The sequence below is a fragment of the Homarus americanus genome, unplaced genomic scaffold (genome assembly GCF_018991925.1).
Source record: "Homarus americanus isolate GMGI-L3 unplaced genomic scaffold, GMGI_Hamer_2.0 scaffold37032, whole genome shotgun sequence".
In the NCBI taxonomy this organism is placed as follows: domain Eukaryota; kingdom Metazoa; phylum Arthropoda; class Malacostraca; order Decapoda; family Nephropidae; genus Homarus; species Homarus americanus.
In genome coordinates, this window is record NW_024731852.1 from 8,620,145 (window position 1) to 8,743,812 (window position 123,668).

Consider the following 123,668-nt stretch of genomic DNA (forward strand, 5'->3'; position numbering starts at 1 on the left):
TTATATATTTTCTTATTTAAACGACAGATGTTAGTTACATGTTTATCAGAATCTTCAAAAAATTTACAATAATATTTTGTTTTTAAATATTTATCAATATTTTCAAGTATTTCGATAACAGTTAATTAATTCCTATATTTACTAACACTCGCAAGAACTTACAGAATACAGGTGATTGGATATTTTTTGTATTCAGTAAATTCAAAGGTTTTCCAGATTACAGATACAGTAATTCTTTATATCTTCAGTAAATTCAATTTTTTTTTTCAATTCCAGGTGTTGTCTTTCTATACCACTTAGTTACCTTCAAGAGTTCCATAATTACAGGTATTGTCTTACATATTCAACAGCCTTCATTGTATAAGGTATGTTGTGTATAATCTGTGTCCACTCTTATATAATAGACGTCAGATTGGGTTAGGTTAGGTTACGTTAACATTAGGGTAGTTAATCTTCAGGTGAAATAAGCTGGGGGGTTGAGATTCGACAGGTGAGCTTAATTAAGACTAGATGGTTAACCTGCCAACCTTATGATAACTTTACCTGCCTGTACCATTAGACGTGACACTGCTCAGGTAACTTGCACCTGGGGGAAGCAACACACCTGTTCATTAGGGTTAAAGGTCAAGGCGGATTACGGGTACATTAATATGTCTTCTGGATTATATTAATACAGTTATCTTGGAAAATACAATATGGTATTTTTCTTTCTTTCTTTACTTATTTTCTTTATTTCTTTCTTTTCTATATTTACTCAATTTCTTTCTTTCTTTTCTCTATTTACTTATTTTCTTTCTTTCTTTACTATTTTCTTTCTTTCTTTTCTTTATTTACTCAATTTCTTTCTTTTCTTTCTTTTCTTTCTCTCTTTCTTTCTTTCTCTCTTCCCATCTTTATTTTCTTTCTCTTTCTTTATACAATTATTTCCCTTATCATACTTCAACTTCATAATTAGCCCAAGAAAATAATTATTCTAAGCCAACCTGAATAATTAGGTATTTAGCCATATAATTACTCGCTAATAGACATCATTATGTAGTTCCAAAGACAATATGTTAATGAGGCGAGTAATAAGCATAATAGCTAATGAGCTAATTAGTGGTTTACATCTTAATGAGTCGTTAATGAGGCAACAAGGGTCTGGTGAGCTAATTGCCTTGATGGGAGTTAACTAGCTAGGCCCCCGGATTGTTGGGATTTAATCTAATCTAATCCAATTAATCCTACTTAATCTCATATTACCTAACCTAACCTAACCTACGCCTTCACTAGCCAGCTCACATAACATATTCGCCTATTTACATAATTTATTAACTAATATATTGCTAGTTAGGTTATTTATTACCCGTTGGTGATTTAGTGTATGGTTAAGCTAGGTGATTTATGGTACGGCTCTAATGAATGAGTTTGTTGTGTTGGGTATGTAGGGTAGAAATGCCCTGACCTGACCCTGACCTGACTTAAAATGACCTTACCTTTTACCTTACCTTATCTTACCTACCTCCCTACCTACCTATCTACCTATCTACCTACCTACCTACCTACCTATCTACCTATCTACCTACCTATCTACCTATCTACCTACCTACCTACCTAGCTAGCTACCTACCTACCTACCTACCTATTTAGTTTCCTCATCACATCTCCGTCAGAGCTAGTACGCACAGCCTTAGATCTCTCAGCTATTCCCCCCCCCCTCTTAGCTCCTCTCCACGCCAAGTATTGACAGATAAACAACACAGGCATACTACACTCCCCCTGTGTCTGGTCCAGGACTCACATTAGTAATTCGACAGTAAGGGAATTCGACATGGTAGGTGATAGCCCGCCAAATCGCTCGCTGTTTAAGACTCTCTCTCTCTCTCTCTCTCTCTCTCTCTCTCTCTCTCTCTCTCTCTCTCTCTCATTTACATATATTTGGTGTTTGATTTGTGTTTTTGTTCTGGTTTTAAGGAGCATCTGGTGGGGTTTGTAGTTTTGTAGATAGGCTGGGATGTGTTTTATACAGGTCGGTATTAGTTTAGATGGCACTGATAAGACTGGGCAGGTGATGGGGAGAGTGGCGGTGTGTGGCAACTCGTCCGGCAGGTAAGACCGTCTGCCTCACCTGACGATTTTAAGTTGATTGTTTCCGAGTGTGTCCGGCGCACCTGAATTTTCTTAATAAATATCATGATAGGTTTAATAACAGGATTACCTACTATTCTATTACCGGCTTGACCAAGAGTGGAGTAAATGTATTGATTCGCCCCCCCCCCCTCCCCTTCTCCTCCCCCTTCCTCAGAGCCTTCACCTCCTCCCCCCCTACTGCGTGCCCCGGGCGGCAGGTGACCGCCTCTACACAGGTGTTTGCCTCTCGCATATTTTCTACCGACTGAGACACTTTCTGTCATTTTAACGTCGATATTTACGTCGTGGGGTTAGTAAGGTAGATGTTGTGTGAGGTAATATAGACGAGAGAGGAGAGGGTGAGGTGTAGGAGGAGGTAGGCTGAGCAGGCGGGGAGGTGAGACGAGGAGACTGGGTTGGCCGGCACCGTAGTCTTAGTCAAGTCATTCTTCATCTTAGCCGACCACAGATCCCCTAAGCAAAATTATGCGTAGCGCCTCGAGAATTAGTAGGCGCTAAAAACACGTCTAACAGTGTGTGTGTGTGTGTGTATGTGTGTGTGTGTGTGTGTGTGTGTGTGTGTGTGCAAGATGGATGGCAGATATTGGAAAGGCCTCAAAATATAAACTTTCCCAGACGCGACAAAAAAAAAACAGCTGACTGATATAAACACCGTGACGTCATCATATAAACACTACGTTAGGCTTAAATGGCCAATTGAAAGTGCATATTTTTCCTGCCTTCTCTCTCTCTCTCTCTCAGATCACGTGAGGTTAAAAAAAAATATTAATTCTTTTTTATTCGTTATTTTCTTTCTTACGAAGCATGAGTTCTTATATTTTTCCCATGATAATAAAATACTTCCGACAGCTGGTTAGGTTAAGTTAGGTTAAGTTAGATTTAATATGGTGAAGGAAGAGGAGAGTTTTGAAGTATTCTCAACGAGGAAGCTGTGTTAAGTTGCTGAGGTAGAGTGTGTGTGTGTGTGTGTGTGTGTGTGTGTGTGTGTGTGTGTGTGTGTGTGTGTGTGTGTGTGTGTTTACAGCTCAGTGAAAGTACTAAGGCCAAGGTACACACACGCAGAAGGACGAAGAGAACACAGAAGAACGACATACAAACTTATTAAATAAACACGACCAAACGAGAGAAGAAGAAAATGCGATAAATGAGGAAGAAGAATAAAAGGAATTATAAATACCATAGAATAATATACTATAATTTAACCTAACCTAACCTATAAGTCGAATTTACTATATACCCTTAGAACCAGTTTATGTTGTATATATAAATGAAAAGAAATTATATGTTTTTTTTTAGGGTGTTTACAAGAGAGCCAGTGGTTACGAAGACTCAGGTATGTAGCCATCACTTGTTATTGTCCAGTGTCTGTTTGTGTTACGGCTGAGTAAATAATTTCAGATGTTAACGCAATGACGTTCTGTTTTTATCAAGATGACGTTCGTGTGCCAGTGTGTATGTTGATCTGTTCTTGTTCACAAACAGAATCTATCATTGGTCATCGCTAAACAACGAGGGAGTAACGAGGTGCCATATTTCTTTGCTAGATAACGAGATATGAACCAAGTCTTTCACAGTTCTTAGCGATAAATTAACGAAGTATTTCACTGTCCTTCTCTAGAAAATGTGAGAAGAGGAAAACCTGTCATTATTCTTCGCTAAATAACGAGAGAGCAACGACGTCTTAGACTATTCCCTGTAAGACAGTAATAGCAACGAAATCTTACATGCCTTCTCGCTACACAACGACAGTAACGAAGTCTCTCACTGTTCTTTGCTAGATAACGAGAGGTCAACGAAGTCCCTCACCATCCATAACGAGACAACGAATGATACAACGAAGCCTTTGTATTGTAAGGGTGAGACCGACCTCCCTGACAATACACACACACAATAGGTCGCGGGGGACAACACACACACACACACACACACACACACACACACACACACACACACACCAACAATAAGAGTGTGCGACAGGTCAACGCAGGAGGACCCCACACACGCTCAGGTAATGACCCCGACATACCTCACCCCTTCCTCTCCCTCCCCTCTCCCCTTTCCCCTACCCCTCCCTTCCTCCTCCTTTCCCCTACCCTACCCTTCCCTCCCTTCCTCCCTCCTTCCCTTCTCTCCTCTCCCCTACCCTTCCCCCCACACCCCTGACCTACCTGCCCCCTCACCTGTACGGCTGGACCACCCTCAGGTCAAATAAGGTTGCAGCTGGCCTCTTTTTTTGGGTTGAATCTGGCAGTCACGGTGTCTTTTCAAGGCAGGTGTGTCGAAGTGTACACCTGGTGTGCTTGTGGTCACCTGGTGTGCTTGTAGTGTGTTGGTATCTCTAAACACCTGGTGTGCTTTGTACACGGGGAGGGGGTAGAGTGAGGATGGCCAGTATAGTACATTTAGCAATGCATAAATATTAATTACTGAACAAGTACATGAGTAATTATGTTGTCAGGTTAAATTTGTCCTTTTCAACCCAAACATCACAAATCTCACCCACATATCATTTTCTCCATTTTATTACCTACAAAATTAACATCAATACTTCAATCATTATTCATTATCATACAGCAGAAAAGGCGACCCACACCTCCTTCTGCGCCTTCCCCAGACAGAGGTATAAATAGAGGAGGGAGCAGCACCTTTCCCCTGGAGCTGACCCATATGTAGGAGCGAGGGAGCTGGCCCCTGTTCTTACCTGTGCCCCAGCTCAGCTGGGGCATAGGTAAGAACAGGGGCGTAGGGGGGCACAGGTAAGAAGAGGTGCATAGGGGGCACAGATGAGAACAGGTGCGTAGGGGACACAGGTGAGAACAGGGGCGTAGGGGGCACAGGTGAGAACAGGTGCGTAGGGGCCACAGGTGAGAACAGGTGCATGGGGGACACGGAGGTGAGAACAGGGCGTAGGGGCACAGGTGAGCAGGGCGCAGGGGTGCAGATGAGGAACAGGTGTGTGGGGCGCTGGTGAGCGCAGGGCGTGGGGCTGGGTAGAAGGGTGCTAGGGGGCACAGGTGAGGAACATGTGCGTGGGGGACTGGGTGAACAGGTGCGTAGGGGCCACAGGTGAGAACAGGTGCGTAGGGGCCACAGGTGAGAACAGGTGCGTGGGTTATAATGATACCTGCTGCTGAAATGCGCTGACTCCGGCCAGGGGTGGAGAAGGGAGGGCGTCTTGACCCCTTGCATGCCTACCTTACCTTCCCGCCCTACCACCATCACCGCCTACTGCAAGGCCCTCCACCTACCTACCCCGCCACCACTACCACCACCTTCAGTTGGGTCCTCCTCCTACCTGAGCGAGTAAACTATGATTCTTTTTTATCAATAAACTTATAATTAACATGATTTTAACTACTCATCTTGGTCTTTAACATTTACTTAACATAGTAAACTAACTAAAATATAACTTCATCTTTATTCTCCACAAGTATTTAACATATTAACCTGACTTACATATATTTATTTTAACACATATATTTAACATATTAACCCGAGTCCCACATAAGTTAGCCGCCCACCTGAGGCTCCTGCAGGTGTGCCATTTGTTCAGCTAATTAACCTGTGACTTTAATATTTATATTTTTCTCCAGTATAAGTGATTTATGGTAGCGCCCTCTGATGCTCTCTCTCTCTCTCTCTCTCTCTCTCTCTCTCTCTCTCTCTCTCTCTCTCTCTCTCTCTCTCTCTCTCCTCACTTGTCTTTTCATGTTTTTATTCTGTGTTTATGTATTGTACGTGATAAAAAAAAATACATTATGTGGAAAAAATATTCTTGGGAGTGGTGGAAATGTTATGGAAAAGGTGGGAGGCAGGAAGGGGTGAGTGGGAGGCAGGTAGGGGTGAGTGGGAGGCAGGTAGGGTGAGTGGGAGGCAGGTGAGAGGGTGGTGGGGAGGCAGGTGGGGGTGGGGAGGCAGGTGGGAGGATGGTTTTACTATATACCTTGATGTACATTTTTAACACACACACACACACTCACACACACACACACACACACACACACACACACACACACACACACACACACACACGTATAAAATAATAATCTTGATAAATCTTATATTCAGACAAATCCCCAAAATAATCTCATACATCAACGTTTACTCTTGTGTTAATATTTGTAGGAATACTTTCACACTTGTCAGAGATTATGTGATACTAATATGACAGAGTATATATAGAGGAGTATGATTGTGTATACTCAGGAAAATGATTGGATTTATCGAGAGAATAGGATTGGGTATATCAGAGGCATATGATTGGGTATCTTAGTGTGTTTTTATATTTAAATTATTGAGAGGGAAATTGCTGAGTGTCTCCATAACTGGTGAGGTGGAGCGTGGGTCTGGAGGAGAGAGAGAGAGAGAGAGAGAGAGAGAGAGAGAGAGAGAGAGAGAGAGAGAGAGAGAGAGAGAGAGCATGACTGGGCCCTTCAGGTTCAGGAGTGTGTGGTCAGACAGCTCAAGGGGCCAATCAGGTCGTGAGAAAGATTGTGAGGTAATGAGGCCACTCAGACCAACAGGAGGTTAGAGGTTAGGTTAAGTTGGGTCATGCCAGGTTAGGCTAGGTCAGGTTAGGTCAGGTTCTAACTCTTAAAATTGGTTCATTTAGCTTACGATTTATACCTGCATTAATTTACACTCTACACCTGCATCAGTTTACACTCTACACCTGCATCAGTTTACACTCTACACCTGCATCAGTTTACACTCTACACCTGCATCAGTTTACACTCTACACCTGCATCAGCTTACACTCTACACCTGCATCAGTTTACACTCTACACCTGCATCAGTTTACACTCTACACCTGCATCAGTTTACACTCTACACCTGTATCAGTTTACACTCTACACCTACATCAGTTTACACTCTACACCTACATCAGTTTACACTCTACACCTGCATCAGTTTACACTCTACACCTGCATCAGTTTACACTCTACGCCTGCATCAACACACTCTACACCTGCATCAGTTTACCTCTACACCTGCATCAGTTTACACTCTACACCTCGTCAGTTTTACACTTTCACCTACATCAGCTTACACTCTACACCTATCAGCCCACACTCTACACCTGCATCAGTTTACCTCTACACCTGCATCAGTTTACACTCTACCTCATCAGTTACCTCTACACCTGCATCAGTTTACCTCTACACCTGCATCGGTTTTACACTCTACACCTGCATCAGTTTACACTCTACCTGCATCAGTTTACCTCCCACATCCACGTCGAAAGTTAGAGGCGCAGGAAGCAGTGGGTGGGTGGTGGGAGGGTGGTGGAGTGGAGGGTGGAGTGGTGGAGTGGGTGGGAGGTGGTGGGTGGAGTAGGTGGAGTGGAAAGTGAATTGAAATGAACGAGGCTTTTGGCTGTGTGTGGCTGTTAACAAGCGGCAGCGGTGTAGTTACGATCGTTAGAGATGGTTATCGAATATATTCCCTGACTGGGAGTATATTGCTGATCATATCCGGACGCGCTGGGCAAACACATCGACTATATTTACATAATTAAGCGTGTTGTAGGGTTGAGACGGGTCGGGTCGGGTAGAGTCGGGTCGGAATCCAGATCGGGTCGGGTAGAGTCGGGTCGGGATGAGTGGGGTCCGAATCGTGTAAATGAGGTCCGGAGATGAAACAGGTCAGGTCGAGGTAGAGTCGGGTCAGGACTGAGACAGGTCAGGTCGAAGTAGAGAGTCAGGTCCGGGACCCAGGTGGGGTCGGGTAGAGTGGGATCAGATTGAGTGGGGTTGGGTCGGGTTGAGTCGGGTCGGGTATAGAGTGGCGTCGGGTTGTACGCTAAGGTATAATAAGCTGGGGTATCATTAGATGTAATAAGCTGGAGGTGTCATAAGGTGTAATAAGCTGAGGTATCTAATCTTCAGGTGTAATAAGCTGAGGTGTCATAAGGTGTAATAAGCTGGGATGGTTAATCTTCAGGTGCAAAAAGCTGGGGTGTAATAAACTGGGATGTAATAAGCTGGGGTGGAGGTTGTTCAGGTGGAGAATAAGGTTAGTGGAGGCTGCTTAATTATTCAGTTTTGATGGATGAAGTAAATGGCTGCCAGGATTTTAAGTCTGATTATAGGGTAAAATATTATTGTTGTTATTGTTTTTGTTTTCTTTGTTTGTTGTTGTTGTTGGTGGTGGTGGTGGTGGTGGTGGTTTTTTAATATTGCTGTTCTTATTTTTATTTTTTTTTAAATTGTAGTCACGTATTATTTCTCTCTCTCTCTCTCTCTCTCTCTCTCTCTCTTCAATAAGGGTCAACTTGGGTACATGTGTTAAGGGAAAGTCGCCCTAATGAAGTCATCCAGGTGCGTTGGGTCAGGTGGGGCGCTGAGAGGTCACTCCTAGATTGAGGTCGAAGCAGGTGGAGCCAGGTAAGAGAATATGACCCCCAGGGGCAGGTAGTGGTGGTGGCTGTCGGGTCCCTCCTGATGGGGTAAATGTGAATCTGTATCCTGAAGGCACCTGTAATCTCTTGAGTTCTGTCCTGTTATTATTGTTGTTGTTGTTGTTGTTGCTATTATTATTATTATTATTATTATTATTATTATTATTATTTTTATTATTATTATTATTATTATTATTATTATTATTATTATTATTATTATTATTATTATTATTATTATTATTATTTATTATTGTTGTTGTTATTGTTGTTGTTACTACACCTGTACACAGACCAACACCCACTGCCACACCTTACCTGGGACAGTCATCTCGCCAGGTTCAATATTATCAGGGAAGTCATGTCGTTGATATACACACACAGGGACTAACTATACCTCTATTTACCTCCAGCTTATAACAAAGGGCGTTCTACCTCACCTCTCTGTAGGCAGTCTTGAGGATCTGAGAGAGAGAGAGAGAGAGGTGGCTCGGAGGGGCACACACACACACACACACACACACAGGACCTTTAACTGTCTCTTCTGAAGGGTGTGTGGACATACGTCACTACTGAACCAAGTATAATCCCTCTGTGTTCACCGTCTGCCTCTTCGTCGGGATGTCTCGTGCCTGAAGGAGTCCCTGACGTTGAGTGTTCCTCGTACTGACGAAGATGAGGCGAATCTCATTAATGGTGTTTTATACAGACGCCACGGACATTGCATGGATATCAGGGACACTACGAACACTACAAACATCACGTACATCAAGGACACCATAAACACCACAAACTTCCAAGGACACCACCATCAACACCACGACCAACACCACCAACACCACCTCATAACTCGACTGTGTGAAAATCGAATCCAATGATATAATTAAGTGATTGACATTCTGAAGACTCTTAATTTCACTTGAGGAGAATTGAATCCAGTTGTCCATTCTGGCTGCTGACAACCTGGTGCCAGTGTATACAGGTAGGATTGTTAATTATTTTTTTGGGGGGGTGTGTTCAGGTGAGTTTATGATTATCTTACCTGAGGAGGGGGAGGAAGAGGAGTGGGGGTGAAGGGGGAGAGTGGAGGTAGTGGGGTGGTGGGGTGGATGAGGTGGTGGGGAAGAGGAGGAGGAGGAAAGAAGGGAGTGATAAAGTTGTGTGAGAAGCAACTTGTTGTTTGGTTGCTTTTGTGCTGTTGAGAATGAAGGAGGGAAGAAGAGAGAAGGAAGAAAATGAGGAGGGAGAAGGAGAGGAGAGAAGGAAGAAAAAGAAGAAGGAGAAGCAGGAGGAGAGAAGGAAGAAGAGGAAACGAGAGAGCGAAGAAGGAAGGAATGTAAAGAAACAAAGAAATGAGGAAGATGAAGAGAGAGAGAGAGAGAGAGAGAGAGAGAGAAAAAACAGTGAAGTAAAGCAGGTATCCCCCCGACACACACACACCTGTCAATTTTCCAAGAACCAAAAATGTTGTTTGTCGTCTTAAGATTTCCCAAGAAGTTAAAATATTTGTCATCGCTTCACGTTTACCTGTAGGTGACAACTCCCAGGTGTGGAGGTCAGTATGTGAATATTAAGTACAGTGTTTGGAAGTTCTGATCGGCAGGTGTTTTGTCCCGTGTTTGAAGAGGAGGTGAAGAAGAAGAAGAAGAAGAAGAAGAAAGAGCAACAATAATTACAAAATACATTCATGATAAAAGCAATAATAATAAAGATACCGATAATAGACGTAATAATAGAAGATAATAATAATAATAATAATAATAATAGCAACAATATGATAAGAATGATAATAACAACAACACTCTTTTTCGTATACACTTATCACATACCATTAATTTTACTGACACACACACACACACACACACACACACACACACACACACACACACATTATAAACATCTTAAGCGCAATAAACACAGTACTGACCAATGCTGACATTCACCTCTGGAACCTGTCGTAGCGTTTATACCAAACCTGTCTTTTTGTTTAGCAGAGTATTATTCACCTTATCTCCCTCTCTCTCTCTCTCCTCCCTCCCTCTCCTTCTCCTCCCTCCCCACCCTCTCCCTCTGTAAATGCCACACACACACACACACCCCAAGCTAATACGTGTGGGTGATAGGGGTCAGATTACAGAATTAGTTGTATCATGATTCACTTTTACTGTGTGGTAATAAAGGCCATACGTGGTTACAAATGTGTCTTGTTAGGTGATTACGTTGAGTGAGTGTTGTTCACGACGGAGTAAACTGCCTTCTCTCGGTGTGGTGTGGGAATGGTTGGTGGCCACAGTGTACGTGTGTCGTTTTGTGTGGGTATTTAAGGTAGTTGAAATTTGTATGAGAGTAATAACCTAACTTAACTTAACCTGACCTGACCTGACCTAACCTCAACCAGTTAGATATGTCCTCACACCTCCAGTAAAGGGGAAACTTAACAACACTTTCAGTTATAATAATTATGTTCTCGGGTCTTAGGGGTGGGAGGGGGGAGGAACTTACCCTACTAACCGTTGAACATCAGCAGAAGATAGAGAGAGGTCCATCACCACCGTCAGCAAGAGTCCAGTCGAGGGAATTTGTTATCAAAATCTATTTAACCAACTGGGCGAGCGGGTCCATAAATAGGTGGCGAGTGAGGCAGCCAAGTGGCGATTATGGCGACCCTGGGCACGAGGCGTGGAGAGTGACAAGTGTGATGGTGGAGATGGCGATGGTGGTGGTGGAGATGGTGGTGATGGTGATGGTGGGCCGTGTCTCTCTTCTCTCTCCCTCACAATCGCCCCTCACCTCCCCCTCTCACGGTCCCTCTCCTTCCCTCACAATCCTCCTCCTTCTTCCCTCCTCCTCCTTCCCCCCTTCCTTCTCCTTCTTCCCTCCTCCTCCTTCCCCCCTTCCTTCTCCTTCTTCCCTCCTTCCTCCTCACAACTCCTCACCCTCCCAACACCCATATTAAGGCTACACGCTTATCGTCTACCTCAGTAATATGTTAGGATCAGGCCAAGTATTGCGTCTGTTGTGTGTGTGTGTGTGTGTGTGTGTGTGTGTGTGTGTGTGTGTATTGTGCTGTGTGTGTGTGTGGGTCATCAGGGAGGGCCAGAATTAAGACTGATGAGCTCTATAGGTAGATTCAGGTGTCAAGTAAGACTCAGGGACCCAAGACTGTGATCAAGACTGAGTCATTAGAGGATTGAGAGGTAGCCAGGAGGGGGGGGGGAGCTATCAGTCAGTGGGACAAGACTCAGGTAGGATACACCTTGATCTTCACTACAGGCAAGTGATAAAGAGCGAGACTGTCTCATAAACTGCGTCCACACCCCTGCTAGCCACGCCCACCTCTCTTTCTCTCTCTTTGACTCTCTTTCCTCACTCACTCACTCACTCACAGTACTACTACTCGGAATCGAGTATGACGATCATCCAGCTATGATACAATGATATGAGTTATTAAGGATGTCACCTTTGTTGGTGAGCTTTGAGGTGACTAGAAAGGCCGATAAGGGACCGACAGGATCGTCCACAGATGCTGCCCGTGTGGAGGGTTACATTTAGTGCGGGAGGGCCGGCGGCAGCGTCTTTCTGGTGTTGGCGATTGTCTGCCTCGGTATGCAGTCGGGCTAACTCGAAAGTATTAACACCTTCTTGTGTGGTGCTCCTCCGAGCGCTACGGTCTCCCAGGTGAGGGGGTCGGTTTGGCACTTTTTCAGGTTTGTTTTAAGATTATCCTTATACCTTTTCAGTTTCTCGCCAGCGTTACGTTTACTATTCGTTAGGTGACTGTAAAGTAGCTACTTTGACAGTTTACTGTCGTCCATGCAGGTAACATGGCCAGTCCAACGTAGCTGTTCATGGATAATGGTAGCCTCGATGCTCCTTCCCAGCGAACTCGGGGGATGGAACATAGACTACGTTGGTGAAAGTTTTCAAGTGCCTTGAGGTGCCTCCTGTATGTGACCCATGTCTTGCTGCCATATAGCAGGGTGGGGAGGACCACTGCTCGATATGCGTGCAGAAGAAGTATGATGAGCTGGATGATGGCTGCACGTGAGTTTTTTATGTGGTGATGCAGGAGCGCAGACTGCAACCACACATCTTGGCTCTCCCTTTTCCTGATCCATTGGTGCAAGTGTTGCAACGACTGGGGAAAGGGAGAGTTGCAATGGACTGCCAATAGCCCAGTTTGTTGGGTTTCGCCTTAGTAGCCTGTCCATCATGCATTGCCTTCGTCCGCCGGTGTAGTTGTTGGGTTCCCATGGTGGTCACGTCTTCCGCCTATACCGCCGTTGGGATCTTGTTGGAACACTGTAAGCATGTCTGCCTGATGCGGGGCTCCACCGCAGATTTTTTGTTCAGGGTTCACTCCCGTAGCCTTATACATACCAAGGTTAATCCGCAAGGCAGCAGGGCAGTGGTTGGTAGGCGCCAGGACGTGTCCACATGCCAGTGGGCCTATGCGCCGTCCCCCTGTGGCCCACTGCTGCTCCGAGATCCCCTGCTGGTCTAGCCTGGGCCCGCGAGGCACCCAGTTACCGTGTGTTGCCACAAGGAGGCACAGCAGGAGTCTTGATGGTGAAGAGGCTGTGTACTGGCAGGGGAGGACTTATGCAATTTGATTCCCGGTTCTTCATGCGGGCTAGCCAGCGGCGGTGGCTGAAAGCAAGAGGAAGCAAGCAGTTGCACCTTAACACTAACATAATGCTGCAACACTAGACGCATTCCACCACCCTGTGTGCACCACACAAACACACACACACACACACACACACACACACACACACGTAAGAGTTTTAACCAAGCGCTTCCTCTTACCTGTGCGTGTACGACCCCGCAGTGCTGCCCACACAGGTAAAGCGGTCCTGTGTCGCCCACCACCAGGTACAAGGTGACCCGGTGCTAGGTGACCCGGTACAAGGTGACCCCGGTGTTAAGTGACCTGGTGCTAGGTGACCCGGTAGAAGGTGACCCGGTGCTAGGTGACCCGGTACAAGGTGACCCAGTGCTAGGTGACCCGGTACAAAAGGTAATACCAGTACAAAAACAACCCATTGAATTCAATATTCCATTCAGGGTAGGCCAGTACAAGGTGACTCAGTACAAAAGTATGCAGTGCCATTGACCCAGTACAAGGTATTGGTACAAAATGGCAGTACAGGTGACCCAGTACAAAGGTGACCAATTATAAGGTGACCAATGCTAGGTAGGCCAGTACAAGGTGACCCAGTACAAAATAACCCAGTGCTAAGGCATTGACACAAAACATTTAACAAGAGTAACCCATTTCAAAATAACCCAGTGCTAGTGACCCAGTACAAGTGACCCAGTACAGAGTGACCAGTGCTAGGTGACCCAGTATAAGATGACCATTACAAGTAACCCAGTACTTCATTGACAGTACCAAGGTACAATTCTTTGAATCGACAAGGTGACCAGATGACGTATACAGGTCCTCAGGTCACACCTCCAGGACTACTAGCGCAGCCCTTGCCTAGTGTCAGGTCCTTACCGGCTGACACTCCCCCTTACCCCATGTCAGCTCCTTACCGGCTGACACTCCTCCCCTTGCCCAGTGTCAGCTCCTTACCGGCTGACACTCCACCACTAATAACTTGCACTAGCTGCCAATATTTCTACATAGGTATTAGCTTATTATTAACATTGGGATCATTTACATATCATTTGCATGTTATAGAGGTTGAGTTGTAATTATAGGTGTGTGTGTGTGTGTGTGTGTGTGTGTGTGTGTGTGTGTGCATCACGGCCTGGCATAGGAAAGGCTGTGTTTTTTTTTAGGCCCTGAACACAAAAGATTTAATATTCACGTTTTTGGTTTTATTCTCCGCCGTGGTTCTAAAATCTACAGGTAATTTACATAATACGACACCCAATCATATATGGACGGAGGCTGAACATTTCTCAAACCCAAAGAAATATGCTCAGAGCTGTAGAGGTTTAGTAAAGGGTACAAAAAATTCGTACGAGACATAAAGCAAATTATATTCTGAAAGGTGATGCGACTTTGTAAACAGATGGACATTCGAAAATAACTTAAAGTGTATATAATCTCACGGTTCAAATTTGTGTAAATAGAAAAAAAAACATTCGCAATTGAGACATATTAAATTTGTTCAGAGTTCAAATGTTTGTAAACAGACAAACATTCACAAATGGCACAAATAATAAAAACTCAAACTGAAAAAAAAAAGATTCTAAACAAACATTCGAAAATGACACACGTAAAATTTTACTCAAAATCGAAAGACATTTATAAACAGACAAACATTCATAAAGACAGAAATATACCCAATATCGAAGCGAGTTTGTAAATACGTAAAAAAAATTATTCCCAGTTGACAGAAAAAAAATTGCTCTGGGTGAAAACAAGTTAGTGAATATAAATGAGTTTCTTAGATTTTTTTTCCTCGGTTTGTCGAATGATTTAAATGACCTGTTGACATATTAGTCTGTCTGTCTGTCACTCAGGAGGAGGAGGAGGAGGAGGAGAAAGATGAGGTAGAATGTTTCTCACTCATGAAGAGAGACAGATAGCATGAGATTAAGAGGTGCCTCAGCCATAAGAAGTGAAGGAGCACACGACGACGAAGGAGAGGAATAAGAAGAAAAGGACAAAGAATAAGAAGACAAAGAAGAAGAAGGAAGACATGAATGATAATAAGATAAATCAGTCTCTGTCACCAAAAACAAGAATAGGAGTGATGACATTAGTGTGTGTGTGTGTGTGTGTGTGTGTGTGTGCGTGTGTGTGTGTGTGTGTGTGTGTCAATCGTCAGAACACAAAAGTAGCAGTGACAGAACAAAAACGATAACATAATATTAATCTGTCTGTCAACCATGAGAAGAAGAAGAACAAGAAGAACAAGAATAGGTACATGGAGGGCTAGAGAGAACATAAGTGATAACATAGACCAAATCAGTATCTGTCAGCCATCAGAACAAGAACAGGAAGAACAACAAGGTAGGATAGAACATTAGTGATAACAGCAGACGTAAATAAACCGCTCTTGGGGGTCAATAAAAGCAGTCGAGCGGAAACTCCCCCTGTCTCAAATAAGGTGTCGGGCGATACTGCGCTGTTGTAGCTCCAGACCCTAGTGTGTGGCCCCAGACCCTAGTGTGTGGCCCCAGACCCTAGTGTGTGGCCCCAGACCCTAGTGTGTGGCCCCAGACCCTAGTGTGTGGCCCCAGACCCTAGTGTGTGGCCCCAGACCCTAGAGAATGTGGTGGCCCCCAGACCCTAAGTGTAGTGGCCCCAGACCTGATGTGGCCCAGCCACCAGACCCTCTGGTGTGTGGTGGCCCCAGACCCTAGTGTGTGGCCACAGACCTAGAGTGTGGTGGCCCCAGACCCCTAGTGTGTGTGTACAGACCCCTGAGTGTGTGGCCCCCAGACCCTAGCGTGTGTACAGACCCTAAGTGTGGTGGCCCCCAGACCCTAGGACACAGTATAGGACTACAAAGACTCAAGATCATTAAGTAGTTCGCCTCATGACTACAGTGCAGTAAGTGAGGCACAGAGTACGTTCATGGATGGTGAGAACGGACTTGGTGATCCTGTTGTGAGGTGATGGTAGAGTGTGGTGATGGTAGAGTGTGGTGATGGTAGAGTGTGGTGATGGTAGAGTGTGGTGATGGTGATGGTAGAGTGTGGTGATGGTGATGGTGGGGTGTGAGGTGATGGTAGAGTGTGGTGATGGTAGAGTGTGGTGATGGTAGAGTGTGGTGATGGTAGAGTGTGGTGATGGTGATGGTAGAGTGTGGTGATGGTGATGGTAGTAGAGTGTGGTGATGGTAGAGTGTTGTGATGGTAGAGTGTGGTGATGGTTGAGTGTGGTGATGGTAGGAGTGTGGTGATGGTAGAGTGTTGTGATGGTGGAAGTGTGGTGATGGTGATGGTAGGGGTGTGGTGATGGTAGAAGTGTGGTGATGGTGATGGTAGAGTGTGGTGATGGTAGAGTGTGGTGATGGTGATGGTAGAGTGTGGTGATGGTGATGGTAGTAGAGTGTGTTAGAGACTGAAAGCTACTGTTTTGTTTCTGTCATCTTGTTCTCCATATCAACACACTTTTAACAGTCATATACAAGAGTCTTCATCCACTCACTCACACACTCCTCCACTCACTCACACACTCCTCCACTCACTCACACACTCCTCCACTCACTCACACACTCCTCCACTCACTCACACACTCCTCCACTCACTCACACACTCCTCCCTCCCTCCCCTCCTCCCACTCCTCCACTCCTCCCACTCACTCCCCTCCTTCCTCCCTCCACCTCCTTCACTCAATCACCTCCTCACTCCTCACCTCCTCCACTCCACTCCCTCCTCCACTCACTCACACACTCCTCCACTCACTCACACACTCCTCCACTCACTCATACAGTCATAAGATCTAAACCATTATGTGTACAGTCACCAGTCATTCCTCACACAGTAGCCGCAACACCTCAGACAAGTCCCTTCATCGCCTCGTCCCATCTCAAGCCATTCTGTCATATGAGTCATATTTACCAAAGTGTCATGTGTCATACTCTCGCTCCCGTGAACGTGCCATTGTCATAAGTCCTCATTTGTGTTTTGGGGGGGATGTTTTCTTCACTGTTTGGATGTTTGTCTTTTGCTGTTGTTTTTAGTACTCCAGATCACCTGTAGGAGGAGGAGGAGGGTTACCTGTCTCAGCTCACACACACACACTCACACACACACATTCCAAAAACAGTATCGTGCCAACTTTGAGCCCTTGATATGACCCCTTAAGTGCAGCAGAAAAACTAGTTGGTTTATGCAGGTACAACACCACTGTCTGTCTGTTGTCTCAGGGAACAGGAAGAAAAGTCAAGTTGCTGCGGAAGATGAGACGGAGGTATATCTCTCTCTCTCTCTCTCTCTCTCTCTCTCTCTCTCTCTCTCTCACTCTCTCACCTCGCCAAGTAGAGCCCTTTGTTGTACCACACACTGTTGCTTCTAAGTCTCTCGGAGTGTCAAAACCATATAAGAATTCTCCATACTGAAAGGACTCCCACACGAGGCACCTCATTCACCACACTCCACGACTCCTACAAGTTTCTTCCTAGCTCTTAACACCTCCATAACTATCCCATTGTCCTATCGCTCGTATGACATATCTCCCCAGAAAATCCTTAAACCTGTTAAATGAATCCTTAATTTCGATGCTTCACTCGAGACACCTGCTCCAAACTGTTCGACTCCTCATCTCTCTAGTGTAAACTCTTGGATTAATCTCGTACAAAACTTCTAAACAGTCGACAGAACGATTCAACACCCCCCCTCGTTACTAAGTCAATGATCCGCCGTACACAACTCCTGTTAAGTCGAAGGTCCGTCGTACACAACTCCTGTTAAGTCGAAGGTCCCTCGTACACAATTCCTGTTAAGTCGAAGGTCCGTCGTACACAATTCCTGTTAAGTCGATAATCCGCCGTACACAATTCCTGTTAAGTCGATAATCCGTCGTACACAATTCCTGTTAAGTCGAAGGTCCGTGTTCCTGTTAAGTCGATAATCCGGCACAATCCTGTTAAGTCGAAGGTCCATCACTAAAGGAGGAGTTATCCAGAGGCAAACATCCATATAAAAATATCTCAAATATAGAGTCTACTTTGGGGGGGGGGGCGTCTCAACTGTGATCGATGCATTTCAAAACAGATCTCGTGTTCTTACAGTTTCCTACGTTGATTTTTTTTACTCCTCTTAACTGGTGATGCGAGAACGCGGGAAACTGTCACACTTTAAGCAACGAAGACAAATGACTACCTGAGCACTGGAAGTCTTGACAGTTTGGTACGTTCATCTCCAACATCGTCTCCCATGTCAAGATCCCACAACAAACATCATTTTATCTGATCAAATAACAATAACATATTTTTTTCAAGTCGAGGGACCATTATAAATATTCCGCAAAGTCGATGGTTCGTATCAGCAAGTATAGATCCATCGTAGATATCACTTTACAACTGACAGACTTGTAGAACTAATGTAAGTAGTTTCACGCAAGTCGACGTTTCATTAAAAAATATCATCTCATCGCTGATACCAGGTCACAGGTCCATAGCCAACATCGGGTCACAGGTCCATAGCCAACATCGGGTCACAGGTCCATCGCCAACATCGGGTCACAGGTCCATAGTCAACATCGGGTCACAGGTCCATAGCCAACATCGGGTCACAGGTCCATAGTCAACATCGGGTCACAGGTCCATAGCCAACATCGGGTCACAGGTCCATCGCCAACATCGGGTCACAGGTACTTCAACACTTGACCGACGATGGGTTGTCCACATTAGTCGATCATTAGAGGGATAAGCCTGGCCGGGTTGGTTGTGTAGTGGCGTGGGCTGCGGCGCCCTTACACACCCCAACGCGCCACTCTACATAACAAAGACGCAGTGCATTGTGGGAAGAACTGTATGCGGGAGGAGGGAGTTTTCGGGCGGTCACTTCCCGGTATGGTGACTGGGGTGTTGCCGGGAGTGTAACAACGAAGTCTTGTTGACGAAGTTTTCATTGGACAAAGTTCCCAACGGACAAAATCGACCCAGACAATTTCCCAATGGGCAAAATGGCACCAGACAATTTCCCAGCAGACAGAATGGCACCAGACAATTTCCCAGCTGACAAAATTTCGTCTCGAACGTAATTCACCGGACAAAATCACACCCATTCAAGTTTATTTAAGGTACAGATCATAGTTGTTCCTTAAAGATGGCAAATATGGTGTTGATCTCCTGAAGGCGAGAGTGTGCAGGGGGAGGAGGGAGGAAGGGTGATGGGTGCTGGTGATGGGTGCTGAGACCTTCACCCCGAGTGTGACAAATTAGAGCAACTTTCACTGTTTCCAGGCATTTCTCTCTCCTGTTGTCGTTCCCGATGGCTTCTGGAATATGCTTCTGTAAAGTGTGTGTGTGTGTGTGTGTGTGTGTGTGTGTGTGTGTGTGTGTGTGTGTGTGTTTATTCATCACGACCATTGGATCTCAGCTCACACTACGGTATATAAAAGCTAAGTTAATAAAGAGTTACCAATTATATCAGTCAAGACATCTGGACCACGACAGAAAGAAGTCACTAAAATATGATGACAAGTAACAGAATAGAACCCAAGTCGTTACATCTCATTACGAACACACTGTTACATAAAGGATTCGTTCGTTGGTGCTAGTGTGGTAGTCAGGTGTGAATCTTGACCCGGAACCAGTTTTGTGTTAGGTTAAGACGTGTATGCATCTCGATCTGTAGTTTGTTACCCCTTTACAGTGAGATAATTACTGTATGTTTGGTTGTTGTTAGTGGATATGTTACTCGTGTTTGAATTTAATTAACCTGATGGAGTTAAAGGTGTTTGTGGCTTCATATGACTGGGGTTTGTCGCCACGTGAGGGATAAAGAAACTGGTGTCTTTTATATAAATGCCTGTATATCTGACCTCGATGTATCCATGCTCGACCTGCCCTTCCCTGCTCGACCTGCCCTTCCCTGCTCGACCTGCCCTTCCCTGCTCGACCCGTCCCTATTCGACCTGTCCTTACTCGACCTATTCATACTCGACCTATCCTTACCATGTTGTCAAAAAGATCGTGTTGTAGGTGATGTTGTCAGTGGTGTCAGATTGCTTTAACACTGTTGTCATTGGTATCATTCTTTTGTTAGAGGTTCCTCCCTGTTTAGATTTTGTTGTTAGTGATGTAAGAGTGTTGGCAGTGGTATGAGGGAGAGAGAAGGAGGAGGTGGGCACACACACACACACACACACAGTAAGGTCTGGTCTAGTCTTTGCCTGACACCCCCAACCCCGCCAGTGAACCTACACACCCCTCAACACCCTCACTACACCTCCCCTACACTCCCTACACCTACGGGAACCTGTCTGATGATAGTTTCTTCGTCAATCTCCACCATGGGCTTCTGTAGGGGTATGTAGGGTGTCTGTAGGTGGACCATCGAGGGCTGGGAGTTAACATGTGTGGTTGTGGGTCGGTGCCTCCTCCTCCTCCTCCACCGCCACTGCTGCTCGGACGACCCTGCCAAGCTGACAGCCGCCCTGCCACCCCGCCCTCCTCTACCCCGCTAACTCCTTCCTTCCTTCCTTATTTACTTACTCTCCTTCTCTCTCTTACTTCCTCTCTTTAAGTTTTATTACTTACCTTTTCCAATTATCTTCCTTCTTTCTTCCTGTTATTCATTATTGTTTTATATTACTCTTTCCTGATGTTTATGATAATTCATGTTTCTCTGTCGCGTCTTTTATGTTTTTGTTTTCTCTTTCTTCTTTCTTACTTTCTCTTATTCCCTCGTTTTCCTCTCTCTCTCTCTCTCTCTCTCTCTCTCTCTCTCTCTCTCTCTCTCTCTCTCTCTCTCTCTCTCTCTCACCAAGATTATCACCTGAACATCTTGTGCTCGTTATTAGGACCACCATTACTGTCTAGCCGCCGTCACCAGGCTAAAAGTCACCATCTGTTACAGTCACCAGGTCCAGACGTCACCATCTGTTACAGTCACCAGGTCCAGACGTCACCATCTGTTACAGTCACCAGGTCCAGAAGTCACCATCTGTTACAGTCACCAGGTCCAGACGTCATCATCTATTTACAGTCACCAGGTTGAACGTCACCATCTGTTACAGTCACCAGGTCCAGAAGTCACCATCATTACAGTCACCAGGTCCAAGACGTCACCATCTGTTACAGTCACCAGGTCCAGACGTCACTATCTGTTACAGTCACCAGGTCAAGACGTCACCATCTGTTACAGTCACCAGATCAAGATGTCACCATCTGTTACAGTCACCAGGTCCAGAAGTCACCATCTGTTACAGTCACCAGGTCCAGACGTCACTATCTGTTACAGTCACCAGGTCCAGAAGTCACCATCTGTTACAGTCACCATTACCAGACCTGACGTCACCATTACCAGGCCTGACGTCACATATTTCACGTCATCGTTGTTTACATTGGCTGAAGGAGACTCACCCATTAGACACATACGATAATTTCTAGTTCCGAGAGAAGACTTTTTTTTTACCTTCCTTCCTTCCTTCCTTCCTTCCTTCCTTCCTTACTTCTTTCCTTCCTTCCTTCCTTCCTTCCTTCCTCCTGCACCTCATCTGACCTGTCTTACTTCCTCTTGCATCTCACCTCACCTTCCTTCCCTCTTCCTGCACCTCACTTCACCTCACCTCACCTCACCTCCTTCCTTCCTTCCTGCCTCTTGCACCTGACAATAACTCACCTGAGACGCACCTGTAATAAACTCACGTCTCTTGAAGATATCTCCCCATAACTATGACATAATAATGGTGGAAGGTGCATACGAGATGAAGTCTAAATACTATACACTGGACCAGATTATAGGCATTTGTGTGTCAGGTTAGTCGGTGCCGCCCAATGTGTCCCGCCGAGGTTGACTGAGGCAGAGAGCTGTGATGGAGGCCGGGTGTGCTTAATTTGGCATCATATGTAAACTGTGTTGTCAGGACTCGTTAAGAGGTCGCAGGTGTCGCCGATACCTGGCCACACCGCCCAGTTGATCCCGGGTATAATGTAGGGGTAAGGGAGGACGTGTTGCTGGAGGAGGAGTAGTGAGGCAACACCTCGTGGTCCAGCCCTCCCTCCACCCTGTAGAAGTTGATGAAGATGAAATAAACACAACAAGTTCTATGGTGAACCAAACACGTGTGTCAAGATATAGTGATTTTTTCTACGGATGATGTTAGGGCTTTCTTATATATATATATATATATATATATATATATATATATATATATATATATATATATATATATATATATATATATATATATATATATATATATATATATATATATATATATATATATATGAACAATGAAGCATGTCAGTGCCCAAGTAAAACGTAGATACATGTTAAGGAGCCGTGAAGGCCGCGGCCTTGTAGGTATTGGTCACAACACATGTTCCTTGTTGTGTCTTGTGGAAACTCACACAATGTAAACACCTCAACATAAACCTGAAGAACAATAATTTTCCCTCATAATTCCAGTTCATCTTTTACTTATAACTTAATACGCTGTGTCCTGAAGGTTACAGCAGGGAAACAGTCACTCGCTTACAAGTTCCAATTATTAACACCATCCCCGGCGAGACAAACTAAAACTTGTATATAAGAATGGGAGTTTGTGTTGACCATGAGAGGTGGTGTGAGCTGGTCCTTGCTGAAGGTTTATACGTACAGTTATGATGATACTTCCCTCACCCGCCACCAGGGGGTCCTCACACACACCTACACTCTCCTTCACAACCTTCATCCGCCAAATATCTCAACTTTTTACCCTCTTGACTCTTACATGTTACAAGATACAGATATTCTCAGTGATGACTTCCTGACTTGATTTTTGGCACGGCATTGTCCCTCTGTGTGTGTGTGTCCGGCTGCTCTGGTTCCCTCCTATACTGACACTGGAACTATGATTGATGAAGGACAAACTCGCCAGCATCAATGGTGGAGTTAGAGGAGCTCAGGTTCTCAACTGGCTCAGCCATGTTAATATTGTTATTATTATCCACTCTGTATCTGTGTTTTTCTGGCTAAATAAACTGTTTCAGTTCAATTCAATCTACCTCCTCCTCCTTAACCTCTTCCTTTACCTTCTCCCCTTCCTCCTTCACCACTTCCTCCTTCTTCACCCCTTCCTCTTTCACCTACTCCTCTTCTCCTTTCCCATCCCCCCCCCTCTCTTTCCCTCCCTCCTTGTTGGCGCCTGTCCTGGACTTCCCCGCAAGGAGAGAGGGAGGGAGGGAGAGATGGGGTAGGGAGGGAGAGGCGGGGGACGGAGGGAGGACTAGAGGTGAGTGAGGCAGGTAGTCAGAAGCAGATGGTGCTGGCTGGCGGGGCAGTACCATATACGGATGTTATGGTAGTGGTGCCCAGGACAGTACTTACTAGCCCAGCCTAGGACAGTACACACCCACCTCCTCCTCCCTCCTCCACTCTACAGGATGTAAGATTTATATAAAGACTGCACACTCGTGTATATAAATTATCCAATGTTACAAAGTCTTAACAGTAATTGAAGTTCGTAATTTATATTCTTTGTTCGTAAAAGTTATACGTACATAAACTATAAACTGGTGATGTTTATTGTTTGTTTTGATTTTGTTGTTGCACCTGATACTTACTACTGGTGGTGGAGGCCATCTGTCTCTTACTACACATTCCTCCACCTTCTGCGTCTTCTTCAGCTGTAAATAACAAGTAAACAAGATTCAAACAAGAGATAAGAACGAAAACAAAAAGAGTATAACATTAGAAACCCATAAAATGTGTTTGTTTATAAGTAGTTAGCTGATACAGTGTGTAGCTCTGAGCACCACTCACCATATGTCACCGGAAATTCCTAAGAAAAAGTCAATATTACCCAAGCTGTCCCAAGAACGACCTTTGTTGTCGATTTTGTTTCTGTGTGTCTGTATATGTACGTGTGTGTGTTTGTCAAGTGTTTATCTCCGTGTCAATCAGCTACTCAACCTGACCAATCATCAAACGTGACTGTCATGCAGACGAAACTCTACTTGCTTGAATATTGGATTTAGATCACTTTATTGAGAGATTAGAATTCTCTTGACTGTCTTTTGTGTTTTATTGAGAACTGAGAGAACGGGTTAGGGATTGGATCACTTTATTGAGAACTGAGAGACCGGATATAGGGATTGGATCACTTTATTGAGAACTGAGAGACCGGGTATAGGGATTGGACACTTCATTGATATTCGAATCCTCTTGACCGTCTTTTGTTTTTTATTGGGAACCGAGAGACCGGTATACTAATAATTGAGTCTTAGTACATGATTTCTATGCTATTTTGGATGTTGTGTTGCCTCGTATTACCAGTTTGGGTTTGGTATTTAACGTAGGAATTAACCGTCAAGCCTCCTAAGGAACCAGTTGTGGTAATTCTAGGTCTTTGTGGTCTTTTTTTTCTTTTAGATTTCTAGTTTGCATCTAACACCTGCGTCGGCTACGTCTTTGTCTACGTCAGAGCGTTGGTGATGTGTTTCGTCCGAGTTATTTTGACAATTCAGTGATCATCTCTTTTTATAATAGTATCTCCTCCATTTTAGTCTGATTTTCTGTAAATAATCTAGTTTTCTTTTTTTCGCGCGTTTTATTCTCGCGACCTTCACTAAGTACGAATATCTATAAATAAAGTCAATGTTACGATCTTGTTTTCCCTCAGATCAGTTGGTTGTGTTCAGCTGATGTATGCTAGAGCAAGACACTTAATGTTGGTGCCATAGTGAACACGCCCTCATCCTCCCTCTTTTTTATTCAGGATATTCAAGTACAATTTAGTTAAGCTGATTGTCTTGTGAGGACAGAAAAAGTTGTCGTAGTAATGTATTTATCGTGCCAGACCGTCCCTGGACACTGTTACCAACACCCTGCCTCCCCGCCCTCCTCACACCAACATCTCGATAATGAAACCCACTGACTGCGTCATCATATACACGCGATGTTGTCTTACGTAGGTATTAAAATCAATTATATTAACCACAAATGAAGGTCTGTAGTTGTCAGGTGCTTGAGAAGGTGTTTGTGTGTGCGTGTTTGTGTGTGCGCGCGGTGTCTGGGTGGCGGGATGTGGAGGCATTGGCGCCACCTGTGGGATTACCCCTGACCACCTGTGACGTCAGGAGCCAGCTGGTGGACAGTAGAGGGCCACGCCTCCCCAAGTATCCATCTTGGCACTCGGGGGTTTAATAATACCCCGTGTTGACGAAGCGATGGTTGTGGTGGAGGCTGGAGAGAGGCGCCCCTCCTGCTCAGGTATGCTCGACATGCGCCCCTCACTCACTCAGGTATTCTCGGAATCTGACCCGTAGAAAGGGGGGGTCTTAGCCCTCTTAAGCGTTTGTGTCCTCACCCGTGTAGCTTCCACTTAATATATTAAAGAATTCGTGTTATCTCGCACGACTTTTATCGTGTTTCGTCACTGTGAACGGCTGGTATGTGGGACTCGGCTGGAATTCTGAGTTGGTCATATTGTGGACACTCCCGCCAGGTTATACCGGGGTACAGTCTCGTGCCTCACACCTAAGGCGATTGCCGCCGTTCTTCGTCTTCATCGTGCGGCCGCCGTTTATCGCACGTAAGGCGATTGCCGCCGTTCAGTGACTTCGTCCTTATGAGTCCTTATGAGTTCTTGTCAGTCCTTAAGAGTCATTGTGAGTCTTTGTGAGTCCTTGTGAATCCTTTTGAGACCTTGTGAATCCTTTTGAGTCCTTGTGAGACGTTATGGGTCTTTATGAGTCCTTTTGAGATCTTATGAATCCATATGAGTCCTTATGAGTCCTTGTGAGACCTTATTAGTCCTTATAAGTCTCTGTGAGACCTTCGGAGATTTTTTTAGTCCTTGTGAGTCCTTGTGAGACGGCTTCGCTATACGGCCGCCGTTAAGCCCGCATAAGTCGATTGCCTTATGTATGATTAACGGCGGCAGTATGACGGAAACGATTAACAAAGTAACAAAGAAGGAACACAAACACACACACACACACACACACACACACACACACACACACACACACTAAAGTGATGACCGCAGGGGTGTAAAGTTTACCATAACTGGTATAAGACCTGACAATAGCCAAGTAAAGTATGAAGTGCTTTGTCAGAGAACACTAATACACTAACACCTTCTACTACAGGAGACGCGTGAGGCTGAGTACCCCACACCTCCCTCCTCCCCCCTCACCAATATAGCCACAACTTAAAGAGAAGAGCGTTGCCCAAAAAACATTTGATTGAGGTTGTTGAACGGTACACAATTAGTCTTGTGGCGGAGATTATGGTAGTCGTGTCTCAACTAGGAAGCCTCGGTAAATAAACTAATGATAAATCCACACATGTTCCATATTCATCAATAATTACAACGCCATATTTAGGATTGACAAAAAGGCCAAAAGGTGGTGTTGGAAGCAGCGGGGCGACAAGAAGGCGCCACGCACGGTTTACGACGCGTGTTCGTGTGAGCCGCCCACTAAAAGTCTATAATCTTTATGAGTAAGTTTGCACCTAAGTAAGTGTCGAGGATTATGATAATACTTCCTGAGTTATTGTTGTGAGGAGGGCAACAAACACCCCGTGTAAGTATAATGACGACTACTGCCTGGGGGGGCCACTGGGGGACAGGAACCATGAGACACAGGTCACTTACCCTATGTGTGGCCCCTCCTGCGTCCTCTAGTACCACCACAGCTCACCACCACCACGCACCCCCTACCATCCCCCCCTCCCCCACACACTCCTGTACTCTGGTAGGAGCATCAGGGTCTTGGTTCTCACTATACTTCCTGGGAGACCTACATCTTGCTCATAATTATCCGAACTATAATTTATATGTCTATTTAACCTACCTAATCAATCTAATCAATCAATCAATCTAATCAATCTAATCAATCAATCAATCAATTAACAAGTATCAATGACGATTTTACTCTATAAATATCCATCTAACTATCTATCTTAATTTTGTTATTTACTCGATGGATGCCAACCAACAACAACAACACACATGGATGATTGAAGGAGTTGAGCATCATCCGGTCAATCATCCTCTTCTTCACCCGCGCCATTATTATCCTCTCGAGTTGCCTATTCATGACGTACTGAATTTGGGCTAATGTGACCACGTCCTTGGCTGAAGCTCTCCATCCTATACCATCGACGACCCAGGTAGGATGAGTCTAGGGTAGGTCCTTCACCTCGGCGTCGGGGTGGTAGGTGTCTTTGGGATGGTGGTGGTGTGTTGTCGGTACCAGGGATGAGTGAATTAATTCTTCTTTACTTAATCTTCTTCCTTATTCCTCTTTACCTTTCTTCTTTTACTTTATTGTTCTTCACCCTTCTTCTCCCCTACTTTTCTTCATTTATTACTCTTTGGTAAGTCCTCACAGCCTTTGGATTATTGGAGTGTGTCTTCTGTCTTAAGTCTAATATTAAATAGGTAACCAAGAAGTCACTAAACCATCCTTTCAGTCCCTTCACCTTTCAATAGTTTCTTCCGTTCTGACAGTGGGGAGGTCTAACGGCCCCTTCTCTTGTGTGTTTCAGTTTGATAATACGAATCCTTGGTGAAGTGTCAAAATTGATTCTTCCCTTTCGGCATATGGTAATAATTGACCTGCTAACACCCCCACCCCAACCCACGTTGGTCCTGAGCTCTTGGGTAATGAATGTATGAGGGACGTAAATTTAGAATAGTTTCGTCATATTATATTTTTTTAGAGGGATAGACAATACAGTGATGAGTTGCGTTCATGGTTAGTTAAAAGAAGCACTGGATAGTCTACAAAAAACAGGGATTATTGTAACTCATATTATTACCAATTTTGATACGTTTCCGCTGTAGTGCCATTATTATTAGCCCACAAAAATATCGTAAATGCTACATACACTGGACAGACCAAACACTCGATGCTCGATCTTCGTTGTTATGGAGAAGTACCACATGAACGCCATCAAAGAAAACGGATATTTCGCCTGCGCGGGAAGGGGTTACTCTCCTCGGGTACTAAACTAATTAAACACGTTAATTGAAATTCAGCGATTGTGGATTTATAATTTATTTGTTTAATTCTCATAAAGTTACTCTAGTTTTAAGTCGACCAGAAGGAGATAGAGTAAGAGTAAAGACATTGAACTGGAGGAGCACCTTGAACCATCTCCCTACCTCACTCAACAAGTACAACGAGAGACAGAAAGAGATGAGAGACGAAGATAAATACTGGCAGACTGAGAAGGAAATTACATAAATATTTATTCACTACTTCTACCAGCTTTGAGCAGAGTGTGAAAAAAAACAGTCTTCTCACGTCGAGGTTGAGTCATAAAGTACCGCCAAGGGCAACAAACTTGTACTAATATGGTCAAGCAATCACTGAAGATATAATTAATACACCACCTAGCCTAGTGTTACGCGCCTTGACTCCCTAATAGGACATTATATACCGTACTGGTAAGAGCCAGAGGAGACCACCGAGCTGAGCAGTCTCCCCACCCTCTCGCGTCTGATGTTGGGCAACTCTACTCTAGGTCAGCCTCCAGGTTCCCAGAGGTTCCTTTAGAGGTTAATATTTTGACAAGGCACATAAACAACACACAAAGGCTCCAACAGAAAATAAACATCTGGTATGACCTTGTCGTTTAACCTTGGTCAAATTGCCTTACTGTTTACTATTGTTTATACCTGCACTGTCTAGGTGTACTCCACATACCTTCATTGTTTATACTCATGCAAACTAATATGCCTGAATAGTCTATTATGCACTACAGTACAGTACAATACAATCCAAACAATTGCAAACTTGTATGATGATTTTACTAAATTATTATTATTATTATTTTTATTAAACTAATAAACTATTATTTGTGGTAGAGGTTTTATGGAGGTGAAAATACGTACTTCTGCTTTTGGAAACGCATTTTAACATTTTAATCTAATTTAGTAACTCCATAATAACCAAAAAACACTAACATAAGCAACCAAAACTTACAGAAAGCAAGTAATTAATGATGGAAAATATGTGACATCTTTTTCAATTGTCATTAACGCAATTAATAAGATTACATTTAACCCTAAAATTCTTTAAGCTCGTTGTGATCTTTGAAGTAACTTTAGGCCAGTATCCTCCTGGTAAACAAGCGGTGTAGGTGTGGGAGTGACCTTGGAGGGGGGTAGGCAGACACACACTAGGCATGGCTCTCCGGTGTGCTGCTGAGTTGAGGAATATACTGTGTAATCGAGTCTCTACAAAGATCATCTCTGGGCCTCAGGTGAGCAGAGTGACGGCACCTGGGAGGAATCTCATCATGCGACCTATTACAACGTCTTCTGTGAACTTCTTGAAGGAAAGTAAGTAATTTATATCTATTTTGTAAGTGTCTAGGGTAATTCGAGGTAAAAATTCAGGTACAAGTTGTAGATGTCAATCAAAAGGTAGAAATGTGTTTGCCAAAAGTTAGTGTCTCAGCCACGACAATAAATGACACTTAGGGTCACTCAATCCACCAAAAGGTAATAGTGAATGAGAGTATTGTATGTTAACTGACTTAACTAAGACTAGGTAGAGTAGGTTATATTAAGTAGGTTAAGTTTGTTCATACTATCCAATAAATCATAAATGGTAGCAGTAGTTGGGAAGTTGTTTTTGTGGATGAAACACTGGAGCTTTAGCATCATAGTGAGTGGCCATAGACTATATACAGGTATATAAAAACTAGAAGAATTAAATGCCAGAGTCATGATCACATATTCTATCTCAAGTTGTTCGCCAGTAATGAACGACTAACCGATCAGAGCAGAGCGCACTCACAGTAAAATAGTCTCAGTAGGAACTTTGCCTGTCACGGCAAAATATACACTGCCATTTTAAAAACGGTACATGTATTACGAAAATTGTGCCTCCAAACTTTTTTGCTTTTCATGAGAGAAGAAAACATTTATATTCCATAGAAAATTTTCCTAAAGTTCCTGGTTAACATGTGATACTCATTCATTATTACCAAATGCCTAACTGCTGCAGTAGATTATGAAAAACATTTATATTTCAATTTGTCACTTATTTTTTCTATTTTTCCAGTTCTCATTCAAGACGAGGGCAATAAGGTGATAGTAGAAGGAGTTTACAGGGAGTCTCCGCGTACTCCCCTAGTGATCAAGACGGGGGAGGACTGCCAGGCGTGTTCACTCTGTGCTCTCAACCTTAACTTGAAACATACTGTAAGAGAAGTGTATTATTATTATTACAGTAGTGGTATTTTTACTTATTTATTTATTTTTTAACTTTAACCTTAAATGAAACTACTGTACTGGACAAAATAAGGAGGATTTTACTGTACTGTACATAATCACTTTATTCTTTACTGTGTCCTTAAATAGGCTTTTCACTGTAGATTGATTACCTTGGCCATAAAAAGAGATTTTGTACTTCAATCCTCCCGTTATTAACTTGGTTATAATTTTTCTGTCATTTTGGGGGATTAAACTTTTTATTTTTTTTTGCCTCATATGTACATTTCATCAAAGTAATTTCTGTATTCCAGGACGTGCTGATTCTCTCCCAGTTTATGCGAGATGACGGCTGCATGTTGCCTCGTCGTGTTACAGGACTGTGTGGGCCGCAGCAACGAAGGGTCACTCTTCTGGTGGCGATGTCACAGAAAGCTGGTGAGGACTCGGAAATTACACTTTAGTATATGAAGCCTCATGCCCAGTGTAGAGGGTGGAAAACCTTGGTACAGTGACTGTAAGACTAACACGAATACAGGTTTACTTCCACAAAAACTTAATAGACTGTACTTTTTCCAGTTTTCTCGTTTTAATTAGGTTACTCGTGGGAGATATTTTAACCCCTTCGCTGTGGGAGAAGTTACTATAAAGATGTAAAAAGAATTGTAGACACCAGGTTGCATTCAGATGTGTAATAGTTTTTAGACAATTGGGAATATTTTGAGTATTACTGGATATTAAGACTGTGAAGATCATCACTAATAAGTATGGTTGGATAACAAAGAGTCTTATAGTGCAGAAACAGGTGATAGGGAAGGTAATTTAGAGCGAGGAAAGACTGTGGGTAAAATGTTAGTACTGTAGTGTACCTGTATCACTGTAGGGTTTGCTTGGACTGTTTCTCTAAGGTGGAAGAAAGTTTGTATTGTACTTTGTAATACCTTTTAACAAACTATGATCATAATAAATTCTAATTATGTATTCTATTTGTTTAATTTTGATACTTTTATTCGTCACAGGTTTGATGCCTAATTTAAATCCATCGTACAGCAACAAGGATCCAAAGAAGCGACACAACTCAAAGAAATACAACAGATACTTTGATGAATCAACACTCGATAAGAAACGCCGGCGTAAAGCAACTTAATGTGTTTCCACTGCATGTATTTTCTTTGTAGCTATTTCATTGTTAAAGATGTATATTGTAAATCAGATTTTTAATGAAAGGGGAAGTTATGAATAAATCCTTCTTCAGTATTTAGATTTTTATTTTGAACCCATTTTACACTACAGTATTCCCTATTAAAGAACACAGGCAGTCCCTGACTTACGACGGGGTTAGGGACCCAAATCTAGGTCGTAAGTCGAAAATGCGAAAATAATACATAGAAAATCTAAAATGGTTGTCTCTTTTTCTTCTCAGCACCACAAAACTCTCACTTTTAAGCTTGCCAGCCATTTTAAAGGGAATTACAAACGAAAATTTTGTCAGTACACAGCGCAATCACTAACGTCGGGACTCGAAAATACGTAATTTTAAAAAATTTTGGTACGACTGGGGCGGTCATATGTCCGGGTGGTCGTAAGTCGAGGAGTACCTTACTGTAATAATGTACTCCTTGGCCAATATGAAAATATGTCTGGATTCTTCTGTATGTTGACGTGAATTTTATAAGCATAATGTTCCCTCTGTTTTTAGTTGAAAGTTAGTGTGAATGTTAAAAATAAAGATCGCAGGTTGGAATGCAGTTCAGAAGTTTGTGATCTTTTATGACCCTTCCAGAGTGACTAGAAGTTTGAGAGTGTTGTGGTCATATTGAAACATGATAATTTACTCTCTTTTTTTCTAAATGATGCACAGGTAACCTTGTACTGTACTGTACCATCTATCCGATTTATATTAGGATTGACTGGTTGACAGGAGATACAGTATACAGGGTGGGTCAGAAATACCCAACACATTGCTATTTATACATGAATTATATGTGTCAAGCTATTTTTCACCCATCCTGTATAAGTCCCAGCTTCAAGAGACAGAACTTTGGTGTAATTGGTTACCCATTACATCCTCTGTGCTGTTGTGCACAATGAAAGGGTAAAATTCATACAATAAATATTAAAAAATACCTCAAATCAAATTACTTTCTTTTAACCCTTTGTGTATGGGGTTACCTTAGCTGAATTAAATCATTGGCATTTTGATAAAAACAAAATACACAATGATATGTATACGGTAAGTGGTTTGAAGTTATTTTGTCTGTGACGGTCTTTTAATTTCTTTGTTTTCGTGGCACATGTTGTATTAAACTTAATGTATTAGTACTTAAGGCAGAACCAGGAATTCAGTTTGATAAAGAGAGATATAGTTCCATAAAGTGCTGAAGCGTTGATGGGTTATTGCAATTACTATTCTTGTTAGTCACTTCATGATATTAATAGTTTAAGTGCAGTAATAAGCTAATAACATTCTAGGCCAAGGACTGGGGACTGTAAGAACCCATTAAATAAGAGGATATGATGAAATACAGTGGTGTAAACTGAGCCAGTATCATGGCACTTCAATCACTAGTGTTTAAACTGGTAAGAAATTGAAGTTGATCCTGTGCTTTCCTCTCCTTACGTTAAATCTACCATGCACTCAAAGACCAAAATAGATCAATATATTGGTTTATTCAGTCAAGTCTTCCCAAACGTTCTCATCAATTCAACAAGTATAATTCATAATAGTGCAGGTAAGTAAAGTAATACAGGTAAAAAAACATTATCAAGAGGAGCTGTAATATCACGTTAAGCATGACACAATGATTTTATAGACGTAATCACTTTATCGCCCATAATATCATACTGTAATTATTTAAAACGTGTGTAACCAATAAATATTTCAGCTAGATGATTCATAGATTATTGATAGTTTACCGTGAGTAAATAACACATACGAGATCTGTAACAAGAACAAAATAAACTAGAGAATGTAGGAGAAATATCACGTTTATATCCTTACATCACATTTAACCCATTCCTGTTTAAACTCTTCACTGTACATCTCCACTTCCCAAACAATTTAACTATTCCCACAATATGTTGTTTATAAATATCTATGGCGATTTAACTGGCTTTTAAACATGGCGCTCGTTAGCCAGCCAATGGACGAGGGGCTGAGTGGTCTCCAATTGGTGTTGTTTGTTGACAGTAATCAGAGGGCCAGTGAGACCAACTCCCCGCTATTAACTGCTGTCAGGACGTGGGATGGACCCCCTGTGAACTAGGAAGATGTTGAAGGGAAGGGGATGGTTTGGTGGAGGGTTATGGAAGAGCAAAAACCCTCACTCGTTAGAACACCTCAGGTAAGGAGCTAATATTGATGTGGTGTGGGACTTAGGGGTCTTTAGCCATAAAACTCCTACTTACTAACATCATATAAACCATAACTTCACTAATAATTATTATATATTTATGAACTTTGTAGATTTATCGAATAAATTCATTGATAGAGGTGTAGTAAGTTGTGTTAAGGCGGTGGTGGATTCTTGGTAGACAATGATAATGATATTTAGTTTCTATTTCAGGAACTTGGGAATTATGCACCTGTTGATGTCATTGAAATTGTTTTATTTATCTTATCACCCGTGAACAATGTACCTGTGTTAATATTATCCAGTCTTAAAGTTCATTATACTTGTAGAGCTAAGGTGCATGTTTCTCCATTCCCTCAAATTCTAAAGTTAAGGAATGTTCACTGGAAGTTCATTGTCTTTTTCTAAACATTTTATTGTTGAGGCTGTATCTAAGAATAGGATTTCTAGGATTTCATTGTTTGGAATTTTTATGTTGAAAGTACATTATACACATATTGTGGTGCTACTATAGTGTGCAGTCGACAGGATATTTAGGAGAGGTTAGGTTAGGTTAGGTTATAGTGGAACCCATATTTTAATACTTTTCTTCTTCTGTAAGATTTAATGGCTATTTTACACAATTTACTCTCATTTTTTTATGTAAAGTAATCAATCATGTAATGTGGTTATTTCCATTAAGGTGTTCAGGGTGTCTAGCAGTTGTGACTCATCCACCTGACTTATTAAGCTGAAGACTAATTTCCTTTACCTGTATCATCTCTGGCTTTAGTTTTTCCTTTCCTAATAAAAGTGGAAAGTTATATGACGAACAGAAGAAAAGGAATGGTTATATAAGACTAGGTAAAAGTTAGATAAGGTTTTATTTCTGTGGAGAGACTGTTGCTCTAATGGTTACATAAAACAACATTCTCAGCTCTGACTAACTCTTATTCCTGTACTTAGTTATATACAAGACAAGATTGGTTTATTATTTAGTGTATTAACATGACCTATATCATATTTTAACCATGACTTATATAATGTGTACTTGTATTATAGCTGCCAAGTTTTATGAAGGTACATTGGTGTTAGAATTATATACTTGATGCTCACTTGTTATCTATCATCTCTTGTTGCCAATTTTGGATAGTTTATTGGGTATTATTTCCCTTTGTCTTGTGCCTGTTAATGATTTGGAATTTTTAAATGAAACTTTCAGGTACCTGTACAATGTGCTCAGTAAAAACCAGGTTGTGCAAGAGAGTAACCGCGGCCTTTTGGTGGAGAACCTCCGCTCCATTGCAGAAATACTCATCTGGGGCGACCAAAATGATTCTTCTGTGTTTGAGTGAGTAAGATCCATTTTATATGTGATGAACAGTACTGTACTCTTTCATATGGTAGTTATTGTGCTCAGACAAATAGGGGACTGATGAAGAGAAATCTGTAAAAGTAAGAGAGTACAGTAATTGGTTGATGGATAATGCTTGCAAATACATATAGAGTACAGGGTATACATAAATTTTAATGATATATCTAGAAATACAGGACAGGAATTAATACATAGATTTGTGTTATGTAATGTATGTATTTATGTATTACTCTTGTAGATTATCCAAGCAGCTGGAGGGTTGTATCTCTTACCTGATGTGGCACAGAGCTAAAAGTGTATACGTACTGTACTTATTGTTATAATTTTATTACAGGGGTATATTAATAACACTTTTGTCCAACAGTTTCTTCCTGGAGAAGAATATGCTTGCATTCTTTCTTCGTATCATGAGACAAAAATGTGGAAGCTACGTGTGTGTACAACTTCTTCAGACTTTGAATATCCTCTTTGAGAACATAAGGAATGAAACTTCACTGTGTAAGTTGTGGTTATTAATGAGTACAGTATTTTGTTTATAATTTATTACAGTAGTACAGTCTATGAAGTTGTTTGTTTATTATCTCAAATGTAGGAGTTTTATTGTTCTGCTTAACTATACTGTACTGGTAACATCGTGTGTTCCCTTTAATATTAAAAAAGTTCAATTTTGTGTTATAGACTAAATATTAAGAGATTTGAACTAATATCATTCAGTTGAACTCTCTTACTAAAAGCCATAAAATTTATTGCATGATGTATTCTTAGAGTAATACATGGTTTACACTCAACAGATTACTTGTTGTCCAATAACCACGTCAACTCCATCATCGTCCACAAGTTTGACTTCAGCGATGAGGAGGTCATGGCCTACTACATATCATTTTTGAAGACTCTGTCACTCAAGCTCAATGTCCATACAATCCATTTCTTCTATAATGAGGTACAGTCACTAGTTTTATTTCACAACACTGTACCTGTATTAGCATCTGACATTATATACTGTAGACATTCAATTATCTGCAGAGGTTGGGAGTAGATCTCTTTTATTGAAATATTGTTGGATAATTAATGCAGTACTGTATGATGGTCAGTTACTAATACCTGTGTAAGAAAACCTAAACACATTGCATAAAATATTAACTAACCACATCCCTATGGGGTTGTTTATGTTGATTTACGACTGTTGTGAAAATGTTGAGTGCATTATAGATCATAGTATCATCTCTGTGGACAGGGCTCTCACAATTAAAGAGTTATAATTCTGCTGTTGCTTCGTGGTGTCAAAATATGTATTACAACTTATACACTGTAACTTCTTGCTGAATATTACTGTCTATTGTCTGTGTGTGTGTATGTATAGTAATATTGTATTTATCCCTTACAGCACACAAATGACTTCCCATTGTACACAGAAGCCATCAAGTTTTTTAACCACCCGGAGAGCATGGTGAGGATAGCTGTCCGGACGCTCACGCTTAACGTCTATCGGGTCAATGATCAGTCGATGCTCCAGTTTATCCGTGACCGGACTGCAGCTCCCTACTTTTCCAACCTTGTTTGGTTTATAGGGAACCACATCCTGGAGCTAGAGAACTGTGTGCGGAGCGATGTTGAGTGAGTGGAGTCTTGTTATCTTTTTAGAATGTGCTGTAGTTTGTATCATAAAGAGAGATTGGTAGGAAAAGAGGCTGGCAGTGTTAATTAAGGGCCCTTCAATGCCACTTGCAAGGATAGAATGATGATAGAAGGAAGGGGAGGGGAGATGTATAGAGAAATTTGAAAGAAAATAAAGTAAGTGATAAAAGAATACATGAGACATAATAAAAGATGGGGAGAGAGAATACAAATAGAAATGTCAGTTAAGAGTTAAAGAGGATACACAGTGCAGATAACAGAGGAAGCAAAGTGAAGCTGGAGGGAGGACTGTGATAAATGTTTAACAGGACAGATTAGGGAGAGGAGGAGGAGGAGGAATAGCTCTTTTATTTACTTCTTAAGATATGAAAAGCATTAAAAAAAAGATTAGGTGTGACAGGCTGTAAGTAAGCTTAAGATTGACACGGCTTTATGAGTGACTGGAATGATAGTAGAAATGACAAGGGTAGGAAGAGTGATAGAATGCATGACAAGAATGTTTATTTATGTACAGTACAGAGAAGAGTACTAGGAGAATGGCAGGAATGGCCAGTGATTCAGAACTTCGTCATTCTTATCTCAAGTAAAGCGGGCAGTAGCGGTGTTTGCATAGATACAATAACAAATGTGGATATCATCGTCGTCATCACTGTCCCTTTGAATGTATTGTACTAGAAATGCTCTTATAGGAAATTCAGTTTTGGTTATATTCTGAGATTTTTATTCTTGTTATATTGAGTGGATAAAATGAGTCGAGAAACTACCCATTTACTCTTGACCGTCATTGCAGCCACAACAGTCGAGGTCGTCTGGCTGACCTGGTAGCAGAACACTTGGACCATCTCCACTATCTCAATGACATCCTCAAGCTGGACATAAAGACCCTGAATGCCGTGTTAGCTGACCACTTGCTCAACCGGTTGCTTGTTCCTCTACTTGTTTATTCCCTCAATCCTCGTCCAGATAAGGTGAGTTGAGGTTCACAGTTCTGCCATAGTGTACAGGTGTTGATAATGTAGGAGTTGTATGAAACACCTTCACTCCGGGGATGCCACGTCTAACATTCTATTTGCCTAATGCCAGATGATTTTATTGAGCTCAGAGGCGACCCCGTACACTAGGGGTTAAAATATAATATCTAGCCAAGTTTTTCTGTTAAAGGAGATTAGAATTGTAAATAAGAGAGGATTATTTATATCAGAGCTTAATTCTTTCTGTCTTTATCTTAATGTTGAATTTAGTTTTCATGTAGATCAGGAACAATTTTAATTGATAAGGAAATGGTACTGTAATATTTATTGTCTCTTCTGAGTCGAGCCTCTTGTGATATAAAAAATGGAAAGTGTTATAATTTTATTCAGTCCTCATCTGTAGCATTATAAGGAAAACATAATGAATTATGGTGCAATATTTATTTAAGACTGATTGTTTTTTTCTCTTTTATTCAGGATGACAGACCAAGAATCAGCAGTGTGGTGTCCCTGTTCCTGTTGTCTCAAGTGTTTCTCATCGTTTCTCATGCCCCACTTGTCAGAGCTCTTGCCAAAATAGTCTTTCATGCTGACAACTCTATATTTTCTGAGGATTCAATGATCTTACAGGTAATATTTTGTCTTTTAAACTCACATCTCCAGTAAGAGTGGTAATTGGTAGATAGCATAAATGAATATGCTTGAAGGCTACTTTAGGGAGAAAAAGAGGCAAATTGGATATAGTAAAGTTATTTATATTTTGTTGAGTTAGAGGGTATTTAACAGAATACTACTACAGTACATAACTTTCTTTTTGCTGCAGTCAGAGAATTGTTAAAGGGGAGGTGAGGTCATCAGAATTTTCTCTCTGGCCCCACTCTAGTCAGTCACACACCCTCTGACACTTTCACACAAGTGTATGCATAGTGTACATATCCTTCCTTTATATTTACAATGCTATTTCCTGCTTAACCAACCATTTAGATTGTTTCATACTTTGAGGATGGCAAAGGGTTGTATGATTACCCAATTATATAATGCTCAATCATCTTCTCTCAAATCCAAGAGTACCACACGGTCCATAGCAGTTCTTTAATAATTTTTTATGTACATGTTTATAGTCACTGAAGATGAACAGATGCTAAGATTGTGATACCTAGTATGTGAAAAGTGAGGATTGACTCTATTAATTTTTGTAGATGTTCCAGGGACAGCGGCTGGTGCGAAGAGGGTTTGTGGCTCCCGAGGAACCTTTAGAAAAGTCGCTGCAAGCAAGAACGTCTAGTGGTTCAGGGAGCAGCTCTTCACAGAGTCCAGGAGGTAGTACGTCAAGAGAGGAAGCCAGCAGCAGTAAACGTGGCTCAGAAGACGACATTAGAGACTCTAGCGGGTTACTCTTGGACCAGGAGGCAGAGGAGGCAGCACTCTGTAGAGGTAAATCAACCAACCTAATATAAGCCAGATATGGCAAACAAACCAATATTTCTCAGATGACTTGTAGTTTAATTGGATGGTGAACAGCTATTGAACATAATTTCCTTACTATAATCACATGTATACAGCTATTTTAAATTTAATGTTGTGCTTCAGAACTGCGGATATCAACTCCTGCTGCGGACATAATGGCAAGCATTGGCATCTCTGACTTAGAAGCTACACATGTCAACATTACTGATGAGGAGAAGGAGCAGCTCAGAGCCTCAGATCATTCTGGGTAATTATATCTTGTTGACTAGTCACCTTAATCCTTCAGTGCAATAATGTCTCACCATTTTTATTCTTATTTGTATTGATAGGTAAGAACTTGAAAGATGAGAAGAAAGACTCATTGAGTTTAAATATATTGTGTGTAACATCTTCACCATCTAACTCTTACTCACTGACACTCATGAATGACTCTTGCCCTAAATGAGAGTTGTTAGTAAACCATCAGAGGAAACTAGTGCATTATTTCTTCAATTTAGTTGTAGGTAATTCAGACATTGAGTGGTGGGTGTTGAGGTGTGCTTGGAAACTGAACCTCCTCCAAAGCCAAAACATTATTTAGTCCTTAGAAAAGTCACTTTTTTTTCTTCTGTAAATCCTTCCCTCTAAGATGTTTTACTTACCACAGAGGCAGTACAATGGATGTCGGGATAACGGAACGCTCACTTGTCTCTCGGCCATTTCTCCAGTCTACTGTTGCCTCGTTGGATTGTTCAGATAACGACTACTCATCTCTGTTTGCCCTGTGCCTCCTGTATGCCCTTGGTCATAATCAAGGTAAGGGTATTCCTTTATGAGCATATGTAAAATGTTTACAGTACTGAAATAATGACCATTCTTAGTAACCTATTAATGCAAGATGTCCATACATAGAAATTAAAAAAGAAAAGAAAAAGAGTTTAAGAGAAATGTGACTGGCTATCATTTCCAACCTCAGGGGAATTTCCATTAATTTTTTAATCATTTAATAAAAGTCAACATTTTTGTTTCTTCTTTTTGTGCTGTAGAATATAGTTATGCCCAATGATTGAGTTGTTACAGTATATTAATTTAATTTTAGTATCTTGGTGATGATCCAGTTTGGTTTTTAGATTGACGCACTATATTTATTTGTGTTATCAGGCCAAACAATCACAGATCATGTACAGTTTTCTTTTGCTTGAAATAGAAATATGGTTTTAAAATTACCTGTTGAGAGATAATGTACTCCTGCCACTGCATCATCTTCACCAGAGAAAATTGGACATATCTCTGTACTGGTGGTAGTTCTCTCAGTATATCATATGTTGCGTTTCAGTGGTTTATTTTGTCAGCTCTCTTATGGTCTTCCTGTAGAGTACATAGTGTGATACCGATTGCTATGCCATTCAGATTGGACTTTTTCCCCCCTTTTTTAGCATTAGTATTTGCATGCATTTGTACCATACTTTACCCATGTGTTGATTAAGTACAGTATAAAAGGTGGTCGTGTATGAATAATATTTACACACAGGACTCTTGACTCATTTGTGTATTCATTTAGCAATGTTAAAGACTCATTATCATTCTGAGTAACTAACTGATGATAAATGAAGAAAAAACATAATTTGCACATGTCATCATATTTCATTTACTAACTGTAGTGCTGATTAGGTGAATTATTTTTGAAGTAATGACAGGTTTTTTTTTTTTTTATATTAGCTTTCATTATCAATAAAACCCTCCATCAGTGTTCAGAAATGATGAGTTACTTTCCATTGCCAGTGTGTTTGTGTTTTAACCTTTATGATAATGCCAGGTTTAAACTAATCCTGGTGTTTCCTCTCATGCAACTGCTTAACCATGTGATCTCCAAAGATGGTAGGGAGTGTGTGTGTGTGTGTGTGTCAGTGTTGCATGGTCATAAAGTCACATATTAATTTATAGCTTCCTACATTTTTTTACATTTCATTGTACACATTGCATATTTAGTTCATTACTGTGTTCTCATTTCATAACTGCATTTATGTTTTAGTATTTTCTGCATTCCCAATCTGGTTTGTTGCTTAATAGTACCTGTATCTGTATCAGCAGGTTGTACTGCTTTCTTTGTGTGATTACTCTGTTGCTATCCCGGAAATCTTACTCGTATTTTTATTGTTTTTGTCATGGTAGATTCTCAATGTCCCTTTTTATCCATAACTACTTAAAGTACTGTATCACCCAAACCAAACTAAGTAGATTTTCACAATATTGGTTATATACTGCTCCCATATTGTTCAGCTTTCTATAATTTTTTTCTGCTGGGATAACTAGATGTTTGTGCAAGTCATGATCTAATAATTTGTTTGATCTGTAAATTTCTTCAAAATTTTTGGGTAGTTCAGATAGGTTACCAACATGTCACTTATATAATTTGCATTGAGTAATTGAATGATGAAGTTTGTGTTCAGGAAATTTAGGTAAGATGAAATATTGATGCTTTGCTGAGTACAGTACGGTGCTGTGTGAAGCTGCTGGACTGTCATTGATGTTGCTTCCTGGCTTAGCTTTACTATATACTTCACTATAGCACTAAAGCATGGGCACATATCAGTTTATTTACACTACCTAACCTAACCTATTCTCACTTAACATAAGCATTTTGTGAAGGACGTTTTTGTACATTTCTGAAGAACATTTTTAAGAATTTTTTTGAAAAGCATTTTTGAAGAAAACCTAATCTAACCTAATCTAGCCTAACCTAACCTAACCTAACTTAATAATGAGCCAGTATTTCTTGCCTTATGGTACAATACAACATACATAACTCATTTAAGAATACCTCTCTCTTAGATCTATAATTATGAATCAAAGAAATAAACAGAATATGTAGTGTAAAAGATAATGAATGTCAGATTGTAACTTAGATTTATATATATATTGTATATATGTATGTATATATATATATATTTTTTCAACATGTTAAATAAATAATATTCATTATCCCTTGATGACCGTTACTTTTTCTTTGTTACTTTGTGTAGGCATCAATCAAGAGCTTCTGGATTTGGTGGTGGTGGGGGGAGAGGCTGCTGACACCAAGTCCCTGTACAACACCCTCCTGGTAGACAAAATGCTGGAAATCATCTCTCTCAGTTGCCAATACAGTAAGTAGGTGATGTGGCTCTGACAAGTGATGATGTACTATTATTTTGTCTTAACATTTCTCAAAGATTTCAATTTGACTTTGGATAAAACTTTTTGTACTCTGTTGGTTAAAATATAAAAGTTTTATTCCATGATTGTATTTATATTATGTAACATTTTCCTCTTCAAATTAACACCATTTGTACATGGAAAATTAACGTAAAACAATTTTTTTATGTCCTTGGCACGATTTGTCTGCCGTGATGTGAGGAAAGGTGCATTAAGAATTCTGACTTTGCTCAGTATTAGATAAAATTTCATACTACAGTAAATAGGAATGACAGCACAGTACAGTATGTCATTTTCTGGTATAGATTTAGTTTGGTGCAGAAGTACAGAATCAAACTAGTGAGTAACAGTGAGTGGAGGATGTTGTTGGTGATAGAAAGGGTGTACTGTAGAGTGTTGCTGAGCTGAGTGTGTACAAGAGAGAGCAGCCTTAAGGAAGACACATCTACACGGCTGTATTAATTTGGGCTGCTATGTGATACCTACAGCTGTACTAATTTGGTCTACGAGTCCAGCCATTCTTCTTCTCTCAGATTGGTCACTGGTTTTAATTTGAAACATCAGTACAAAAAAGAATGTAAGAAGTGAAACTCATATCTGAACAGCCTTTGTTTATGCACAGGTTAGGTTTGGTACAGTGGCTGGTGCATTTTGTTCGATGTGGCAACTCTGTGTTTGTTTACATTGTATTAAAACTCCCAGAATGGCCCTAAGGAACCTCACAATAGTAGTCAGAATAAGGATGCTAGCTCAGCCTTCCACAGAGTTTTGCAACATCTCACAAAACACACCAGGAATTTTTTTTATTTTTTTTAATACAAATTTAATTTTAAAGATTCACGTGTGAGGGTGGCTACCTTGGAGATGGCCATCCTTGTATTAAAGCAGCTGATTGGTGTTGGGTCCAGCAGTCGCAGAAAACATACCAGTTGCCTCCGTGACCATCATTTAGCAACGCTAGAAGGTGCCAGAGAAGAAGCCACTCTTATGCTCAGAAACTTTTATAAGGTGAGAGGGAAAAAAGGGTGGTTGATTTCTACGGGTCATTTGAAGATCCTTAGCTTATTTCACCTGATGATGTCATGCCCTGTCACTAACCTAATCTCACCTAACCTACCTTACCCTAACCTAACCTAATGTAACTCCCCCCCCCCCCAAGGTAGTGTTTGGGTGTCTAATCATCAGGTGAAATAAATTTAGGTGCTATTTTTCATTGCAGTAGCATGGCCTGTACAATATCTCGTCCACACACAGTGCTTCATAAACATGTATGCAGTTCACTCTATTTTCATAATTTTATTCCCCCTATTACTGATATTGCTTACATATTCACCCCATAGTTTAATTCACATTCCAACTATACTCTCCTTTTACACATTGATTTTTCACATTCTTTATACTTTCCTTTAAAGTTACATTCTATCTACCTCTTGTAAATTCTGTGTCAGCATAGAGGAAGCAACTTACCACCTCAACACATTCATCTCCTTGTCTGTATCTCGGTGGATGTTTCTTCCCTTATAATTCTTTCTTTGTAAAGCTGCATCAATCTATCTGCCTTTTCTACACTGGTACTGTATCTCAATTTACATCCCTTCACCTGTTCAAGGAATTATCCCTGAGTGTATATTTCTGTTTTAACCTCTCCATCTTCTGTCCATTCAGCCACATGTATAATAGTAAGCTCTCCTGCTCTAGGCCAACCACTTTGCTTATGCTTGCAGTCATGTCCAGGAAAGTTTGTTAATTCTTTGAGATGCAAGAAGTGTGATCAGCAGTTTGTGCCTCCAGATATATTGTTGGCCAAACCAGGACCAAATTCACAGTATCAGGAGATTATAAAGGCAAAGGTTTTGTATCATTATCTAATTTAATTTTATGACCTATATTTTTATGTGTTGTCATAGGAACTGAGGTGTAGTTTTCCTTCCATATGTTGTAGATAATAAAGCTCTTCAAGTCTGTAAAGTCTTCCTTAATACAGTATATTTATTCCAATAAAGGAAAATAATTTAATCATAATAATATCAGTACAGGTAGTAACATTTGTTCATTGATCTCACAATTTTTTCTTTGCTAAAACCTTAATGTATAATTGTGGTGTAATGCAGATGTTTAGTTTGAAAGTAGATACTTAATATTAAAATAATAATTATAAATAATAAACCACATTAAGTAGAGATATGAATACCAGCACAGTATGTTATTTATTGTAATTTAGTTTAATTCTATCCAAAGAGTGAAGAAATATTCCTGGACATGTTTGAGGACGAGTGGCACGAAATGCATCGAAAACCCCTGAATGTGGAGTACCTACTTCAGGATGCCTCTGTGTTGTTACCACCAGCAGGCACACCACTCACTGGCATAGACTTCAATAAGAGATTACCCTGTGGTGAGGTAGGTCAGAATATTTACCTAAAGAGTAGTACAGTACAGTAGTTAGTATTTATTTACCTTTGGCTGCTCTAACACACACCCACATAAACTAGATATAAAGTGGATTTCAATGAGAGGACAGACTTGATCATTTTGTACGTGTAGAATACCACACCATAAAAACAAATTCATGTTAAAGGTTGAGCGTGCACGACGAGCCATGCGGGTGTTCTTCCTCGTTCGAGAAATCTGCTTGGCTGTTCGTGATGAACCAGATGGCCACTTGCCCCTCACAAACCCTGCAGCCTGTGTCCAAGTAGCAGATGTTCTTGATCTCAGTAAGTTGGATGGCTTGCCATGACAGAACTGTACAGTACTTCTAAACTGGATTCTGTTAAATGATTGAGGAGATTTATATTTTTGGTACATCACAATGCTGTGGTGTACAAGGGTACTTAGGAATATTTGACTGCACCTCCACTATAAACATGCACAGTTAGCTAGACTATCACATCACCAAACTACCTTAACAGTATTTGCAGTCTTACATTACTGTACTATGTTTTGTTTCTTTAATCAAATTTTGCTTTGTGGTTTATTAGTTAACTTGTTTCTTCTTCTTTCTCTTTTTGCTAATAGTCATGTTTGCTTTATGTTTCATTAGATAACAGTGACTTAATAGCCTGTGTGGTGATACCTCGGGATGGACAACGTACCAAACGCTTCTTAGTCATTGATATCATCCAGTTGATCCTTGTAGAGCCAGACTTGAAAAGACTAGGCTGGGGAGTTGCAAAGTTTGTTGGCTTTTTGCAGGTGAGTTATGGAGTATAGATTTCTTCTCATTAAGCTATTACCCTTTCAATACGGGGATGCTATATTTAATAATTTAGCTGTTTAACACCAGATGATTTTATTCAGCTCAGACTCAGAGGGGACACAAGGGGTTAATCTGTAAAACACTGTGAGAGGTATGCAGGAGAACTGCCACAAGTCCACAGTGTACAAGTAAGTCTCAGGCTCTACATAATGTCAGAATGGTCTCCAGTGTATTGCAAACTACAATATGATATTTTTAGAAGTACTGTACTGTATAGCATAACATTTTATTCATATTTGACATTTTGTTGTGGTTGAAAGAAGAAGAAAAGCATTAAACTCTACAGAAAAACAGTTAAAAAAATCTCCTATCAGAGAAAAGTATTTTAGTAGATTACAGAGGAATGTACTGAGGTGACATACAGTACAGGTGAGTGATATGTGTTAAAACAGCTTCTTGTTACATTATCAATACAGTACTCTCAGGGACCATTGATAATATTACAAAATAAAAGGAGACAGATCTGTTCGAAAATTACAAAAACATATTATTAACCCCTTGTGCTTGGGTTCCCCCTCTGAGTTGAATACAATCATCTGGCACTGACCAAATAAGATATTTAAAAGTGGCATCCCCATAGTGAAGGGGTTAAGTTACCAAGTTCATGTATAGTTTTATATTTGTATTCATGATTATAATTACTAATTAGTCTTTGAGCTGTGTAATGAGATAACTCTGTGTGTATTTGTGGTTGTTTTTCTTCCAGGACTTAGAGGTGAATGGAGATAAAGACGACTCCCGAGTACTCCACCTAACAATCCACCGACCGTCTGCATCATCAGGAGCCACTGGCAGACCCACCACCCCCCTCTTGGCAGCAAAGTTCATATTTGACGACCATATACGATGTATGGCAGCTAAACAAAGGTCTGCAGACCGTTTGATTTTTTTTTTTTTTTTAATTCTTCCTTTACCTGTAGATAACACATCTCATCTCATTCCTATGACATTTAGATTTTTATTGGATATAGCTTAGAAGACAAGTTTAAATTCACACTGTATATAGAGAATGACACCATGTTTTCACTATGGACAGAATAATGCATCACTTGCATCAGTATCTACTGCTTCGGTTCATGAGTCTGAATCTTGGGGTTCGTGGAGCAGCAGGGGAGGTGACAGGACTTTTAACCATGACTACTATAAGTGCCTTCTTTGTACAGGTTTTTTGTGGTATCCTTATGTCTCTCAAACACCCTTTGGTGAGAGTACATCAAGCAAGAAGATAAGAAAACTAAGATGGAATTACTGTATATACAGTACATATTTATCCTATGTATTATATATTGTGGCTTTCAAATACAGTACAGTACATGTATCTATTTCCAGATTGACCAAAGGGAGGATTAAAGCACGACAAAGGAAGCTGCACCAGATCGCCCGGTTATTAGAGCTACCAAGCCATTTGCAACCTTGCCCTTCACCCCCAGCACATGCCCTTCACACCATGCGGCAAGAAGCCCACAGTGAGTCTCCTTCCACGTTACATTAGCTTGATCGCCTCTCCAGTTGATGACAGTTCTATGTCTTCTCATGTGAATTGTACTTGTACTTTTTTTTAGAGTGTAGCAGAAAGTAATAGTTACACATTGATAATATAATTCTTCTCTTAGTGTTGTGAGAATTACGTTTTGGTCTCAGTTTAAAGTTGGAGAGACCTTATACTGTCACAGTGAATAAGGAAGAGTCTACATTCACCTTCGTCTTGTGTCTTGCTGGGTGTGTAGTAACTGACAGCACTCACAGACATCATCCACAACTGTTACTGATCAGCTTTGTGGATGATGTCATTATTATTGTTATATTATAAAATTAAGGACAAAGCTTTATTATTATTATTACTATTGTTATTATGTCAAGGCTTTTTTCCACTACCTTGCAGGGCAGCTGGAATAAAGAGACAAAACAAACTCTCTCCTTTCACTCATCTTCATCTAATCACTGTTGTAACTTCCACCATAACTACTCACTGCCTTACTCTCACATCATACATGCCTGGTGCTGTTTCTTGACTCACAGATGACCCTTCCTATCACATCTCGTACTTCTTTCACCCCCACCCCTACCTCCTTCCGTCTTCTTTGTTGTCCCTTCTCGTTTTCACGCCATACACTTTTGAACTACAGTTAAGAAAAATCCAACTAGGTTGTGTTGGTCATCCTTAAAGAACATTGAAAGTGTAAATGATAAAGAATTGGCTCAGTAAGATAAAAAAAAAGAATGAAAGGAAACAGGAAAAGAGAGAGAACTGAGGAGGGAATAACAGCAATGGGAAGTCAATATCAATTAAAGAGATAGGATGAGGTTTAAGAACAAACTATCAAAGGGTGCATCTCTAGTGTATGTTTGTGATTACTGAGAGAGACCTGTGACCCTCTTAACTCAGATACACAGAGAGTCTAACCACATACTTTAATTTGCCTCCTAAGGTTTGTGTTCCGTCATGTTGTATACCATTCTTCTTCTGACTCTTCGTGTTTTCTTATCATCTACGCCTGTGAATTTCTCTATGTTTAAAACTGAACCAATTTTTGTATTCATGTTTTTATGTATTATATAGTTATTTCTATGCCTGTAGTATATACATCTTTGAGAGCCTTCTTTATTCCATTAGATAAACACGATGGATTGACAAGGAATGTCTTGACACATTTTGTACACCTTATTACACAACATACATCATACACTGCATACACATATATAGGGGAGGACTAAATAGTTTATGCCAAGTTTGTTTCAGGCCGCCTGTCAGGTCATTCCTCGCCCACCACTCCGTATAAGGCACCTACCTATTAAATGTTGAACTACCATAATGGAATTGACTGTCCTTTTTTTTTTACAACTGGATCTGTCACATAGATGAACTGGTAATTGCATTTATATATTTTTTTTGCTTTATAATATCCAATGTACTTCTAGGGGGGGTGGGGGGTATATGATCAGCTGACTCTCACATTCTCTTTAACTTTCTGTGTCAGATTCAGTTATTCTTTAGGTTTACTGTTAGTTCTTTTAGTCACAGTCAGTCTATTTTTTACTCTATTGCTCCTTTTTTTCACATGTATGTGTAGATATTGTTTATTTGTTTATATTCCCGTCATTATTTTTTTTTAGTTCTCTATTAATTCCATATCTCTCTCAGAAATACATCGTAGATCACTTGAACTGTTTTTGTTATGGTCTGGTCCACATCCACTTTTCTTACTCTCAAACATTGTCATGGCTTCAACTTCTAATTTCAATCACTATCTTGGCTTCACTCTACACTTCACTCTTGGCTTCACTCCTCACTTCACTATTCTAATTAGTTATCATCTTCATCGTTCATTACTCTATCCTCTGTTATTGTATTTGTTATCTTGTCCTCATCCTCGTCAGGTTCGCTACATACTTTACCTAAGTATTTCAAAGATGAACTCTCATACTTTTATCCGTTCTACTTAATGTGACAAAAGCCATATAATAAATATTGTAAGATGAACTAGTACCTGTACATATATAAATTTATTACATGCTGTGTAGGGATTATCTGATGTACAGTATTATCGCAAAATATAAATTTTTTAATGCTTTGGTTTATAATTTCCACTAGAGTGAATGAAAACTTTATTTTTAATATATATTTTTTCCTCAGTGGCTTAGCTGTTTTTGAGGAATTAATACACTGAAGACTATGTGGGTAAATTTACAGGGCAAATGCGACACCGCTCAAAAAAGTGACAGACATCTTCTCATCTGTCGGAGGCAGGGAACTGGGTCAAGGACATGGAGGGCAAGTGTCTTTGGTTTGTGCGTGTATGTGTGTGTGTGTGTGTGAGTGAGTGTGAGTGTGTGTTCATTTTGTGTGTATAGTTTATGGGATCTTAGGGTGATGGTTAATGGTTGGTGGGTGAAGGTGGCACACAGCTTTATTAGTGACATTAGATAGCAAGTGCTGATTAAGGCCTCGAGTTAGCAGTATTTTATGTGCTTAAACTAATACAGTGAAACCTCTATTCAACGGACTGTATGGAGACGGAATTCCATTATATCGAGGATCCATTAGATGCGAAAGCCTCCATCTAACGGATAAATATTGAAATCTGTTATGCGGAGGTTTCACTGTGATGAGTTTCATGAGTTTGTTGAGCCTAAGAAATATTTATAGCACTATTGTATATTATTTAAGTCATTCACATCATGTAATTATTAGTTGGCTGCATTATTGAATTTGTTTGCATTACAGAATTTGTACCGTATTCACATGGCTGAACACTTACCAAAATACTGAAGCTACACAACCACACATGACAAACTGCCTGAATTTCCTTAGTGTTTAATAGATTGATATACAAATTATCAGGGAGCACATTATAACTACTGTACTTTGTTTATACATCCATTTGTTTGTTCTATAATTTATGTTTATTCCTTAACTGAACTTATGAATGAAGTAAATGAAGCTCCACAAATATTTACCTTTACAAGACAGTGTGTTATGTACAGTCAATCACAAGAGTCCTGTCACCTCTTCTGATCCATGAACCCTGAGATTTAAGACTCATGAATCTGAAGCATTTATGGACAGAATAATGCATTGGTGTTTACTTCTTCTGGATCATGAGTCAGAATCTCAGGGCTCGTCTAACAGCAGGAGAGGTGAAAGGACTTTTTTTGGTCAAGGTCATAAAAACGTTTCAAAAGGTCAATTAATCTTTCTTTTAGGGAGATCAATCAATTAATGCCACTCACCTAATTTTTAAAATTGAGAGTTTTGGGCAAGTCCAACGAAGTGTTAACTATGTACGGGTATGTAATAAAGTTGTAGTTTATGGATATGATACATAATAATATACGGCAGGTTTAGTAAACTTATTACATTACTTACAGCCAACTCTATAATATATTAATTATGTTATTTGGAATGAGTTAAACTTTTGTGGTGTTAAGTGCAATGTGGTCTACCCAGAGTAGGTTCATGTGCGGTGTTATAGACATCAGGAAGTATATGGGATTTAATGCTGTTGGTGTGTAGTAATACTGTACAGCATTGACACTTAAGATGTTCTCTAAAGGATATACAATACCTTACCTAAGTGTGTACCTCAGAGCTTATTATCTTAATACTAGATTCCATAAAGATCCCTTTCCTATAAGCAGTTAGACTACTCCCAGTAAAGTTGACAAGGTATAGAAGTCTACCCTCATCTGTCCACCTGATTGTATTAACATTATTTATCTTGCTGAAGTTTGGTCTCTTCAGCTCATTAAGAGATTCAGGAGGAATATCACTCACATTATTGTTGGTCTGTGTGTGTGTGTGTGTGTGTGTATGTGTATTATGTACAATTCCCCTAAACCTTAAAAGCAAATTTTGAATGTTCATAAGCAAGATGTACTACAGCAGTGCTACTCAAAGTGTGGTCCGCGGACCGGTGCCGGTCTGTGAGCCATCGTCTGCCGGTACGCGGAGAGTTTTCAGAAAAGAAAGAAACGATAGTCACGTTCCACACCACGTGACACTGCCGGGACATCTGACTCGGTCTTTTTTTTTTTTACATTTTCATTGTAGTTTTTATATTTATTATGGCTATATTTTTCATTTACTCACTCATGTTAAAAGTCATTGCTGTGCAACTAACGAATGCGATATAATGAACAGCAAAACAGCGAACTGAAATACGTATAACAACACCTTCATGATGATGTGGCGTTTGACTCTGTGGGAACCACACCTGGGGATATCAATAGGGCGCATCACCTTGTGTTGCCAGAATTGCCACGTTTCTCGGCCACCAGTTACGCCATATCCACCCAAAACATAAATCTTTTTATTTTAAGTATGGTAGTTATTTAATTTCGGATAAAATAAATGTATGCATCCCATTAAAAGAAATGGCCGATTATTTACTATGCTTGCCAGCCGTGAAGGGTGTCACACAGCTGGCAACCCTGCTATTCCACACGTGTGGATCAGCAGTCTGTGATGTCAGGTCACAGGTCAGTGGTTAGTTACCATCAAGAAGTGGAACAGAGAGCATCATACGGGTATCTGCGTGTTTGTCATTTGGGACCCCATCCCAACCCACTTTTATATTCATTATATTTTTCCTGTATAAAATAATATTACTACGAATGTTCAAATAATATTTTCTCTGATCGTAAGCAATTAATTGTATGGCACAAATATGGTACTGGTCCCTGGCACACTGGGAAGACTTGTTACGTCAATGATGATCGGCCTTAGAATGAATAAGACATCATGTCTTCATGTTTAGTACAGATAGTCTCAAAATGCCCCTGAAATAGGACATATCTCAAAAGATTTTCCTGGGGGGGGGGGGCCTATAGGCCCCGGGATTGGCTCGCTTCGCTCGCCAGTCCGTGGCACATTGAAAAAAAACCATGCCGGTCCGCCACATCAGATAGTTTGAGAAGCGCTGTACTACAGTACTGTAGTTTATTTGATGGGCGGGAGGGAAACACTGGACAAGATCTAAGTTTCTTTATTTCTCTAATGTTTCTGGCTACACAAAACCCATCTTCAGAGAATACATTAAGATGGGTTCTGTGTAGCCTGAAATGTTAAAAAAAAAGAAAAAAAACTCTATCCTGTGTTTCCCTTCCACCCATCACATCCACTTGTCATCATGAATAGATCACATTAAGTTTATGTTTAAAACACTTGTACTGTATTTTTTTGACTTTGTGTAAAACTTCTTAGAATTTTACTGTAGAGTTAGAACTTTGACACTTCTGCTGGAGGTTTACTGGACCCAGAACTAGGATCCCTGAAGCTGGATCACAGTCAGAGTCTGATTCGTGATGCTAAATATGTCAAAACGAATTCTTAGTGATTAGTGAGGACTGAACTTTGACTCCAGGACCCCAAAATATTATTAAGTTTTAATTTATGATTCCTGATATTTAGTTTTTTAAATAGATACAGTACGGTACCCTAAAATCTCCTGTACATTTGAAGATAAGTTCAAATATGATAGGCATGTGAGTAAAGTCCCATTTTAAACCACTATGGTATATGAACTCTTAAATGGTTAGGTAAAGTACTACTGTATACCAAAGTACTCTGATAGTCTAGATGTGTACAGTATATATATACCATCTGTCAGGGTTAGAGTAACTGATATGAGGAAGTAAAGATATTTCTTCTTCAGATCAGTTTTTACACTTAGTGTTTAGAATGCATGTTGATATAGTACTAAAAAAGGGATGGAAAACAACCTAAAATGTTTTAAGGTAAGTACTGAATAGGTTACTTAGAGTTGTTAGAGTTATTAATGTAGAGTTGATATTTAATGGTTGACAAACAGTGATCATGGTAGATATGTAATTGATATCTTAAACTGGGGGTAATTATAAGTGTGTGATGATGTGGAATCTACTTTTTTACTTAAAGGACGTGGACTGAGCCGAGCTGTTGCTGCAGATGGACGCAGCCGTAGTCAGTCACACCGGCCAATGTTTAATGTAACTCGTGTGCCGGGTTTTGCTCTGAAACGTGAAGGTGGAACAAACCAACAAACTATCTCAGATGCAGGTGCAGTACACTATGTGGGTTTTTATTATATGTGATGTAATTTATTTATAATTGTCCTAATTGATCAACCATGTATTATAATCACTTCAATTTTAATGTGAGTTATATATTAGCTCAGGAAATTAAATATCCATGTAGGTTATATTTGTCATTTCACATCTAAACACATTTTTCTCCTCCTGTTATCAGTTTGTTTTATGATCAGCATCCAAAAGCATTATGTTTCATCAGTCTTTCTTACATCCTCATTCCTCAGCTCTTTCTCTTTTAACCTCTTGTGTCCGAGGTCCCTTCAGTGCTGAATAAAATTGTCTGGAGATCATAAAATAAAATATAAAAACTGGCGTCCTCGTAGTCAAGGGGTTAGGATAACTTGTGAACGTCATTTTACTAGGCTGTCAGTGTTGATTCATTCTTGGTGTACCTCCATAATGCAGTGTACTTAATATTGGAAGAACAAATACTTATAATGTATACAGCCTTAACAACATCAACCTAGAGAAGTCGACTTGTGAAAGAGACCTAGGGGTACTTGTAAGCCCGGACCTACGGCCTAGAAAACAGTGCGTTAATGTTCGAAATAGGGCAAACAGAGTATTGGGTTTTATATCTAGAAGTGTAAGTAACAAGAGTGCAGAGGTCTTATTGCAACTATATCTTGCGCTAGTTAGGCCGCACCTCGATTATGCGGTTCAGTTCTGGTGCCCCTATTATAGAATGGATATAAATTCACTAGAGTCGGTGCAGCGAAGAATGACAAAAATGATTCCGGGACTTAGAAACCTTCCATATCAGGATAGGTTAAAGAAACTTAACTTGCATTCCCTAGAAAGACGAAGAGTGCGGGGAGATATGATAGAAGTATTTAAGTGGGTGAAAGGAATCAATAAAGGGGATAGATAAAGTTCTTATAATATCCGAGCAGGATAGGACTCGAGCAGCGGATTCAAGTTGGATAAGTTTAGGTTTAGGAGGGAGATAGGAAGAAACTGGTTCACAAATAGGGTGGTGGACGAGTGGAACAAGCTTAGCAACTTTGTAGTAAGTGCGGGAACTCTGGAAAGTTTCAAAAGGAGGCTAGATAGATTCATGGATGATAGAGAGTGGTAGTAACTCTCGACAGGAGCTGCCATGCACAGGCCAACCGGCCTATTGCAGACTCCTTATGTTCTTATGTTCTTATGTATTTATACCTTATGTTTTGTACTTCATATCCAACCTCAGTTAATGTACACAGTGACCATATACTCTAGTGTCTGATGGCACTTGTCACTACATTACTGTGTGTTCTAGTGCATCTTATCATACATGCTTCCTCTGATAATTGTTTCCACTAAAAACAAATCACATTTGTCTCATTTACAGTACTTTATAATTAATAATTTTGACGTACAGTATTTACTATTTTTTATCAAATATTTTTTACATCGTTATTTCTTTATTTTACCCCAAAGAAGAAAATGCAAGCAATTGTGCAGGACGATCTGAATCCCAAAGCCCGAGTCGTAGTGGTCGTCAGAGTAACAGACAGCCACAGGCCAGTCACGAGAGAGGCTCACGCTCCAGTTCTCGACCCCGCCCACGTAGTGAAGAAATACCTATGGAAGACATGATGGCTTCTGGGGGTGTTCCCCAGGCCTCCCCATCTTTGCCTAAGGTTTGTCTCTCTGCTACAACTCCTCGGTAGCTGGATGTATAACAGTAAGAATAATATGAGCCACAATTTGACTTATATTGAGAAATTTAAGATGCAGAAATGTGATATACCATAGATTAATGTAAGGCAGTGCAGTATTTTGCCTGTGTAATATAGTAGACCCTGAGGCTCACATTAATTTTCCTAAAAGTGAGTTAATGATGGGGAGTATGTCATTTGTAGCGTTTCAGAGACAGCTTCTGATTCTAATAGCCAAAGGTTTATATAATTTCTTTCAACTGCCTCTGACTCTGCATTTCATGCTAATCTAATGTTAAATATGAACTCTGATCTTGAAATTCCTTTTAGAGTGCAAGAGTGTCTCCATAAACTACCTAGTAGTTACTGTGAATTTCTCCTCAGTTTGATGAGTATCTGTTGAAAATAAGTACAGTATAGTATATGAGAATGATTGAATAGAAAGTAGTTACACAGGTAGTAGACAGAGACAGGAGAGCTGCATTTGATAAAACCTCCATTGTAAATATTACGGTATGCCAACTGTAGAATATAATATTATGTAATTTGGAAGGGTTATGTTTACTACTGTTCAACATCCATGAACACCTATTAACAGATACTTTTGGCACAGTTGTGAATAAAGCAGTATAGGTTGTAAGCTGTGTCACCGTCATACCTTGTTTGATGTCTCATTGAAATCTACTCTTCCATAATTAATACTTTTCCCAGAAGTTCAAATGTTAGAAATTAGTGTCTTATTTATGTCAGAGGATAGAGATATATGTACAGTAACTTGATGGAACTATGCCTAAAGAACCCATCAATATATCTCTATACATAAATTCATCCATATTCTATAAACCTTTTTCATCTACATTGTCAGAAAGTTCATCTAGATCTTTCCTCCAATTCATAAGAGAATCTTATTAAATTCCTGAACTGTTCCCTCATTCTTATCTTCTTACCTCTCTTTTGGTTTTCTTCTTTATCTTCCTCACACATGTACACAACTTGTTATCCTTTGCAACAGCCATATCCAGCCTCCTATGGATGTTGCTCTCATTGTTAAATCAAATAATTTAAAGTTCTTTACCTTATTAATAACCAGTCATTCACTTCCCCCATACTTCTCCTTCATGTCCAACAATCTGCCTCTTCAATTCATGTTTTCTACTGTTATTTCCCTGGTCAGCATGACAATGAAATCCAATCCATCTATCTTTCCCATCCTTTTAATCCTTTACACAGTGGACATCATTCTTTTTAATGTCACCTCTTCCCTTCTACTTCCTTTCATGTTCATTCACGATTTTCATTCCTTGTACTTCTTGTTTATTGGAGTCCCTGCCCTCTCAGACTTTCTACAGTGATATCTCCGTTAGCAGTAACAATTGGTGCAGAGTACTTCCGGGAATGAGAGATTTCTGGGTAACGAGACGACTCTCTCAAAGCCGTAAAAAATCCCTCATCCCCGGAATTTTCCGGGTAACGGAAAAATTTGCTCAGAAGTTCCAGAAATTGCCCATTACATCATCTCTCGAACCCACAAAAAACTCCCTCATCCCCTGAATTTTGCAGAATTTTCCAGAAAATTACGGCTCTGGAAACGATTTTCCGAGAAAATTTAAATTCCGACTTTTGGAGAGTTCCGGGTTTGAGGGATTCCGGCTAATGGAGATATTACTGTATTTCACTTAAATTCCACAACTTTCAGCTCAATAAATATAGGACAGTCGTTCACCTCTTTATTACATTACTAAATCAAAGAATTTCATCTCGTATTTGATGTACAGTACAGTATTATGTTAACTCCTCACATTGAGTGTAGGTCACTTCATCCTTTATATTACAGTCACAATTTTGTGCCCCATGTCTATCTCAATATAAAAGAAAAAAGTCAATATGCTAAGTCATTCTGACCATATACTACTGTACAGTAAATCTTGTCCAGTCTACAGATTTTCAATCCATGATTTGTCAGTTCATGGCTCTATGAAATGTATTTGTAATACAAAATGTACATTATCTGCACAAACTTGCACCTTTTATTGAATGAAACAATGATATAAGCTGGAAATGAAGAAAAATACCATTTAAAATAATTTGAAGTATTTTAATGGGAGAATTGGTAGAATTAAATTGTTTATAAATGATGAAAGTAAAATTTCCAACACTTGTATGAATTGTCTCCAACTTTTTTCCTAAACAGGTTTACCTCCATTTAATACAGCTCTGTACTGTGCATGTATTCCTGTAAAACACTATACTACAGTATTAATTGAAGCACATTTGTTCATTGCAGAACTGTATCTGAAAATATATTTTTAACCAAAGATGTTGGGCATTAAATTAAAGGCTGGCATTCAATTGGATGATTCTGTTATGGGGATTTACTATACTTTACCTGTAATATTTTTTCTTGGGTCGCTATAACCATGTCATATAAGAGCAACCTTATTTTTTTGGTGTAATCTAAGTATAAAATTGATTTAAGTTGCTCATTTTCAATCCAGTTGCCTCATCATTTATTTTATTCAAAAACATTCTTCCAATTTCTTTTTATTTAGATCACCTTGAATGACCTGTGTTCAGTTCATCTCTTGGATTATACTTTTATTGTCAATCTTTTCTTTCCTTTCATTTATTACATAATTCATTCACTTCCATACCACCTTTGTCCTCACTTTTGAAATCATTATACCCCCTACAGTATCTATATTTTTTTTATCAAACATATTGAAATTGCTCTCAGTACAAATTTGTACAGTTGTTCCCTGCACCCCACAACCCACAGAGCTGGATTATTATACCATCATTCAACTGTTTAGGCAACAGCAGTTCACACCATTACAGTAATACTGTACACTTCATCGCTCACACTACACCTGAATACATTTGAGATGTTAATGGAGATACTGTTTTTTTTTTATATAGGATGAGCACTCGTGGTTAAGTTTGGTAATACTGTATAGTTTATAAAAATTAGTTCAACACTATCCTTGTCTTGAATGTCCCCAACCTTGGCTTGTTCAAAGGCACCACAAGAAAGGATTCAATTCACCAACAACTATTGTTTATCGGTATCTTTATACTGTACTAGTACATGGGTAAACAGATTGCAGTATTAATCTTTATAAATATATATACACACAGACCTATTTGTATTTGCCTATGTATATATATAATGCCCCTTAGCATATAAACACTGTATTTATCTCTGGGTTAGCATGAATTACATATATGACATCAGCAAAAAAATATATATATTATATATAGTGATAGAAGCTATAAAATTTTAATAGATATTCCTTCATTAGTTGACTTGCATCACCACCTTAGTTTAGTGTTTATAAAATTTATTTATTGTGAAAATTTCATGGATGTTTATGCCGGTACTGAAAGGCAGGAGACAGTATAACAAGAGTTTGGTCCATAGTTAGATTTATACAAGTTAAGCTATACTGTATAGTTGTTACTGAAAAAAGTAGTTAATATTATGTAATAAATATTCTTCTTGTGATTGCATTGAGCTACCAACACTGGGAATTTTATCATGCATATATTTTTTTTAGCTATATATGGTGCTGAAGATTGAAGAGTGACATTATTATTAGCTTTCTAGTCATAGATTTTTGGGGAATAGGAATAGATAACCTTTCTGTTCTGTAGCCACTGAACACCTAATTTACTTCTGATATTTTTAAATTATGTGCACAAAGTAATACTGATGATGATGTATCTTGATCCATCGGGTAGGTGAATGTAGAGAGTACTAGCTCCCCTCAGGGCAGTAACAGCAGTAGCTGTTCTAGCACTGCAGGAGAGGCCACTGCGGTAGAAAGAGGCATTTCTGGAAATCTCGAGTCACCTGCAAGGCCCAACGTCATTAGTCCTGGAATAGACGAGGGAGTGTGGCCCTGTGCATCACTTGTGGAGAATCCTGAATTGTCTCCTGGCCCCACACGTCTCCTTCCACCTCTCAGCTATGTTCCTCCTCCACTCCTCCTGCCAGCTGCTAGTGATTCTCATGTCTTCCCTGTTGAAAATGATGGAAACAATTTGATGACTCCTCCTTCGCACATAAACCCTACACCCCATATGCCAGCTAGCCCTCCTCAGATGGATGAGAAAGAAACTTCCTTTACTGCCAAACTTCCCCTCACCAGAACTGGTGTGGGTTATGATGTCTTTGAACCCCATACTAATGGCAATGTTAATATTGATAGCCAGATACGAGACAGTCCAAGGAATAGTGTTGGTTCGGCTGACTTTAGCCCCATACGTAAAGGTAGAGTTAAAGGAAATGTAGAGACTGTTTAGTGGGTAAATTTTAAGTATTGTGTCCTCATGTTGTGATATCATCATTTCTCTGCTTTATGTCTCCAAAGGATGAAGTTTAATTTGATAGACTATTTAAAAGCTCTTCTTTTATTCATTTTTGTTATCTTTATAATTAAGTGAAAATATTTTCAGAGGAGAATGCAAATGTTGATATAGTAAATTTATTGTTATATTTTATTTCCTTTTGCAGTTTTCAAATGGTGTTGTTAATATGTTACTAAATAATGTTATTACAGTTCAGAGTTTAAGGGGTTAAGGGTTCAGCATAGATTAACATATGTACTGTATTCAAATCATCTTTTACTTTACGAATGTTGGCTTCAGAAAAGAAAATATATATTTTACTGCAATACCAAAGCAAAGGAAGAATCAAGATGTGCACTTAAGTCCTTGGAGACACACTTGAGAAATAAATCTTAATTCCTACAAAGAGTGATGTTGATTTGTTAGTTAATTATTGCATTAAATATAGTATTATGTACTGTATATACACTTGAGAAAATGTGGAGCACTAGATAAACAAATATATGATCATGTCTCTTAAGCCAGAGTGGAAGAAGATCCATCCTCATGAGTCCTGTAAGTACCTTAAGCTATTTGTAAATTTATATTGTATCATACATTGTTACTGCACTTAAATGAAACCATTCTGAATTTGCTTAATCTGTCTTGGTGAATTACAGTGAGGCTTTTGGTTAATGTTTTGTGTAATACTCCCGAGCTGTGTTTGGGTCATATGTGCAGTATATTAGTTTTCAGTATTTATATATAATTTTACTAAGGTCTCATTTTTCTTTATGTAGTGAGCAGTGACTAATAACATTATTCACTCAGCAAAAACCCCCAAAACAGTCTGTAACAAAGTACCCCTTGTAATAGTTTTATCACATCACTGTTTGAGTAATGGCCAAATTTTCTTCTAAGATGTTACAAAATATTTTTTAGATATTTATATTCATGGAATCCCAGTAACAGGTGGGATTTAAGAGTATGCTGCTCACTTCTAACACATATGTCATGTGAACATCTCTCTGTTGTGTTTTGAGTATTACAGTAACCTATATTTTGTAAGATACGATGACATGCCATCCTAATGTTCTTCTGAAGAAAGGTAATATTGTAGTTCTTATATGTAATGCAAAACTTAAAGGGAAAAGTTAAAATAATAGTTAGGATGTACAGTATATACAGGAGTTATGGTACTGTGTGTCTTTTCTGGAGTTTTCATTACAGCACAGCAAACTCGGGAACTATCCAAAATGTCATCCCAGCATATGTACTAAGTGATGCCCCCTATTTCTTTACCTATTTTATAAATTTGTGTAACGTTTCGATTTTTTGGGCAATTTGCAATTCAAATTGCACACACAAATTACTTATAGATGGACATCAATCAAATGAGAACTTTCTAGATTTGCCAAGACGTGATAGTTAACGCACAGCCGTGAGAGGAAGAATGGGCACATGCTTCTCAACAAGTCAATCATTGCCGCAGTTTTTACATATCTTTTATACATCCTTACATTTATTATATGCTAATTGTTTTAATGTCTTAAAAGTGGTGAAACTGGGACATAGGTGATGGTGGTCAGAGAGGGAGAACATACACCTGCCTCTCAATTGTATTTTATTTTTGTTTTTTATCAAGTGTTTCTCTACAAATATTCAGCCCAAACACCTCACAATTCTCGGCAGGGAATGCATTCCCTCTTAAAACATTGTTTCTTATGGAAAAATTAGCTTCTTCTATCATAAGCCGTTTCAGGAATGGAACATTTGCAATAAACAAGGATTTCCTGTATGTACTCTATTTAGAAATAGTAAATTTTATCCAAAATAATAAAATAAAAACAATTTAATTAAAGGAGGAATTAATTGAAATAACCAAGTGTATGTGGTGAATGTCTCCAGGGGGACCAGTACAGTAATGTGGGAATACTTTAGGGCTTAGAAGTTTGTTTCTGAAAATGAAACTCATTAACATTATTCTTGTATCACCATACTTGTAGACCTCCCCGAGTGGTTGGAATCATGTTACAAGAATCTGTGGATGACAGATTGATGAACAGGGCATTTGCAGTGTTTATTCTGAATAGAAACAACTTTTTTTTTCAAATCAAATGTGGTTCCTCAAATTTCACATGTAATAAGATTCATGGTATTTCTTATGATTAATTGGCAACTTAGGTTTTGTAAACCATGTAATATACAGTATGCAGATTTTTTTTTTATTATTATTATTATTGTAGAAATGAACCAAAATTGCTCAAATGGAAAAGAAACTGACACTATATCACCTTTGCCAAAATGTTTGTAACCTGGAAAGTACATAAATTCTACCTCACACCATCCCAGATGCAGGACACATTTTATTTTCTTGTCAGTGTTTACCTATGTGTGCTAAGCTTAGCATTGCACATTCAAAATAGTTTGCGAGTTACTTGATTTACAGTCCACTGTACTTTGGAAATATTTTAAATACTGTAATGCTCTGTTCTTGTATCAAGTGATTAAATTATATCCAAAGTTTTCATAAGTCAGATTGTAAGCAACATGAAGCTTGATTATTGATGAAGTGTTTTGAGGATGATAACATTAGCTTAAAAAATAATGAAAACATAGTTTACAAACAAAACTAATGGACTAACACTCATCAAGAATCAAACTAGGAAATTATATATTTTATATTTTGAATATCTGAAATCACCTCACCTGCCGCGACTAAAACAGAAAGGAATGAAGATATTTATTTCTGCCAGTTGTTTTTAATTTTATCTCAAGTTCCATCATGTGAGGCAAAAAGTGAGTTGTGTGCCATACAGTGCAGTTGTTACTTTTATAAAATTTATTTTTAGTGCCAACAATACATACTGTGTCATATATTGTACTGATAGACGTATTGTTTCAACACCAGTATTTTTTATATGTTATTGTCATGAACTGTTTTGTGAAATTTCATTTTTGGGAAAGTACTGTACATATAGGCTGATAAATTATATTTTACTTTCTGAATTGACAATGACTTCCTTGCATTTTCCATTTGATTACCTTCTGTGAATATTCTTTCATGCCTTTATATATCTTTTGAATTTGTTCTTGACTATATCATGTCGTCAACCTCTAAATACTTCTCAATATGTACAGTACTGTATTCATTTTCTCCCGGGGTCAGCAGTCTTCTGTCTAGTACATGTCATCTGCTCACACTCTACAACCCATTTGACTATCACTGGCTATTGCACTCATGTTGTCATTCTCTGGTAAACTATTGCAGATAGCAGTTTAAAAATTTTATCTAGAAAATGAGTTAACATTCTTTTTATTAAGTAAAGTGAACACACAAGGAAAATCAAATAATGTATTATAGTAATTTTAAATGTTCACTTCTGATATATAAAGCCCTTCACTTAATTATGTATACTGTAATTAAATGGTGAAAAGATAATGAACTTTGTCATTAGGAATGAATCTTTGTACTGTTTAAGTTGTTCATTTTTTGTTACTTCAATTGTTACACTGCAACTTTTATTTAAACAATATATTAGAGATTTCATTCTAAGTTCTAATGTACCCTACAGCCCTAAAAAAATAAAGTATCATTCCTCATTTATGAAGGACGTGTAGAAAAGTTATCCTCTTCAATAACTTACTGTATAATATTTTATGCTATGCATTGAGACCTCCAATATCATGTACATACACTATTTAATCTCATGTTCAGTATGTTAACTGGAGTCAAGCAATAGCCTAACATAATGCAACCTACAGAAATAATTAATTTGTGTTTATTTTGTTTTATATAAACAGAAAACCTCCCAAAAGTGGACCTTCATTTAGTGGACACCTTCCATGAATAGATGGACTGCAGTCCACTGATGTTCTCTGCTAATGGGTAAAATATGCTAAAGAGGTATTTCCCATTATCAAATTTTCTAGTTGCTGTGGCATGAGTCAGAATGTTTTAATGGAAGACATCAGGGTAAAATCTGCCTTGCAAGAGGTCTTTTCTTTTATAATTTGCTTTTGTTCTAGGCATCTAGCATCAGTCTTAGCTTGTGGATGAGTAGTGTGCAGTGTACAAACCAAGTGTATTTTGGTACACACCACATGCAGAGATCAACTCATATGAGAATGAGGCATTGTGATATGTGTCCCCTCCATTAAGTTTCCCTCACTGAAGCTGTGGTTGTATGAGCACTTTTACAGGTATTAGCAATTTCTTTACTGAAAGCTATTTCAAGCAATTTTGGGTAATATTTTTCTGGACGATTGTGATTGTCAATTGTTGATGATTTCAAGCAAGATTCCCGAGTCAAAACGCAGGTAATACTATATTTAGTGCCACGAGTTAATATCATTATGAATAAAATGCACTAACAGATTTTTCTACAAGATATAGCAATTATAACTTGGGTGCTGTTTTGACATGTTTGTTTTAAAACCAATCTATAATAAACGTTTTCAGTCCTCCACCTCACTAGCTACTTACAAGTCCACAATCATTTTTTCATTGATTCTCATTTCTTTTTAATAATAAAAAGAATACCAAGGATAGTTGCTGCATTGTCTGCATTAATCTTCCTTTGTTGTTGTGATGTTCTGTTTCCCATCTACTCACATGACGGCGTTCACTTGTTTTTTCTTGCCGTATAAACTGGTGTAAGAACCGCCCATGTGACCACATTTTAAAGAAAATCGTATTTTCTTGCTCCAAGATTCCTTCTTTAAATTAACTGCTCATTAAAGCACTCATACGACCCCGGCTTAACGTGTGTTATTGTGAGAAGGGGAATGATGTACAGGTACTTAAAACATTTTCACTTATTACAGTACAGTAATATCAAGCACCATTGCTATGATGTTCACAAAAGTACAAGTGTGACCCAGTAAAGAACACATTGTGTAATGGGATGTTGTTGACATGGTAAAAATATGTACATAGCCATGCCACAAAAGATGGGTTTGGCTGGGAAGGTTACAAAGACTAGACTACTGATCCAGGAAAATTGATAGTTGCCTGCACTGTCAAACAACCACAGCCAACAGTTAGGTAATGTACAAATTATGTAGTGCATGCACAATGGAACCATCCATTAAGGCCATGTTACTCCCTACACTATACTAAGTTTGTTGTTTTACTGCAAATCATTGGTATAACGATCACTTACATGTGAGGGTTAACTGTACATGTATCATCATTTTATATTACATATTTCTTTATTTGATCGTACAGTAATTGCTCCCATCACTGAGAGTACAGTACTGTAGGTCATAACAGAGACTTTATTCACAGAAAGCTTGTACTCTAGCAGTTGCCAATATAATTTTAAATAGTAAGTTCCTGTGAAGTTTGAAGGATTCACTTAGCTTGGATAGTTTAATTTTGATACAATAAACTTTGCTTTGAGGTTTAATTTTATAACCTGCAAAAAATGTCATGGTCACTATGAGGCCATACACAAAGACACTGCTGGTTTCGCATGTGACATCAACACTGTTTGGTAAGTAATACATACAGTGTTATTTTCACTTTTTTTATTACCATAGATGTGAGGGATGCCATTTCATGTTATGTTATTGTAATGAATCATTAAATTGTTCATGAGTCACTAAAAATAGCATTTGACACATCTGTTTGTGCATAGCAATTATTATCCTGTTGTAGTACAGTATTATTGAGTATACTGCTTGACAAAGGTTCCCCATCAATATATGGTCATTAATGTACAATTCATACAATATGTAAATTTTGTAAACTAAACACTTACTTGTAGGTACTTCATATGTCAACTTTTTGTTACTGTACAAGGAAGAAAATCAACCAAACTTTTGTAATGTTATGGATGGTTCAAGATTATGTTGATGTAAAATATATTATTAATGTGGGGGCTTCAGGCTGTCCCACAGTAATCGTTCTGTCCGTCCGTCCTTCGTGTACGTAACACCATGTATCATGTCACCCTACAGCTAGCCATCCCAATTTTTTACCAAACATGTATCTCATCATTGGCCAAAAGCCTTTTTTGAGATGAATGACCCTGACCTACTTCCTAGGTCAGGTCATTTGTCCTCAAATGATGTTACTGCATTATATCATGAAGGATTATAGCTAGGCTTACCAAATAGATTATGTATCTAATCATGGCCCAGAGCTTACGGTAATAGAGATCAGTGACTGTGACCTATTTTTTAAGATGACAAGGTCAGTTGGCTTCAGATGACGTTATCACTCTATCTCATGATTGTGGCGAAGCTTGCAAGATCTATATAGGCTACAGTATACAGTACGGTATGTCATCATGACTCATAAGGTTATTGGTGTGGTGATGATGATACATTTTCAATGTCACCTTCATAACAAAACAAAACAAAACGTGTTTATTATCATGAGCCAGAAGTCAATCAGACGTAAATGTCTGACCCAATTTTGAAGGTCACCTGTCCATTAATTTTTGTAGGTGCGGAGCCCTGAGTGACTCCTGTGTGACAAATGCATCTAATAACTTCATGTACATTAATGATTGATAAGAAAAAATAAATTCAAAATGAGTTTGTGCAGGACTCATATTTTATATACTGTAAACAAATGCTATTAGTGAAATACTTGGATATTATTAATACTGTATATTGTAGATAAACCAGTTCTAGTAAATGAGTTTTTTCTTCAACCTTATAACATGCACCGAGTGTGAGCTCATTCAAGACCAGTCTTGACTACCACTGGTGCAGGTTCCGATATATTCAGGAGCCAGTGCACGCCCAGTATACAGTATGCTAACCAGGGCCGGATTAAGCTTAATAGGGGCCTGAGGCACAAGTCAACTTGGGGGCCCCCTACCCCTAATGTATATGTAAAAATAACAAGAACAAAATATACCCAAATTTATCAATGATTTCATCAATATTAAGCTAATGCAAAATAACACATTTAATGTTCATAAGAGACAGAAAATTGAGGCTTTGCTAGGACATAGTTGAACGAAATTCATGTTTTATACGCTTCAACTTCGAGAATGTTTGGATTTGGGGGCCCCTTAGAGTCGGAGGGCCTGAGGCCAGTGCCTCATGGTTAATCCGGCACTGATGCTAACAGTGCGTATCAGGAACGTGACCCATACGGCCACGTTGCCGATCAGTGGTGAACAGGATAAAGGTAAAAAAGTCTTACAGAATGAGATACTGTAGCGTACTGTCGTGGCAGGTTGTCAGGGTCTCTTATTTGGCCTCACAACGTACGTACATGAAATATATCCAACACTCAGGATTGAGGTAGAAATAGAAAATCACAGTGTTTCTCGTAGATATATTGTTGCACAGCACAGTGTTAAAGAGATACTAAGTTGGGCGAAGCTTGCTCAGAGTTCCTGTAGGGCAAGGAGCTTTCTGAGGGAGCGTGTGTATGGAGCTGTTGAGAGATGTTGCTTGCTGGTGGCGGCAAGTAGAAAGAGAGCGATGATGGCCAGGTGAGGTCTTATATAACCGCGGTAGGCGTGACTTGATGGAAGGCCCCCGCTTGGTGTCGCTGGTTACCTGACCTTGACCACGAGGGACACGCGGTAGATGGTAGTGTAGTGGATTTCTCCCCTACAAACGCTGTTTGTCGCTGCGTAGCCGACCCCGCGAATTCCCCAGTGTATGCCTCGTGGTCTAGGTCAACCAGCGCCGCCATACATCACGGAGGTCAACTACTAAGCCACGCCTACCCCCCGCTATTTAAGACCTGACCTCGTGGTGATCTCTCTCTTTCTACCTACACCAACCAGCCAGCAACACCACCTCCTCCTCCGCCGCTGCCTGGCGGCCCTCGCTCCCGCTGGCGAGCATGGCGACCCACAAGCTGTCCTCCTCTGAGCGTCCTCACCAACCAGCTCTCTCTACATCACGCTTGTAACCATGCTGCCTTCCCAGCACCAAGCTGCATTGTACATCCAATACAACATGTATACAGAGAGCACATTGTGAGGTTCCTTTCTCCATCCCACCCTGAGTGTGAACCAAACAACCCGCACCCCACAGTAGATTAGATTCGCGGGGGGTCGGCCAGTCAGCGACACATGGCGTTTGTAGGGGAGGTCTCCACTTCAATACTGTGTAAGTATTTCAACAATTACTAAATATATTAACTTTATTACAACCCCAATACTGTAGAACATGTGTACAACAGGACATGATAGTAAGAGGAACTCAAACACGCTTCACATGTGTCTTGGGCCAACATGAACCACGAGATGGTGACGGAGGAACATAAATCATTCAACTTTCAAGAATGACTTAATTAATAGTAAAATAACTAATACTTGATCAGTATTAACTTTATATATTATAAGCAATTATTTTTCAATAATTATTGCCAAATAATTTTGTATTTTGAGACTAATAGTTACCATTAATAATATCATATGACTAGTTAGAATAGCAAGTTTATTATGGTATTATAAGCGTATATATAATGTTTTATATATTAATTATATATTAATAAATAAACTTTAATAGTTAAAGGGAAATTTTAATAAATATATTATAGTGAATTTGTAGATGTTGACAAATTGTTCGGCTGCCCAATTACTGACTTAAGTTTAGTTTATTATTAATATGCAGTATTATCATTAGAGGGAAGTTCATCAATAATTAAATATTATATTTAAAGTATAATTTAATTATATTATGTAATATTTACTACTGAAATACTTTTATTATAGTAATGATAATAAAACCTTGTAATTATTGAAAGATAAGAGAGAGAATCGGACAACGTGTACCAGGTTAACAACAAGCTTGGTGGTCTTGTGTTAATGTGTGGGCCTTCCTCCCTCCCTCATGGTAAGTTAACATTATGTATGTATGGTAAAATTGCAGTTTCAGCCAATAGGCCTTAGTAGTTATAAATTAGTTTATCCTGTGTATTTTGGTGTGATTTAATCGACTTTGACCTTAATTCCGGGGAGGAAGTACCCGTGTTAGAGTCAGCCTCCCCCCCCCCCACACAACAAAAAAAGGCGTGGAAACTTTAAAATGAATTTCTGGTGTTATTCTTTGCCTTCTGGTTGAAATGGTGCTCGAAATACTCCAACTAAGGTGATCTAAAGGTTGGGGATGGTTAAAGCAGTTGGCCGTGTATTGGCCGAAACTGCAATAATATCATATGTATGTATGTATGTATTTGTCCATTGGTTGTCCTCAGGTTTGGGTATGAGAATAGGTTGTTTTGACGTTTTTCTGCGTGTTTTACTCAAATCTGACATTCATTTCTTGTGCAAATTAGCGGTTATTGCAAGAAAAATAATTTTTAATTTTTATCAGAAACTGCTAATTTGCACAAAAATGGAGGTCGAATTTGAATAAAAAACAACAACTGTTCCCATACCAACGGAACCAACCAACCTACCTAACCTGACCTGACCCACAAGGAGGAGGGGAGAGGAGGATAACCTTAGTAGAGGAGTATAACCTTAGGTAAACATAGTGGGAACCTGCAGACATCCAATGGACTAATATTAACCTGTAGTATGTATGTCCTTGTGAAGTAAATAACCAGACACAGTACAGTAAGTAAAGTGTTGCAACACAAAGCTGATCACATCACACTTTTGTTTATCTTTGTTTACTGTATAATATATACTGATATATTTTATATATTTATGTACTGGTATATTTTATATATGTATTTATTGGTATGTTGTAAAGGTAAATATTCGTTCATTGGCTCTCCTCAGATTTTGATACAACAGTAGTTTTTTGTGTGTATTCTGGCCTTCATTTCTGGTGCAAATTAACGGTTTTTGAAAAAAATAAGGAATATTTTCATTTGTAACAGAACCGGTTAATTTTCACCTAAATGGCGGTCAGTTTTGAGTAAAACATTCCATAAAACACACACAAAAAACTAACCTAACCTAACTTAACCTAATCATTTTTTGGAGCTTTCCTAAATACAGTATAATATTTTGTGCTTTACAGGAGATGTTACAACAAAACTTTTGGAATTTGAACTGCTCCATAACAGATGAAAATGATAACTGGAGCATGGAACAAGACCTTCCACCAGCACTATCACCAACACTCTACCACCACCATGGCACTCTCACCACTGCCACCACCACAGCACCACCACCTATAGCAAGGTAAACTATAGGAACAGCTCTCATAGCCTATACGGGAAATATTTGTGCCCGTCAAACTCTTAAAACAAGTTAATGTTAATGTACTGCTGTTAGTCATTTGTCTGTTTGTCTGTCTGTCTTTCTTTTCTATATCTTTCTATCTATTTAACAGTTAGTGGTTCCCAGCCTGTTGACCATGGGGGTAATTTGAACCATGTGAGTTCATAATAAAACTGCTTGACCCTCCTAGCAGAGTGCCAGAGTTTAAACCAGGGGTCCACAACCCTCATATTTGCAGCCGGCGTTATAGCATGCAAAATATGTGATGAGCGGTGGGCTAAGTTGATATGTTAAGATAAGGGTGTTCGAACACTTGATGCAGGAAACACCTAATCTGATACCCTTTGTTAAACTGGTAAATTATACCTGACAATGCTAGTACGTATACGTAAAATACTTGTAACAATTACTGTTAAAAATCTGCTTTAAATCCTTTCTTTTTAAGCAGAAGTAGACAGTCATTGTCAGCCATATATTGACGAGGTTAAAGATAATATTCAGACAATTTGATCAAGGACAGCTGACAAAGCCATGAGATACTTATTTCCAGTATAGTCTTTATGCCAGCAGCATGTGGTGTTCTTAGGGCCAGGCAGTCACCCATCTAAGTACTAATGTTGCTTAACTTTGCTATTTGGACAAGAAGTGGTGTGTTCAATGTGGTAGTACAGTGTACTGTGCTCTTGGTGATGCACAGCTGTAATTTTTGGACTTGCAGAGTAACACTTATATGAGTAGACTTGTTTAAAGAGCAAGTATTGTACTGCATCACTTAAAGCTCATTAACAATCATAAGAAAGGTAATTGTGGTAGCAGCTTGTACTAAATTTGAACCAGATTTCACTAAAATTGTAGAGGATATTCTATTCAGTCAAATTGAATGTGTGTCATAGTAACTATTTCTTATGTATTATTCAATGTGAAACATGATTTTATGTTGTATTAGTATTTATTTCCACCCATTAGGATACCCAAACAAAATTTCCGTGTAGTACCATTACAGTACTTGTCTGAATGCAGTACCGGTACAGTACAGTATATAGTTTAGTTTTGTATTTCTTAATGCCCAATTTCAAGTTTTATTTATGTAACTTTAATACAAATTGCATAACTACACTGTGTGATGGCTGATTTCTTGTTTACAATGTGGCTGATTAGTGTATAAAGGTTGCTGACCCCTGGTTTAAACCATCTGAGCTAATGATGCTTGACAGAGATTTTGGTGGCAATGGGCCGCTACCTTATTATCAGCAAACTGATTATCCTGGTGCTTCTGCCATTCTCATCTACCTGTCTCTGTGAAGCGGGTATTTTCACGCTGTTAAGCATCAAATAGAAACACCGCTATTAACTCCGTGTGGAAGATGGCCTCCACTTTGTCCTTTCTGTTACTAAACCACTGATGCCACAATTGGTAACAAAAAACAATGTCAGCCAACCCACCGAGTTTTAATTAACTTTTTTAATGTTCTTTTTTGCATGTGCGCAAATTATACACACCTGCACAGCGTCCATAGTTTTGATTACCCGAGTTGCTGTGGAGTTGAGTTAATTTATGTGAGATTATAATACACAGCATTTATTGCAGACACAAGAGAGGTTTAAATTGTTCACATACACTATCTGTGCCTTGGAAGCTTTTATTGTGTGGCAGTTCTATTTTATAGTGTTCCTGTAGCTACTTGTACTGTATATATCACTAATGATACTAAAATGTTAAAATATTATGTCCAACTGCTCATTCCAGTGACATTTAGTTTGTTTCATTGAAGAAAGATGTAGACTGGGGCAACAAAAGTTATCATATCTTGTATGGGGGTCACAGAATGGAAGAGGTTGGGAACCACTGATCTAACTGCTTATGTATGTTTGTGTGTCTGTCTTTCTGTGCCTTTCAGTATATCTATCCCTTATCTACCAATATCTATCTGTCAATACCTATCTCAGTCAGTATTATCTATATTTGTCAATCTATTTATCAATACAAGTATTTGTCAGTCTGTCAATATGTACTGTACTGTATGTCTGATCTATTTATTATTTAGAGAATGTATATAAAGGTGATTTAAAACTTGCAGTCACTGTGTAATTGACTATTGAAATATTCTAAATACCTTTAATTATTTCAAAGGTCATTAATTAACAATAATTACTTGATTTTTTAAACTGTGAACCCAGATCCTTAATCAGCATGTAAAGTAGTACCTTTATATAGAGTTTAATACAGTAAGTGCTAAAAACGTGTTTTTTTCTGAGACACGAATTTGTGAGGTCAGACTGTAGCACTGTGCATTGTAGGATTTATTGGGGATCCCAAGAGTGAGTTTGAACTAACGGGAAAGCCTGTTAATGCGGCACCTCTCATTCCCTATAGGTGCCTGATAACTAGGATTCTACTGTACATCTACCTGACTAAACTACTGTATTAAATGTATCACTAATTTAGCTGGGAATATTAAGGCAAAAATGACAGAGTTTGTCAAGCATGCAAGGTTTACAGTCCCAAGAAAGTTCACATAAACCATACTTGCATAAAACAGACAACTACTGTACTGAATGACTATTAATTTGAGGACATATTTTTATCATAAACTGTTGTGTATATTAAATGTGTTTTGTTCGTTTGTTACAGATGAGTTAACGACTTGAGAATTTAACAACTGGAGCATGGAGACTGCTGTTACAGGTGTGTCTTTATGTCTTTCTGTCTGACTAACTGTCTATCTTTATGTATCTGTATCTCTATATCAATCTTTCAATACCTGTATGTCAGTCAGTCTGTCTGTTTGGTATCTATATCATCTGTCAGACTGTCTTTATCTATACAAGTATCTGTCTTATCTATACTATCTATGCTATTAGTAAGAAAGATATTGGCAGTGAGTGAGGAAGGTGGGTACACAAGAGGTGCAGTGAGTAAGGAAGGTGGGTACATAAGAGGTGCAGTGGAGTGGTTGGAAGACCGCAGGATGTTGCTGACTGTAAGTGGTGTGTTTGTGCCGGTAAATACAGTATGTGTCTACAGCAAGTCTGAAGAAACTCAACACTGTAGATTATCCATGGACTGTGTGGATGAGTTCTGCTGCCTGGATGATGTGATCAGTGCTGGAGGGGGTGCTCAAGGCTGCTGTGTTGTGAGTTATGGATGAGTACTGCTGCCTGGATGACATGATCAGTGCTGGAGGGGGTGCTCAAGGCTGCTGTGTTGTGAGTTATGGATGAGTTCTGCTGCCTGGGTGACATGATCAGTGCTGGACAGGGTGCTGAAGGCCGCTGTGTTGTGAGTGATGGATGAATTCTGCTGCCTGGGTGACATTGATCAGTGCTGGAGGGGGTGCTGTTCATTTTCAAGAGTCAGAAATGGCTGGAGGAAGATTAGGGAGCTGTTGTCTTTATTGTCAGCAAGAGGACATTCCCATTACATGAAAGGAAGAATGTATACAACTGGTGTGAAAAGTTTGGTGTTATATATCCATGAATCATGGTCATTTAAAGAGGATGACATAATATATGCAGTCTTCAGTGAGCTGAAATGAGAATGGTGAGGTGGATGTGTACTGTGACGCTGAAAGATGAGAATCACCGTTCAGAGCTAAGAGGGCGGCTGGGTATTGAGAGTATTGGCCAAAATTTACGTATAAGTAGACCGAGATCGGGAGTGTGGGGAGAATGGATGAGACCAGCTGGGTTAAGTGGTGCATGAGTCTAAATGTGGTGAGGAGGAGAGCCAGTGGTAGGTGGCCAAGAATGACATGGGGAGAGATTGTAAGAAATGATCTTAGAACCTGACAAGACAGACTGCAAGAGATGGTGTGGAAAATGGCTGTATGATTTGGGTGGTGATGATGATGATTTTGTTCTATCTTTCTATCTAGGTTTCAGGCTATCTATCTATCTATACTACTGTACTGTATTTCTCACCATATTAAAGGCAACCACAGATATAGATATAGCATGAAAGGTTTATAGTCTCAAGAAAGTTCACCTAAACTAAACTTTCATAAAAGGAACAAATATTTAAACGAGAAAAATTGCAATGTGTTCCATAACCTGTACAGTACAGTTGACCCTCGCCAATGTGAGGAACGGATAAAAATAATGATAATAAATAAGAGGAAGGACAAAATACTGCATGCCATTTGACAACTGTTTCACTAAAGATGTGGGAGACAGGGATGTGCTCCCCCCTCGTGGGCTGACTCCTGCCGACGTAATAAAAGTTTATTGTGTGTTTTTTTACCTACAGTTATATATGATATAGGGTGAATTATAGAGACATTTGTTAGGTTAAAAATATGTCTTATATGGTGGGAAATATGGTATATCTCTCTTCATCTTTCTGTCCATCTGTCTACAGTATATCTGTCTTATATGTACTGTAGACAGAACTACTGTACTAACCATGATAGACAGTTGACAATGCATGTGATTAATACCTGGAATACAAATATTTGCAGGAAAATGTCCAATGTATTCAGCAACTAGACCACTTTAGTGATATAGAACCATGAAAATATTGTTTATTGTTTTTATACCAAAACACTGGTGATTGTCTCTCAGATACATCAGGAGTTGTATATCTTTAGTGGTGCATTACTGTGTCCTGGGTTCATTGCCCAGCCTGGGACAGATGTTACCCTCACTAACAAACATGGCAGGTTTTCTGCAGGTACAATACTACAGTTTCCTCCCATACTGTACAATTTTAACAGACCAACTGCCCAAACGGCTCATCACTGGTAATTACGACGTCGCTACGTGAATCCTAATTTAATGTTGACTCGGCCATAGTGAGCTTTAACATTTATGCCACTGATGAATGAGTCTTGATCACACACAACTATAAGGCGGCCTTCTCTTGCCACTCCATCTCTCCTCTGGCCTTTATTGTGTAAAAGCCAAGAATTATTATTGTGTGAGGATGTAGTGGATCTCTGAGGTGACAATGATAAATATTTTGGCGTTAACTCGGTGGCGTGGTACTGTGCAGGTCTGACCCACCTGTTACAAACTACTGCAGGGAGTGAAGACCTTCCTTAAAAGGTTTAACTTGGCAGGATTCAGAAGGTCACAACACAGACGTCCTCAACGGCACTTGATGGTTTATAACGGCCATTTATTATTACTTACTTTTGACCTTGATGATGTGGTTCAGCCATTATCAGATGCAGGTCAGGAACACAAAGGACTGTACCTCTATAATGCTCACTGAGTAAATGAGGATAGTTGCTTCAAGGCTCCACTGGGCAGATTGTTACCAGGTTTTATTCACAATTATTACATGGAATTATACATTTTCCACAATATATACTGAACTGTATACCTGTGTTGTCTATATACATGGTGAACTGTATACCTGGATTGTCTATATTGTTTTAGCTGTGGTAAGATACTAAACTATCTCACTTGTTAACACTTGCCTGAACGAGTGTAGGTTAGTCGCTGGTACCTTTGATGCAGCTGAGTGAGATACTGTATATGGTCATCTCACGTCATGTCACCTTTGATACAGCTGAGTGAGATATAGGGTCATCTCACGTCATGTCACCTTTGATACAGCTGAGTGAGATATATGGTCATCTCATGTCATGTCACCTTTGATACAGCTGAGTGAGATATATGGTCATCTCACATCATGTCACCTTTGATACAGCTGAGTGAGATATAGGGTCATCTCACGTCATGTCACCTTTGATACAGTCGTAGATAGTTTAAATCGTCACAGCTGTCCTGAGTTGTACTTGTAATTATCTTGGCTTGTAAGTTAAGCAAGACACACAGGTAATGTTCTCTTCACTCGTTGTTCCTTGGTTTAATGTAAACACACATGCTGATTTAATAATTATATTGGGTAGTAATGTCTGTACAATTATTTGGTATTGACAGACTAATGAGCATTAGCTATTGGCTTGTAATTAGCTGATATAATTAGAGAGGTACAGCCCGGAGAGCTGGTCTCACTTTAGGGCAACGTGTCGGGCTGGTGAACTGGGCTGAACTCTCTTGAGTCTGGTGACTGGACAGTAACCACATTTCAACAGCCTACCACACACTGAGGGTTGAGTTTGTAGTTTAATGGGCTGTACACCCCAGGAGGTGTGACAGAAGAAATGTTTATGGGCTGTACACCCTAGGAGGTGTGACTGAAGAAATGTTTATGGGCTGTACACCCTAGGTGTGACAGAACAAATGTTTATGGGCTGTACACCCTAGAAGTGTGACAGAACAAATGTTTATGGGCTGTACACCCTAGGAGGTGTGACAGAACAAATGTTTATGGGCTGTACACCCTAGGAGGTGTGACAACAAATGTTTATGGGCTGTACACCCTAGGAGGTGTGACAGAACACATGTTTATGGGCTGTGCACCCTAGGAGGTGTGACAGAACACATGTTTATGGGCTGTGCACCCTAGGAGGTGTGACAGAACAAATCCTTCTGTAGCTGTATGCTCAATAGTCTGGGTGATAGAATGTATATAATGATTATATGTCCTTAGCTCATATTTATATAATATTAATGTGACAGGCTAATACAATACAGTATACTGGACTGTATACCTATACAGTATTGTCTATATACATGGTGAACTGTATACCTGTATTGGCTATATACATGCTGAACTGTATACCTACATTGTCTATATGCAGGTTGAACCAATTGTAAACTTATGTAATAAGTTTACATAATAATTATATATCTATCTATCTAAAGTGGTCTAGTGTATGTAAATATTTTGATCTTTTCCCTGATAATGTTGTTTCATCACAGGTGTTACTCTGTTGTAGTGTGAGCCAGTGAGGTGGAGGTCAATATTAAACTGAGGTGTTTAGCTGTGGCTCTGGAAGATTGACAATTTGTCTTATTTTAATTATAAACCAGAACACTTTTATTTATCACTGTTTATCCAGGTATAATTTGGCTAAATTTATCTTTTAAATTTACCTGGACTTAGAATGCCATCAAAATATGATTTGAAATTAAAGAAAAATATAATCATTTTCGTTTTGTGTTTTGAAGGACTTTAGAATTAATATGATTTAGTGAGGCTGTTGAATTGTTCAGGTACTTTACATATATTTACCATTTATGTTAAACTAAACCGTAAATACATTTTGTTGTTCATTAAGAAATTCAATATCATTAGTTCGGTGTCGTTTAATGTTGCCGTAAAATCTGTTGAGTGACTTAAGCGTCAATTATTCTGTTATAATCATGCCAGTTAATGTTGTTTTAGGAGATACAGTTTATAATGTAGTGATCTCCGTTAAAACAAACCATTTTTATTGTCCAAATTTGTCGCACTGGGTTATGAAGGTGTGCGTGGTGGGAAAGGCTTTGGAATAAGGAATACTGAAGGTGAAAGAACACTTGAGTTTGGGGATGGTATGTAACATGTGTTTAAGAATAGGGCAAGTAGGCTGACCATGTAGGCCTAAGGCAGATGGCACAGAAACCCAGATTGGCTACATTTTGGTCAGGAAATTAGAACAGGTTGCTTGTGTGTGTGTGTGTGTTACTTAAAGATGGAGGGAGAGGAAGAAGGTGGATGTTCCAAGAAGGAGAGTGTGGGAATTGTGAAGGAACTGAATGTAAAGGAAGCATTTTCTTGTGAGTTGAGAGGCTAGGAAACAGCCAGTGAGGGGCAGTGTACCAAGACGCTGGGCCATAATAAAAGATGTTCCGTTGAGTGTGGTTGATGGCGGGAATGATGAAGTGGAAAGAGAGATAAAAAGAGAAAAGAAGATTATGTGAGATGTGGAAGATGGTTGGCAACAGAGAGAAGTACATTACCTGGAGGCTAAACTGAGATGGTTCAGGAGAGAAAGGAGGAAACTAACTGGGTCAAGAGATACACGAATGAATGTGGAGTGGAGGGGAGTTAGAGGTAGGCAAAGAATGACATGAGGATAGGTTGTAAAGAAATGTCGGTGCTACTATAGTACCTGAGTATGTTTGTTGGTTGGAATGATGAGGAACAATCTGAACAGAAAACAAATGAATACAGTAATTGAACACAAAAAATCTAGGAATTGTCGAGTAATATCAAAATATTCGGAACTCAGTTAATTCATATTTTCAGTAATTCGAGTGACGCAGAGTCTCTTTTGTCAAATCAATGAGGGTATAGTGCCGTTTGTGGTGCACCGAATTACTGAAAATACAAATTAACCGAGTTCCGAATATTTTGACATTATTCGACACTTTCTCAATCTTTTTGTTCAATTATTCGTTCATTTTCTGTTCAGATTGTTCCTCATTATTCCAACCAACAAACATACTCAGTTACCATGCCTTGACTGCCACACAAAATAATCTTATTTATAATTACTGTGCAAACAAATATTTTTTAAGTTCACAAACAGTAATAATAAGGTAAATAATACAGTAATAAATAAATGTAAGACTTACTGTACGTTGTGAGGTGAACTGATAATATGTGGATGATATTCAGAAAGTGTAATAGTACTATTGAGGATCAGGTCTGGGGTCCACTGCTGTCATCAAGAAGATTAATCCCCAACCTACCTAACTCAGGAGACTTTTCCTTTGTTCTATGTGTTTCTCCCTTGTTTTGTTGTGTTAGTTGGCAGAAGAGGGACCTATTGTGTGTTTTATTCCAGCTGAGAAGAGATATGTAATTTGTGTATTATTGTGGGTAAAAATAAGTATATATTAAATGCGTCCTCCGAAAGCGTCAATTTGCCACCAGAGTTTAACAGTTAATTCTTGTATAATATTTCTGATAAACTTCCTACGTGTTTATGTTTGATAATTAATGTATGAATCTTTATATAATTTAGCTAAATGTCTTTCTCGTCAGAAATGGTCATTATGAATAAACTCATTTAGAAATACATCATTACTTCAGGAGGAAATCGGACAGATTTGCAACAGCCAATCAGGTGTAACTCTTGAGGAGGGGGTGGGGCATCTCTTCTCATCTGATAAAAAATGCACTATAGTCAAATCAGCTCCAACATTTCATCTTATATTTCTCCAATGAGGGTTTTTACTTCATTTACCAGTGTGGCCGTTACACTTATGGAATATCATCTACGATTTCACCTCTCATTATTTATTACTGTATTATTTACTTTATTATTGTAAGTACATTTTATAACTATTTATATTTGCACAATAATTATAAATATAATATTGTATGTGACAGCCAAGGCAACTTTTTGAACCACTCAGTTATTTCATATTCATTCCAAATTCAAATCGTTTAATTAATTTTTTGAGAAACATACGAATTAAACCGAAGTACGAATTACAGCGATCCTATTCAATGAAAGTCCAAAAATTCATTGTTTACAAATATTCATCATTTAAAATATTGTAAGTCCAAAAATTCATCTTTAAAAATATTTTAAGTCCAAAAATCTTTAAAAATATTCTAAGTCCAAAAATTCATCTTTAAAAATATTTTAAGTCCAAAAATCATCGTTAAAAATATTCTAAGTCTAAAAATTCATCGTTTAAAGTATTCTAAGTCCAAAATTTATTCTAAGTCCAAAAATTCATTGTTTAAAAATATTCTAAGTCCAAAAATGGCCAAAATTATTCCTGAGCAAATTTTGAGTAATAATAAATTTTTGTGTGGTTTTAGAGGTAAAACATTTGTGCCATTCTTACGAGCTCCAGCTTGGCATCTGTGTATTATAAGGCATAACTGACTACCTGGACGTGGGGAGAGTAACTCACTGGGCCCCTACTGAGTTACTCTTCCCACGGCCAGGTAGTCAGTTATGCTTGTATTTTTTTATATTATTGGTGAATGATAATTTGAAGGCTTTGCTCCGGAGACTCTTCCGATTATCCTTTACCAAATTTTTTCAACGTTAGTCCTGGCAATGGCAAACTCAAAAAACACTTAAGGGTAAAAATAGGGCAATTTTTTGGCCATTTTTCGCTCAAATTTTGCTATTTTTAGCCATTTTTTCCATAAAAATGCTATTTTTTCCATATTTTTAGCTGTTTTTCTGTATTTTTAGGTTATTTTAGTTATATATATATTTTTATTTATTTATTAATATTGTTTTATTTATTTATAGTTTTATTTATTTATATATATATATTTTTTATTTTATATATTTTTTTTATTTTATATATATATATATACTGTACACGGTAGATATTATTTATATATATTTATTTTTCAAGTTATATATTTTTCATTTGTATATTATATTTGTATATAATGAATTAGATATTTTTTTCAAGTATTTCATTAAATTATTTTGCTTCAAAATCTGAAGCTGAACTTAAGTCAATTTTCTGTAAAAGTTGAAAAATATTGTAAATGCTGGAAAAGGTTAATAAAGACGTAATGACATTTAGACATTTATTAATGGAAACTTAATGGCTCTATAAATTTGCAAGCCCAGGGCAGCAGGACGCACAGAGCAGAGCAGAGCCGTCCAGGCCAGCAAGCAAGCACAGAGCAGAGCCGTCCAGGGCAGCAAGCACAGAGCAGAGCCGTCCAGGGCAGCAGCAAGCACAGAGCAGAGCCGCCCAGGGCAGCAGCCAGCAAGCACAGAGCAGAGCCGTCCAGGGCAGCAGCCAGCAAGCACAGAGCAGAGCCGTCCAGGGCAGTAGCCAGCAAGCACAGAGCAGAGCCGTCCAGGGTAGCAGCCAGCAAGCAAATACAGGGAAATCCAAGGCAGTAGCCAGTAAGCACAGTCTAGGGCAGCACGGCACTCCAGTGTTCAGAACAACATTTCTGTACAAAATAAAATGTAAAATTAATATTCAAATTTTTTAACCATAAAAATGTTTTAAATATAGTAATGACAAAATGAACTAGTGTTTTAGACAAAATTCCTTAACACTTGCCAGAACCAAATTTATAAACTCAATAGAAAAATAAGAATTTTTGTTAATTTGAATTTTTCACCAAATGATTCTTGAGAACAAGTGTCTAGGGAATATTATCAGTAACTGTACAGCAACTTAACCTAACTGTACAAGTTATGGTTCATATTAACTAAACTATAAAAACCAAAAACCTTTCATTACAAAACTTACCCACAAGCAAGTTTAGTTTAACCATAATAGTTATTGATGCTTAACTACAATATTTCCTGTATCTTTGGTTCATAGTTTTGTTAATATATTTTAAATGTTTTCTCTCAATGACTTTGACCCAGAAATTATTGATTTGTGATGAATATTTTTACTTTCCACTAACTTTACGTCAATGAATTCCTCGAGTGGGTCAGTCACGGGTCTGGTACAGTATTACAAGTGAATGTTGCTAAGAGTACTTTATTATTTACTAAACATACTCATCTTGTAGGTAACTTTGTGTACTTTACTGAATTAAAGTCAAGCATAAACAGGACCAATAATTATTTCTGGTGTTATAAATTTGATGTATTAAACGATTGGTCGAGAAGTTATAAGTAGTTACGGCCAGAGTCCAGTTTTGGGGCTTTTAACTTTGGTCAATTGTTATGATATTCCTGTCATCAATAAAGGATCATAGGTACAGTCAGGATCAAAAGTGTTGAACACTTGGCAATATCTGTCATCTACATGAGTTATATGATTGGGATATACTGTACTAATAACACAACAGTACTATCATATGCCTGAACCACAAAATAGGATTAAACTCTACTTAATACCAAAGATCTTCGGTACTTACATGCCAAATACTGTCACGTGTTCAGCACTTTTGACCAAGACTGTACATCAATTCTAGCCCCATAATCCCCTTTCAAAATTCTCAACCCTTTACACATTTTCTCTTATATATAAATTTAAGTATAATTTCTCCATTACTTTCTATTTTGTCTTGAAATTTATAGCACCAAGAAATCTAGTATGATCATTGAATATCCCAGAGCAATTTGTTTGTCTTTGGTTTTAAGGATAAACTGGGAGAGAAATTCCAATCCGAGTGTTGGAAAAGTTCATTTTGACACAGGCTGATAAAGTAAACTTTACTCCCCTTAAGTGATCATTCTGAGGCTATTTTATAAGTAAAATATTGTTTTTTGTGTATTTTTACATCAACTGAACTTGTTATATTCTTTACCTGAGGTAGAGAGGAGGGGTGGAAGGCTGGGGTCTGGGCTGTACCACCTGCTTCCTTTAGTTGTGTTGTGAATCACTTGCCATCCTGATATTGGAGGAGAGAAGCCTAGTACAGCAGTACAAGATGTGTGGTACAGCAGAGTGCACACCTCTCCTTGACAAGGTCCAGAACCTACTGGAAGTAAAGTCACATGTTATTACCTATAAAAGGTTTCATACAAGATATTTTCACAATACTAATTTATCCTAATACAGTATTGTATAACATGAACCTAAACTGAAGGTTTTATCCTATGGAAATACCACATTAATCCACTTAATCTAGTACAGTAATTGAAGAACAATACATTAGTGATGGACCGTTAATAACCAGATTCAAAACTCTCCCAATAATCTGCTGCCAGATTTAGAGTTAATGCTATAATTTAGGTCAATTTTATCATTCAGGTAAAACAGTTAAGTCACTATATAGTCTCACCACCAAAGCCAGACTATAAAAGTATCGGCCAAATACAGTACTTAAATAAAACAATTTACTCTGGTGGCAGAGAAGCCGTCCACAAATACATCAACTTTAGTAATAGTCTTAAGGAATTTTTGAAGCTGCAATATTAAGAACAGCTGGGTTATAAATTATTATTGCAGCGTTTAAGTCTACCCGGCACAACACCCAGTAATTATTAACTAATCAAGTGGTCAACTATTTATAGGTAAATAATATCAAGGCTGTTGGAAGCTGCAACCATCCAGGAAGAATACCTGGTATATTAAATATATACTGTATGGGATAAGTACAGACTAATGTTATAACTCAACATTATCTAACCAACACCTTAACTTGTTACAATAAACTTGCCGTTAGCCTGTTATCAATGTTAAATAACCCGGCACTCGTCTTGTGTTGGTAAACCAGCCAAGGTAATCTGGAATGTCCTTACTATTGATGTGAAAATGAAAGCAATAAGGGTCAAGAAAACAGATAAACCAGACCAAGACCAGAAAATATTAACTAGCGGTTACTAAATTTATTTTAATTTATAATTGATGTTAAAGTCTCCTCGTGATGGCCATTTTTGTTGTATTATTCTAGAGTTTTATTCATCAGCTTAATGTTTACTTGTACAGAGACGGTGGTGGAAAAGACGCGCATTTCTAAGCAACAGCGACTTTATTCTAATATTTTAAGACTTATTTTAGAACATTTATTCATTATTTACTCATTCTTTAATAAAATAGGATTTAAATGGTTTTATTGATCATTTTGACTAAATTTGTTATAAAAACTCCTCTCCAGCCTCAATAACCTATGTCATTCATTATAAGATTTATGATACAGTGTAATACTGTAGCAAGTCATTCTTAGTTCTAATTTGGGTAATATTGGTCAATAAAATATCGATGTACTTTAACGATGCTACAGTATATAAAACAATCTTTCTCGTCTGACAGTATTTACCAGATTATTTTTCTCTTCAGATTAAACAAAAGCTACTTAGTCTGGCCTGATAATATATCCATTACCTTACAATGAAGTGCTATAGACAGACTTCCAGAGGACACTGCCATGTTATCCAATAAAACATTATGATCGGTGGCCAAGTGTGACCTTCCCATAATAAGTGGACAGACTACAGTAACTGGTTTCCGTAATTTCTGTATTTTGCCGGAAATAAAAATTTTACCTAGTAATTTCTTAACCCAAAATGCAGCAAAATGGCATCTGCTAATAATTTGTTTACCAATACAGATTATTCCACAAAATATTTATATCTGTAGCCATTATCAATTAATTGGTGCATCCCTAGTATTGTACAGTACTAGTACAATACTTTATTGGTATTTACACTTAAAAGAGAAGTTGACCAGACAAGGCAGTACATGGGTTACAATTACTGTACTTTATCGAGAGTTTAATGAAGAAACCAGAGATAACCTGTACTGTACTGTACCTGACTTGTGTTCCTGGTGCAGTGCAGCAATAATCAGTTCACCAGAAAAAACTCTTCTGGCCATTTCTTGCATCCTCCAAGTCATCATCCTGGAATGAATAATCATTTCAACTGAACTAATAAAAACTATTACTGTAGTACACCTACAGTACAGTACATGCTACATCAATGCAGGTATCCCCCAATATACATTATGTATATGCCTGATAATAGTTTTAACAAATGTCTACACTACACAGAAGAAAAACTGAATAAATCCCCTTTTGATAACGCTTTTATCTGTATACGAATGTAAAGATTTTCCATCACGGGAACATAACCCCAATAATACTAATACCAATATTTAAATTACTTCAACTTAATGAATGCATTTCCAGGAACAATATTTCTATAATATTGAGGGACACCTGTGAACTAGATTACTGAATAAATGAAGCATTACACAGAACTTAAGCACCAAATATGAAAAGTGGAGAAAACCAGTTATGCAACCTTATTTTTACCATAGCCATTTAATAAGGATATCAGATTTTTTGACAAAAGCTTGGATACAGTGTACAGTATTACAGGTATTATGTAGTCATACCCTGACTATACTGGTTAACTGCCCCCTACAATGTTTTATAGAACTGTACAGTACTAAATAATTGATGAACATTATGCAAGGTATGTATTACATTCAAGAGCTGTTGGCAAGAGTAAGGCATGGTAACATTCAACACTTTCTCCAACTATTAAGGATGCCACATTCTACACTAGGTATAAAGTTTATATAGAATACAAGTGTAGTTACCTGCATTAACAGAATTGGGAACAACGTACATATTGGACAAATTGTGAACAATAGATGCAGGCAAGTCAATAATGCCAAGGTTTCACGCCAGTTATTTGTGTAACCTAAGACGGATCTAGTTACTGTACTTGGGCGAGACAGGACCTTAGAGCCAGCAAGGAGAAGGTGCTTGCAGGGAAGATGTATCAAGTATATATGGCAGAAAATTAAACTAAAAGGCAAGACTTCATCCTTGTTGGATTTTTATAGATCCCAGAACTGCAATTTATTAAGCCAAGCCAGTTTACAGGCATTAATACACACCAGCATTATGGGTGACTGGAGGAATGAAATTAAACCTGAATGCAGACACTACCAAATACCATAGCCAGTAAAATAAAATCATTTGATTGATAAAATGTACTTTATATTCCAGATAAAACCCACTGACACCAGGAATACAAAGACCATTCAGATTGTAGAAAGACTAAGATTGCCAGTTTGATTCCAAACAAGGTCAAGTCAAAGCCTCAAAATCTTTCTACAGGTGGGCATACTTCAGATTAATATCGTCGTTACTCAGATCAGGGTAAAACAGGCATTAAATAGTGTTCGCAAGACATTCTCAGTCAAGTATGCACAATAAATTAAATGTATATAGAGCCCTAATGGGGAGCTTCCAATGTTAAGAGTGTTGTGCAATGAACTTCGAGTTCATTAAATCTTATTGTACAGAAGAATAAACAAGCAAAACGGGTAATTATATAGGACTAACCCGCGAGCGAAATTGATTTAAAATAATTATAAATATGCCGAATTTTCATCGTTATAGTGGACACTTGTAGTTTGTGGAAATGTTAAAAAATTTATATTTTTTATATAAAGGCTACTTAACATTTGTGGGTATGAACAGACCTAACCAACAATCTTCAAGAGTGAAGTGCTTTCCCGTCTGATCCCCGAGATATGCTAAGGACTGTCAGTTGGTTGAAAAATGTTCAAAGGAGAGCCACCAGACTGGTGCCTGCACTTCGGCACCACCTCTACCCTGAGAGACTGGAGCGCCTGAACTTGCCTAGCTTATACTACTGACGGACAAGGGGTGACCACATTGAGGTGTACATTTATAAGCATCTCAAAGGGCACTACTCGGTCAAGTGTCCTTAATTGGAGCTGGCAGACACTCGCCCCACAAGGGGTCACAGCTCAAGAACGAAGAGCCGCAAGTCCAGAAAACTGTGAGGGCAAACTTTTTCGGTGTGAGAGTTGTGAACTCTTGGAACAATCTACCAGAAAGTTATGTGACAGCACCGAGTTTGAGCTCTTTCAAAACAAGACTTGACCAACACTGGAGCAGGTTCAGGTACATTCAGGAGCCGGTGTATGCCCAGTACTAGCCAACAGTGAGTAACCGATTGCCGAAGCGGTTAACGAGCCGATTATTTGGTGAAGAGGATGAAAGAAAAGAAAAGAAAAGAACCAAACCTACCTAACCCAACTTCCCCAGTATATTAAACAAAGAACTTCCTAGGATTGTAAAATTCGAGGCATTTTCTGGACGCGAGATGTTACGGCTGCATCGGCGCTATGCAGCCCTGGTGCATTAGTCCTATATATTAACCGCAAAACGTCCCCCAATGACTGAAGAATGGCATATGCAAGTTCTTATTGAAACAGATGACATGTATGACTAATTAAATTACTGTATAGGCAAGCAAGTGATAGGCATAATGTAAAGGAAAGCCAATTGGTTTATGCCATTGCCCAGCTTATTGGCAGGCAAGGTGCACCTTAGTTCATAAACATGTAATAGGCATTAGTCTTGTGTTCAGAACTAGCAGAAGTCCGCCCACGTGATGCAACAGATGCAACAGCTTTAGGTTGATGCCGCAAGTCCAGAAAACAGATTTTTTTTTGGTAACGAGTTGGGAACTGTTGGAACAATCTGTTGTGGCGGCACTGAGTGAGCTCTTCCGTGTCTACAGTACTGTACTTGCAAACAGTAACAGCCAGTATTTGCCAACAGTAACTAGGGCCAGTATATGCCCAGTACCTGCCAATTAACAGCCAGCACATGCCCAATACTTTTTAGTGCAAAACATCCATTACATGCTCCGTTCTTGCCAACCGTGCATAACACAGCCAGTACATACCCAGTACTTGCCAACAGGGTGTAGCAGAGCCAATACATTACGGGTACTTGCCACCTGTGTGTAATAGCCAGTACAAGCCTAGTAATTACCCACGGTGGAACAGCCAGTACAGTACGTATATGCCCAGTACTTGCCAGTGTGTCCAGATGCGATCGACTGCCCCTAGACCCCAATTGCAAAGTTGAAGCAAGACTTCACATTTCACTACAGAACAAACTTTCTAACCTCAATAAATAAGGTGCTGTACTATCCACGCTAACGACCACTGATGCAGCAAACTGGCTTTTAACACCTCGGTAACAACCAACTGAATCAGTCGTCTGTAAAGAAAAGAAATCTTACGAGTATCATACTTCTAAATTATAAAGCTTCAGTTATATCAATCCTGTAACAGACCAAAACTAAAGTATAACAAACGTTACTAAAATATGAAGAGCGTTACTTAAATATTCAGTCTTAAAGTACGCTGACCAAAACTAAACAATATTTAATTAATTTAAATAAAAGCAGAAGCCAAAACTGTAAAGTAATCATTATAGTAAATGTGACTACGAGCGTTAACGACCATTAACAATTGTTTTTTTCCATAAATTAACTCCGCCTTGCGTATCTTCAATATTTTTTTTAAAGTCCATTTAAATTATTTCCTTTTAAAATAAATCAATTCGTACAAAATAGACAAATAACCTTACTATATCGACCTTTACGCAAGTATAAATTTAACCACTTTTAAATAAAACTTACTATTCATTTGAAGAATGGCGTGTCAGGTGAGAGAGACGACCGGCAGCGGTTCCCCGTCTATGCCTACTGCCGTCGCATCGCCTCTGAAGCTCCTTATATAGTCCGCCTTCTTCCGCCAACTTTGCCCGAATTTAGAATATTAAAAAATAAATCCAACCTTAATCGTACATACAAATTTTAGGGTAAATTAATTTATGTCGTGGTATAGAAAAGTAAACTTAAGGAAGACTTTACAGAAAAATAAATAGAAAGACGAATGCAATACAGCAGTACTCCAACTTCTTCAGCGTCGTAAACAGCTAGGTGGTGTTGACCAACCAGGGCTGCCAACATTACTTACTGATTTACTCATTTATATCATAAAAATATTCTAATATTACCAACACAGTTACTTTTATCTAAGAATTATATAATACTTTTCAAATTAATTAAACCTTTAAATCGGACAACTTACGTGGAAAAACATAGACGAATTACTTACCCGACTACAATAATGGTAATTACCGTGCCGTACTGGGTGGTTACCGCTGATTAGTAATGGATAGGTAGATAGACAGATAGATAGTTGCAAGCGTTCTAATCTCTCAGGGTAGCTGAGGTGCCGATGTGCAGGCACTAGTCTGGTGGCCCTCCTTTGGACATTTTTAATCAACTGACAGTCCTAGGCATATCTCGGGGACCAGACGAGTTGACGGTATTCCAGACGGAGTGACAGTACTCCAGGCGGGGAAGTACCTCACCTTTTCTACGGCACTATTTCATACCTAAGCCTGGGCGTCAAAGGTTAAATCCTTAATTGTCTTAATCTGTTCACTAAGTTGCCAACAGTGCGTAACAGAAAGCCAGTACATGCCCACGGTGCCAAAAGTACGTAACAGAGAGGCAATACATACCTACAGTGACTAACAGCGAGGTGACAGGCCTCCTAAGCGGCGAAGAGGATAAAGAAAAATAATGCCTATACATTATAATAAAAATAAAGTAAAAATGTTTCGCCATATCAATTGTACGTTTTCTCTTATTGTAGCATCAAAGAAAACGGGTGTAAATAAACAGCAAGACTCAAGAGAATAAGATTAAATGCCAAACTTAATAAAGTGACTGAATTATATTAAATGCGGGAATTATATGACTGAATGAGATTAAAGGCGTGATTAAATGACATTGAATGAGATTAAAGGCGTTATCGTAGTATTGAGTAATAATAACAAAAACAATAACAAAATAATAACAATATAGGTCATTTGCACGGTAAACGACATAGAAGAAAAGTGCCTGAGTATTGTTGATAAAAATTATGATACAAATAATTATAATAATAATAATAATAATATAGAATAAATATTATGTAGTTAACTAGGGATAGTTAAAGAAATTAGGTTAGGTTTTGGCCAGTGTCCCAAGGAGTGCCAGTGCCACAGGGACTACCAGTGTCTCAAGGAGTGCCAGTGTCACAAGGAGTACCAGAGTGTCCCAGGGAGTGCCAGTGTACCAGGGAGTACCAGTGTCCCAGAGAGTGCCAATGTCACAAGGAGTACCAGGGAGCGCCAGTGTCTCAGGCAGTGCCAAAATGTCACAGGGAGTGCCAGATAGATAGATGTTTTCGGGCAAAACACAATTTTCTCTCAGAATAAAGAATTCATGTGTTTAAGTGCTTAATTTAATCTAGACTTACAGAAAAATACCAAATATTCTCCTAAAAAATCATAATGGTACATAATTGGGATTTTAAGTAAAATTAAATTTTCCAAAGAGTCATTGAAGCAACTAATTAACAAATTCTAACTTTTTAACCCCAGATCCTTAATCAGGGTCTTACAGTGTCTATATTGAAATATTGAAGGTCCAAAATTTCGTCATTTTGGCATGAATGACAGGCCTTATCTTACCACCAAACTGTAGGTGATATTTTAAGGTGAAAACACCTTTATGTCTCGGAATAGAAAATTAATGTTTTTAACCACATCAGCACAGTAGCTACATCCAGATTAACAAAAACACAGAATATGAGCATAACAAAATGTGCAAGTTTTATATATATATATATATATATATATATATAGTCCTTGTACTCAAAATATTTACTTCAACACTTTATTTTTATCATTCTCTGCACCTTCCCTTCTTATATGGGAGTGTAATACTGTACTACAGTATATTCACTTGGTTATCCTCTAAGCTATTCTCTATGTCTCCATGTAATTTCGAAACCTGAAGACTGGACAATATATTTCTGTGCAAACAAGAAAACACATTATACTTGTCATCCCGGTACAGAGGAGTAGGAAAATATGAGCAAAAATAAGAGGAAAGTTGATGAGTAAACTGGTGGTGTGATGTGGAGACCTGACTGTTGCCTCCAGCTGTCTCATTTCCACCATTACTGTACTGTACTTCTACTAGTTCACTGTCCACTGGGATCTGTCTTGTAAGTGATGCTTCACAGATTTATCTTTATTTATTACATATATGAAGAGCAGTAGCCGTTTAACTGGTAAACTCAATTGACTGCAGATAGACAATTCCTCCAAGATCCAATGAACTGTAGATATACAATAATTTTGTGGGAAGAACTGTAATGCAGAAGACAAACTATCACCATTGAAATACTGTACACCAGCCCACTGCAAAAAAGGGATTTCAGGTAAAGTGAGAAAACATACAAAGAAGTCCAACAATCATAAGATACACCTTTACCCAGACACTGAAGGAAGCATGACGGAACAGTACCTGATTTATATCTCATATACTGAAAAGAGTCAAGTGTGGGGGATAAAGTAAAAAAGGAAAAATAAGTCTTGCAGATAAGGTTTACCAAAGGCCAATGTCTTTCTCTGTTCCTGGTGGAACTTACTATGAGGTGAGTGTTAGATCACTGTGTAGATCTGTGCAACATGTAATGTGCATTTCAAAATGTTTATTTAGCTTAGATTAGTTAGTTTAGTTATGTTAGATTTGGTTTTGATCAGCATTAGGCCTGCAGGGCTCTAGGACACCTGGAAGGATCTGGGGCCACCATGTAAGGCTTCAGAACTCCTGAGAAGACTGAACAATCTTCTAAATAGCTTAATAGATTCTTGTAACCTCCCAGGAATACCAGAAGTACCCTGGGGCCACTTGATGGGCCAGAGCTTTGTAACAGCCATCTAAAAGGGTGTAGAGCCTTCCTTGGTGTCCTTGAACTACCTTCTCATGCTCCACCAGAGGTCATGGGACATCCAATCATCCCCTGATTTTCAAACACTTGTTTTACAGAAATTCATTAAAACCTGACATTGTTAATTTATGACTAAAATTTGATAAACAGAAAGCAAAATTTCCGCTAATGGAAAATTTGTAAAAAAAATAAATAAATAATAAATAAATTTAAAAAAAAAAGAAAAATACTGCATACATTGCAAAATTTTACTCCTCTCCCTCCAAAAATTAATAAAAATTGCTTTAACAAACAATAAAAATGATACATGGTACTGTACTGTACATCATAGAATACAATAGCACGTATTTTACTTACAAAAATAGATCTTTCTGTCCTCAAACCATCTTCTTGGTGATGCCAAAAGTGAGCTACACAGTTCTGCCAGCCACCCAGCCTATTCAGAGAAGTCTGGCTGCTGCCGCTCTGTGCTGTATGCACCATATGAGGTTATTAAGAAATATCCGAGTGTCTGAGGTACATGAGAGAAAACGGAGGACTCAGGCGCACTGAAGCAGTGAGAAAACGGACGTCTCAAATGGGGACACATTAAAGAAATCACAGCTACAGTACGTACATGTTTTATGGGCTATTGAGTGTAATATGGATCATCTGATTTTACGTTAACTAACATGTACGACCATGGTCAGTACACCCAGCACAACAGGAACTATCACTGGGGCATTTAGGTATGATTGAGTAACTCACTAAGTCGGAAATAATGAAAAAACGTGAAGTCAGAGACACATAGTAAGTGTAAACAAGAGCAAAGATGGCAGGAATGAGTCAGAGCAGTGCACAGAACCCTCTGGTGGCAAGAATTCACACCACGCCATCAGCCACCAAATTCAAGAGAGCTCTGCCGCTCCCACCCCGATCGCCGGATCTCCGGTGTATTACCAAAACTTGCAGGGTATTTCCCTATATGTAATTGTCAGTTACGTCAATCGGCTGTCAATGGGATGTCGGTTTTCGGGGTACACCTGCACATGTACAGTAATGTAAAACTGATTATGAATAAAACTCTATACCTGTAGTACAATAGTTTGTATTGTGATAGTACGATAATGAGGGAAATAAGTACAGGTAAACCTAATAATGTCTTTTCAAGTGATGAAATTTGAAAAAGTGGAAGGTTTTCTGAAAAATGACAACATGATGTTGATAGGACATTTGTTCATCCACCCTGAATAAAATTTACTTATCTAAAGCGATGGCGATGAAGATGAGGTGGCCTCGTCTGCCAGACCCAACCAAGATAGTGTTGGTACTGATGTGGATTATTCTCCTGAACAGTTACATTGTTCAAAAGTCACCTGCCTCACCACCTGAAGGTATGTTATTTACACACACCTACATTAACTCAGTTCACCTGAGATGAATGTCAGAGAATGTAATAAAATATTAGTCGGGGAAGGTGCTGGTGCATGTGCTTAATTGAAAGACCTGTACTGGAGGACACATTATATACCAAAGAATGTACTGTACTATACTCTGCCCATGTACACTCTAAGACTAAAGTCATTGACAGCTGCACAGAAACCTACACTAATGACCTTTAGTAATGAGGAAAATCATAAGCTAAAACTATGATAAGATACAAATAAAATAAGAATTCTAATAAGCTTAAAAATCAAAATTAAGATAAGATACTACCTTAAAAATAACATATGGTTATGTACCTCTATTGGAGTTAACAAATTTCCTCATTGTCAGACATCACTAGTGTAAGCTCCATATGGCTGCCTATGACTTTAGTCCTAGAGTATTGTATACATATAGGTAGTAGGTAATTATGCTTACAATGTGTATTCTCGTTACATGCAGACATAGTACTGAAATGTGCAGACACATGTTATAACTCACAGTGATCAACAATATCTAAAACATAGTAGCAGCATTAACATTTATATTTTCTGCCTCATAATCACTATACTGTACTGTACAGTAATACCCCTAAATTTATAAGTTTTCTGGTCCATTCAGATGACACGTAACGCTGAATGATCTACAGTACTAAGAACAAGTAAAACAAGGACCAAATCAGAATAGTCAACGAAGAAAAAGTTCAAACCACCGTTTCCTCCATATTTACACGAGACCTGTGGTGACCACTTCATGCGATAGTACATAGGTAAAGGACCTTAATAATCACATATACAATTCTCTCCTGGTCTCTCTTCCACTTCCTGTCACACATAAGAATGTTCTTGTATACAAAACAGACTACTGTGCAGAATTTCAAATCATTTAGTGTACTTCAATCACAAATTGTTCAACATCTTCTTTACAGTGCCACTTGCAACACTGCAGTACCACCAGGTTCCCCTCGAGTCCTCCTCTTCAGACTTACAAGACAATTACAAGTCCATTATCGTTACCAGAAACAAAACTTGGGATAAACTGCAACATGCAATGGAGAAATCTCCTATACAATTTACATCATCACCAGCCAATATCAGTGCTCTACAAGGCCAACAGTGGGAGCGCACTTCCCAAAATACAAAGACTGGTTATCTGGAAAGTATGCCTGGGGAGCCTTTTAATAAAACTGCAGACAGAGAGCTGAGAGAAACCTTAGAGCAACTGCTGGATATCTTATCTACACCAACCTACCACTGTAAGAAACTTTTAAGAATGGGAGGATTTTCCTGTAACCATACACCAGATGGAGAAAAGTAAGAAAGCTGACTGTGTTTTACCGATCATCTAGAGAGAGCACCTTCAATGTAACACGAGATAATGTTTTCATTTTCATAATCTTATCATAAGGTCTTTTTGCATTATTCTTGAGTTCAAATTACCTTTTCTTGCATTTTATAAAATTTCGCTCATACTGTAATGGAAAAAAGTTGTAAAATGTTTTATGTTATAATTTAGCGCTGGAACACATCCTCATTGATAATTAAAATCAGTATGAACTCCCCAGACGTGTGTGTCATGATCCTAAACTATACCCACCTGGTGCATACTGCCTGGTGTATTCAGTGGGTGTGGGTCATGACCTCACCTTCGACATAGCCATGGGAAATTTCGGCTGTGAAGTATTTGCTTTTGACAGTGATGTTTACCATAGAAACTACCCAACCTTCATCAGTGACAGGTGAGGCTACTTCCAACCTATAGTATAATTAATGTAAGCAATTTATTATAGGAGATTTTTTGTGATAAAGTTGTCAGTGTTCATTGCTCATATAATTTACAAGATATGCCTTTAAGATGTTGCATTCAAATATTACAGAAAAAATGTGTTTGTTTCTTGTAATAAACAAAATATTGTATAGCATTTTCAGCCCAAATGGATCGCTTTCATGGTAAATGGAAGAATTACCATTAATAGGACTCTTACAGTAAGCGTGGAACATTTGTACATACTGTATAGTACATCACTAAAGGGAAATAGGTAGAGAAAAAGTGAAAAGTGAGTCCCATAGGCATGACTGCCCATTAGGGTTAGTGTGGATATAGCACACTGTACTAAGACTTTGGCATACGAGGAGGCAGCTTGGCCGATACTGCACTCGACTGCATTCACTTTCCCAAGTTGTAAACTTAGGTACCCATTTACAGATGGGTGAACTGGGAATCGAACCATTGGCCCCTGGAATAGTAGGCGAGAACTGTTGCTATTATAGTACAATATTAGAGATTGGTTAGCTGTAAGGCTTTGTGGCCCATTGTGACAAAATGCAGTCTGGTGTCAAGGGATATTTTAGGGTAATTGATTAAATAACTCACCAACTGCCCTGGTTACCCATTACCTCCAAAACCAATTAGGTAAAAAATTTACTTTCTAGTTTCTGTTACCAGGTAAAAAAAGGCAAAATATTACCCAGGATTGATCCCAAGAACACCCGTCTGCAAGACAAGAATGATAAATTCTCTGCAGAAATTAGAGATAACAAAGAAATGTTAAAAGAAACAAAGTACAGTATTTTTTGTATAGTCTCGGTTTACGAGGCACCTTGTCAGACCGACAATTTTTATTTACACAGTTCATTCCATCATTTACGCGGGAAGCGGCGCGGGCAGGGTACGCACAAGGTCGCCCAGTCAACAAAACATTACCGACTTCTTCACCCGCCACAGCCAGCCCAAGTCAGTGATAGTGATAGTGAGGATATGGACTTTGAGGAGTTTGACAAAGAGGCCCTGCAAGCCTCTGTGGTGAATAGTGATACAGGTGAGGGCCAATAATCTGTCCTCTGCCTCGGAACCAACCCCCCATCCCCGTGTGCCCAGCCACCTAATATTATTGATATTTCTCTTAAATATTAATTGTGTGTGCATGCCATCATAAAATTAAGATGTTATTTTTACGACAACGTATTGTGTCGGAAAAAGTGTAGTTTGTGGGTCGGCCCAGTCTCTACAGTATTTCAATAAGTCCCATATGTTGTTATTTCGTTTACGCGTTTCTCGTTTTACGCGGACCTCCACGTATTCAATTGACTGCGTAAATGAAGACTATACAGTACTGTAATAAAAAATAGGTAACACACAGTATATAGTACACAGCATTTACAGATGACAAAATACATGAACAGCAAACTTGATTTACCTGGGTGTTATGTTACAACTTAAACATGTATGATACATATTTAATGACAATGGAATAGAGAACAAACAAAAGCACTTTCAGTAAATACTGAACTCATAACCAAATACTGTACTGTACAGTATTATTACTGTGGACCTAATGCTCCAATAAAAGTGAAGTGACTACTGTATATAATCTTTTTCAGCCTGACATTCTACAAGGTGAGGGTTGGAACATACTTCTTGAGGGAGATTCAAGTTCGAACATATGATAAAGAGCTTGGGCCCTTCATGGTGGAGTACTGGCCCCTTCCTAACATAATGGATAAGCTGGGCCATGTTAACCACCTGCTTCACTATCTCAAGATAGATATTGAGGGTAGTGAATGGGCAGTGCTGGAGGAAACTGTGTTTAAGGTGGGAACTGAAAACATGATGTATCACCCACTTCCACTTTACAACTGTCAATATGCCAAACTTTATTCATGAACAGCAGTGTAACAGATGATTGTTCCCATCTTGTTCATCCTTCAGAGGAGACAATGACAAATCTAAGAATTTTCAGCCTAAAACCATTTCCCACTTACAATTGAGTCAACTTTAATTTAATATTGGCAATAGTTTAAACCAGAACTTCCTCCTTGACAGACCAACATCCTTGAGGGGACACAACAACTGGCCCTTGAGGTACACCTGGAAGATTTCCTTCAGGGAGGTGGGTCCCTCAGTACCCAGGCCTTGCTGAACAGTGTTAACAAATACCTCAGGTTGGTGATAACTGTGCAGTATTTTATCTCCATTTTTTAAATTGAAGCTAATATGTTAAAACTAAGCCATATACATTATTTTATATCAGAATGGTCCTGTTAAATTATGGTAATTACAGTACTGTATATAAACAATTTCACAAAAATATCTATTCTCTCATAATTTTGAGAAATTTCCAACTGGAACTTAACTCTCTTGGTGAGCGAGTAGCTTCCCACCAAATTCCATTTACATGTACTGTATGGTATACTGCTCAAGTAAATAATGTGCTGTTTGCCAGTCTAATAATGAAAATAACATTAGTTAATATTATTTAATAAGAAGTCTTCAACAACAGTTATCCAATTTCACACTGAAACACTGACTTCACTTTGTTACAGTAACTATCCTTAGCATCACCATATATTCTAAGAAAGTCCTTGATTAACAAGAGGAACACCAATACTATTAAAAATACATAATTTCTTTTATGTGTAAAAGCAAAATCACCAAGGAATGATTTTTAAAAACCTGACCCGATACCTGCTACAGTACACGTAATTCAGAAGAAAGAAAACTAAATTTTTTTGGAATTTCAAGAAATTACATCTCCCTCCTATAGAATGACCAAAACAGAGCCATCAAACAGACTGTATAACTGTATCATGAGACCTTTATATTCTCATATAAATATCAAACTATTTCAACAGACTGGTAGAAGCAACAAAGATGAAGAAAAAAAATATTAGCAAATCTGCCCACAAGCCTTATTACTACTACTGTACTGTATTGTATTGTTTCTAGTGCACATCACGGGGCGTCTACCGTAATTCTCACAGTTTCTGAATTAAACAAGTTACATTTATGTTTCTCAGAATGGTGCGTGGTCTTCAGGATCGTGGGTTCCACCTGGCCCACTGGGAACCAAATTACAGAGGACCAGTACTAACCACTCTTGCTGGCCTGACTTTCCATGTGTACTCTGAAACACTGTGGGTAAACCCAAGCTACCAGCCACGTTTGAATTACGCCCCAAAACATACACCGCCTGAGAAACTGTAAGGAAACTCCCCTAAATATTTGAGTCCATGATTATTGTTCCTTAAACCCTTTAATGATAGAGGGCAGCAAGTTGGACAACATTGTGGTGCACCAGTTAGCAATTTCACTGTACATGACTTTGCCTTTGCTGATGATGCATGATTTTCTATGCATACAGGGATTAGTATGAGCTTGAGATCCTGAAGGTTATTGTTAGAGTGAGATAAGATTACGGGAAGCATATTGTATAGCTACACTTTCTATAATGGTGTGACCAGTGTTATTGTTAAACCACAAAATACATTGAAGACTTTTAATGTTTGGTCTTAAAGAACCAGACATATGTGCAGAGGTACATAGCTAAATTTTATGAACTTTACCACACAAGTAAAAACTACTGAAATTGTGATCAGCTGAATTGAAATGTTTCTAGATGTTAGAGTTCAATGCTAGTGCTGTAATACAAAATGTGTTTATAAACAATATTCTATAGTAGCTACTGTACTGGGGATCATTAATTTACAAAGGAAGAGGATTTACAGTTTTAAAGATCTACTATAAAGTGTCAATGATCTGCAATATAATGAAGCAAGAGTTCCTTTGTTAAAGTGCCAGCCATAGTGTATATCATGGCTCTAATGGCTGGTGTCCACGGTAATTTAGGCATACTGTAATGTACTATAGTTTTAGGGCATTTATGATAAAGACATAATAAAAAATGAAGTTCAGTATCTTGTACAACTTTGCTCTACTATTTACAACTCATAATCAAAAACTCTTGTCCTCAATGCACCTATTATAATAATTACCTGTCATATGAGCACAAGACTAACAGTTATTAATTTCTCACCCATGATTCTGGTGACAGCATCATGAGCAAAGGATTATCTGGTTCAGTTCTAGGTACCACAGCAGCTGTCACAAAAGTTCACCAAAAGCAAACTGAAACAAAGATTTCTCCATCTGTTATATTATGTAACAATCACAAAAGTACATCAGATTAAATACTCCAAAACTTTGTAGCAATTTATTGAACACTCCAGAGCACAAACAGTAGTCAGAAAGGGTGAGTTTGCTAAATCAGACATATTATTATTTCAGAATTTATGAACACTTCAACTTACCAAAGTGAGGCAGATCAATGTTCAAACTTTCATATGTATTTGGAAGCAATAAATAAAAAAAAATAATATAAAGATAGTTTTGTATATTTTAATATGAAATACAAATCAATTTCATAAAAGCTACATAAGTTTCTGTACATAATAATTACAAAGAGTTGCCCAAGTCTAGCTCATAAACATAACAATTCCAGTTCATCCATCTAAGCTTCCTCTCATACTAGACAAGAAACACACATAGGACTTGTTTAGGCCTTTGCATAACCACTCTGGAATACTGTACTGTACAATTCAACAAAAACATCCCATGTTAATTTTCTCACTACATTATATATTTTTTCTAATAACCTTTACACCCCAATTTAACTATTCCTATACACTCACTTCTCAATTTTCTCTTAATGAACACAGTACTGATGTAAAAGAAAAAATAATGATACCAAGGCAACCTCTATGTAACATACACAATTATCCCTATTTTTTATACCTTTTTGTATACCTGTCAGATTATTTGATGATAAATGACATGCTTCAACTACTTCCTCTTGACAAAGTCCTCAACCTGCTGAAGTAACGATACATAGAGAGAGTGTTCATAGTCGGAACATACGTTGCTGAGCCTCTCAGCGAAGTCGTTTGTGATGCCGCGTTCCTCCAACATGTTCATCAAGAGGTCGTACATCATCTGCAACACGTCAAAAACTTTAATCTTTTCTGCAATGCTTCACTCTGTGGTGGCGGCCACAGTGGAGTAGCTTCCAGGACTTCCATATCACCATATACAGTACGGTGATTCTTTGGTTTTTTAAACATTAAATCACTACATTTCAATCTCAAAATGACCATTCATCTTGACCTACATTCTGCTCAGTCAATACAATCCAATTAACTTCCCCTCCTCCTCCTCCTCATCACAATTTGTTCTTTAATAACTACTGTATAGGCATGTGCATCTCACCCTTTCTTATGGCTTGCTTTTGAGTCAATCATAATTATAACAAAAACAACATGAAGACTTTTGTTATCTATTATGGTCTGGTTATAAAGTATATATTATACCATTAATAACAATACAAAAAGTTTCAAGAACATTTGAAAGGACTGTTCATCCACTTACCCCATCAAGAATATCACCAGAAACACAGTAGTTGTCTTCACTCCATTCACCTTCATACATTATTAACTCATTGATTCCAAATGTATCTGCAAGACATTAAAATCCACTGTTTGAAAAGTGCCAACAAACAGCAAAGACGGAAAGAAAGGTAACCTTATTCATACTTAAAAATAAAACATTAGGACACTTAAACTTTACCATACAAGACTTAAAAGTTATCAATTTATATGGTTGGTTTCTCATTTACATTTACGGAACTGTTTTCCATGGCATATAAATTTAATAAACTGTATCTCATTCTTAAAATTCAGAGGCTAAAATATTTTTTAAAAAGTATCAGAGATCAGAAAGAGGGTCAGGATAAGGACTACCTTGTGCTGTTCACTCAGTTACTTAAGAAAATTTACATCCAATAAAGCCAATTACATTTCAAAACTGAATACAAGAGTTTGTTTAGAAAGAATAAATATCTATGGTTTACCTTCTACTTGATCCTGTCCTTCTACAACATCACCTGGTGAAGTGTATGAACAGGTAAAGGACATAGTTTTAGAGCCAATCTGTAGGTCAACTTCAAAGCTCGGCCGACTCTTCAGGGCCACTTCACTAGATTGGTCTAAATTCACTTCTGCTGTTTCATCACTGTCTACCGTGTGATTTACATTCAAAGTGACGGTAATTCTGAAAGAGATTTATTCTTTACAGTAAAGGACATTCATACATTATAATGTGACATACATATAGTATATAATTATATACTATATGTATGTCACATTCTTCCAAGTACATTAGATCATCTAAGCAGCTAAGTTAAAAAATCTTATGTAATGTTAACAGTGTTGCTTTACTTTAAACATACGTCTGACTCCTGTAAGTAAACACTACAGACAATATGTGAGTTTTATTTCTCAAGGATGTTGGCCAATGGAAAGTTTGATACTCAGTACGGTATATATCAATTGGCAGGTGTAAATTCAAACAGCAATAAACTTTCAACTGACATGCCTGTACTGCACTTACTTTTCATCATGAAAATTCTTAGTGAGAATGACTTCTGCATCTTTCACCTTGACTGAGAAATCATCAATATGTGAAGGAACACTCCCCTTCAAGCTTTTCTTTTCTGCAACAATCTCCTCTCGCAAGAATTCCACAAGTTCACGGTCTCCTGTCCAGGAAAAACGAAATACGGTGTATAATAAACTAGCAGGTGTGAAGTCATGTATAACCAGACACCTTATTATGTAAACCAAACCTTATTTCATAACCAACATAAATTTTGATTGATGATAAGTAATGTGATGTGATATTTCATCCTGGAGTTCACACGTGTCAATACTGTACACAAACTGGTAAACATAGTGGTAAGGGTTCAGTCATGGTTCACATTAATGTTGGGAAAGATTTATTGCTCCACTATCTGTAAAGTAGCAATGAAGGTTATCATTGATAACTTATCAATAACTTTTATGTTAATATTGAAGCTAACTTTTGGGGCTAAATTATAAAATTTTCATGCCACTACCTATCCGTCTTCAGTTGCATACTCACAACAATAAACCACACACTATGACACTAATGTGGAAGATGGATGCAAAGTGCAGTGCAGTGAAATAGGGAAATGTAATGCAGGTTTTAAAATGATTCTTATTACTGTACATAGTATGCTGCTGTCACACAAACATTGCACTACAAGTAAATATTTCACACTATGCGGTTAAGAATAACTTTATTGAAATTTACAGATTTCAGGCTAATAGATTTGTCAGTTTCAATTTATAAACTGGGAGATGTAAGCTTTTAAAATGGTATTAAGTCAACAAAATATAGACATGCACAAAAATGTTACGAAACTATCACCCAATATTCACGCTCTTGCTATTTAGAGAGAGAGAGAGAGCAGACGTATTTACTCTTAATTTATTAACTGTCTCATAAATTGGGTACGAGTTGACATGTTCTGACGGGTACGAAAATGTCCAGCACTGTAAGTGCATTCACTAGCGATGTGTGCTGGATAATGTTCAACACCCCCCAAAAATAAAACAAACCTACAATGGTCTGATTTTAGCAAGACTGAACCACCCAGCAGTTACTCTTGAGAAGTAAGTTTAAGTCTATAGATATATTTTGTTAGGTTGCTGGTTAACCTACAACCCATGTTCTTAACTATTACCAGTACCACAAAATTCTCCTTTTCGACATCCTCCCTATGTTATATGTGTCAAATCTTGAGAGCTACAAAATATTTCTTCTATAAGGTGAGGTCAAATTGTGAAGGGTAGTTTTTTGCACTAATCATCTTGAAACTATATATACTTTGACAAACTAAATCAAACTGCATACCGAAAATATCATTCTATGATTATTAGGTTCATGTCACCTTCACTACAGGGGTAAACTGTTAAATAGTTTAATGTTGTAGACTGACAGCTGCCATTTGTACCGAGGCAAGTATCCACTACCTTAACACACGGGTTTTGTTTTATCAGGTGGCTCCGTAGATGTAACATTGCAGCTATCTAGCACACAGGCTCCATGACAGTGATATTGCATTTTCAGAGAATAGAAGCCATTTCATTCAACATTTTGCATTATAATGACAAGTCTTTCATTGGGTGAAATGCTCTTATCAAACCACAGAGCCACTCTATTTATTATAAATAATGTTGTGCTGATCATAGATAACTGACACTCATTATACACACTTATTATCAAATACCCGGTACAGTACTGTAAGTGTGACCATCGGCAGCTTCACAACAACGACAATTCCAGTGTGGCAGCAGCTGGACAATAATTATATTTATTTAGTAAAAACTGTAATACAGGATAACAATTAAATGAACATGTTTATAAACAATGCAATTATACAGTTCAGCATGAAAAAAGACAAGACAATGGAGGTAAACATGGTGTGTGTAGGCCATGGGAGCGGTCCGACTAATTACCCAAATGTACCCAAATATAGCCGCAATGAAGTCAAATAATGGTCCTACATGAATAAATCGGACTGCTAATCACTTCTCGACTCGTATTTGGTGTCAGAAAGTCACAAAAAATTGGTAAACTTAATTTAATCTGAGTTGTGTTGGGTTAGGTTAGGTTAGGTTAGGTTAGGTTAGGTTAGGTTAGGTTAGATTAGATTAGATTAGGTACATGCACTTGATCTATTAACTCAGATTAAATTAAGTTTACCAATTTTTTGTGACTTCGTGACACCAAATACTAGTCGAGGTTAGGTTAGGTACATGCACTCGATCTATTAACTCAGATTAAATTAAGTTTACCAATTTTTTGACTTTCTGACACCAAATACTAGTCAAGGAGTGATTGGCAGTCCGATTTATTCATCTAGGACCATTATTTGACTTCATTGCGACTACATTTGGGTAATTAGTCGGACCCCATGGGAGTATACCGGTACTGGGCCCCAAAACAGTGCAGGTACACAACAGTGGTAAACAGTAAGGCAATTTGACTAAGGTCACTCGACAAAGCTGTTAGGTACTATTACCAGGAGGGTCCTTAAGTACCTAAATTAAAAGTAATCACGAAGAAAATCACAAAAACACCAACACGTGCAAATTACAATTCCTGGGATGAAAACTGGCTATACCTGAAGTACTTTATGTAAGTAATTACTTTTATACAAAATCGTTAAAATAACTCGTTTAAATGTACAAAAAATGGCAGGTAAAATATTAGCCATTCAAGTAATATGGTGACGCCTTCTTACCAACCATATATTATGTCACTTGTAGCATTTAGGAGTTAATGCCTACCTCTGGTGTGCATGCCATGGATGCCACAGCCGCAGGAACACAGCTTTGAGTTGAGGAAGATGTTGTCCTGAACAATGCGGTTGGAGGACAACACGACGAGGCTGCGGGTGATGGCTCGTGAGGGGGCCACTGTGTTCCTCACCTGCACCCCCGGTAGAATACGAGGCTGTAGGCGACACAGGGCACGAGTCAACATACTCATGATGCTGGCAATAGGAAGACGAGACACACAGGCTAGTTATGTCACCCAGGACGTGAACTAAGACTCTCCCACACCTGAGCAGATGATGCCGGCGACACAGAGACCGCCAGTACAACACAGCCTCTACCACTATTTTACTATTTCATCATAACCTCCATACGTATATCAAGCAATATTCATAATTAATACAAAAATATGTTTAAATTTATTAACGTAAATATTAAAAAAATATGTCACCGAAGAGACTCAGAGTTCAACTATTAAAGGCTGGAAGGATAAAGAGTTATACCATCAGGGAACTGTACAAGCTTATAATTACGGAAAACCTATCTGGATTGACTGTAATTCATATAAAGCATTTAAATCATGCAATGTTACATTATAATACTTGTTTTTAATGTTATATCAGAATGTACTAAAGAAAACTTGCCTTAATGGGTGGATGGAATACTTTACTACATGATGACATTGTAGTGGATACTACACTACGCTACAACATGTCTCCCTACAATTTTTTTTTTCGCGACAACAATAAATATACAGTACTGATCCAAAGCATAATATCAATCACTTCCATTTAACTCCGCCCCTCCCCCCAGTACTTGCTAAAAAAGGAATATTATGAGGAACTAGTAGTCTTACGGGAATTATTCAATTCCTATTAGTTAGATTGGTGTCTGTTTGTATGTTTTGAGCCTCAAAGTTGGCTGTGTTGATTGAAATTGATATTGAAACAGTTTATTCATCCAAGAAAAAATACAGACACAGCGTGGACAATGATAACAATATTGACACGGCTGAGCCAATTGACTGCCTGAGCTAGTCGCACCTGATATCAACTGAACATTACCACAAGGAATCCTTATACTGTATAACATTTAATGTCATCTGAATTTGTACACGTAACATGGTGTAGTAAATACACATGAGAACGTTATCGCTTAAATAATAAAACTAAGAAGAAAATGTTACTCCAAAAGTAACTTATTATACAGTTAGAAATGGTTAAACTGACTGCAATTATTTTACTTTGCATGGGGGATTTCAAGTTACCCAGGGAAAATAATCGTGATAATCGGAGTATAATAATTCACTCAGCCTCTTTGCCTACCTTCAGTGTCAACAAAGAACTGTATTGGCTGGTTTTGGTGAGTAAATAATTCCCTTGTAAAGCTAGTTTGATAAGTTATGTATACACGAAGAAGCTGGCGACACTGATTTGTTATCATCAATGTATATAGTTTTCTTTGAGTGTTCTTAATTCATTGGCAAATTATTTTGCTGTGTTAAAGTACGCTATCGTTCATCTCCGTGATTTACATGCATTTTATACCATGGTAGTATTATGATTTGACTAAGCAGAAATCCAAACGCGCATTGATTGAACATTTTTTATGACATCGTCCAATCACCGACTGGTTAAGTTATTGTCGTGCGAAATAGGACTACACGTATAATATCTGGATAAAACTAACGATTTAAGTCTATTACACCAATCAGATCATTATCGGGAAGAAGTGATAATGTATACTGTACCTCTTAATACTAAACGGGACGTGTTCAGCTCAATACGTAAATATATAATAAATTACAGTAAATAAATAACTCAGATTAGAACGTGAATGATACTGTGAGGTGCTAACGTGAGAAAAAATCAGTGTGATAATCAGATTGTTTGTAAACTTGTGTGGCGAAAAGTTGACAGAAAGATGGAGGTGAAGCAGGAAGGCGGCGGTAGTGGAGGTTCCCGGGAGTTATGTGGCGCTGTTCTCGCAGATGCTTGGTATGCGTGTGCACCTCGAGTCTTGAACCCTACTTGAGGGCGCCTTGAGGCCTGCGTGTGAAATTCGCCTCGCGGGGAAGGGGAGGGAACCTTTCTTTACGCGTCCATCCACCCTCTAGTGAGTGATGATACTGAGGCATGAAACCTCCCGTGCATGGCCAGGGGCGGCTCCTTCACTTCACGGGAAGGCTGGATCTATAATGAATATTTGTTCTATATTGTTCCGACGGCAATTTAACAAACCAACTTTAATGAACGTTCATAATTTCAGAATATTAGTATTAGATAATCGATGATATCAACTAGATTCTGTATAGCATTCGTGTCAACTTATTATGCCCTTGTGAATGATGACTGATTTTGCCAAATATAAAGAATGTTGATTTTCTCCAGGAACCACAGTTATAATAGCCCTTCTTTAATACCTTCTGGCTTTGTCTCCAAACACACATTTATCTCTTAGTCCTGTGAAAATAACCTATACATATAAAATCAATCTAGGGACATGGAGGCATTCTTCACTAAAAATAAACCTAGGGGCGAAGGATACTGGGCAGCTCTCAGGTAGGTATCAATTAACCTAAATATCAACCGAGATTAATGAGGTCCCTACCTGAGTCTTCCTCTGGATTGGGGAGATGAGGTGACAGAAGACTCCTAACCTCAACTTACTTCCCGACTTTTACACTCTGAAAACCGTATCCTTTTTTTTCCCCAGACGAGAAAAAAATGTGAGAATTGCAATTCCAAAAACAGCAACACAGAAGAAAGTACAACACGTGGAAAAAAATCTGATCTGAGGAGGGAAGATACTGAAACTACATTAACACAATTTTATTCAGTGATCAATATAATTTTACTTTCTCTCTAACACCAACAATGACACCTTAGTAATCAATCTAATTGTACAGTGATTGATGAGCTAATTAATGATGCACCTTTTAACTCACCTGCTGTCGTTACTAGACACGCAGAAAAGAACATCCTCTGGGTAATTTTTGGTGGGTATTTTCTTTCCTGCCAAATTTATTAATAATTGTCTTCAACTACGCTACTGTATCTCTTAAATACTACTTTATCTTTGTTATGTTTTTGCATAGGAAGATTTTATGGTATTTTATTTTATATGTGAAATTATTGGGGTTTTTTTATTGTGCTTTTGAGATGAAAACTACTACTGCGTGTTTAATGTTCTTCAAACTACTGGACACATGAGGCAATACTCTGTCTTTGGGTGTGCTCTTCTTCCTGCTTATATAACTAAACTTACCATTCATTATATCTCTCAAACTACCACGAGTTACTTTAATTACGTTACTCTATCATTTTTTGACAGGATATTTGGGTTACATGTAATATGACCATAGACTGAATGCATTTTTCTTTAGTTACAATCGTTTCCGGATATATGAGTAAGTGTTATATCGTTGGTGTTACTTAAATTAACTCTTAATATACTTCCTATAATTGAGAAGCAGTAGTACATGTTCATTTATGGGTGGCTATCGGATGCGGGTGTCGGGGAGGAGGAAGAGGATGACTCGGAGGAGGCGCTGCTGGTGGTGGTAGTTGGTGGAGCCTTCACTACTTCATGGTCCTTGGGCATCAGGTAGCTGTTAAATGGAACGGAAAATAATGTCAGTGTGATTGCAAGTACAGCACTACGTTTTGAATGCTTAAGTTATGGCTCACGTAAAAACAAATCAAACGTAATTTTCACTCTTGCTTATTTCACTTCTAATCTAATTAATTTTTGTTAAGTAAAACACAAAATATTTCCATAATATTGATGTTGTGGAGAGTTAGTTAACCTGTAAGGGGAGAATGGGACGCCGACGATGCTGAGCAAATGACCATGGTAGTGGAACTGCCACACTCCCCGCCACCCAGCCTCGGGGTACAAACTCCACGTCCGTAAACACTGTCGAAACAAACGTAACGATAACAAAAGAAATCACACGATAACAAAATCAATGACGTATCAATAACAAGACCATTTTTTAACTAACGTAATCAATATTTCCCGCCACAGAACCTCATATTAAGTTAGGGAATTAATTCACGTTTTGATGAGTGTGGTGGGGTACAGGGTCAAAAGAAGTGAGGCGTATATTTGGGGTATAATTTTTAAAAGTTCTTTTATTATTTACATAGGAGGAAAATGCATCAATGTCAGGGTGTGTTAAATATTGCAACGACATCAGTATGCAACACAATGAGAGTAGTTATAATGAGTACATCACGACTTACCTTCATGACGTATGAGAAGGTAGTATCATCACTGTGGCTACCATTGTAGGAAATATACATCACTAGTGGATCCTGTTGTCGAAGAAAAAAGAGTAGACATACTTAATGTTGCTTTTTAGATTAAGACAACGGTAATAATAACATAAATTTCTTACTGTTGTGATGAGACATTTACGTTTGGTATTACTATAGGGTATAAGTTTAATGTTATTGTTTTATTAATATTTATAGTTTTCTCTTTTCTAGTGCTAGTTCCCGTCTATAGTCACAAGGAGGGAGACTAACCTCCTTGTAGAGAAGATCGTGTTGGCAGAAATCGAATCTGATGACCGCTGCACTTTTGAGTGTATCTATTAATCTCGCCTCGTACTGGGAAGCCTCAAGCCTGTTAGAAATTTCGGTATTACAAAAAATATCCTAATTGACAGACCTAATTAGCATCAAAATATTACCTGTGAAATTTGCAGGTTAAAAGGTATAAAGTGAACGGTAGGTGAAGTCTCAGGAGTTAATGAGGAACACCTATTCATCTTTCATCATAAAATAACCCTAAAGGAATGGTTGACTAATCTTGTGGGTGATATTCAGGTCATGGCGATAAAAAAAGGGTGTGTGTCACAGTAACTCTTGAATGGGAGTGAAAAGAACAAAATATAACTCCTCCAGGACACCCACTTCAGTACTTCTGCGTCAGACAGGTCATAGTCGGTGGTGAGAGCGAGGATGTGGTCCCTGAAGAAGTTGTACTGGATGCCACCCGCAATTGTCTCTCCCCGGTACCCCGTGTGTCGAGCTCGTGGCACCTCGGGGTAGAGCAACGCCCTTCCTCTCACAGCCTTCAGAGCCTGGCTAAGGGGCTGGTACCATTCTTTGGTCTGAGTGAGAGAAGAATCCAAGGTCTCTAAATCCACCCAAACGATAGATTTCAAGTGGACAGATTAAAGTGTGAGGTAGGTTAGATTAAAGGTGTGAAGTAGACGGGATCACAGGTATACTCACAGTATTAACTTTGGGCCAATTGGGAGCGATGTGGTCATATACGACGCGGGAGGGGAGGAGGAGAGCCATGGGGTTAAGTTCATCAGTGCGGTAAACAGTAGTGAGGGAGATGGCTACGTCCGTGAACCCGTAATAGTTGTAGGAGGAGATACCCAACACCGTGTGGTCCCTCTCTAGCACCGGGGACACCGAGTACAGGAACCTACACATGGTGACACAACAGGTTACTCGTGATGCACATGAACGTATGACACTGAGTCAACATATCCTGGGATTAATCAGAGTAACTCGTACTAATAGGGATGGAAATATGAGGCAGTGTTAGATTTTCATGACAAGGAACCATAGTAAATACACAAGCTACTTAAAACAGACACAGATACACACACACACTATAATGTATTCATCTTACTTGAAAATGTCGACAGAGACTTGAATGTCGTCTTCGAGTATCAGGATGTGGCCGCAGGTGAAGGGGGTTAAGACGTCCTCGGGCAAGGCACCTTCAGGCACCGTCTCGCTGGGGAATTTGGCACCCATCACGTCCCTGGTGACAGAACATTGGGGTGAGAAGTGAGATTTTGGGTGGCTGTTTAGTCTTCTGTCCTCACATAGGCCTGAGGCCTCACCCTTAAGTTTTATTTGTTTTTGAATAAAATTTTGGACTGCCAATATCCCAGACCGAGACTCCCATTTTATAGTGACACACCTCTACCACCTCAAGAGTGTCTGAACCCTGTATCTCACCTGACGACTCTCTCTCAACCTTGTGTCTCAACTGAAGACTCTTACTTAACCTTGTATCTCACCTGAAGACTCTCTGAACCTTGTGCCTGATGTGTTCCTTGGTTGAGTTGCCTCGTGTCGGATCAACAACGAGGTGGACGCCAAACAGTGTGGCCACGGCAGTGATCTCACGGTGGTGGGAGCTGGCGTACACTGCCACACGGTCACGGTTTAGACCAGGTGCCTCCCACAGCGCCTTCATTGTCCTGTGGCAGATTAAGGAACTATAAACTACCGCCTATTGAATTACTCATTATAATCATCAATATTGTATTAATAATGAGACTCTTTATACAATACAACTTCAATATTATTTAAATTATACACTAAAAACTATATAAAACTAATATTAACATTTATCCTTAAACTCTGAACTGAAGAATATATGGCGGGAAAACAACAGAAGGTTAGATGAGATATTAGCATTTAGTCCACAGTGTTGCCAGAAAGACGGTGTGTGGGGGGGGGGGGTGAACCAGACAGTGCCACTCACTTGTACAGGTAATGAGGTCTGTCCGTAGCTAAGATCACCACACCTATGTCCTTATACATCTTCTTCAGTGACAGCTGTTTGTGAAGCTGGAAGGAGGAGGTGAAGTGAGAGTGAGTAACAGGTCTATACTGGAGGGTGACATAACAGCAGTATACTGGAGGGTGACATAACAGCAGTATACTGGAGGGTGACATAACAGCAGTATACTGGAGGGTGACATAACAGCAGTATACTGGAGGTGACATAACAGCAGTATACTAGAGGTGACATAACAGCAGTATACTGGAGGTGACATAACAGCTGTATACTGGAGGTGACATAACAGCAGTATACTGAGGTGACATAACAGCAGTATACTGGAGGGTGACATAACAGCAGTATACTGAGGGTGACATAACAGCAGTATACTGGAGGTGACATAACAGCAATACTAACAGCAGTATACTGAGGTGACAAACAGCGTATACTGAGGACATAACAGCAGTATACTGAGGGTGACATAACAGCGTATACTGAGGGTGACATAACACAGAACTGAGGTGACATAACAGCAGTATACTGGAGGTGACATAACAGCAGTATACTGGAGGGTGACATAACAGCAGTATACTGGAGGGTGACATAACAGCTGTATACTGGAGGGTGACATAACAGCAGTATACTGAGGTGACAAACAGCGTATACTGAGGTGACACAGCTGTATACTGGAGGGTGACATAACAGCAGTATACTGGAGGGTGACATAACAGCTGTATACTGGAGGGTGACATAACAGCTGTATACTGGAGGGTGACATAACAGCTGTATACTGGAGGGTGACATAACAGCAGTATACTGGAGGGTGACATAACAGCAGTATACTGGAGGGTGACATAACAGCAGTATACTGGAGGGTGACATAACAGCTATACTGGAGGGTGACATAACAGCTGTATACTGGAGGGTGACATAACAGCAGTATGCTGGAGGGTGACATAATTAACTTGACAATATAACTCTGTAATAACAACAACTTAGTTCCCTGTTACATTGTTAGTGTAAGCATTGGTTCTATGATTAGTTATATTGACAGTGACGTATTTAGTATGGTAAAAAATAAACTTCCAAAATGAATAATGGAAAACGGTATTGACGTTATTGTGTATATACATATACAATTTTTTGCGATAACTTTTCAAAATAAGAGAAATCTGAGGTCGATGAAGCACCTCAGTCATTCTCTAACATATGAGGAATGAGGTTATGAGGTTAGAATTGAAGTAGGAACACTTTTCAGCCCTTAACAGATTATAATGGTGCTGTGAGAGAAGGCAGGTGAGTGTATGTGGAGGCAGGTGAAGGTAAGTGCAATTCTGTTGATGGTGTTGTTGGTGGTGGTAGTAGTAGTGGTGGTGGCAGTAGTGGTGGAAATGGTAGTGGTGCTGGTGGTAGTGTACGTGGAGATAGGTGGAACTCTGGTAATGGTGGAAGGAGTCGACTAGTTACCTTGTCATCGGTGTGGAAGAAGACATCGTACCAGGAGGTGACCTCACACTCACACACGGCCCCACCAGCCATCATACCTCCGGCAAGACACACGACGGGCATCATTCCTCTCGTTCTGGGGCCACTGGCACTCATCTGGAGGCACAACAAACACGGTCATCAACACTCCTCTACCTAACAGGGTCTATGCACCTAACAATAAATGTCCGTTTACAATAGGTAGCAATTATATAGGGTAGAAATATGGCGACTTCACTGAAAAAAAATGGAATAACTCTTTTCTGTGAGACTTATTGAATACTACTTTCTTAATCTCACTATATATCTGTCTGTCTCTCGATCATACTCCAATCGTATTACCCATGTCTTCCTTCCCTTCCTCCTTTCCTCTACTCATCCTCCTCCTCTCTGTCCTCCTCCTTCCCCTCTCCCCGTCATTTCTTCTCCCCTATCCTCCTCCACCTTCTCCCCTCTTACCATTCTCTTCCTCAAGGTTAAAGTCAGTCCTGAGGAACACTGGGCGCCCCCACTCATAGCCTGTGTCAGCAGTGGCCACGTTGGAGTACGTCTCAGCCATCTTCAGTCCGCCCTTCCTGGTGACGAGAGCCCACATGTCCCAGCCCAGCTTGTCCAAACCACCTCGACCCCAACTCCTTCAGTTTGTTCCTCCCTCGCCATGATAAGTTTTACTGGCCTCGTCCTGTGGGAAGAATAACAGGGGAGAGTTTAGAGCTAATGTATGTGCAGATTATTTTTTACCCTTTGAGTCCTGGAGGTTAAACCATCGTCCTCAAAGGGTTGAAGGTATAGTTTCTACGACATTTTAATTAAGCAGTTACTAAAACTTCACACTAATGAGCTATACTGTTGGAAATATTTGTTGTTGTTTTACCAAGACAGCAAACACGAGGATTCTGCCATCGCGGACGTCGTCAATAAACTCGACCATCTCCTCCTCGACGCCGACGCTGAAGGTATCGAACACCTGACGGGCCATCACCTTCCCCGTGTGTTGGTTGAGCACCACCAGGTGTAGGCCGCGATCACCGAGGTTCCTGTAGATCTGTAAACACACAACGAGTCAGTGGAGGTGGTGGTGGGGTGTTGGTGAAGTGTTAGGGGTGTTGGTGAGGTGATGGGGTGTTGGGAATGGGAGGTGGTGGGGGGTTTGGTGAGGTGGTAGGGTGGTGGTGAGATGGTGGGTACGCTGGGGAGGCGTTGGTGGGGTGTTGGAGGTGCTGTCTGTGGCTGCATTGTCTCCCGGAATATTTACAACACAAACATCCTTCAATTTAAAACATTAATGATAGTATAGAAGCCCTGATACTTGAGGGTGATTCTCGGGTATTAAGGAGAGGAAAACACCTCACCCCTCACCTCCTTCTTGTTGAGGGACATGAAGACCTTGTCGGAGCTGGACATGAGTGTTAGCGTCACCGTCTGGTTGGTGATGGCGTGATCTTTGAATCGAACCTGGAAATAAGAAAAAAACTTATCCTTCAGTTGTCGTGTGAGTGAGTGAGTGAGTGAGTGACGTGTCCTCTCATTAGGGAAAAGGTTCAATATGAAGACAAGAGAAGTCAAGGTTAAGTACAAGTGACCTCTGACCCTGACTGACCTTGTGGCTGTCGGTGATATTAGCAGTTGCCATCGACCAGGAGGACGATGATGATGATGAGGAGGAGGACTTCTTGACCTTGCTGTCTCCCACCATCACCGCTACTATCCACTACTACTACCGCCTCTCTGTTTATTAGCCCCACTGATTGCCTGCTGACTACTACTACTACTACTACTGCCACTGCTATTAGGAACGCCAGGGGGAAGAGGGAGGGGTGCAGCAGGGTGACGGTCGTGAGTGACAGGGGAAGGTTTGGGCATCACTGGTAGGGAGTTCTCAGGGTCCTTGAGCTCCTTCCTGAGGGTGTTGTGGCCGTGACCAATCTTCTCCTCGTAGATGGGGTCAATGGCCTCGCCTGTAACATCAACAAAAAGGAGATCAGTGCATCTAAATCATTACTATTGACCTCTTGTATACGGGTTACCCTCTGGACTAAATAAAATCATCTGGTGTTAAATAAATAAAAAATTCAAAATGGCGTCCCAAAAGAGACATTCCTATTTCACTGCTGATTTACGAACGTTCTATTTGTCTCGAGTCAGAATTAAAAAAGATACTTAATGTTACTTTTGTCCTACTTAACTGATGAATGTATGAATGTAAGTAATTTGCCTCATTTAAGTAACCAGATGAACAATTATGGACCTTTCTGCTGACAAATGCATCAGTACACTTCACATAAAGACTCATTAATATCCTCACTACATCAACATAAGACTCACTATACCACTATAAGACTCACTAAACCACTATAAGACTCACTATACCACTATAAGTCTCACTAAACCACTATAAGACTCACTATACTACTATAAGACTCACTATACCACTAAGACTCACTATACCACTATAAGACTCACTACATCAACAATAAGACTCACTATACCATCATAAGACTCACTGCATGGTTATAAGACTCCCCATTGCACTACAAGTCTTTTTTACCTGGGACGATGAGGCTGGCGAGGTTGGTGGGCTGCTGTGCGGGGTGAGTAGTGAGGAGCTGCATCACCAACACCACGCCCAAGGCAGGTAACACTACGCTGCAGGAGGGGGGGTACACACACAAGGTATTACTCGTCAGGAGGTGGTGGTCGGGTAGTGGTGGGGAGGTAATTGTGAGGTGGGGAGGTGGTGGTCGGGTAATAGTGGGGGAGGTGGTGGTCGGGTAGTGGTGGGGGAGGTGGTGGTCGGAGTAGTGGTGGGGAGGTGGTGGTCGGGTAGTGGTGGGGAGGTGTGGGGGTGTTTGGGGAGTGGTCAAGGTGTAGGAGAAATGTTGGGGAAGGTTTAGGAAGGGTAATGGGGGGTGCTAGGGAGAAACTAGGGAGTGGGAGTGATACTGGGGGAAGTTGCAGGGAATATTCTACAGAGATAACTAAAACATTTCCCCTTCCTGACCATAAATATCCCCAAACACACAAAATAAAACTATGACGTATATACATTAATTACGTAACTGTTTAAAATCAAGATAAAGTAATAGGAGAATATATTTACGCCTAGAGAGGAAGGTGGGCGGTTACTGTTATATTACAATGGTATCAGAGAGAGAGACTAACTCACCTTAATTAGTGAACTAGCTTTACCCAGTACACGTCGACGCAGGAAACTCAATATAGTCATCCTGGAAAACAAACAAACAAACAACTACACATAAATACTCCCTTGTTTTCTCCTTACATAATAAAACACATACATCAAGGAACACGTAGCAGGAACATCACACATCCAAGGAACACGTGCTAGGAACATCACACACCCACGGAACACATGCTAGGAACATCACACATCCAAGGAACACGTAGCAGGAACATCACACATCCAAGGAACACATGCAGGAACATCACACACCCACGGAACACGTAGCAGGAACATCACATCCAAGGAACACATGTAGGAACATCACACATCCACGGAACACATGGCAGGAACATCACACACCCAAGGAACACGTAGCAGGAACATCACACACCCACGGAACACGTGTAGGAACATCACACACCCACGGAACAATACGCCAACAATATCTAATAACCCGGAAACAAAGGTATTTATTGTCTATACCTTTTAAACTAATGAAAATATAACAAGTTGAAAGTAAAGCTGTGATGACTGGACTGGAAGAGGTAGACGAAGGAGGGTCACGACTCACTACTGAAGGAGGGACACTACTGAAGGAGGAGGTAGGTGGAGGAGGGACACTACTGAAGGAGGAGGTAGGTGGAGGAGGGACACTACTGAAGGAGGAGGTAGATGGAGGAGGGACACTACTGAAGGAGGAGGTAGGTGGAGGAGGGACACTACTGAAGGAGGAGGTAGGTGGAGGAGGGACACTACTGAAGGAGGAGGTAGGTGGAGGAGGGACACTACTGAAGGAGGGACACTACTGCAGAAGGGAGAATGAATAAATCACCCACTATGAAAACTACAAACTCATGAAGCTCTTACCTGAAGGTGGGTAGCCCGTAGGAGAGAGAGACAATGGCTGTAGCAGGGAGGACGTGTCTTTACTACCGGTGGTGGTAAGGTCCCGTCAGCGGTGTAGGATAAAGGCCAGTTATCCTCTTGCGTGGCTCAGTAACCCCAGGCCCTGCCACACACTACACCCGTACCTTCTTCCTCTTCCTTTCCCTCCTCCTCTTCCTCTTCTCCCCATCTCTCCTACGTTATTATCTGAAATTATTTATTAGTGTTTTACTTAAGAAATACTTATTAATGTTTAATCTACTCAATAGGGAAAAAATATCTTGGCCAACGTAATTTTAGAGGAAAACTTGTCAACAGAATATGGCGGCAAGATGTTTTGTTTTTGGAGATAGTTTTCCGGCTGTGTGGTGATAAATAAATAGATAAATAATAATAATAATAATAATGATAATAATAATAATAATAATAATAATAATAAATTACACATTATGTCTACGAGGAATTCCCGACTCTAATAATGCTGAACATTGGACAACAAAATCACTACAGTATATGCATTAAGGTTGCTGTAAGAACGCCGCATACACCATCAGATTCAATAGGATTTATTTTCCTTTACGATCTCTTGTGTTACGAAAACGGCAATTCACCCCCAAAGGTTAACAAGATGAAAAACTCGGGATAATTATCATTGCATTCCCAGATAATTTATGTTGCAAGTTGTAGGTGAAAAAAAATTAAGAGTAGATTAATGCATGAGTGGGTAAGAGAGAGAGAGTTTGTGCAAGAGAGAAGAAAAAAAAATATTGGTTTGTTTTAGAAGAGGTGAAATGACTAGCAACAGATTATAAGATACGATATATGGATGCAAGCTTAAGAAAACTAAAATACAAATAGAAAAAAATTAGATATAAAACAGTAAACAAAAGTAAAACCGTAAATATATTACATAAAACAATAATAGTAACAATAATAACTGGGACAACCTTCATTAATCAATAGAGCAATAGGGGGGAATTTTTGAGTGACAAGCAGGGAAGAGGAGGAGGAGGAGGAGGTCAGGTACGGAGAAAGTAGGAGGAGTAAGAGGAAGAGGCGAAGGAGGAGGAAGAGGGGGAGGAAGAAGAAGAGTAGGAGGAGGAGGAGGAGGAGGTCAGGTACGGAGAAAGTAGGAGAAGGAGTAAGAGGAAGAGGCGAAGGAGGAGGAAGGGGGGAGGAAGAAGAAGAGTGAGGAGGAGGAGGCCGCAAAAACGACAGTGGTGGTTCATCACGCACTGTCAGGGTCTTCAATACCACAAAGTCAGTTTTATTGCCGACGACTCGATGCTAAACACAGCCTGCAGTACTGGCGGTGTCATAACTCCCTCCCCTTCCTTCCTCTCTCCTCCTTTTTCTCCCCTCCCTCCATCCCTCCATCCATGCTGTGTTATGGTGCATCTCTTGCGACAATATGAGAGAGAGAGAGAGAGAGAGAGAGAGAGATCTATTCTTAGCAACATATTGATTTAAAGAAAAAGTAAAGAAACAATTAACTCTTTTTCACAACATAATTTACAAAGGACACGAAACTAATTTTCTTGACCACACTTACACTCGTTGTGGGTGTGTGTGTGTGTGTGTGTGTGTGTGTGTGTGTGTGTGTTGCGACAGTGGCTGCAGGATTCATTAGGGTTCGTTTTTAACTACTAATCGCCATGGAAAAAAAAATATTCTGTTGTAATATATTTAAAAAGCTTTGGGCATTATTACTGGTTGAACAATGACGAGACGATCCGTAGAGTGCATTAGATTACTCGTATTTTTTTATGTATTCGTTTGTTTATGAACGTTCTTCGTTTGTTTATGAACGTTCTTCGTCGTTTATGAACGTTCTTCGTCGTTTATGAACGTTCCATGAGTCTGTTTATGAACGTTCTTCGTCTGTTTATGAACGTTCTTCGTCGTTTATGAACGTTCTTCGTCGTTTATGAACGTTCTTCGTCTGTTTATGAACGTTCATCGTCTGTTTATGAACGTTCTTCGTCTGTTATGAACGTTCTTCGTCTGTTTATGAACGTTCTTCGTCTGTTTATGAACGTTCTGCGTCTGTTTATGAACGTTCTGCGTCTGTTTATGAACGTTCTTCGTCTGTTTATGAACGTTCTTCGTCTGTTTATGAACGTTCTTCGTCTGTTTATAGACGTTCTGCGTCTGTTTATGAACGTTCTGCTCTGCGAACGTTCTTGTCTGTTTATGAACGTTCTGCGTCTGTTTATGAACGTTCATCGTCTGTTTATGAACGTTATATATACCGAACGACTTTGACTTATTCCCCAGGAGAAAGAAGGAACAGCTGCCGAGCCTTATGATCTGGACACGTCAAGAGACCACGTTTGGTGACGACTGACCCAGTATGTGTGTGTGGTGATGCTACCACACCCACCATCTGTATGTGGCCTGTAACTCACCTGTGGCTGTACCTGAGAGAGAAAGAGAGAGTAACCTTAGCATCGACTCAACACTCTACATTATCTGTGGTTAATAACTTTAACCCAAAATAAATAGAAACTAAATTACCTGTTAAGTGGCACCAATTAGCATACAGGTGACCATTAGCATAACACAGACGATCTAGTTCAACCGAGCATCCTCAACCTAGACACAAGGGGGTAGGGAGACACACCTACCCCTTTAAACCAACAGGGGGGGTTGGGGGAGGGAGACCACCTACCCCCTTTAAACACAACACAGGGGGTTGGGGGGGAGGGAAATACCCCACCCCAAACACAACACAGGGGGTTGGGGGAGAGCCACCCCCTTTAAACACAACACAGGGGTTGGGAGGGGAAGACAAACCTACCCCTTTAAACACAACACAGGGGGGATGGGGGAGGGGAGACACACACCTACCTTCGCCCATAACCTCCTGCAACCTGTACTCGCCTCTATGCTACACTGTAATTAAGGTCATTATTGGGCTAAAATCGAGAGTTGTTTGCCTTGTGTGGGTTGATGAGGTCGCTGTGGTTGACGTGGGAGGTGGGGAGATGGGGTGGTTGTGGGAGATGGAGTGGTTGTGGGGGGTAATGGGGGAAATAATGGTAGGAATGGGGTCTAGTGAGTGGTAAAAGGGAGTAATGGAGGCCCTGTTCTTGTGCAACCTCCTCCCCCCTCTGTCGGGTGCAGTGTTGCCAGCCATTATTCTCGCTGTGGTGTTCCTGAGGGCCGCGCTCTGCTCCCCACGGTGTTTACAAATTGCTCAACTCTGTCGTAGTTTGTTTTCTGTACTACTACTACTACTACTACTACTGCTATTAATTTCATTGCCACCACTATTACTGCTTCTACTTCCATTCTAACAACAATTACTACTTTTGCTACTACCACTACGCATATTGATAATTCCATTCCTATTACTACTACTACTACTACTACTACTACCGTCTTCACCCACCCTTCAAAATAGTGTTTCTCTCCGGGGACCTCAACTTTTAATCCACTCGTCCATCCTCGTTTCCACCTCCCCCTTATATAGGATTCAGGATTTATTGAAGTTGCTGAGGATTTGTCCAGCGAAGGAGTGTTCATGGATGATACCAGAGAGTAAATACTGTTTATAATGATAATAATAATAAATACAACAAATACAACATAAACTACAACAACAACAATAATAACAATAAAAATAATAAGTCATATTAAACAGTAAACTGGATGCTTCTTAAAACAACAACAACAACAATAAAAAGATGCATCGTCATCACCTGAAGTACACAATAGAAGAAGGGTCGACCATGGTACCCATAACCTCCCCGAAGGAGACCTCAAACACTCACCATACTTCCTAAATTCTCCCTTGAGGCACGACGCCCTAGATACCAACCCACCGACCCTCTGCTCCTCTCCTTCGACCCCCTAACGCCCACGCCCCCGCCCCCCCACAGCCCACGACTACACGACTAACAAGGTCTTTAAGTATCGCTGTGGTTGCCCGAGGAAGGAACACGACCAACCTCTGACATGTAAGGAGCTCAGGCAGTAATGTGTTGTGGTTGATCATCATGGTGCAGTCACGAAGGTGGAGACGGCGCCAGGCACTCGTTAACGATATTATGGCTAAAGACGCTTGGAATGGAAGGTAAGGGAGAGGGAGAGGGGCCGTTGCGTGTTGAGATGGAAGGTCGTGAGGGAAGAAGAGAAGGGAGTTATGAGGAAACAAAAGCAGCCAAGGTGTAGTCATCAGGTCGAGGTGTGTCTCTTCAATTAAAAAAAAAAACGTTCGTAGATGGAAAACTAAATATATCCCTTTGGTTAAAAACGTTCATCGATACGTTCCTGGTTAAAAAATCCGTTCCTGAGCTAAACATTTAAACCATGATGTCCTCTGGTGAAACGTCGGCAGCCAGGAACACTATGGAAACGTGCGGGACTTTAGTGCAATTGTCAGCAACTTATTGGGAGGAGGAGGAGGAGGAGGAGGAGGAGAAGAGGGAGAGGTGACAGCAGGAAGAGGAGGAGAGAAGATGAGAGGGATGAGAGTGGTGGGTAAGAGGATGGAGGATTGGAAAGGGAAGGGAAGGAGTGGGATGGGGAATTTGAGGGGAGGGGAAGGGAGGGGAGGTACATGACGTAATCAGAGTGAGGGTGGAGAACCTCCTTCAGGCACTTGTGGTTGGTTACACTCCCTCAGCCCCTACCAGCCCTTAGCCCCAACCAGCCCTCAGCGCCTATCAGACCTCAGGCCCCTACCAGCCCTCAGCCCCTACCAGCCCCCACCAAAACCCGAAAATACGTCTTTCCTATATATATGAAAAAGGCTCATTACTGCTTGGCTGAGGTTAGTTCGAAACTTTTGGAGTCGAAACGTCCAAGAGTGAAACGTGTGAACTCGAACCATCCGGAGTTTAAAGTGACTTGGGATAAGACACTCCAAGTCGACACGTCTTAAATAACACGTCCGGACTCGTCAACCTAAGAGTCGACACGTCCTATATCACGACGTGTGGGATACAACGCGTACATTGCAAAAATATCCTCGTGGTGGCGACATACAAGGTGAGGCCTGGACGTGTGTCGCCAAAACCACCTACATTACCTACGAGTAGTTGGTATAACGCAGCTGACCACACCTGTCTGTTCTCTGTATACTGTCTAATACCTTGACCCAGTGCTTTCATAATGGCTTACCTATGATGAAAGAGAGAGAGAGAGAGAGAGAGAGAGCCACCCTGGCCTCGTCTAAGTGACCACCAACAAACACACACACCTCACTAATTGCCATTCATTAAGAGCCATTTACTCTCAACTCTCAAAAAAACATCAGTAATTATGAGTCTCGTGTTCCTTACCATCACCTTGAGATGCTCATTAGTATTCACCTGAGGGAGGGACGAAAGTGAGGTCCTTAAAACTCTCTTTTATTTTATGTAGTCAATGTAGCTTTTTCATAATGGCTGTAGAGACGTATGTGTGTGTGTGTGTGTGTTGCCTTAGAGTGTGTTACCTGAGGGTGTGGTAACTGAGGGCGTTGCGTGTATGCTATAGTGGTATATGCTACAACCCATGACCTACCACCCATACCCCGGTCCACACACCCACGCCCACACACCCCCGACCCACCACCCCCACAACCCGACCCACCACACCCTGAACCACACCCCACACCCTTAAAATTAACCCGAATTCCCACAAGAAAGAGAAATAAACCCCATCCTGACGAAGGCTTAGCTGTAGGGGAGCCTGACCACGTCTATAGCCTGAAGGAGCCGCTCTTCACTTGTTTACAGACACGCGAGCTACCCCGACACACCCACAACATCGTCATCATAACAATCACCTCTAAACTACCTTAAATGTGGGAAAACAACTCAATTGGCTCGTTAAGATGACCCCCCCCCTCCACACACACCCTTCAGCTATGCGTAATTAGTGTTATTTTACGGGTTATATCACGCTTTTGCTAAATTCTTATTGATGTGAAAAAACAGAAGTGATTTCCAGAAGTTTTTTGTTCAGTTGGTCAAGGATGTGTTGTGGTAGTGTGTGTGGAGAGAGAGAGAGAGAGAGAGGTAACAACTGTACTAACCAAACTCCTCGAAACACTCCGTTCACACATTTCCTCAGCACATTACGCTAACATATACAGACAGACAGACAGACAGACAGATAGACAGACAGACAGACAGACAGACCCCCGAAAATGGAACACACACACACATACCAATAACTAGAGAAAATAAAACGTATTGCAATTCATAACAGGAAATGTATAGCTGGCGACAAGGCACGAGTCACCGTCAACAAACACAGGCCACATCTAGCAGCCGCCATTACCTGTTATGAAAACACGTGGTGCTAAATATACAACAGGATATAAATACTCATACAATCCAACAACAACCACAATATGCATCGCAAAATCTAGATCGGATGGATGGATAGACGGATTGGGTGGATAGACGGATAGGACGGAATGGGTGGATAGACGGATAGGACGGAATGGGTACAAATCACAGCGTAGGTCTGATTGGATGGGGTATAACCTCCTGTGTCGACCAATCACTACCTCTCCCTCCAACACCTGAGACCTTCATTCCATCATTTCGTGGTCGATAGATCTTCCCGTTCACCGTCACATCCTCACGCTTGATGGCTCACACTCTAGGTTCCTCCCGCGTCATATAGTACCTCAAGGGTCTTCTCTACCCCCTATAATGTAACATCAGTGTTTCTTATGCCATATTATCTCTTCTTTATCTCGTCCCCGTGTTACACTTTCTTCTCTCACTGTCATATTAACTCCTATAAAGATCTAATTTATTGTCATGTCTCCCAATAAGTCATTTACATACTAACCTAACCTAACCTTTCATCAGTACTGTACACGGAAGTAATCAAACCATGGCAGTCAGACGTGGTCCTAATGAGTCAATTACACGACTCAGCCACACTAGGGAAAGTAAAAAAAGAGATGCAAACTTTTACTTTTAGTTGGGTTAGATAGAGAGGGGAAAGTAGCGTAATGGTGGTGAGGTTTACCTGAGTACACCTGGTGGGTTGAGGAATAGTCATCTGTTCTTCCAGGAGGCACATATGTTCGTGTGTAATTAAGACAATCTAATTCTAAAGGGGAAAAAATCTAAAAAAAATGAACTTGTAATATAATCTAAGGCAAATTCTCCCTGAAAAAATTCCTTATCTATCCCAGAAGATTATAAATTAAGGTGAATCTTTACTAACTCTCTATGTATTTATGGAACAACATATTATCAACCCAACCTAGGAACACGTAGGTGAAGGTGACATTGAAGAACATGAAGTACCTGGTATTAGGAGTAGATGTCAGGTAATGTTCTTTCAGGTTAGGAGAGGAACTTGACGACCACAACATCAGCAGGTAAGCCATGGGTCACCTGTTGGCTGTCGTCGTCCCCACACCTCCAGCAGAAGACGCCGCAGACTACCAGACAGCGGCCACAAGAGGGTTGTCTGCGGCGTTACCTAAACCAAGAAAGTTGAGGTGCTGGGCAGATCACTCAACGCCGGCCGGCAGATAATGACCTCAGCAACGCCTTCGCCAGGAGGTTTGCCACAACCTCCAACCACACTGTCTGTCGCTGTCCGCCCTGTGAGTCCCTTCCTCTGCTCTCACGGTCTAGCCTGGACAGATCACGTTATTATCTGTCTAATGTGGACCGAATATCTTCCTTTCCCTGTCATTTTAACTGATGCTGGACTTTTCATTTCTTGCTGTCTGTTTTCCTGTCTACTGTGGAAAACTGTCATTAACGTCGCTGTCTACCACCTTAAAGCGTGTGTGTGTGTGTGTGCGTGTGTGTGTGTGTGTGTGCGTGTGTGTGTGTGTCCTACAACGGTGTGTCTTTCACCAACAATATCTCTCAGCAACGAATGAGAAAGAACCCAGAATAAGTCTCATGACCTAAGACTCAGAGCGGGAGGAGAAACAAAAGGGCGACGTACAGAGCCTCAGCGGGGAGCGACAGGTGAACATACGACATCTGGCGGCCGCTGGGGGAAAGTCCTAGGGATTAATTAACTCTACCTGGCGTTAAGTAAGAGGCTGTAACGCAGACTTAACGTGACCAGTGAGGTTAAGTTGCTTTAAATTTGGCTGTAAGACGAAATATAATCACCCAACTCTGTTTGCCATCCTCTCAACACATCCATGTCCCGCAACACTTCACGGCTCACTGTAGCTCCCAATTGTCTGATGAAACACCAGGGAGCAACACTCTCCCCAGGTGGACAAACAACGAAACACTCCTCCCTGCTGCTGCTGCTTCACGTCTGTATATCATGTTGAAACAGCACTCACCCACACACACACCCCTACACACCTCACACCCACCCACACACACCTCTACCACCTCATGATTTATACTCCTCTCACCTGCACCACAATGGAACTCTCCTCCCAACACACATCTTCCCTTCTACAAATAACCTAACCTATAACAACTCTTCATATATGGGCCAGACAGATACCTTGTTACGCCTCCACCTCCTATCAACAAGCCAATATTTCCTCTCTGTTGCAAGGTATTACGACTACAGGTTAGTAGGAAACCAGATACCAGATGAACAACGATGTGCATAGAAATCGACTGCAAGAGATTTGGAGTAATGATAAGTAGGAACCTTAAGCCAAGTAAACAATGTGTTTTGCTTGTAACAAGGCTAATAAAGTACTTGGGTTCATACAAAGTGTTAATTACAAGACTAGCGAGGTCATCCTAAAACTGTATCTTGCTCTTGTGAGACCACACCTTGATTACATGATTTCAGTTCTGGTCAACGTATTACAGAATGGATATAGAATCCTTGGAAAGAATTCAGAGGATGACAAGACTAATCCCGGGCATTAGGAAACTTGAGTATAGAGACAGGTTAAAGCATCTTAATTTGCACTCCCTTGAGAGACGTAGAGCGAGGGCGACCTGATAGAGGTGTATAAGTGGAAGGCAGGGCTAAACAAAGGGGACATTACAAAGGTACTCAAACTATCCAACCAGGAGCGAACTCATAACAATGGTTTTAAATTAGACAAATTTAGATTTAGGCGTGAAATAGGTAAACACTGGTTTGGAAACAGATTAGTGGATGAATGGAACAAGTTACCAAATATCATCATTAACTCGAATACACTGAATCGCTTCAAACATAGGTTGGATGCTCATATGAGC

General features: G+C 39.5%; 6 protein-coding genes and 1 long non-coding RNA gene across 13 annotated transcripts; 4 read left to right on the top strand and 3 right to left on the bottom strand.

Annotated features, from left to right (window-relative positions):
* The first annotated feature begins 29,210 nt into the window (after positions 1-29,210).
* On the top strand, positions 29,211-31,580 carry LOC121868031 (28S ribosomal protein S18a, mitochondrial-like). Its single transcript, XM_042368278.1, has 4 exons — positions 29,211-29,447; positions 30,175-30,314; positions 30,638-30,761; positions 31,343-31,580. Exons 1-4 carry the CDS (start codon positions 29,291-29,293, stop codon positions 31,468-31,470), a joined length of 549 nt encoding a protein of 182 aa, XP_042224212.1. The 5' UTR covers positions 29,211-29,290; the 3' UTR covers positions 31,471-31,580.
* A 1,921-nt stretch (positions 31,581-33,501) lies between these two features.
* LOC121868032 (protein CLEC16A homolog) lies at positions 33,502-65,723 on the top strand. Of its 3 annotated transcripts, none has more exons than XM_042368279.1 (21): positions 33,502-33,667; positions 34,878-35,006; positions 35,395-35,528; positions 35,822-35,970; positions 36,415-36,644; positions 37,456-37,633; positions 38,114-38,266; positions 38,836-39,070; positions 39,227-39,350; positions 39,750-39,898; positions 40,958-40,960; positions 42,106-42,228; positions 43,113-43,285; positions 44,516-44,677; positions 44,856-44,994; positions 45,321-45,472; positions 46,243-46,403; positions 46,866-47,002; positions 52,933-53,073; positions 54,528-54,730; positions 58,487-65,723. In XM_042368279.1, the coding sequence occupies exons 1-21, from the start codon at positions 33,594-33,596 to the stop codon at positions 59,048-59,050; spliced, it is 3,513 nt and encodes a 1,170-aa protein (XP_042224213.1). In that variant the 5' UTR covers positions 33,502-33,593; the 3' UTR covers positions 59,051-65,723. The 3 variants fall into 3 exon arrangements, with proteins under 3 accessions (XP_042224213.1, XP_042224215.1, XP_042224214.1); XM_042368281.1 differs by having other exon boundaries at positions 54,531-54,730; XM_042368280.1 differs by lacking the exon at positions 40,958-40,960.
* A 1,280-nt stretch (positions 65,724-67,003) lies between these two features.
* LOC121868033 lies at positions 67,004-79,660 on the top strand. 2 transcript variants are annotated; one of them, XR_006089287.1, is made up of 5 exons: positions 67,004-67,162; positions 67,803-67,891; positions 69,029-69,192; positions 71,864-71,917; positions 79,618-79,660. It is a non-coding gene; the product is annotated as an uncharacterized LOC121868033 (long non-coding RNA). The 2 variants fall into 2 exon arrangements; XR_006089286.1 differs by having other exon boundaries at positions 79,623-79,639.
* Positions 79,661-79,761: 101 nt separating this feature from the next.
* LOC121868037 lies at positions 79,762-91,113 on the bottom strand. 3 transcript variants are annotated; one of them, XR_006089288.1, is made up of 6 exons: positions 90,409-91,113; positions 86,895-87,013; positions 86,376-86,470; positions 83,226-83,314; positions 81,278-81,448; positions 79,762-79,957 (listed from the first exon to the last, which is right to left on the bottom strand). XR_006089288.1 is itself a non-coding variant. In XM_042368287.1 (4 exons), exons 1-4 carry the CDS (start codon positions 86,186-86,188, stop codon positions 79,944-79,946), a joined length of 315 nt encoding a protein of 104 aa, XP_042224221.1. In that variant the 5' UTR covers positions 86,189-86,882; the 3' UTR covers positions 79,762-79,943. The 3 variants fall into 3 exon arrangements, 1 of the variants encoding a protein (XP_042224221.1); XR_006089289.1 differs by lacking the exons at positions 86,376-86,470; positions 86,895-87,013 and having other exon boundaries at positions 90,409-90,912; XM_042368287.1 differs by lacking the exons at positions 86,895-87,013; positions 90,409-91,113 and having other exon boundaries at positions 81,278-81,451; positions 86,151-86,882.
* On the top strand, positions 89,076-97,435 carry LOC121868035. Of its 2 annotated transcripts, XM_042368284.1 has the most exons (7): positions 89,076-89,322; positions 91,302-91,424; positions 92,384-92,768; positions 93,020-93,193; positions 94,836-95,046; positions 95,278-95,396; positions 96,252-97,435. In XM_042368284.1, the coding sequence occupies exons 2-7, from the start codon at positions 91,304-91,306 to the stop codon at positions 96,436-96,438; spliced, it is 1,197 nt and encodes a 398-aa protein (XP_042224218.1). In that variant the 5' UTR covers positions 89,076-89,322; positions 91,302-91,303; the 3' UTR covers positions 96,439-97,435. The 2 variants fall into 2 exon arrangements, with proteins under 2 accessions (XP_042224218.1, XP_042224219.1); XM_042368285.1 differs by lacking the exon at positions 89,076-89,322 and having other exon boundaries at positions 91,148-91,424.
* A 174-nt stretch (positions 97,436-97,609) lies between these two features.
* On the bottom strand, positions 97,610-102,762 carry LOC121868036 (complement component 1 Q subcomponent-binding protein, mitochondrial-like). Its single transcript, XM_042368286.1, has 5 exons — positions 102,441-102,762; positions 99,676-99,823; positions 99,137-99,336; positions 98,656-98,741; positions 97,610-98,223 (listed from the first exon to the last, which is right to left on the bottom strand). Exons 1-5 carry the CDS (start codon positions 102,640-102,642, stop codon positions 98,074-98,076), a joined length of 786 nt encoding a protein of 261 aa, XP_042224220.1. The 5' UTR covers positions 102,643-102,762; the 3' UTR covers positions 97,610-98,073.
* Positions 102,763-105,244: 2,482 nt separating this feature from the next.
* On the bottom strand, positions 105,245-113,103 carry LOC121868034 (protein O-linked-mannose beta-1,2-N-acetylglucosaminyltransferase 1-like). Its single transcript, XM_042368282.1, has 15 exons — positions 113,005-113,103; positions 112,057-112,414; positions 111,816-111,911; positions 111,331-111,501; positions 110,916-111,138; positions 110,439-110,573; positions 108,954-109,039; positions 108,484-108,666; positions 108,087-108,221; positions 107,675-107,876; positions 107,351-107,550; positions 106,961-107,060; positions 106,676-106,747; positions 106,237-106,346; positions 105,245-106,038 (listed from the first exon to the last, which is right to left on the bottom strand). Exons 5-15 carry the CDS (start codon positions 110,970-110,972, stop codon positions 105,918-105,920), a joined length of 1,401 nt encoding a protein of 466 aa, XP_042224216.1. The 5' UTR covers positions 110,973-111,138; positions 111,331-111,501; positions 111,816-111,911; positions 112,057-112,414; positions 113,005-113,103; the 3' UTR covers positions 105,245-105,917.
* Between the last annotated feature and the right edge of the window lie 10,565 nt (positions 113,104-123,668).

Coding starts and splice junctions, on each gene's coding strand:
- LOC121868032 (XM_042368279.1), top strand. CDS start 33,594: ATGTTGAAGGGAAGGGGATGGTTTGGTGGAGGGTTATGGAAGAGCAAA. Junction 37,634..38,113: donor TCAATCCTCGTCCAGATAAG/GTGAGTTGAGGT, acceptor TCTTTTATTCAG/GATGACAGACCAAGAATCAG. Junction 43,286..44,515: donor TGCTCAGAAACTTTTATAAG/GTGAGAGGGAAA, acceptor TTCTATCCAAAG/AGTGAAGAAATATTCCTGGA.
- LOC121868035 (XM_042368284.1), top strand. CDS start 91,304: ATGGCGATGAAGATGAGGTGGCCTCGTCTGCCAGACCCAACCAAGATA. Junction 91,425..92,383: donor ACCTGCCTCACCACCTGAAG/GTATGTTATTTA, acceptor TCTTCTTTACAG/TGCCACTTGCAACACTGCAG. Junction 92,769..93,019: donor CATACACCAGATGGAGAAAA/GTAAGAAAGCTG, acceptor TGAACTCCCCAG/ACGTGTGTGTCATGATCCTA.
- LOC121868036 (XM_042368286.1), bottom strand. CDS start 102,642: ATGAGTATGTTGACTCGTGCCCTGTGTCGCCTACAGCCTCGTATTCTA. Junction 98,742..99,136: donor AGGACAGGATCAAGTAGAAG/GTAAACCATAGA, acceptor AATGTCTTGCAG/ATACATTTGGAATCAATGAG. Junction 98,224..98,655: donor CTGGTGATATTCTTGATGGG/GTAAGTGGATGA, acceptor GACGTGTTGCAG/ATGATGTACGACCTCTTGAT.
- LOC121868037 (XM_042368287.1), bottom strand. CDS start 86,188: ATGTATTGGCTCTGCTACACCCTGTTGGCAAGTACTGG. Junction 83,315..86,150: donor ACCCTGTTGGCAAGTACTGG/GTATGTACTGGC, acceptor TATTCATTCCAG/GATGATGACTTGGAGGATGC. Junction 81,452..83,225: donor GCACCAGGAACACAAGTCAG/GTACAGTACAGT, acceptor CTTTACTTCCAG/TAGGTTCTGGACCTTGTCAA.
- LOC121868034 (XM_042368282.1), bottom strand. CDS start 110,972: ATGAGTGGGGGCGCCCAGTGTTCCTCAGGACTGACTTTAACCTTGAGG. Junction 109,040..110,438: donor TCTTCCACACCGATGACAAG/GTAACTAGTCGA, acceptor TCCTCCTTCCAG/CTTCACAAACAGCTGTCACT. Junction 108,667..108,953: donor AGACCTCATTACCTGTACAA/GTGAGTGGCACT, acceptor AATCTGCCACAG/GACAATGAAGGCGCTGTGGG.
- LOC121868031 (XM_042368278.1), top strand. CDS start 29,291: ATGGCTCTCCGGTGTGCTGCTGAGTTGAGGAATATACTGTGTAATCGA. Junction 30,315..30,637: donor ACCTTAACTTGAAACATACT/GTAAGAGAAGTG, acceptor TCTGTATTCCAG/GACGTGCTGATTCTCTCCCA. Junction 30,762..31,342: donor GGCGATGTCACAGAAAGCTG/GTGAGGACTCGG, acceptor TATTCGTCACAG/GTTTGATGCCTAATTTAAAT.